This window comes from Periplaneta americana, chromosome 17 (genome assembly GCF_040183065.1).
Source record: "Periplaneta americana isolate PAMFEO1 chromosome 17, P.americana_PAMFEO1_priV1, whole genome shotgun sequence".
Classification (NCBI taxonomy): Eukaryota; Metazoa; Arthropoda; class Insecta; order Blattodea; family Blattidae; genus Periplaneta; species Periplaneta americana.
The window spans coordinates 6,967,288-7,111,466 of NC_091133.1; the positions used below are offsets into that span (position 1 = coordinate 6,967,288).

The window sequence follows — 144,179 nt, forward strand, 5'->3', positions numbered from 1 at the left end:
ATTTGTTTATTCCTTCATCTACTACATATGGTCAAGTAAATTAATGTAGGCCACGGACATTACCTAAAAATTATAATGAATAAATCCAAGATAATGAAGTTGCTATTTATTCTAGAAGAGGGGGATGACGATATCAAAATCTCGCATGCGTATTATAAAAGGAACAAGCTACGGACTAATGAAATATTCAGGAATAGGTTTACAGAATTCTGTTTTAACACATTGATAATGAGACATCTTTATAAAAACGCTACAAAATTTAAGGAATATTTCAGACTCTCACTTGACCAGTTTGATTATGTTTTGAGTTTAATTGAAAATGGCAATGTAACTCCAGTTGAAAGATTGACAGTAACTCAGGTTATGAACTGATTATTATTATTATTATTATTATTATTATTATTATACTGTATTACATTACATGGTGTATTCCAAACAATAATTAAAAAAAAAAAAAAATTGGCTAAACTAGCGCTGAGGTAGTTCCCTTCGTAATCCGCTTATACACTTTACGTGTACGAACATGTGATAGGTTAGGTTTGGTTCGTTTGGGCTTTTATTATGCCTTGTATATACGATCAACTACATCTCTACAAAAAAAAAAAAAAAAAAAAAAAAACCGCTATATTTCAGAATACCGCGTAAGTACTTAGGTAAGCCTAGTCACAGAAAACTTACAGAAGAGAGAATTTCCCCCTTACCCAACACTGAACGAAATTCTCTGTGGCTCGGGCGTGATAAAAATGTAATATGTAATGTAAGGGTTTATTGTTTAATTTGTTTATTAATTCACAAGCTCATATTAAAAAGAGCATTATGTTGCGACACATATTCAATAATAATTTCGTCTTCAGACCGCGAAAAATTACAAAACATCTTGATTTGTTTTGCAGCCAAAACGTACAGACGTGGTTAACGTGTACAGATTAGATATTCGATATTGCAACATGACCTTGTCTAAATATCGATTATTGAACACGAATGCGGCGATGTGCGTCCTGAATTTGCTTCAGAAGCAACCTCCAGCGATCTGCGTCGCGTCCAACGAACTGCGCTGGCGATCTTCGCTGTAAAGAAACCGTGCCCATTCATTTCAACTGCTAGCAATTCCAGCGACAATCGTTGGCGATGTGCGCCCGGCGATGATCGCCGTAAACAAACCGTACCTTTACCCAAGTTGCACCTATAATGTTTCTTATATATATATAGAAATACTACTTCTCAGGTAAGGTTATTTGCGGATGACTGTATAATATATCGACAAATTAGTGACAAAACCGATATCGCCGTCTTGCAACACGATCTTAACGTTATTGAAACCTGGACGACAGAAAATAAAAAGAATATCAATGTGAGCAAAAGTAAGTCAATATCCTTCTGTAGAAAGCATAAAGAAATTAGTCTCAACTAATTGGTACAACGGTGCCACAAGTGAACACTTGCAAATACCTAGGTAGGGCCTATATATTTAAATAACAAATTGGGGAGCCTGGAAAGCACTACATTTCTCTATGTGTATTCTTAAGAAAGCTAACCCAAGGTCAAAAGAATTAGCGTACAAAACCCTTGTTCGCCCAATAATGGAATATGGAGCGGTCAGTTGGGATCCGTATAGACAAAACGAAATTGACTCAATAGAAAAAGTCCAACGCAGGGCAGCAAATGTCAAAATGAGGAAGGGAGATGGCGAAGAGATAATAAAAGACATAGGCCCGGTTGCAGAAACACCAATCAAAATATGATTGGCAATCAAGGAGGGTTTGATTGGCCATCAGTTCTATTTCTGTTGCAGAAAGAACAATCAGTGTTTGATCGGAGATCAGTCTTCCATCAGATTTGATCAACAGATTTTTGCTGGTCAAGTCACTGATCATCGATCAAGTAGGCTATTTATGTTGTTCTGTTTGTAATACAGTTACTGTAATTATATAGTAAATAGTTATAGCGTAACAATATTGTTTTCGACATAATGGATTCTTCTGATGAAGAAATTTTAGAATGAAAAAAAATATTATTAAGAAGAAGGCGTTTCCGTGATGGACATGAATTGTCTTTATGTATAATGACAGAGAATTTGAGCAAAGATTTAGGTTAAGTAAGGATTCGTGTATTTTGTTACTTTCAAAAATTGAAACAAATAGGCCTATATGCAGACAGACAAATCGAAACCTTTCACTTTCTCCTATGAACCAAGTTCTAATAATCCTGAGATTTCATGCTGTTGGAATTTTTCATATGGTCTTGGGTTATCTTGTTAGGGTCCACAAATCAACTATTTGCCGATTAGTTAGGAATGTTACGTATGAAATTGCTTTGTTATGGTAGGGTCTCATAAATCCCCAAACTTCAAACAGGGAACGATTTGAAATCCAGAGAGAATTTTCAGCCATGTCAGGATTTCCAAGAGTAGCCTAATATTGGTTGTATAGACTGCTCACATCCCCGTCCAATCACCTGGTTGAAATGATGCCGAACTTTATCGAAATAGAAAAGGTTTCTTTTCTGTGAATATACAGGCAATATGTAGTCTACACCATCATTGAAATTCTGCAATGTTGTAGCCCGTTGGCAGGGTTCTACACATGACAAACCAATATTTTTAAGGAGTAGGTTACGAGCTCGATTTGTAAACAGAGAGATGGGAAATTGAATTATTTTTGGTTATGTAGGCTATGCATATTCCAATTTCTTGTCGACTCCACTAGCAAATCCCACAACAGAAGCCCCTCACGTTTTTTTTTTTTTTTTTTTTTTTGTTCGCTTAATTTTTTTCACTATATTGTAGTCTATATACAAATATAATTCGCTAGTTTCCTTTCTACAAAAAGAAACAAAACAGCAAAGCATTCACTTGTTTTCCTAGTCACAGCCCACTTGATGCATTCGTTTCGGAACTTTTAAAGAGCATCAAATTGGCTGTGGTTGCTAAATAGCGCTGTTGTCAAATGCATTTCTTTCTCAAATCAGCAATTAGTAAATCGAAACAAGTTGATTGGACATTCACGTTTATGTAACGCAATGAACAATCAAATAAATCAGATATCAACTGACTAGCAATCAGGGACTGATTTGATTTGCGTTTCTGCAACCATTCATTCATTCATTCATTTATATTATTCCATAGATCTTACATGAGCAATGAAGCTTTAAGATGTGGAACATGTCAACATTTTACAATATTACAATTACAATATTTACAAATTTTTATAGTTTTACAATTTAGTAATTTTCTACAATTTTTACAATGTTGTACAATTTTTTTTTTTTTTTTTACATTTTGGCGAGATGTAGTGAGATGAAATGAGGTCCGAGGATTCGCCAAAATATTACCCGGCATTTGCCTTTTCGGTGGGGGAAACCTCGGAAAAACCCAACCAGGTAATCAAATCAAAGGGGGTAATCAACTCAAAGGTGTTGATGCCAAGGACTCGCCATAGACCATCCGGCTTCAGTCCCACGGCTGTGGAAAACCTCGGAAGAAACCAAAGTCCAAAGGGGGATCCAACCCAAGCCCGAACGCAGCTCCGGAACAGCAGCCCAGCGAGTCTGCCGACTGAGCTACATCGATGGCTCTACTAAAAGTATACAATACATAGCCAATCAGATTATTAAATTTACAAACGCAAACGATCATTCATAAGTTGAGCTATATTATAATACAAAACAATTTAATTAAATTTAAGGTATAAACAATTCAACCAGTTGTGATATACAGAAATTGATAATACATATCATGCAAACTACTTCAAATTACAAACACAAACAATTTATCAGTAGAGCTATAGAGATTACTATTCAATTTAAAGCATATACAATTCATCGGCCAAAACTATACAAATATATACAATACAAAGTAACATACTTTCATTAAGCTATACAAATTTGTGCAATTAATATCAAGTAGATTAATTCAATTTATAATCATAAACAATTCATCAGTTGAGCTATACATATTACCATTCAATTTACAGTAGGTCTATATACAATTCATCAGTAGAGCTACACAGACTAGTAATCATTTTAAGAACATATACAATTCATCAGCCAAACTATACAAACATATACAATCAAATTAGTTCAATTTACAAACTTATTTTCGTTAAGCTATACAATTCATATTACTCCCTCCACGGATCTCCGACCGAATACTGATTGTTGTTTCTGCAACAGAAATAGAACTGATGGCCAATCAAACCCTCCTTGATCGCCAATCCTTTTTTGATCGGTGTTTCTGCAACTGGATCTAAGCATCTAGATTTAAAAAACTGACACTTCTCATTGTCCATTGTTGCGACAATTTGTGCAGAACATTGTAAACATCATAACATTTATCGTCGGTTCTATTTATGGGTATACTATTTATTACTCAAGAATAAGGGTTATCTCTAAAGTTCTAAACATCTCCGACATACCGCTATTTACGAATGGCCTTCTGATGACACAGTGTTTACAGTGTTTTGCATAAAATGTCGCAACAAATTGACAATGAGATAGATATGAGTGGGAACGTCGGTAAGGGCTAGTTTTTAAAATATAACAAGTTTATGTTTCATTCATACAGGAGACTGAAAATTAAGAAAAACAGTCTTCCACGTGTCTGGTTTCCAGTCAGTCGGGTTCCGCTGAGATAGGACCTACTTAGTAAATGTAACTTTCATGTGCAGTGTAGTGTGGTGTGTTGTGTTTTCATCATGAGTTCTGATACATCTGACAATGAATGCCAATCATCCACGAGGAAGAAAAGCCGCATTGGGACTCCAGAAAAGAAGAAATTGGTAAGAGGAGATTCGAATTTAAAATGTGATGCTCGAAATCAGAAATATAGAGCCGAATGGGAACAAGACCCACTTTTCAAAGCGTGGCTAGGACGTATAGCGGGTGTACAAAATATGGCATATTGCAAAGCTTGCCGCATAGAAATTAATGCGAAAATTAGTCATTTAAAATCTCACGCAAAAAGTGATAAACATTTGAGAGCAGTGAAAAGAGTTTTGCAAAGACAATGTACTCTATTTCAGTGTCGTACGGAGCCTATAAAGGAATCCATTACAGACAATGCAGTAAAGAGAGTGGAACTGTTATGGGCTGGACTCATTGCGGAGCACAATCTCCCAATGAGGGTTGCTGGCCACATTGTGGCCGTATCGAAGGCAGCGTATCGCAATTCGAAAACGGCACCGGAAGTGTCACTTGGTAGGACTAAGGCAACTTCTATAATTACAAATGTAGTTGGGACGTGCCATTTCGAAGATATTTCAGAAAAACTAAGGGAATCGAAGTTCAGTGTCATAATAGATGAATCAACAGATATCGGTTCAGTGAAAACTCTCGCGATCTGTGTGAGGTTTGTGGCACATAAGGATGATACTAAAGGGGGTGTCGTTACGTAGTTACAAGGTTTTGGAAACTTGTCCAAATTTTTAGTGGTAGTGATCCCGATGCAACAGCACAGGGAGCAACTGCAGCTCGACTGTACGAGTAGTGTAACTTATAAAGACATTCAGAGATGCAAACGTGCCCCTTACCAATATTTTAGGGTTTGCCTCCGATGGGTGCAATACCATGTTTGATGCAGATAATTCAGTGGCAAGTCGACTGCGAGAAAACCTGCCACGCATCATGACAATGAAGTGCATATCCCACTCATTACACTTGTGCGCGAGCCAAGCCTGCAAGGTGCTACCGCGAGAATGTGAAGACCTCGCGTGGGACGTGTATTCATACTTTAAACACAGCAGCAAAAGACAGGCCCAGTTACAAGAATATCAAGAATTCTGTAACGTTGACCCCCACAAGATGCTACGACCGTCACAAACTCGATGGCTTTCTTTAATGCACGTAGTGTTCTACTGGAACAATGGAATGCCTTGAAAACGTGTTTCATTCTTGAGGCTTTCGGACGAAATGAGACTGCAAGTGAGTTACTGGCGAAATTTAACAATCCTGTAATTAAAGTTAATTTAACATTCTTGGCGTGGGTACTACCAAAATTCACGAATGCAAATCAATTATTTCAAAGTGACAAAATTGTGTTGAATGCCCTACACAAGAAAATGATGGAGGTGTACCAGTCACTTCTAGCATGTTTCATGGACGAAGCATGTTTAAAGAGGATGGACGTAAAAATGTACAACCTGATGAGAAAAGACTGTTCGTCCCTTTACAAAATGTTTACGTGGGCGTTGCTGTGAATAATTTACCGGGAACTGAAATCAAAGGCAGAAATGAAATATCTGGATTAAAAACCCGTTGTAGAGATTTTTATATCGTGGCGTGCAAAGAAATTAAAAACAGGTACGATTTCGGCGATGAAGTGCTCCTAAAATTGGCTTTATTTACTTCACGCATAGCCATGGAAGCAATGCTAGAACGAAATCCCTTGTTCCTCTAATGTCCAAGCTACCACGCATGATAGACTCGACATAGAAAAAATGCAACAGATCGATGATCAGTGGAGAAATATTACTTGGATGAAATTTCCTCTAGAATGGTCAACCATGGACCTGGACAAATTTTGGATCCATGTGCGCAATTACACGGATGAATTAGGGGAGTGTAATTTTCGGGAATTGGCCGATTTCGCTTTAGATGCTCTTGTAACCCCTCATTCCAGTGCGACATGTGAACTCTATTTTCGAAAGTGAATGTGATCAAAACAAAGTCACGCAATAAGCTTGCTACGAGCACACTAAATGGTCTCCTCAGCGTATAGATAATTATACAATATGGACACTTCGCAGGACTGATTCCAATGACCTTCAAACTAGTTTGAGTGTGACATTCTGTTTCCCCCAGGAGTTGGCGCTGACATCACACCAGCTAGCAGTCGACACAGCAGAAATATAACATTTACAATTAATAGATCTACGTAAATTATGTACTCAAATAAAATAAATTGGACCCATGAAATAATAAATCCGTCATTAACTGTAATGTGTAGACTCTAGTGTTCCTTTATAATGAGAGTTGAGACGTTGACTCTAACAACAATTAAAATATGTAATGATTTGATAGCACTGAAAACTCTTATGCGAAGTAAAACCATATTGTACCTATATTATATTGTATACAAATATTAAACGAATTTGATACATAATTTTATAAGGTATTATATTATTTTATAATATAATTTATTATATCTAAAATATAAAAAAAAAATTATTATTACTAGTTTGCCATTGAGAAATAAGGAAAAGCTGTTAACTTGAATTTATTTGAAGCAAAGCGTTACTTAATTATGCAATAAGGTAGGCGATGTTTGGATCGCGTGTCTCAACTCTACTCACAATTATTATCTTAGCGTGTGCTCGATTACACTAACCTCTAGCGCTTGAAAGTGGAAGTAAACGCCGGCGCACAGAGAAACAAAGCACAGGAAAATTCGCTCAGTGTCCATTCTTTGTAATCCCTATTTGCTGGTCTCCTGTTATCATCACAGTGTGTGCAGCCCACAGGATGCCCCAATTTCGGCCTACTGATCGCATGCTAAGATCAATCACCAAGTCAGTATTATATCCTAAGGCAGGACAAAATGATGAACAACAGGAAGAAGAAGAAAAAGGAGGATGATGGCTTCTTCAATGTGTGTTAGTGTTGACAAAATGTTGACTGTAAATATGCACGTAGACAATATGACTTTTTTGTGTCTGTTAGCAAGTGTTATCACAAGGATCAACTATACTTCATTAGGTGAGTTAATAAATACTTTCCCTTTTTTATATTCGCGCATCCTTTGTAGACTGGATTGAGCAACGCTTTACCAAACCTATAGAAGTGTGTTGATGTTTAGGCCTATGTACTGATTTTTCGGTTTGTAAGAAATAATTATGAAGCCATTATTATAAATATTAACATTAATAACCCCATTAATAATAATAATAATAATCGTAGCTCTTTCGAGTTATTTTTATGAAATTAATATAATAGGCAATGAAATCATCGTTAAACGCAGCACATTGAACAACATAATATACGCAAATTCTTCAAGTTTTGAGCGTAGCTGAATTTTAGTCTTTGAAGCTGAATTTCAAAATGTTTGTAGCCAACTCGCTCGTGTTCAGGTTGGCAACGCTGCTCAAGTCATTCTCTGATATCTCTATTTTTTCAGTAATTTTCAGGATATGCACATAATTAGATGAGGAGATCCAGTGTCTATGAAGTCCATTTTCCCCACAACTACATTAGCTACTTACCTTCCACAGGAGTCTGTAGTTTCATCCACGGAAACCCAAATAAGTGAATCTCCTATGTCGTTTCTAATTTCTTGGAGGATCTAAAATTTTTCATTTTAGTATGTTATATTACGACGCTTTATCAACATCTTCGGTTATTTGGCGTCTGAATGAGATGAAGGTGATAATGCCGGTGAAATGAGTGCATCTGCCCTATAATATATCGAGCGGTATTTTAATTCATAATAATGCGTTTAATAAATATTATTGGTGCTGAAGATTTATTTTCTAATTGCAATGGTATATTAATTAGTATAATATATGATTGATCTAAATGTTCCATCATTCGTCTGTTTATACGTGCGCGAAGTGTAGATTATAATCTTGTCATTAAATTTTAATTTTTCACTGTAAATGGAGGAAAACAGATAACTTATTTATCTGTACAATATGAAAAAACAATTAAAGTAAAAAACAACTGAGCTGCTATTTAGTCATTCCAAATGGATCTCCTTTACTCCCGATAAATCTCCATCTGAATCGCTGCTTACTTCTTTTTCTCCTTCTTCTTATTCTCCAGAATCCTCACCTAAATGAATAATGCAATTGTCCACAGCTTCTTCTATTAGAAGAATCTGCTTCACAATTCCTCTTCATATTTCATGGATTTTTCACACTTCTTCTTCCAAGATTCTTCCGTGATTTCATTAAATTTTTATCTTATCAGTGCTATGTCATCATCCATTTTGAATGTAGTGTTGTTTGCAGCAATCCTAGTTAATGTCATCTTAGAAACTCCTATTGCTGCTGCCTCTCTTTGCCGCACCTTCATAACATCAATGAGAAATATCCCGGCTTCCCTTTCTTTTTTCACGAATTCCATCACATTATATATCACCACGCGAGTTTGACTATGTAGAACTTTGCCCGATAATGTACTACTCATCATAAACGACAGCCACACATAGACATGTTCTTACACAGAATACAGCCTTCGCAACATAGCTGTACCGTTCTAGTCTACAGTACAGAGCAGTAGGCAGACAGTGGTGGGTGATGTGCTCTATGCGTCTGCGCGAACAAGGCAGCTTGCTAGTTTGAGGCATCTGTACTCTTGCCATATTCACTGTGCATTCAACACTGTGTTCATCCTTAGTATGTGTACAGGAGAGTTTGATAAAAACAGACTGACCAACCCTATCTGTCGGCAAGACTTTGAACCTTTGCTCGGTTCAAAGCAACACACATTTCTTATAGTGCACTAGAAAGCAATCATATGTAAACGTGGTATGTATACAGTCAACTCTGGATATATAATGAACTCGGGTATAGTGAACCAGTGGCGTAGCGTCAATGTAAGCTAAAAAGCTCAGCTTCCCCTGTTAATAATAATTTCATAATAAACCTGCAGTCTATGGACAATATTATTTATTAATTTTAATAGAATTTATATTTACGCGTTAAATATTGTCATGCGGCAGCTCAGGATGATTTTTGATGCAGCTGTAAACAAGAAGCCTGCACACACCAGCTTCCAAACAGACTGGTTTCTTTCACTCATTCTTCTGTGTAACCCACCCCGCAGATTTTCCATCCCCTTCTAACCTAACTATCCTGATCGCAAGGGTAGCAAGAAGCTAGCTTTTACATTGAAAAATAAGCAGTTTCCGAGTTATCTCTTTTCGTCAGTTGTGTTCAGTTGAAGTGTTAGTGTGCATTGTGGCTGATATAATAAATAATGAGTGAAATAACAGTTCCTGACATCAATTTACTTCAATTTTTTTAGGACAATTCTATTATCAAGACTGCCTTACGAACAAAAGTGTGATCTAAAAAACAAATGACCGACTCGCTTGCTGTCAATGAAGGACACAACCAAAAGACAGATGCATGCTTACGTAATGATACTAATACTGTATCTATTGACCGTTAATATTGTGATTTCTCTAAGAATGACAGGGAATGAGTTAATGTTATACGTATACGTGTCTATTTGTTAGAGATATGTGTAAATCGTGAAATCATATTTTACTACGTACCATTTGAGGTCATGCCTTATTGGTGTTTCGAGGTTCCGACCAATCTTCGACTGCTGACTTGACATTGACTACTATTTATTTTGAGACTATATTTTTGTAATGCGTTTTCTCATATTGCATGAAAGACAACTTGAATTAGCTTCCCCTGCTGAAGATTTCATGCTACGCCACTGTAGTGAACATTCGGCTATGCTGTTTAATCAACTGTCCGAAGACAGGTTTGAACCTCACAAGAGATACCACAAAGACACCACCTATCAGGCAACTAGGCCAGGAGATAATCGGGTAGGGTGGCCAGTTCCTTTCCCCTCTATTCCATACATCGCCAACTAGCTACATATTGCATTAGTCAGACTTCATATGGATCATTCAGCTATTGTGAACCTAAATCGTTGGTCCTGATCCGCATACATTAATATTTCCATTTTAGTAAACCCTCGCCAAGATTATAGTGAACCTTGCAACCTGACAAATTCTTATTTGAAGTCAGACCTTCTTGTATAAAATTAAAAGAATGTGTTGAGAACAACATTCTAAGTTTCTTACTCCTATAATCAAAGGACAAAGGTAGAATTAGTGATTCATACACAATGACCTGTACTGTAAATCCAGGCAACACGTGACGACCTTGCCTCACTCAACCATCGAAGGGTTCATTCTGTTCTCAGGTACTTTACTCTACTGATATTTGTAATCCTCCACCGTCAAAAGGTTGCCTTTTGTTCTCAGAAATATTTCCATTATGACGAATAGCAGCGAAACAACGGAAAATGAAATTGCTTTGTTTTATTAAAAGGGGACGGACATTATTTTCAGAGCATAAATGACGGTAAGATCTCAATGGCTTTCAAACTCCATCAACCCTCTCTGTTTCCATTAAGTGTCCCGGGAAATTTCAAGGCTGAGTACGTAGTTACATCATAACAGCGTTTGTCATTTCTATCTGATTAATCTGTTTCTAGTGTTTCAACAGTGAATGTACTATATAAAAATGTCGAAGCGTAAAGTGTTTTCTTTGGCAGATATTGTGAACATGGTCTTTCGCAAGCGGACGTTGATCGACAGCATAGGGTAAGTTAATCAAGTGTGAGTAACAATGTTCAGTCTAATCCATTAAACAAAAATGAAATATTTTATTTTTAATTCACAATTGCATTCATTTCTGTCATTTAAAGTTAGGGGAGAGACACTTGGGATATAATGAACTAAATATGCAAGTCCGCAGAAGTTCACTATATCCGGAGTTGAATGTACTTCAAATATGCAAGACCTTCTTTGAGCTCCGTAAATAGGATCCGAATACAGATAACTACAAGAAACATCTTATCTGAATGAATTCTTGGAAGGATGCTCACATTCATGTCGTTTCAAGCCATTCCAGCACACAAAGCATTTCCCACAAACATCACACTTAAAGGGCTTCTCGGCAGAATGCAAACGTGTATGCACCGACAAATTAGTAGAGCGTGAGAAACATTTCCCACAAACACTGCATTTAAATGGCTTCTCGCCAGAGTGCGTACGTGAATGCACTGTGAGGTCACTCGAGGTAACAAAGCATTTTCCACAGATGTCACATTTGTATGGCTTCTCGCCAGTATGCGAACGTGCATGAACTCTCACTTCACTCCAGCTTGCAAAACATTTCCCGCAAACATTACATTTGTGTGGCTTCTCTCCAGAATGTGTGCGTGAATGCAAAGTCAATGCAGATGATTGTATGAAACATTTACCACAAATATGGCACATGAATGGCTTTTCGCCAGAATGGGTACGTAAATGTATTGTTAATTGATGAGACGTAGCAAAACATTTCCCGCAAATGTTGCATTTGTATGGCTTCTCGCCAGTATGCGTACGTGCATGTACTCTAGACGCAGACGAATGAACAAAACGCTTTCCACATACGTCGCATTTGAATGGCTTCTCGCCAGAGTGCGTACGTTCGTGTATCGTAACATAGCCAGAGTGTACAAAACTTTTCCCACAGACACTACATTTGAATGGCCTCTCGCCAGAATGCCTACGTATATGCACTATAAGATCACCCGATTGTGCAAAAGATTTCCCACAAACGTCGCATTTGAATGGTTTCTCGACTGAATGCGTACGTGCATGCACTGTGAGACATTTGTGCTTTGCAAAAATTTTCCCACACACATCGCAACTGTACGGTTTGTCGCAATTGCGTCTACTTAAGTGCGTCAAGAGATTTGAATATCGTAAAAAATATTTCCCACAGGTATCGCAGTCATAGGTCCTCTCGCTGGTGTGGGTGCGCATATGCATTTCGAGGCTTTGCGCAGACTGTAACAATTCGCCACACACATCACACTTAAATGAACGTTCGTCACTTTGAATGTCGGGCTTGGATTCCACGTCATTTCCTCTTCTAACGAACTGATGGTAAATCAGAGGTTCAGGTGTGCTTTGTCTAACACCATTCTTTATCAGACAATTCTCAGGTATTGTGCACTTCACATGCGGTGTTTCATTCCAGTCAGTATTCAAAGTGCTGTAAACAGAAGATGTAATTAGTGAAAGTTACGACCATCACAGCAATAAATACAAAAATAATCAGCATTGTCAAAAAAGTAAACTGTCGTAAAATAGAGAGCATTGAAATAAATTAGAGGATTTACATACGCTGTAAGATGTAGTTTGAAATATCGAACATATCACATGTTAAAAGACAGACTGGCGGAATAAAAGTACAGTACAGACACTTTGCATGCTGTTAACCCCAGTTCGAATCCTGGCGTGCCCGCGTTGAATTTATGTTGTACAACAACTGTGTTAGATGGTAGGTTACACGTCGAATATCTGTTATGCTATTGGCATTCCAACATTGTTGCTTTACTCATCTGATTATCTTCTACAATATGAGTGCTGATAGTTTCTCGATAATTTAATTGCGCATAACAAGTATGTTGTCATGATTTTTTTTTTATAGACCGAAGATTGAGAAAAAATTTCTAATGACAATATACATGAGTTTAGAAGGTCAATTAAATCATCACAGAGAAATTATCAAGCACGAATTGTATTCAGTGAGATAATTCCGATGCGTGAATTTTTATAACATAACCATGATGTTCATGTTCATGGCAGTGACTTAACTCTTTCACCTTCACTACTTTTATTACAAGGAGAACAAAGCAGATATCTGAAATTTAATTTATTTAAACACAACTGAACACTTCGTTATAACAACATAATGAACCACCATTAATGAAGAGGAATATGCATGAGTATAGGCTTACTATCGAAGCAGATATGATGTTAAAAAAAATGAATGTAGCATAAGCAAATCACCCATAGAGCTACTATTGTCAGTTTATTTTGGCTATGTACATTCGGTCATATCATATGGAATAATATTCTGGGGATCATCATCAAATTCTTTTCATATATTTAAAATACAAAAATGAATAATTATAATTATGAAGCAAGTATCCATTCGCACAAAATAAAGGATTTTTCAAGGAACTTAAAATTTTACCAGTACCCTGTGTTTATATCCTAGAAACGGTATGCTTTATTCATAAAAATTTAAATTCCTTTAAAACAAACTCAGAATATCACGAGCACAATACTAGGACATCCAATAATATACATTTGAATTATCACAGACTTGCTAAAACTCTCAACACCCCTACACATACTCGCAGTAATTTATATAATAAACTTCCCCCACATGTCAAGCCACATAACAATAGTATGTTTAAGAAATCTGTTAAAAATATATTACTGACACACATGCCAATGTGCACAAAGGAATATTTAAATATAAAGTTTTAAATTTTAACCATTTATTCTTGTGTGTACTGCCCTTCTGTTCACTCTTGTTTCATGTGTCTGGAGACCCTACTGGAAGAGAGGCGGCATCATGACTCAGAGAAAGAAAAATCAAATTGTCTGCTAGTGTGTGATTACAAAATAATTAACTGTGAATCTCTTAAAAGAAACTAACCATCTTATTTACAAGTAACTATTCTAGTGTGTTATGCATTACTGACCGAATTAGCAGTATTAGTAGTACGTTATTTGCTTAGTGATTAACTACATTATATTCTAAGTAACTAGTATCCTATTTAATAAACATGTGACATGTTACCATAGATTAAGATGACTGTAAAATTATTGTATCATTGTTAGATTAGTACATTGACGATGCCATGAATAATTGTATTCCAACGGCTAATAATCCATCCATCCATCCACCCATCCATCCATCCAACCAACGAGCACAGATGCATAGAGTAGACATGAACAGCTTGAAGGTGAAGCCGATTTTGTGGGCGGTTGATTTGGATATGAAATTTCTAAAATTAATATTGGTAATAGGTTATTATCTATTAAATTTTATTTTATTCAAGATTTATAGGTTCTATATGATTTATACCTTATATTTCTACTTATGGAATATCTAATACTCCATTATCTTTAGGTTAAATTTCATATAGACAGTCGCCATTATGATGCTACCAAAATATTGGGCTCCCGGTTAGCACATGGGCAGTTGATTGTGATGTTGCATCGTTGTTTTAATTAATAAATGAACTAATTTCAAGATGCCTACATGTGCTGCGTATGTCTGCACAAACAGGTTTTAAAAAAAAAAAAAAAAATCCTGGACTAACTTTTCACAGGTAAATATGCATGTGTGAAATGTACTTATTACCGGTACATAATGAATGATTTAGCCTATATTAGTCGGTTAGATTCATATTGTTCACGTATTAGTTTGATTAAGAGAAAGGATTAGTGTACTGATATTATTGTAATTAATTTTTATAATCACGACATCAGACATGCTTTGCAGACTTAGCATTTACGAGCGAAGCTAACCTAACAACCCATGTTGGAAGTTCGTGTCGCGTGCTATAGAAAATGGGTGTACCGAGGTTTCTCTTCTACCGAATGCACGTATTCATTTGATGAAGAAAAAGAAATAATGTATTAATATTATTGTAATTAATTTTTATAATCACGAAATCAGACATGCTTTGCAGACTTAGCACTTACGACTAAAGCTAACCTAACAACCCATGTTGGAAGTTTGTGTCCCGTGCTATAGAAAATGGGTGTACCGAGGTTTCTCTTCAACTGAATGCACATATTCGTTTGATGAAGAAAAAGAAATAGTGTATTAATATTGTAATTAATTTTTATAATCACAACATCAGATGATAAGGTTGCTGACAGCTGCTGTCTTAAAGCAATCAGAAAGGTACGTCACACAACTTATATTTTTTTTTCAAGATTATAATCCTAACAGTCTCTGAAAAAGAAAATTATATGTACGCACTTTTAACACTGGTAAGCTAGGACCTATCCGGAAACTCGTACAAAAGTAGCTTCATGAACTCGGTCGTGATCTAACTTGACCCACTTGGTAATAAAACTTCACTTTTGTTCGCCATTATAATCTAATTATATACTATAAACGAAGAGTCTATCAAATGTTATATGGTTAAGAGTATTCCACTTTTTCTCTAAACAAAATCGGGACATCTATACAAAATACTGGCAAAAGGAAGAGAATGATAATTTGCATTAGGAAGCAAGTTGCATTATTAAATTGAAGCAAATGGATCAACTTATAAAAGTAATTATTATAGGTTATTTTTTTTATTGAACTAGTAGCAAAATAAGGTCAAACCATTATCTTCCTTTTTTATCATCATTGTTTATTTAACTTTCCAGAGTACATATTAAATACCATACTGCAATTTGAAGAGCTGTCAATTTAAATATGTATAGCCTATATGTGATTTATCGATGACAGTTTTGCAATTTTTGCTAAAACTACGAGCCTAGCGATTCTGTATTACGAAAAAAACAAGAAAGTGTGAGTCCTCCAGGAAATTAGGGACATACGGAATCCCTATTATCATAAGATTTTCTATAACGTAATAGCTATTTTGCAATGTCTTGGTAGCAACAAGATGGCGTCAGGTCCATCAAAGCGGCTTCACTCCGTCCTATGGTATTAAGATGCTAGTGTCTACTCTACATATGCTGTGCTCGTTGCATCCAACCATCCATCCATCCATCTATATTTTTACTAAAACAATTATGAATAGTACAATGAAGACATTCTTCTCAATAATAAAAAAATCTCAACACAATATTCTTAGTCACGAGTTATATTAAAATATTATGTTTTTACTCAAACAGCTAAGACATTCTTTCACTACATTCAAAACTTAATCTTTCCCAGAATCAACACTTTCCAGCAAACGTGTATTGTTCATCTCTGTTTTTTCAACTGTTATCAGTCTCTGGTCGTAAGCATGGTGGACTGGTTGAATGTAAGGCAGATTACATTATTTCTTTAGTCACAGATCTTGGTCCAGCATATAGATTTCCTAAGTTAGCACATTCAAACGAGATTGGGCTTCCAGCTTAGCTGGTTACAGACAAGTTCTCATTAAGAGTTTCCTTGTAATATAACAAATTGTTCTTTTTCCACAACATATTGAGTCATGATACCGGTTTCTTGATCACGTTTTTTTTTTCTTTTTGTAATTGCTTTTTCAAGACTGTGCGTAAATTAGAAGTTTTCAACTGACATATCTGTTACATGAAAAGCTTTCTCTTTTCTTCACTTTGAGATTATGAAGTGCCAATCAGCAATATAAGTGGTTCCGTAGATCCAAAATCCGAATCATTTGGGAGGAAAGAGGGACCACCTATCATAAATTTAATGTCAAAATATATAATTACTTTGATGCAATTTCATAAGAAATACCTTTTGCATAATCTAGCACTACTCCCATCTACTTGAATATAAAACTGTTTGCTTATCAACTTTGCTACTCTTGATCCATCCCTATGAAGCGTAACTCATTTGTTTAATCAACCAACATAAACACATTATGACAAGAGAAAGAAACTAGTATCTAAAATGTTTCAACAACATGCCTGTGTTGCTTTATTGACACCTTCTCCATACATTTTAACCTGGAGTTACAATTTGAATTACCCCGAAAGTATTTTCAGAAACTACTTTCCCTTCTGCAGTTTTATTTTCCGTGGCAAAATTTCCTTTCTTCTTCTTCTTCCTCGCTTGCTTCTTGCTGTCATAGTTTTTCCTCTTTCTGTTTCTTTTCTTAATTTTATGTTTTCCAATTTGTTGTTGTATAACCAAACAAACCTACCTGAATGTTATATCACCAGTACTTAATTTTTGAGGTTAGGCCTACATAAATTAATTTTATTACTACTCAAAACAAGTTTATTTAAAAAAATAACTAATGGATTTCAGTTCTGAGACGAACGTGGTAATGTATTTACTCGTACAATATTATTGATTAAATTATAAATCATTGATTAATATGTAAAACTTACCCGAAGGTTCTAACAGCTCAAATTCTGATGGTTCATAATTATCACCAGATCCTGCATTTGCCAAGATATTGAGTTTGCTATGTTAGATTGAGGATCCATCATTTTTCACAAAACAAAATGTAAATAAAATTTGTTTAATATTAATAAAACTATAGTACAACTAAACTGTAGCAAATCACACTTCAAAGTAGATACCGTAACAGGAAAAGTGTTGCAAATCAGACTTACACCACAATGGCTATTAGCAAATAAGCTGTTTCATTCGCTGATGAAATTGCTTCTGCCATTTATGAGAGTAAGAACAAAGCTAGAAGATACACAACTTCTTTTCCTAACAGATTTATAATTTAAATTTGCATCCCAGGATTTAACTCAGTTTTATTTTGCTGTAAGTCTCTCTTTCATCACTACCACAGCCTGTGTTCAGCGGTGCTTGGGAAATGCAGAAGATAGTACACATATCCTCTTTATGACTTATGGCAACATATAATAATTTATGTCACAACTTAATGTAGTAGATAAAGAAAAGTACAGATCAATACATGCACATTACACTCACCTCTCTGATAAGGCTTCAGATTCCTCTGTCGTTACTTCCACCTTAATCACCTGTTCCACTCTAACCATGTCAAATGTCTCTTCCTGAAAATTAAAAAAAATATATAACAGAGAAGAGTAGCTAATGCTGGCAGATTCTAGAGCTCTGAAATTAATGTTAATTGTTTTCTTACGTAACGAAACTTAATATAAACTATCGCAACTTACGTAATGTCAAACTAAGTATGTGCAAAGGATATGAATAACAATTTTATTTTCTTTTACTCATTTCAAACGTAAGTTCATATACTGACATCATCCTGCTTCTGAGCAGACTGCATTTGATATTGAAATTAAAGTATGTATGTATGTACGAGGGGTGTTCTTAAAGTAAGTTCCGTTTTCAATTATAGCCATCGCATCGCTGCAGTCGTTATTTTGCGCATGTGTGTTTTCTTCTTCAGTCCTCAGGCAAGCTGTGCATGTAATTTCAGAGCTTCAGTCCGTGTGTGTGGTTAGTTGTGATCAGTTGAAATGTTTAAAGTGATCGAGCACCCCACCGACTGTGAGATGCGGTCTGTTATCCGTTTCTTGAATGCGAGAAACATCAAACCAGCTGACATTCATCGTCAACTTTGTGAGGTGTATGGTGATGATGCCATTAGTGAGGGAATGGTCAGGAGATGGCCACACACAGCTCGTGACGACCAAAATCTCATCTCAAAATTTGGCTGGGAACAAATTGACTATCCTCTCTACAGCCCGGATTTGGCTCCAAATGACTTTCATCTCTTCCTGCATCACAAGAAATTCCTCGATGGTCAACGTTTTGATGGCGACGATGAAGTGAAAACAGCAGTGCGGGAGTGGTTCGCATAGGAGGCGGGCGAATTCTACAATGAGAGGATAGAAAGACGTGCCACGACTCGATAAATGCCTCAATAATGGTGGAGATTACTTTGAGAAGTAATTGAAGTGAGGGGAATACAATGCAACAAAAATGGATTGTAAATATCTTCCCGTTTACTTACTACACCCTTTTGGAACTTACTTTAAGAACACGCCTCGTATGTATTTATTAGCCGTCAGAATACAAGGATTCATGGCATCGTCAGATAACAATTACATGTTAATACAATAGTATAATAGTAATGTAAACAAATACAATAGTAATGACAACAATTATAATTACAACATAATAATAATCACTTTCTAACATTGTATACTTTATTATAATGACAATCTTGGCAGTTCGTGCTTCTACCAGGTACATGAAGAGGAAGGCAAGGAGCAGTAAACAGGGAAAACAACAGCAATCAATAACAGTATATAAAATAGAGATTGTTACATTTCCTGTTCAAGAAATGTTGAACAGGAGATTTAATTTTATTACTACTCAAAACAAGTTTATTTAATGAAATAACTAATGGATTTCAGTTCTGAGAAGAACGTGGTAATGTATTTACTCGTACAATATTACTGACTAAAATTATAAATCATTGATTAATACGTAAAATTTACCCGAAGGTTCTAACAGCTCAGATTCTGATGCTTCATAATTATCACCAGATCCTGCATTTGCCAAGATACTGAGTTTGCTATGTTAGATTGCGGATCTATCATTTTTCACAAATACAAAATGTAAATCAAATTTGTTTAATTTTAAATTTTAAGAACAGTGCTAAAAGAGATTTCTACTTCAAACTAGACGAAAGTGTCAAGCAACTTAAATACTATGAGGAGAGAAAGCATAATCCATCTTTTAAATTGGTAGCTCTGCAGTGTGATGCAAGCCCAGTCACAGTAGCTCTATTACACCAGAATATCACATTCAAAAGCACAACGGAATTAAAAAAAAAAAATTTTGTGTAATTTTCAATGTTGTTAAATGCATGTCAATATTCATTATTCCTGAATACTACTGTCACTAAACTGGCAAAAAAAAATTCTTTTAGACTATACTGCAATTCATTTTTCTTTTGCTCTGTGTATTTTTTTCCATAATGTATCAAAAAAGTCTTCGATACAATAATAAACATCTTACAGTAATATAATTAGTCAACTATTCAAAATGTTCTCGGGCTTTCAGCCAGGTAATAAGTTGGTGATCCAGCGAAGTTTCGAAGATGTTCATCTTCCTCGTCTTCAGGGTTAACTGGTAATTAGGGGGATATATTGCTCCTTATTTATAGTGTGGGGGGAGTAGTCAAGCTGAGGAGCTGGTGGCTTTCCGTGTTCCATGCAATCTGGACCGCGGCGTGAACATGGCTGACATGTTGCTTTGTGTTGTGCGGTGCATCTGAGTGACCGCAGATCTGTTGGTAGGCATGTGTTTGATGATAGACCGCCATCTGGGTGTTGAGAAATTTTACAGCAGGTGTTCATGCAGTGCTGAGTTGCAAACCAGAGTTCCGATTCAGGTTACTGCTTTCTGCTGCTATGGCCAGGGTTTCCTTAACTTTCCTAGAGCCCGAACAATTCGCCAGGACCTTGGTAGTATTGAAATTAGCCCTATAGCCTTTTTGAATACAATGTTCGGCCAATCCGCATTTTTCTGGCTGCATTAACCTGATGCTTCATTGGTGTTCAGAAAGACGCGTAGTTATTGTACGTCCAGTCTGGCCAATGTAAGCTGCCACACATTCACAAATATATCTGGTACTCTGGGGCCTAGATCATCTTTTACTGATCTGACTCTGTTTCTAATTTTAGGCAGAGGTTTATGGATTGTTTTTATTCCATGCTTGTAGAGCAGTCTACTTATCTTTCCCGACAACTTCCTCGTGAATGGTAGACGGTTATGACTGGTTTGTCCATTTCTTGTGAATCGATGGAGGGCTGCTGCTTCTTCTTCTTCTTGTGTCTTGCTTTTTTCAGAGTGGCCGCAATGTCCTTGGCTAGATATCAATTCTGCTGGAGGGTGAGTTTCAGATGTTGAAATTCGGTGTGCAATTGCTCCGGGTCTGACATGGGCCAGTCTATGCGTCTTTCTGAACACCAACAATGGTTTATAACGCCTGATTTCAATACCACAGCTGTCGTCAGAGTCGTCAGTCTGAGTGGCAGCGTCAACAAATGTCTTGGTTGTGGTTTCAGGTCGCTTCCCAGGTAGATCTTCAAGAGGTGGCATTTGTGTTGCCATATTTATACCCTCCATTGCCTTCTGTAATACTGAAGCATATGACTTTTCTCTAAGTTTCTTTTCGTCTTCGAGAATGTTTACGGGTCTCGAAGAAGATAATATTCTCTCTTACCCAGATTTCTCGAATTGCCTTATCTGTAATATATTTCGGGCAGTTTTTAGAGTTAGAGCTATGGTCCCCATCTCAATTCACACAGTGTACAGCGTTGGGACATGCGGAGTTCCCATGGTCACCACTGCCGCTCTTTGTACATATGATGTTGTTCGTGCAACGTTTCTGAGCATGTCACCTAAAGCACTGCATTGTGCTTGGCATATACGCTCGCACAGAGACAAGCTCATAACCTACAAATATATACTCCAGTACGGCAGATGTTTCAAAGGTCAATAACACAGTGCTGAGGGAATAAGTCCGTCCATCCTGCTTACGTAACAAACGATAAGCCTTGGACACGGACTGTTCAGCTAGCTCATCGTCCGACAAGCCGTCCAAAGCATCTGTGTGTACCACTCCCCGCGTGATATTCAGTGAGGAGTGTCGTTCTACCTTAATAAGCTAGGATCCCAGCAACTTTGCCTTCAGCAGCATCTCACTTTGTTTGGAAGATAATGTCTCAACCAGTAAGCTGCCGTTGCGAAGTCTAGTTGCGTTCTTGACCTTCCCCACGAGACCATCGAGTGCGCATCTCACATAGAACGGGCTAATGTTCTTCATTGTTTTTTCCGTCCCGTCTAATATGACACTAATAAATTTCTTGAGGCAGCATTTTTACTTTTATATTTCCATTGTCCGTATCCATAGCAATATTCGATTGATCACCAGTTGCCGTATTTTGTCCTTGTTCTTGTTTCTTTGTTTTAGAGGAGGAGAAGGGGAGCGCGAGGACGGAACCGTCGGCGTCAGCCTGCCACCAGTGGGGGCGTAAGAAAAAGACACCTAAAAATTCTTCTCGGTCTGTGTCGGCCATGGGGACCCTCCCACAGCCCGATCCCAAGTAATCCGCCTCACGCAAGTTACCCTTCAAACTGGACATTACACACCTAATGGAAAGTGCTACACCAGAGGCGTGCCGCAATTTTATGCCTCTACCATGGGAGTAACCGCTCGTGGCTCTCAACTCTACACTAAACAACCACAAGGCCCGGTTGCAGAAACACCGATCAAAATATGATTGGCAATCAAGGAGGGTTTGATTGCCCATCAGTTCTATTTCTGTTGCAGAAAGAACAATCAGTGTTTGATCGGAAATCAGTCTTCCATCAGATTTGATCAACAGATTTTTGCTGGTTAAGTCATTGATCATCGATCAAGCAGGCTATTTATGTTGTTTTGTTTATTATGCAGTATTATATAGTAAATAGTTATAGCGTAACAATATTGTTTTCGACATAATGGATTCTTCTGATGAAGAAATTTTAAATGAAAAAAATATTATCAAGAAGAAGGCGTTTCCGTGATAGACATGAATTGTTTTTATGTGTAATGACAGAGAATTTGAGCAAAGATTTAGGTTAAGTAAGGATTCCTGTGTTTTGTTACTTTCAAAAATTGAAACAAATATATGCAGACAGATAAATCGAAACCTTCCACTTTCTCCTATGAACCAAGTTCTAATAATGCTGAGATTCTATGCTGTTGGAATTTTTCAGGCGGTCTTGGGTTATCTTGTTAGGGTCCACAAATCAACTATTTGCCGAGTAGTTAGGAATGTTACGTATGAAATTGCTTTGTTATGGCAGGGTCTCATAAATCCCCAAACTTCAAACAGGGAACGATTTGAAATCCAGAGAGAATTTTCAGCCATGTCAGGATTTCCAAGAGTAGCCTAATATTGGTTGTATAGACTGCTCACATCCCCATCCAATCATCTGGTTGAAATGATGCCGAACTTTATCGAAATAGGAAAGGTTTCTTTTCTGTGAATATACAGGCAATATGTAGACTACACCATCATTGAAATTCTGGAATGTTGTAGCCCATTGGCAGGGTTCTACACATGACAACACATTATTTTTAATGATAGGTTACGAGCTCCATTTGTAAACAGAGAGATGGGAAATGGAATTATTTTGGGTTATGGAGGCTATGCATATTCCAATTTCTTGTCGATTCCCCTAGCAAATCCCACAACAGAAGCCCCCTCACTTTTTTTTTTCTTCTTCATTTTCTTTCACTATATTGTAGTCTATATACAAATAGAATCCGCCTGTTTCCTTTCTACAAAAAGCAACAAAACAGCAAAACATTCACTTGTTTTCCTAGTCACCGCCCACTTGATGCATTCGTTTCGCGACTTTTAAAGAGCATCAAATTGGCTGTGGTTGCTAAATAGCGCTGTTGTCAAATGTATTTCTTTCTTAAATCAGCAATTAGTAAATTGAGACAAGTTGATTGGAGATTCACGTTTGTGCAACGCAATGAACAATCAAATAAATCAGACATCAACTGAATGGCGATCAGGGACTGATTTGATTTGCGTTTCTGCAACCGGGCCCAAGACTACTCGGCTAACTCTGACCTCGCTCACTAAAGCTGGAGTAATCCGAGAGCACACAGCTTCAGGGGACTTGTAGTTGATTACACTGCGACACCCATTAGTCAGCGGTAACACGTCGGAGCGAGCGACTAGCGAGCAGAGTCAGTCACCGGAGTGTTTAAATCGCCCTGGGCTCCTATTGGGGCTCTACGTGGCTCGGCACCTAAACTTGCATATAGGGGCAATATGAAAGGTTCACTATTGCTTCGTAACTGGACATCCTGTCGTGCCACACATTCGGAAGTCGCGCTCGAAACCGTGGGACAGGACCACGGAGATAGGAAAGATCTCTGCTGGTGAGACGGGAGTTATAAGCCTACGAAACTTAATCTAAAAATGAAATAAATAACTTGAAGGGAAAGAGGAATAAAATCACATTCTTTACAAATTCCGTCATGGTGGCGATGTGGCAAACCTAATAGTGGGGATGGAAAGGTGAAAATGGCTGTGATGATGTGGTAGGCGTTCCGCATGCAATGGTGACTGGCAGAGAGATAAATAGAGATGAAAAAGAAGAGAGAACGCAAAGGGCTGAATGGTGAGAAAACGATAAATGTACGGAAAGGAATGCATAAGCGCCACCATTGCACCCCCCCAGACAGCAACTTGGAGAGACCCACCTCTACCGGAGGAGAATGGAGAAAGTTACACAACGCAGGAGTGCACGCATTGTATTCTTCACCTGACATAATTAGGAACATTAAATCCAGACGTTTGAGATGGGCAGGACATGTAGCACATATAGAAAAACCCAGATATGCATATACAATGTCAGTTGGGAGGCCGGTGGGAAAAAGAGCTTTGGGGAAGCCGAGACGTAGATGGGAGGATAATATTAAAATGGATTTGAGGATTGATTGATTGATGGTGTTTAAAGGGCGCGTCAGCGTCTATGGCTATTTGCGCCCTTGAACAAGAATCAGTAAAACAACTCATTTAAAATATAAAACGTAAAAGCCACATAAATTAAAATCTCGGTGTTAAAACCAAAAGGTACAAAAATATACATATATATCTCCAGGAAGGCGGTTACTAAAGCCGTCACCAGATGTAAAAAGTCTGGTGACCAGAAATATTAATACCTAAAATGTAATGTAATATAAAAGTCCGAGTACAGGTCAGATAAAATGTAGTGTCCCCTAGATGTAAAGAGTCTAGGGGTCGATAAAAATTAAATCACATTGTCAAGTCCTGTACTGGATAAAAACTTTAAAACTGCGTTCACACGATTAAAATCGTTTCCAAGAGCGTCACGCCTATCGCATGTTGACGTCGAAAACGGTCGTATTTCCTACAGTGCAACAGCACATGTTCCACAGAAACTGGAACATGGCACATGTCACACGCCGGAGGAGGTTCGCCATTTAAAAGATGGCCGTGTGTAAAACGGCAGTGGCTAATCCTCAACCGCGTAACTAAAACTTCTTCGCGTCGTGACGCTCTTTTAGACGAATCCCATTCCCGAACACTTTCCTTTATCATTCGTAATTTATTCCCTTGTTGTGCATACCATTCTTCCTCCCATTGCCGCCAAATTAGATGTTTCAAAGTGTTGAAGACGTCTCGCCACCTCTCACGATAATACACCGGTGTACCATTCAGTGCTGCGTCCTTAGCTGCAGCATCTACCTCCTCATTTCCTGGAATCCCAACATGGCCTGGGATCCACACTACTCCAACTTCGGAACCCGTCGACAGGAGTGAGTGGAAAAGAGCCTGGGTTCGTAGAATAAGAGGATCGTCAGAGTAGAAGCATTGTAGAGACTGAATGGCGCTTAAGGAATCGGAGCAGATAAGATATCTGTCCCGAGGTTGCCTGATTAAAAACAATAATGCCTGGTAGATAGCATATAACTCCGCGCTAAAAACACTGGTATATGACGTCATCTTAAACTTGTACGTTTGACCATTTGCGATGAAGGAGCAACCTACACAATCATTAACACGGGATCCGTCAGTAAAAATTAGGCTAAGATCTGGGAATTGTGATAGCAATTCATTAAAACGTTGACGATAAATAAAAGTGGATGTAAATGATTTAAAACTTTGGCTAAGGCATAAATCAAATAGGGGACGAATCATAATCCACGGCGGAGTAGGAGGGTGTTGAATTCCCATAACTGTTGGGAGTGTGATGTCCAGATCAGAGAGAATGTCACGAAATCGGACACCAGCTGGACGAGGACGCCGTGGGTTCTCTCTGTACCTATAAGCAAACGGGGAGTAATGAAAGCTATCGAATGTATTGTGCTCAGGCTGAGTGAGCAGTTTTATGGATTTGAGGAAGGCGGGATATGATGATAGAGACTGCATTAATCTTGCACAGGATAGGGACTGATGGTGGGCTTATGTGAGGGCAGCAATGAACCTCTGGGTTCCTTAAAAGCCATAAATAAGTAAGTACGGCAGGAAATGAGAAGATTACTTAGAACACGACACAATTGTTATGGGAGGATGCTCTTCTATTTTATTAATTAAGCTTCGGGAAAAATACATTGTGGACTGATAGCAGGAAAATTTCACAAAGTGTGCATTTCTTACAAGACAATGCAGCTGCTCGCAAATTCATGATGAGTATGTCACACAACATTCATGAAATTGGTTATGAACTGACTGACAATAGCCCATAGCCGCCATTTCGTCCCCCTCCCAAGGAGAACAAAATATTTCGAAAAAAGGTAGATGAAAGAAGCTCTCGTCAATGAAGCAATAATGAGCACTGTGGAACTAGAAAATTTTTATTGCTTAGATCTGTTTTTAACCACTGTACTAGGAGTATATAGATCAAGAAGGTGATGTTCAATAAATATAAATCTGTTTTTAGGTACAGTAGGTAAGATAAAAACTCATATCAATCAATCAATCAATCAATCAATCAATCAATCAATCAATCAATCAATCAATCTTCTTAATATATCCAGCTATTTGCTGACAACATAAAGTCCACTATAGTCTATTCAGTTGTTTTTCACGAGAAATGAGGGGTATTTTGTAAAAATTCATATAGTAGGTGTCAATAACGATACATCAAGAACCACTGCATTTGAACCATGTGATGAAAATTCTCATCCAACCAGAACTCAATATGTTACTACATCATATCATAATGAGAAACAAATACTCTGTTAATAATCTTGAAGGCCCAGTCTTATCATTCAAAGCACGCTTAAGTTCAGTAGGGATGTTAGAAACAAAACAGAACTTGAGAATTAAGAACAAAACAATTAATAAATATTACTTACCTCTGGTTCAGACTTTATCATAGAAAACGTAATTGGAACTGAACTTTCCTCAATTTTGACTTCCCACTTGCAGCAAGAGCTGGAGTCCTTGCTCTCCACTGCTGTTTCTTCCTGTGAGACAGATATAAAAAGAAAATTCTAATTAATTCATTTTGTTGGAAGATTTGATTTGTTGTAGCTGTTAGCTTAGAGCTTGCTTGCTCAAACTTGCCTGCTGTTCCTTTTGAAAAGAGCAACGCAGGGAATGAAGCAAATTACATGAGATTCAATCAGCATTGCTTGTTCATCTTGATGGTACAGTTCAAAGTGTGCGCTTTGTATGTCACTGTCATCAGCACTAGACATTCTATAAATAAACTTCAAAGGAATCTGATGAAACCTCACAGCAGGAAGTTACAGCTCTCAAAAAGAAACAACGAACATTCGACAGTTCCGTAACGTTAATTTTTAACTCCCTTCTAACCAAAGCCCACTTGGAACAGCGAATAGAAATTGAATTGGTCACTTGCATTTCCAATGCGACAGAGAATGTGAACTCGGCAATGAGCCATAGAACATTAGCTCAGTTTTCATCGTAAGAAGGACAATTTGTTCTGCGTTTAACACAAATGATTGCATATTGTGTTTCTGCAGGGGAAGGGAAGGGAAATGCTGACAGCAACAATACTATGCTCTGGCCCTGTACCTTCCATGTGTTCCATTAAACTCCCAGAAGTGGTTTCTTAGGATGTAATAGCTGTAGTGTCAGTTATTGTAGTCTATTATGTTCCAGTGTGCAATCTGTAAGAGACCATAAGTAGGGAAAGCTTGCTGTCCGTGGTGTGTTGTATGCTAGTCTGCTGCATTTATGCATAATGTCTTGTGGAATGAAAACGCACAGGAGTGGAGAGGCGATCTCATTCAAGCAAGAATGGGAACAGTCCTATTTATTTACGTCGCACAACGAACATGCGAAATGCTTGGTGTCCCACCTTGTTGTTGTGAATTTGAAAAAAAAAAAAAAAAAAAAACACACACTTCCTTAACCATCATTATAACTGGAAGCATAAAGACGAGTACTGTTATTGCAAGTTATCTTGAACCTTACATCCCTTAAGTCTGTCTTTCGAACTGCTCGGTACGGCATGTACTCATCAACGTAACGGCACGGCAAGGATGCCCCTCCCTCGGGTAACGTGACTCTTTTCAGAAAACGTTTGTTCTTTCACTTTACGGCTCACTACTGTAAAAGAACTTGGTTCAATACAGACATCATCTTCTCTCGATACTCCGGTTTTGAGAGGAGAATATAGTTTCGTAGCAAGCTTTAATTAACCTGTAATGAGTAAGTATTTAAATATAATCATGTGTACACTCCTCTTTCATCTGGGCTGGGGACCGGCAATGGCAGAGTTACTACAGCTATTTCTATACATTATATAAGCCTGCATGACTTGCACCTTCAGCTAATATGTACATATTCTTATAACAATATTTTACAGGCTTATTATTTGAATATACATCAATTTACAATTATACACAATCCATATCCCTATCATTGCTGTCATATCGCTTGGTCCAAAATTAATTATTTCGTCAATGGCATCATCCATTCGAAACTATCTTCTTAATCGTAGGTACTACTTTCTGAACAAGATAGAATTTTTCGATTGTATCCCGAATGACATGTTCATCGAAGTCGTCCATTTCAACTTTACACAAGTATAATTCAGGAATGAAATAATATGTTTAGTAGAATTATAAGAAAATAATAACTTGCAACAGTAATTCATTATGTCGCTCTCAATACACACACTATTGTACATAACTATTATAGCAACAATTTCTACACATTACATACCTATTCTTTCCCGGAGTAGTGTGAGGTTCATTTGGTTGTAATTCAATATTATTTTTAATTCACTTCACGGAACTAATACTTTTGCCAGAGCATTTAGCTCTCTCATATTCCTTAGCAAGATGTTCTAGCAAATATTTGTTTAATTTTTCCTCCTCGCAACGCTTAATTTTATTATATTTGCTATAATTTCTCTTTCTCCACGGTGGTGTGATTTCACCATAATTCCTACCCTGTGGTTGTTGCTCCATGCTAACACTACTGGTAAGCAGTGAAGGAAATAGCTCTATGTTTCTTGACAAGAGATTATGCTGCGGAGCATGCGCAAACAACTAAGTTGGCCCCACCCACGTTACGCGCTTCCTTCCCTCTGCCCCTCTGTCCCCTCTCAGGAGGATCAAGATAACGTGCTTTCGAAGGAGCAGAATGCCTCGCTAAGGTGCAGGAACTCAAGGAAGCACTACAATTAACCATGAATTTGGAAGTAAGTGTTAACACTTTTTAACGAATTATGTTTCTCTCTAATGTGTACATTCTATGTCCATAAACAGAACCTGAAACATCGAGTCCATCCCTCCGAGCAAGCTACAAGATTTCGCTGCAAATAGCAAGAGCAGCAAAAACGTTTACGGAAGCTGAATTCGTGAAGGCGTGCTTGATCGACGAGGTCGAATTCATCTGTCCATCAGAAGTGGAACATTTCAAGAAAATTAAACTGTCCCACCAAAGAGTAGCACGGCAGATTGTTGATATCTCTGAGGATGTGATGAGAGAAGTAATGCAAAAATGTGCAAATTTCATTGCATTTTCGCTTGCATTGGACGAATCAACTGACATTTCGGACATGGCACAATTGGTCATCTTTGTACAAGTTGTTCACAGTCAGCTTCGAGTTACAGGGGAGTTATTGGAACCTGTTCCTCTCAAAGACACAACAACCGGAGCGGATATCTTTCAGGCTGTGGAGGAGGCTATGATGGGTCTACAATGGGATTGTTTGTTCTCTGTAACTACTGATGGGCAGGGGCAATGCGAGGAGCACGAAGTGGTGTTGTTAGTTTTGTTAGGGATAAGTTAAATAGTTTCAATGTAAAATTTACACAGTCTGTGCACTGTCTCGTTCATCAGGAGGCACTTTACACCAAAATGACAAAAATTGCAAATGTTATGAAAGTGGTGGTGTGCATAGTAAATCTTTTGTTTGATCTCATGGACTTAATCACAGATAGTTCAAGAAATTTCTCGAGTCTGTAGATGCTGCATATGGAGAAATTCCATACCATTGCGAGGTACAATGGCTGAGTCGCGGTGCTACCTTGAAAAGATTTTTCCTTCTGAGAGAACATATAAGTGAATATCTCAGTATGAAAGGGAAGCCAGGAAGTAAACTTTCTGATTCCAAATGAATCGCAGACTAGGCATTTTTGTCAGATGCCACAGGTCATCAAAACAATTTGTATCTTTCACTGCAAAGTGAAAACCATTTAATCGCAAAGACGAGTGATAAGATTGAAGCATTCAAAAGAAAACTGTCTCTATGGGAAAGCCAATTATGTAGAAAGGGAAGAAACAACGCACTTCCCAGATCTTGAATCAATTCGGGAAGGGGCAAATATGAAATAATATGTAAGAGTTATTCGGTTTTTAATAGAAGAATTTTCGAACTGATTCCAAGATTTGTCACAGCTGCTGCCAACTTTTGATTTGTTTCTCAAACCATTTTCTGTATCAGTAAAAAATATTCCACACTCTTTGCAAATGGAGGTAGCTGAACTACATGTAACAGTAGGCTTAAGGATATGTTCGAATCAACTTACAATTTGCAAGCATTTTACTCCAGTTTCTTCAACAAGCCTATTCTAAATTGCATAAGGATGCAGCTAAGGTGATTTCTATTTTCGGATCGACATACAACTGTGAAAGATTCTTTTCGACCTTAAATATTACAGAGTTCAGGTTTCGAGGATGACTCAGTGACGACAATCTATGTCACAAACACTTGCTCTAGATAGAAAAAATTGTAAGTCACCTGTGATGTATTATCTTGTTTCAAATAAACAGCTTTAGCAACACTTTGTTATTCTCCGTACTTATATTCAAGACTTGCTATCCTCCACTCCATTTTCATTTGCATCAACATCTAGATTGCGTTGCAAAAGAACACCCATAAATGTTGGAAGATTGTCTCTCATCCCCGCTACAAGAGAGAGACGGTATGAGCCATTGCTTTGTAACAGAATGGTGCACTACTGTCTCTTCTTGGTGCGCGCCAGGTACGCAAAATCTGGACAGATCTCTTGTGAGTCTGAATATAAATAAACAAGAAATAACACAAAATTCTGGGACCAAGAGTGCCAAGCGAGCCAATTGTTCTTGGAAGTGTTTTCTCATTCCTAGTAACTTAGTGTTTCTTTTTTTGTTAACAGGAACAGCTTTGACAAGACATATGGTAATGCACATGGGAATGTATGGAAAAATCTAGATTCCATAAAATTGTTAAATAATGCCTCAGTAGTCAGGTTCAGTTTGGTTTCTTTGTATCTGTGCGTAGCTTGGGGGGATATCCCAAACATTTACTCTGTAAATGGATCTCTCATACTGAGCACGGAAAAATGAAAACTATTGTACCAAATATTGCAGCAGTGTAAGTTTATGTGTTCAAACAGCAATTAATAATATACAAAGGTGCGACGAAATGGAAAAACAACAAATGTTTAGTCACATTAATAACAAAACTTCTCTAAAAAATTACAGAAAAGTTGAAACTGTATGGAGTCAAGAACCATTATATAAAGATTTGTGACAGAAATGCTAAAATCGGTTTTGCATGGATTAGCTTAGGAATGCGGAAACTCCGGAGTTTTGTGGCGAAACAGAAGATATAAACTCAGTAAAGATTAATTTTTGGTTCTACAGAATATACCTGATATAATAATCATTTCTCCTCTAATAATCATAATCAATGTAATCAGAAGATATAAAGGATAAACATTCTTAACATCAGTTAAGACAGACTGCAGTACGTCCAGTTTTATGAAAAAGGAATGGCTATGTTTTAGTGATGAAATAGTATTAGCCAAAATAGTAAGAATTACAAATGGAGAGATAATAAAATCCTTAGGGACATATACAGTAGCGTGCAAATTAATCCCAATACGACATATTTTTACATTTTCTGTCATTGTTGGTCTCACAGCTGCTCATACCGCTTTAATTGACATCAGTAGTATGTGTAATTCGATTGTTGAAGGTCTGTCGTTATTATTTTTTTTATAACATGTGACATTTTGCCTGTCGTTTTGTACTTATAAGCATTTCAGTTGTGTTGAAGACTTAATACTGCAATCCTGTGTACATTCTGTCGTCTTCACAAATGGATACAACTCCACGAAAACGGTCTAAAATTATAACATTAGCAGAGCCTTCTTCTATGACACAGAGGCAAATTGCTGCAGGATGTCACATCGGTTTGAGTACTGTTAATTCGATCATAAAACGATACAGGGAGACTGGATCCATCACACCCCTGAAAAAAAGGAAACTGTGGCCGGAAAAGGAAGACTTCACCTGCAGATGATCGTTTAATTGTCAGGAAAAGTAAATTAAATCCTAGAGTAACTGCTGTTGACTTAACCCGCGAGTTAATGGCTACCACTGGGGCGAATATTCACGTCACAACAGTGCGGCATAGGCTTTTGGAAGCTGGACGAAGGGCTCGTAAGCCTATTAAGAAGCAACTGGTAACCCCTGTTATGTGCAAAAACCGCTTAATGTGGGCAAAATTACTTCAACACTGGACAGTGAATGACTGGAAGAATGTACTTTTTTCCGATGAGTCTCATTTCAGGTCCACGGCCACCGTGTTTCTTACGTACGGAAAGGATCCGAAAAAGTAACAGCAGCTCATCTCCAACAAGCACCCAAATACCCCCCTAAAGTAATGTTTTGGGGTTGTTTTACACATGAAGGGCCTGGAGCATTAATACCTATCAAGGGAATGATGAATTCTGACAAATATATTCACTTATTGGAAACCAGAATCGTACCCCAGCTGCAAAAATCATTTCCGGATGGCAGAGGTGTGTTCCAACAAGACCTGGCACCATGCCATATGTCTCGAAAAACTACAGAATTCTTTAACAAGAAGAATATTCAGGTACTCCCCTGGCCAGGCAACTCACTCGATATCAACCCCATTGAGAACTTGTGGTCAATTTGCAAAAGAAGAATGCAAAAAGTGGACTGTTCTACAAAGGAGAAGATGATTTCTGCCCTCATTGGTGTATGGTTTCGCGATGAAGAAATGAAGAATATTTGTGGGAAATTAGTGGAATCCATGCCAAATCGTCTCAGAGCTGTTATTAGGAACAAGGGAGGCCACATAGATTACTGAGGTATGTCTTAGATCCTTTTTTTTTTATCCCGTTTGAGTGTTTTTCCATAAGTAATTACGTTGTTCAGATTAATTTGCACGCTACTGTATTTGCAAAATATGAGATAAGGGAACGTGGGAAAGTTTTAAAATGTGTTCTTGTAATGTAAGTAGCATTACCTATGTAGGCTATGTATAAAATTGTACTATAAGGGAATGATAGCTAAATGACCAGAGGTCAATACTGTCACTCAACATTGTAACGCACTGCAGCATAATAATGCAAATATTGTAGTACAGGAATGAGGCAGTAGACGAGGGGGTAGAAAAATGGTCTTACATCTGGCGAAGTATTTTCCTCTTCTTTAATAGCGTCATCACATGGCTGTACTGCCAGAGGGTCGACCTCGGGTTCTGTCTTGATAGCATCCATTACAACTGAAAGAACAGTGTTACAAAATTACCCCTTTGCTATTAATACCTGCTTAAATTCGATACGAATCATGTACGATACAGAAGAGTTCATTAGGCTATACACAATTTAATTTTGAATAATAGTAATCGTAATTCTCAAATGAAACAATTGGCAAAAAATTTGTTTATTTCAACCTTTATCTTTATTTTCATAGGGACAAACACATGCACAACATTGTAAATTCTACGTAGAAGAGAGTGATCCATTTGAAACGAGACAGTCTACTGATTTACTTTTGTCCTTGCATTACAGTAACATTTTAATACATATCTACGGTAATTAAACACATTACTGGAATGCCTTGGCTTCGTAAGAGTTAACAGCAATCGTAGATAATGAAACTTTGGTATTACCTAACAATGATTTCACTATTAGCCACTAACAAGACCAAACATTTTCCCCTGTGTTTCACAACACAGATAAGCTATACTGTTTTTAGATCATCATGGCAATTAGGGCTTACATTAAGATTGTTTTTCTTACGACATTAATTTTGTCGTAAATATTATACTGCGCTACATTTTAAAAGTCAATTGCGTATATATCACATTTTCTGTTTCATATATATATATATAGTTATGTACTCAAAATATTTTAACTTGTTTGCCTTCATCCCAAATCTAGGCCTTCATTTATTAGGTGGATGCACATACCAGCACTGTTGACGCTGCTGGGAATGTGTTTCGATTTAAGATATCGTGGGAAAATTTCAGTATATGGATTCCTCACTGGCAATTATATCTTCGGTTAAAATACTAAAAATAGAAAAAAAAAACAGATAAAAAATTATATTTTTTAATCTGCTTTTTTAAAATATGTAAATTGAAATTTGCTTGTGATAAAAGTATGGAAAATTGCTTAATAGCGCCAAATTGGCAGTGGTAAAAGTGTGCAATATTCGTTCAGTGGCCGGTGTCTACTCTATACTGACCTCTGAAGAACTACACCGAAGGATAAGCTGTCAATAATCATGGGCAAAGACTTACCTCTAGGACGTAGTATGAAAATGAACCAGACTTCATAGAATTCAGATTATAGAATATCCCATACTCGTGAATAGTTTCCAATACGATCAAGCGAGCCGTGGCTATTGAAACAATCGAAAAATAATACGAAACCAGATCGACACTGTAATAATAAATAACGTATGATCATATATCAAGTTTTTGGGCAATAAATAAATAAATAAAACTAAGGTCAATGTTACTTATGTCCCGCCCACTATAGACACATAGGCCAATTTTACACATATTTAGTATAACTTGTTGCTTCTTTGACAGGTTAGATTTGATTACTTTAGATTTTAGTTATAGCCTTCCTTGCATATACGATTATAGCGCAACATTGGCAGTGATAAAAATGAAATATTCGTTCAGTGGGCGTTGGATATCTACATTCACCAAAACTAATCTATACTAATAATAAATCTGTAAGCGAAATTTTTCTGATAATTTTCGCTTTTCCAAAAATAATTGGTGTTAACATGTATAATCAATCATCCTGAAACCGAAAATCGCTTTTTTTTACATTTTTGTTTGTATGTCTGTCTGTCTGGTTGTTCGTTACCTTTTCACGCGATAATGGCTGAACGGATTTCAATGAAAATTGGAACATAAATTAAGTTCGTTGTAACTTAGATTTTAGGCTATATGGCATTCAAAATGTTTTATTTAAAAGGGGGTTATAAGGGGGCTTGAATTAAATAAACCGAAATATCTCGCTTATTATTGATTTTTGTGAAAAATGTTACATAACAAAAATTTCTTTGAAAATGATTTCCGATAAGTTTTATTCCAGGCAAAATTTTGATAGGACTGATATTTAAGGATATATAAGAGTTTTAAAATAACAATACAATACATTTTCACCGCCACCTCAGATTATAGTGTCATTGTACCATAACTGCTATGTGCAAAATATTAAATTTTTTAGTACGAAGAAAAACAAATTTATTCATTCTATGGCAATAGTGCACAGGAGATCGTGAATTCTTACATTTTTACACAATCAACTTTATTAATTTGGAGTGATTTATTAAAGGATGCATTCAAGACTAATTTAGAAAAATGTTAAACGAATTAGGTATATTTGCACCAAATGAGTGGTCTCTGTTCCAAAATGATAGCATTTTAATTATTTAAATACAATTTAAATTAAGTAGCATATTAAACGATTTATTCTTCTATCAAACACGAATGTTCCCTGGACCCAATGTTCTATTTTAATTATGTAATTACTTCATATTTATTTCTAATAAGTGCAGCGGTACAGCTAGTAATAATAATAATAATAATAATAATAATAATAATAATAATAATAATAATAATAATAACAATAATACTTACTTACAAATGGCTTTTAAGGAACCCGAAGGTTCATTGCCGCCCTCACATAAGCCCGCCAGCGGTCCCTATCCTGTGCAAGATTAATCCAGTCTCTATCATCATACCCCTCCTCCCTCAAATTAATTTTAATATTATCCTCCCATCTACGTCTCGGCCTTCCTAAAGGTCTTTTTCCCTCCGGTCTCCCAATAACACTCTATATGCATTTCTTGATTCGCCCATACGTGCTACATGCCCTGCCCATCTCAAACGTCTGGATTTAATGTTCCTAATTATGTCAGGTGAAGAATACAATGCGTGCAGTTCTGTGTTGTGTAACTTTCTCCAATCTCCTGTAATAATAATAATAATAATAATAATAATAATAATAATAATAATAAAGGAGACTTGCTTGCGGACACTCTTTCAATCCTCAACAGATGAAAAATTGTTTTGCGGAACTACTAAATGTATATAGACCAAAAGAAATGAACCGAACGAAATTCAAATACAAACTGCTGAGTCATTTATAACCGAACCGACACTTTCTGAAGTCGAAGTTGCGATAGAAAATCTGAAAAAAATACAAGTCTCCAGGTATTGATCAAATTCCACCACAATTAATACAAGTGGAGGAAGCAGATTATCTTGCGAAATTTATAAGCTTGTACTCACCATATGCGAAAAGTAAATCGAACAGAAAAATTGAAGCAGTCCACAATTGTGCCTATCTTTAAGAAGGGGGAAAGAACTAGGAAATTGTAGAACAATAGAAGGAGTCCACAATTGTAGCTACCTATCTTTAAAAAGGGGGAAAGGACTTAGGGTCGTATTCATAGACAAGACTTTGGACCAAAGTTGACTTTGGAATGTACAAAGTCACCATTTTCCTATTCACAGTCGACACTTTGAAGAAAGTAAACTTCAATCGTGACTTTACGTCGAAGTCGCCGAAAATCTAGACTTTGACTTTCGTGTGTGGACATGGGGAAAATGGCTGATATTTCGAATATTGTTGAATTTTCCGAGAATATTGAGGATATCTAGGGGATTATTAAAGCTGTTCATGTTCCTTAGCGTATTATTAGATATAGATAATAAATTCAAATCAAGGTACAAAATTTTGATAAACAGACAGTACCGTAAACTGGGGTAAAGAGGACCACATGTGGTAAAGTGGATTATATGTGTATTGCCTATATAAGGCAGCGCCACATGGATCACACATGAAAAGAAAACCTTTCTTCTATAAGTGCCACTAAAAATAGTTTTCTTTGCATGTGTGATCCATGTGGCGCTGACTTAGCTAACAATACACATATGATCCACTTTACCCCAGTTTACGGTATTAAATGTCCTCGTCATCTTTCAACATTCATTGATGAATAATAATCAAAGAGGATAATCTGTTTCACTAATAATTGAATTTCTTATTCCATCGCGATTTTACGCTACAGGTAATTGATGGCTTAATATTGATTTGACTGTTTAATTCTATAGAGAATATGTTATACAGTTGGATATGTAGTTAATTTTTAATCCTGCGGTCGTCATAATAATGTTTTCTGAATATTGATTTCAATTAATTTTCAAGTAGTCCGTCATTAGTGGCATCTTCTTATCTTCCATATTTTCAGAATGAAATTATTTTATAATGAAATAATTCGAGGGCTTAATGTAAACCTAACGTAATTACAATCGATGTTTTATTCACAACATACAGTAATTCTTAGCAGGTAATACTATTTCAGATGAACTATACCATCATGTTTTGCAGTTACGAATTTGATTGTATTATATACGAGTACAAGACTGTTCGGACCTGAGTTACACGATTTTTTGTAACCAAGTAGAAGAACGAATTATTATCTATTGGTGTAAAGATCTAAAAATGTCAACTTTTTTACTTACGTTAGTTTCACACTAAGTCCACGAATAATTCATTATTCTTATGTAAGGCTGCAAGAACGGCTAACAATCGCTTAACATGTAATGATGTTCAATTGTTTCATTGATTTGTGTCTCAAAAGATGGCTTTGATTGTGGCAATGCTTACTCTATTTCAACTATCTATTAATTTAATTCGTTTAGAAAGCAGTGATTGTGACTGCCAACATTTGAAAAAGATCGTCAAATCTCGACTTACCCAAACCAAAGGCAAAGTCTCACTTTAGAAAGGTTTGTTATCAATACGTTTGAGTACATGAATTCATAAGGTATACCTACTACCGAAAAAGATTTGAGAGCCATCACCCTTATAAGGCTTGTCCCCTTTGTGCAAGAGCATATGCATTTTTGGACTACACTACTGAACGCGAAATCGTATTTGACAGGTTACTAACCCGTATGCCGGTGTGTTCATGACGTCTTTTACACTATTATGAGAAACACCACAAACATCACATTTGAAGGGTTTCTCGTCTGTGTGCGTGCGTTTATGACTTCTTTGACCATTTAAATCAGAGAAACACCACAAACATCACACTTGAAAGGTATCTTGCTTGTTTGCAGGCCCTCATGTCATGTTAGGTTACTCGAGCTCCTGAAATCTTTCCCACAAATATTGCATTTACAAGGTTTCTCACGTGTGTGCCAAGGTTCATGATGGCTACAACAACAAATTCCACAATTTGGGACATCTGGCCGAAATCTACGGGAGACCACTAGGATCCAGAATACAAAGCAGAGGTTAAATTAAAAATACAATATGATTGCGGAGAGAATACGGAACAATGATAAATTTAAAAATAAAGTACAATTTGATTTCGGAGAAACATGAGATGAAAATACATTGAAGAGTAATGAAATAAAGTGAAAAAAAAATTACATAGTATTATACAAGTGATTGTGTAAAATGAATAATAAATCTCTCAATACCATTAGACAAATTTTGTTAATGTCCTCATTAGAAAATTTAAGAGAAAGGAGAATGGTTTTGATTAACGAAGTTCCCCTATCGCCAAAAAGAAGTCCTTTCACTTCCCATGTATTAATATTAATTTTGTATCTCTCACTGAAGTGAGGAATACATGGGTTGTAAATAGACTTCTTTTCATCGTTAACGCTATTGGCTTGTTGATCATCCTTCTCAAAACGGATAGTGGGGTCAAGAATGAGGCTTCTTTGATTCCGGCGATTGATGGCTATAATGTCTGCTCTACTCGTTGGCCCATTCTCAGCCAAGCAGTGCACTTCTTCGTAAACCTCCCACTTTGCCTTCCGAAGAGTGTTTGCGATGGAGCTTCTCACTTTATGGTGGCGATTGTTCCTCAGTAGTTCTCCTTTAGGGCAATAACCCAACACATGCCCAAGGGTTTCTACTTCGCTGAATCCTGGATAACGACAGTTTTGATCTTCAAAAGAACGACCTGGCATCGATCGTACTGCAGCGATGTTTGTGGACATCTTTATGGCATTGGTCCACTCTGAGGAGGATATCCCTCTGCTATTACTAATCCAATTACTCGATTTTGAGAAACAGCAAAAACATTTCACTTGAAATGTTTCTCGATTGTGTGCCTGCGTTTATGGTATCTTAGGTTACTAGATTGCGAGAAACACATACCGCAAACATCGCAATTGAAAGGTTTCTCGCCTGTGTGTAAACGTTCATGATTTTTTAGTGTACTGGACTGCGAGAAAACCTTACAACAAACATCGCATTTAAAAGGTTTCTCGCCTGTATGCAGGAGACTGTGACTTTTTAGATTACCGGATTGTGAGAAACATCTGCCACAAACGTCACACTTGTATGGTTTCTCGCCTGTGTGCCAGCGTCCATGGATTTTTAGGCATCTCGAATCCGAGAAACACTTACAACAAACCTGACATTTGAAAGGTTTGTCGCCTGTATGTAAGCGTTCATGGATATTTAGGCTACTCGCTAGCGAGAAACATTTACCACAAACATTACATTTGAAAGGTTTCACGCCTGTGTGCAATCGTTCATGAGCTTTTAAGTTACTCGACTTAGAAAAACACTTACCACAAACATCGCATTCCAAAGATTTCTTGCCTAGGTTCTTGAGTAAATGCCCGTTGAGTTTTGCAGAATTCGAGAAACATATTTTAGACAACTCAAAATCCAATTGCTTCTCATCTTCGAGAGTCCGCACAGGTTTTCTGGAGGAACATGAATTCTTGGGAATCTCATCCTCTTCAAGTGCAAAACTGTCGATTTCTGATGATGCAGTCCTTTCATTAGTAGCTGCAATCCTGATGGAAATATAATATCAGTCTATAAAGTAGTTACAACAGATACACATTCAATGACTGAATAGTCACAACAAATATACATTCAATTAGCCTACATTATATTCCAATCAGAACAAACCATTTCAACAGGAGTTACATTACCTTTAGAGATGCATGCTTGTAAATAATTTATGAGTGATGTTGCAAGTATCACAAATGCCTCAATAATTTAGCCTTAACTGTACAACAAAACTTATAATGATCATACAACGTTAGTTAACTCTTAGTTGGCTTTTCTGTTTAATAAACCTTTCTGTTCAAAGTCACTTGCCTTTACTTTACTTTTTTTTAGATACGAGCGTGCTATTTTCTCCGAATGTTTCGAAATTCGGGATTGCAAATGTCCTGTAATCTTTTCTATCCCTTATTCTTATGATATATTAAATGTTTATACTTTGTTAATTTTGTCACTCTAAAATTTTTAAAATTTCTAATCCAACATTACTTATTCCATTTCGTAGGAAGGGTCATCATGAGAAAATTTGTATTGGTATTATATGTAACTTGGTATTTGTTGTGTTGTGCCCAAGGATTATGATAAGCAATCATAACATTGTTATGACCATAAGCAATATATTTTCACTTTATTTGAAAGTAATGAAATCGTACTTATTAAAACATTCAGACATGCTTTGGCAAATGACAGAGATCGCTTCCTGTTTCGACAGATTACAGCTTAGCCAACTCAGCAGAGTCCAGTCCTTGAACAAGACCGGAAATGCGTACGCTTGCATTTTTAGCACGAAGTCAGTCTTAGCAACAACTGACATATAACGAAAGATACATAGATTATGCAGCATCTCTCGCGAGATATTTAATTGGCGAATCATACCGAAGTCTCAATTTCTATTGGTTACCGGTAAATCAAAAACAGAGATTCAATCGTGAGAGTTCCTTAAATCTGTATTTTTCCAAGTGACAACAGGAAATGCCGATTTCAAATAATGATTAAGAATCAGAAGCGTGGTGTTTAGTGAATGCAATACCGTCTTTTTAGAAGATTCGCGGGTAAAATAGCGTCACTCTGTTACGTCACAAAGGACGCGGTTCGAGAACTTATAAATGGACATGAAACGTCCAAATCGCAGTCATTAGTTATTGGTCAAGACAGCAGTCATGGAGTAGCGGTCGTAACTTCCCGACGTCCAGGAAGAAGTTCAGAAAATGGCATCATCTGCGAACAGCACCAGGGTTCGCCCTACTATCTACTGTAAGTAAAATGATCAGTTCAATTTTTAGACTTTACATTTAACTAGTTCATTTCGGTACTTTAAAATTAACAGAAATTTTCATACTTTCTAAATCGTTCAAACTCAATATTCAATATTCTATCTGTAGTAAATTGATATCTTGTTAATAAACTTAGTAATAGTGAATTTCTACACTTGTGATTATTTCTAAAGCCTGAGGTCACATTCTAAGTAGGAATCCCTCCTATCCATAGGCAAGTACAGTTTATAAATCATATCAGAGAGTTAGGAAGTATAACGCAGTGTCTGAATCGTTTGTGTTATCTTGATAGAGATTATAACTCGCGATTATCTCAAAGATAAGCCATCCGCCCTTGTCATGGCAAGTGGCACGACAAAATACTGGTGTCAGATATGATAGAGCTCAACAATAAATTTTGGTGTCAGATATAGTATAATAAATACTGGTGTCAGATGTGGTACAAGAGTTTTTTTGAGAATGGTACACTAAAAACCATGCTTTCAAAGTAAGTTCTGCAATAATGAACTTTACAAATATAAAAGATTATAGGTCTACTAAATAAATTTTTGTTCTCTGCTTTGTTGATAAGCACAGTGTGTCTCAAAATGATGTATATCTTCTTTTATAAACTAGAGTGGCGCATGAAATGTCATATACTGAAAATATCTAATAAAACGTTTAATTTTGGGTTTAGAACTTTCAAATTTTGTGACAAATAGCCTTAGTCCCTGCATGGTTCAGTAGAAGGAAGCAGTCATCAATGTCGCGTATGCGCGGTGCCACCAGCTGAGATTTGTGAAACATGGCGCACAGGAGCCAGTTAACACTGGTACAGAAAGTGAAGACGTTGTTTACACGAAAACAGAGTGTTGCCGCGACTCAGAAACGTTTTCGTGTTTATTTTCGTACGAGGTGGGACAGACAGTGTATAGACTAGCCACAAAGTTTGAAACTGATAGCAGTGTTTTAGAGAAGAAACAACCGTGTGCTACCACAGTTCTTACTCCGGAGAATATTGAAGCGATGAGAATGTCTTTGGCACGAAGTCCTGCTAAAACCACCAGACGATCTTCTGCCGATTTGGGGATCTCACGTCGTTCTCTTCACAGCATACTTCATGTTGATCTGAAGTTATTTCCATAAACTAATGGCGAATGACAAGGAACGGCGAGTACAGTTTCTGCTTGGACTCTTGCAGAAGATAATGCCGTGATTCATAACTCGTGGTTCTTCGATGAGGAGTACGTTTATCTGAACGGTTGTGTGAACAAGCACAATGCCAGATTCTGGGCGAGAGCTCCTAATATTGTGCACAATATTGAAAATTATGGTGAAAAAGTGGGTGTGCGATTTCCAGTCATGGAATCGTTGGGCCTTTCTTTTTTAACGATACTATTAACAGTGAGAGCTACATGGATATGTTGGAAAATAATTATTTTCTTCCGCAACTCTATGCAACAAGGCTACCAATGGAGACACAATGGTTTATGAAAGACGGAGCTTGTCCTCATACAGCCAACGTTGTTTTGGATTTCCTGCATGAACAGTTTAGGCCCCGTGTAATGTCCCATCGATATCCAGAATGTTTTCAGGGCGGTTAAATATGGCCGCCACACAGCCCGGATATCAATCCTTGTGACTATTTCTTATGGGTATATTTGAAGGAGACAGTCTATCGCAATAAACCAGGAAATCTAATGCAACTGCGAGCGACTATCACGACTTTCTTTCAGGGACTGACAGAGGACTTTTGTTGGAAACATCAGGGTTCGTCTCGAAGAGGTGATACGCCAACAATGTGGACATAATGAACACGTCCTGCTTGCTCGTTAATCATGCACATTGAGATGAGTAATGTAATATAAAACTGTATGATATATTTTGTATATAAAAGGTTATATAAACAATCGAAACTTCCGGCTCTTACCTATCCTCTTCAAACAGCCCATGTCAGTAAAATTCCAAAACAGTTTCTAAATAAGACCGATAATATTATTCGAAGTGCTGTAAAACAAACTCTGCAGCTTCCTAGCGAGACATCAAACAGAATGCTTTACACCAGCCACAAGTATAAGGGTGGTATATGAGTTTCCTGGAAGGTCTATCTACAACAGCTAAACATCAACAAATCGTTAGAATATTCGTGTGATACTCATGCCAATGTAATTAGAGATTTTAGAAACATCGGAAATCGCTGTCTTAATGAATTGAAATTAGACCAGTCCATGAAGAATTTGAATGTTCATCAAATAAAACAACATCTGAAGGAGAACGGATATAATATGAGTGGTGTTCATACCTTCATAAAGAAAAAGGCGTTGAATTATTTTCAGAAGTACCATCTGCCCCCTTGGATTATTAAAAAGCAAGGTCTTTCCAGTTCAGAGTGGAAAGATATGATAAAAATGACAGCCATGGTAGCGCCAGTTCGAGCTCTTCCAGGACGTTCCACAGGCACATCCCATTAAAGATACTGTAGTGAGTTTTGAATCCCTACCTCATGTGCTTGGCAGGTGTCCTCAGGGAGAAATCTTAAGAATAAAACGACATAACATCATTCGTTCCCTTCTTCCTGCTGCTCTCCGAAACAAAGGTTTGGAAGTTTACGAAGAAGTTCATTGTCTGGCTGATCAAGATAGCGTACGGAGGATTGATATCATCGTCATCAATAGGAAAAAATCTGTAGCAGAGATCATCGACCCTACAATATGCTTTCAACAGTCCAAAGTACAACACATGGATATTGATAAAGAGAAATAAAATATACGAGTCAACAATATCTTACATCCGAAACAAATACAACGTCAGAGTATCACAGTGACAGCTCTGTTATTGGAATCCCGAGGAACAGTCCCTAAATTTTTTGTGACGTGGAAAGGGACATATAAACTAAGCAAAGATATACAGGACGAAATTTTCCAAAACATAATTAAATACTCAATTGCCTCTTAAAAAGTCACCTATATGGTATACACACCACATAATTGTTTAATTATATATTTGTGATTGAAAATCTGTATTTTATACTATATATTTTTTTCATGTCCCCATTCATGTACATTTAGCGGCAAAAAGGATGAGCCGCTGACAATTTGTAACTTCCAGAGACATAACATTGCGCATGCTCCTCTCGTCAAAGCCGCAGTTCACCAGGTAACACATAATTAAACCATTTAAATTTGCTGTATTTTGTTTAAGAGTCTAAAATATGTAACACAATCGAATGGCGAGTTGATTCCAGATACATCAGGGCGCTTGAAGAGTGAAATAATAATAAAATTGATAAATACAAAATCAACCTGAGCGAATATGAACAGGAAAAACCACGTATTATGCCGAACCGATATTAACAGTCACAATAGCGTAAGTCATTACGGCATTGGTCTATTGAACAAGTTGATAGTAGTAGCTCAAGTTTCGAATCTCCCCCAATCTTCTTTTTTTTAATTACAAATTTGCCATCGTATATGTTTCGCAAAGCTATAATTATGTGGCGATATCTCTTAGAATATGCCCAAACTCTAATAAATAATAAACCTCCCTCTCTCTTTCAAGCAATACTGCTATCTGTTAATACAACGTTCTGTTTCACCATTACGCTTGAAGATGGAACAGAAACAATAATTCATTGCCCTGGTTCGCATAGGTTATTCTGCGTATGCTATTCTCTGACAGGACTACGATTGGAGAAATGTAATTTTATTGCATGAATGTCACCGATACGATGAACGCTTTGTAAGACGAATTAACGAGTCGGGTTGCGTGAGGGTCGCATGTTGGGGGTGGATGTCATACGATGGGGTAGGACTTCTGGAACGCATCCACGGGCGGTTTACGATAGAAGTTTACGAACATATTTTGGCAAATGTAATGATCACTTCCGCCCGAAAACGATATCCAGAAGGAACACTTTTCTTCCAGCAGGATAATCATTCGATACACACCGCCAACCGGATTCAAAGATGGTTTACGAGGAGGCGTGATATCGACCCAGTCGACTGGCCTCCAAATTCACCAGATATGAATCCGATTCAAAATTTGTGGGCTGCAGTCAAAAGGATCCTACGCTCTAATTGGGCAGAACCACCCGTTCGGACACCTGAGGAATTGTGGGACAGAGTTCTAGATGCGTGGGAGATGGCCAAGAATTTAGACCTGTTCCATAATCTCGTGGACTCCATGCCGCGCAGAATGAGGGCAGTTGTTGACGCAGGTGGTTTGTGGACGAGATACTAGTCCCCATTACAGGCCTTTTTTTGTTAACATATTAACAAATTGTTTGTTTTTGTTAATATAATTATTTGTTTGTGTTTTATATGCGTCCGGTGTTTTAGGATGTGAAACAAGTATTTTTGTTTATACAGACCAGGTCTCACCTATTAATAGCCCACAGGTGATGGGCAATAATATTTTTACAAGGCAGGCATAACGAAGTTTGTTAACAAATGCCATTTCACATTTAAACTAATAAATCAAGTAAAACTTAAAATAAAAAATAATAATTTTACCGTAAAGGGAGGCGAACTCACAACCTCTGGTACGGATGTCAGACTTCTTACCACTGGGCCACACACTGCTCGTAAGGTTTACTACATTGTAGACGGACGACTTTCAATGAACAGACTCCACAGCAATGCCTTGCAGTGGGTTACGTTTACACGAGTGAACCGCGCGATAGACCATAGCATTTCTATCGACCAAGAGTCGGCCCATACTTTTTGCCGTTAAGTGTACAACCATTATTGTAAATTGTGCGTTATTTTGTGTTTATAGGGAAGCCTTGGAAGGTCAGAGAGTAAAAATAAAAATAGGAAGCCATTATTAGGACATATGAGTCACAGAACAGTAATATCAACGATCGGGCCAATATTTATCGTGTATCATACATTCCTGTGTATCAAATATCCCCAGCCTCCCCTACATTGGGGATTTATTAAAAACTTGCAAGTAACACAGTATCCTTCACGATATATAAACAAACAATAAATCAGAGTTACATATGCACATGGAGGGATTTGAACCTAAAATACTGACACAGAGGATTTTGAAACTCACAATGATGAACACTGTTGCATATGAAGCATTTTGGAACTTTTACACTGTACGGTACAGTCAACTCTGGATATAGTGAACTCGGTTATAGAATATTCGGCTACAGTGAATCTAAATCGCTGGTCCCGACCCGCATACATTAAAAAGTATATTAATATTTCCGTTTATAGTGAACCTTATTATATCCTGACAAATTCTTATTTGAAGTCAGACCTTCTTATATGAAATTGAAAGAATGTGTTGAGAACAACATTCTAAGTTTCTTACTCCTTTAGTCAAAGGACAAAGGTAGGAGTAGTGATTCATATACAATGAACTGTACTGTAAATCCAGGCAACGCGTGACGATCATGCTTCATTCCACTGTCGAAGGGTTAACATTCTGTTCTCAGGCACACTACTCTACTGTTATTTCTAATCCTCCATAGTCAAAGGGTTGCCTTTTGTTCTCACAAATATTTCCATTATGACGTACATATAGCATCGAAACAACGTAAAATGAAATTGCTTCTTTTATTAAAAGGGGACGGACATTATGTCCAGAGCTTAAATGAAGGTAAGATTTCGATGGCCTTCCAACTCCATCAACTCTCTTCCAGTTTCCATTAAGTGACCCAGCGAATATTATAAGTGACATTGAACGTGATCTTTCACAAGCGGACGTGGATCGACAGCATACTTACTTACTTACTTACTGGCTTTTAAGGAACCCGGAGGTTCATTGCCGCCCTCACATAAGCCCGCCATTGGTCCCTATCCTGAGCAAGATTAATCCAGTCTCTACCATCATATCCCACCTCCCTCAAATCAATTTTAATATTATCTTCCCACCTACGTCTCGGCCTCCCCAAAGGTCTTTTTCCCTCCGGCCTCCCAACTAACACTCTATATGCATTTCTGGATTCGCCCATACGTGCTACATGTCCTGCCTATCTCAAACGTCTGGATTTTATGTTCCTAATTATGTCAGGTGAAGAATACAATGAGTGCAGCTCTGTGTTGTGTAACTTTCTCCATTCTCCTGTAACTTTATCCCTCTTAGCCCCAAATATTTTCCTAAGAACCGTATTCTCAAACACCCTTAATCTCTGTTCCTGTCTCAAAGTGAGAGTTCAAGTTTCACAACCATAGAGAACAACCGGTAATATAACTGTTTTATAAATTCTAACTTTCAGATTTTTTGACAGAAGACTAGATGACAGCATAGTGTAAGTAAATCAACTGTGAGTAACAGTATACATTACACAGTATAATCCATTCCACAAGAATGAAATATTTTATTTTCTTGTTCACAATTTCATTCATTTCTGTTAGGGGAGAGACACTTCGGATATAGTTAACTTCGTTTATAGGGAATGAAATATGCAAGTCCGCAGAGGTTCACTATATCCGGAGCTCACTGCATTTTAAAAATATTTTCCAAAATAAATGTTGAAAAAAAATAGGCCGATCCACTGCATTTGAACTGTCTTGAACTCTTGGCCTAATCATTATTGATACAAACACTGGAAAGTAAGTTAATAAGATTGCAATTACATAATAATCTCTTTTGCAGTCTTACATAGTAACAGTAGAAGTTAGAGCTACATTACACGACTATTATTCCAACATAATATCCATTATCATAGCAACAATCTTCATCACATTCAACGCTATCAAACACTACCCTAGAATTCCTTTCTGTTTTAACTTTAAAATGTGAGGCTGACAACATCTACTGACAGCATATACGTGATTTGAGAAGGCATTGTGAAAAATCGTTAAATATTTTACACCTCTTGTCAGGGGTTCGCTGGGGTGCAGACCGCTTGGTGCTTTTACGTCTTTATTGTGCTCTTATCCGGTCAAAGCTGGATTATAGCTCTTTTATTTATGGCTCTGCAAATAAATCCAAGTTACGTCTCTTAGACACTATCCATCATCATGGGGTACGACTCACTACAGGGGCCTTCCGAACGAGTCGGGTAGAGAGCCAGTATTGTGAAGCGGGAGAACCATCACTGTATCGGCGACATAAAGTCTTCTTGAGCTCTTATGCGGGTAAGCTCCGCTCACAACCCGCGCACAATTCTTACGACTCCTTCTACCACCTGTCTCTTTACGGCCGATACAGTGAAAATCTACACAGACTTCGTACAGCAGGTGTGCGGTTTCGTGAACTGCTTTCCGAGCTCCACATCTGCCTGCCAACAGTTCGCACACTGGAATGAACGACAACTCATCGTGGATTATGCGACGTCGCATGATTGATGTAAGTCTGAGCTGAAGTTTTAAAAACTTTACACCAGCATTTGTCTATAAACTTCGTTTTAGTGAACCTTTATCACAGTTTCAAAATTAATCATTAGTTTTCACTGACGAATCCCGAGTAAATGATTGTGTTGGTTGTTCCTTTGTTGCAAATGGACAGATATTCAAATATAAATTGAGCCAATACACTAGTGTTTTTACCGCAAAGCTCTGTACTTTTTATAGAGCTTTATTGTTTTTAATTAGACAACCCTGGGGCAGATTCCTTATCTGATTCGTCTCTTTAAGCGCAAATCAGTCCCTGCAGCGTTTGAATTCTGATGGTACGCTTGTGTTGCGAACCCAGGAACTTTTCCATACTCTCCTAACCCCTTCTTATGAAATTGGAGTAATGTGGACTCCAGGTCATGTTGGCATCCCTGGTAACGAGGCAGCGGATGCTGCAGGAAGGGACGATGCTATGAATGGGTCTGAGGTGTATTGGCGTGAGAGGTGGCAAGATATTAAACATTACCTGAAACATACAATATGGTGGCAATGGGAAGGAGAATGGTCTGCACAAGCGGGAAATAAATTACGAAGAATAAAGAATACTGTTACTGTTTGGAATTCGTCCACAAGAGCATAACGACATGAAGAGGTTTCACTCACCCGGTTGAAGATTGCTCACTATCATCTGACACATGGCCATCTCCTACGTGGTGAGCCTCAGCCGGAGTGTGATATGTGCTCTGTTCCATTTACGGTGGAACATATTTATTGCGTTGTAGAAAATATGACCGTGTCCGTCGGGAATATGGAATTCAGCCGACTCTAGGTGAAGCTCTTGGAAATGATTTTAATTGTACAAATAACGTTCTGCGATTTTTATCGAATACAGGACTTTCCAGGGTCATTTAGTTTCATAATGACCGATTTTACTTACCCTCTGGACCCTTTACATCCGGAGGTTTCATTTGTTTAGTATATGGTTTTAACAAACTAGACATTCGGACATTTTACATCCGAGCACTTTATAAATGCGCCAGAATATTTATTTCTGGTGGCATTTGTTTTATTATTTCATTGTTTCTTTTTAAATATTAGCCAGGGTCTGAGAACTCTCAATTGTATGATTTTTATGGATCACCTTATTGAAACTGCATTTGTGAACCTCCTTTTAACCGTGACAACATTTTTAGTTCTTTTAAGCATTCTGGTTATTGTATTGTGTTTCTGTTTTGTGAAGGATTTTAGATAAAGGCGCAAATAGCCATAGTGGATGACGCGCCATTTTTAAGTACCACGAACTAACTTAACACTGCGATCACTGAGTTTACTCAATCATTAATAAGTAACAACGCAGTATAGTGACGAGAATTACAGTCAAATGTTATTAGTTCACTCAAAAGGTGCAGAGAGACACGTGATCAACTGAGTTTAAGTAAATATGGGATTGAATTAGTCAATGGTGCTCATGGAGAGTTGTGTAAAATTAAGGGGCAACCTGATAAATATTTATATTCACTACAATTACAAGAATCTCTTCTGCTTCAAGGAGGGAACCACAACTGTCAAAATAATTTTCTGACTTGGGAATGTAGGTATAATTCTGTAAATGTATTTCAAATGTATGAAAATAAATAACTGAAGAATTCAGTCAATTATAATTCTACTCTACAGACAAATACCTTTCCAGAGGCAAACGGACAGGCTACCTTAATTTACAAGTGATTTCCGTTCAACATTTAATATCATGCATAATATTGCACAGAGGAAGCTGATGTTGTGAAGAAATACAATTCTCTGATAATTTGATTCCTGTAATATATTATTATGGAAATTTAAAAATGCGCATTTCTTTTGTTATCAGACTTCACATGCAATGTCCCATATGTCTTTTTAGCTTATTCTTATACGTGAAACAAATTCCGCAGCAGTCACATTTAAAAGCATTTAGCCTATGTTAAGGTACAGTATATGTACACCCACAAAACGCAAAAAATGATGAAAAATTATAATTTTCAAAATATAACTGTTTTAATAGAGAATTTTCTCCCCTTTAATTTGATATAAGAATTTTCGATTTATGCCTTATGGTTTTTCAGATAAGTCTCATTTTCCAAAATTCTGTGTCATCAGCCACTGTCACTTCTTCGAAGATCACTCCAAAAGTAATGCACAACATTTCTTAAAATTTATTTTTTATTCTAAACCTTTGTAATTTATGGAGGTCATAGATACATCCTTCCCCCTTCTATTCAAATTTAATTTAAGTCGTTCCCGTGAGTGGCGCCAGAGAGTAGCTCAGACATGCTGGTTCAGACTTTTATCGTGCAGGTATACAGACCCTCATTCCAAGGTGGCCTAAGGCAGTTGAAAGGTGCAGGGATTATGTGGAAAAGTGACGTATTGTTCCTGAAGGATGTATCTACATTCTATGAAAATAGCAAAGCTGTAGGCTAAAAATGTAATTTTTAAATAAATGTTGTGGATTACTTTTGGAGTGATCCTCTTAGCAGTCAATCCCCTCGTCCAACATTGCTTGTAAAATAAAATTCTTTCAAATCCCAAAATAGATACATAGATATCAAGGCATGATCATTAGATTGAAAACACGTTTTTACATAATGAAGTAATTTATAATCTTTTACTGATAGTCATAAAACTGTAAATTTGCGTGTCAGTGATGTTGTACGTCATTTTAATAAGAGTCCAAAAGGAGAAATTAAAATTCTGAGGAGGATGAGCATAAATCCTGGAACAAGCACCATCACAGGATTTGTTGCATCAATGGAAAATAAGGACAAAAATGCCAAAAAAAAACATTCAACACCTGAAGTTAAAACAAGGAGGAGGTATTTGAGAGACAGAAAGAAGCTGAAACTGGACCGACATGAAGCTGCTTAAGGGATGACATATGATGATGCAGTCTTCTAGGCTCTGAAAGTTCACTTCCTGTAAACAGTAATTTTAGAATATTGAATTATTTTAAATCTGATATCTCAGTCAAATATGGTGATACCAAGAAGATATTGGTGTCATTTTGAAGCTTGAAATGTCCCCCAGTGCCTGACAACGAGTAAAATAACATTAATGTAGTTAATAATTATCTATGGATTTCTTACATGATATATGCAACATAAAATATTAGTATAAGTTACATATATGGTAATATTTAATTAATATAAATGAAAATAAAAAATAGCTCTACATCAGGCACTAAAGAATAGTTTTAGCTATGAAACAGTGAAAAAAAAAATGTGGCTCTATCTTAAAAACTGCATGAGCTATCATGTTTCAAGTTGTATGTCAAAATTATAAACAAAATAATTTTTATAAAGAATTTAGACATAATTTCAAGGGATTTATTCACTTCATTCTCTTTCTGGTACCAATCTCAACTGTATACAAATTTTACAGAGCAAAATTATGCAAAACAACATTTTTTGTATAGGTGTACATATACCCTAAGGATCTTATGTCTTCATTAGACTTTCCGATTCCTCATAACTCTTTCCATATACACGCCATTTTTTAATGATCTCTCGGCTGAGTGTAACCGGGCGTGAAGGTTAAACTGACGCCATTTCAAAAACACTTTCCACAGACAACGCATTTGGTCTCCCTAGAGATGTCCCGTTTGTGAAAAACAGTTTCCACAGAATGACTTTAACCTGTGTGAGTGCGTACATGTTTCTTCAAATGTCCCAATTGAGAGAAACGCTTTCCACATATATCGCAATTGAATGGCTTCTCGCCTGTGTGAATGCGTTCATGTCTGCTTAAATCTCCCGATCCAGAGAAACACTTTCCACACACCTTACATTTGAAAGGCCTATCTAGTGTGTGAATGCGTACATGTCTCTGTAAATGTCCTAATTGTGAGAAGCACTTTCCACATACTTCGCATTTAAACGGCATTTCGCCTGTGTGTATACGTGCATGAGTGCTCAAAGCTGTCGATGCTGAGAAACACTTTCCACACACCTCGCATTTGAATGGCCTTTCGAGTGTGTGAATGTTCGCATGTCTCTTTAAGTGTCCCAATTGAGAGAAACTCGTTCCACACACCTCGCATTTAAATGGCCGTTCTCCTGTGTGTATGCGTGCATGTCTGTTTAAAACTGTCGATGCCGAGTAGCTTTTCCCACAAACCTCGCACTTGAATGGCCGTTCGCTTGTGTGTATGCGCGCATGTCTCCTAAAATATGCCGAAGCTGAGAAACATTTTCCACACACACCGCATTTGAATGGAGTTTCGCCTGTGTGTATGCGTGCATGTCTGTTTAAATCTGCAGATAATGCGAAACATTTCCCACATACCTCACATTTGAATGGCCGTTCGTTCGTGTGTATGCGTACATGCCTGCTTAAAGCTGACGTAGCTGAGAAACACTTTCCACACACCTCGCACATGAATGGCATTTCGCCTGTGTGTATGCGAGCGTGTTGCTTTAAGGTTCCCAATTGCGAGAAACTCTTCCGACACACCTCGCATTTGAACGGCCTTTCGGCTGTATGTATACGTGCATGTATGTTTAAATGCGTCGAATCAGAGAAACACTTTCCACACACCTCGCATTTAAATGGAACTTCGCCTCTGTGTATGCGTGAATGTCTACATAAAGTTGATGATGTTGAAAAACACTTTCCACACACCTCGCATTTGAATGGCATTTCGCCTGTGTGTATGCGTACGTGCTTGTTTAAATCTGGTAATGCTGAGAAACACTTTCCGCACACCTCACATTTAAATGGTTTTTCGCCTGTGTGTATTCGAAGATGTTGCCTTAAATGTGCGAGTTGTGAAAAACTTTTCCCACAATCCACGCATTTGAATGGCCTTTCGCCTGTGTGTATACGAGCATGTCTTTTTAAACACGAAGAAAACGAGAAACACTTTCCACACAACTCGCATTTGAATGGCCTTTCGCCTTTGTGTACGCGTGCATGTATCTTATAGTCCCACGATCTTCTGAAAGATTTCCCACACACATCGCAATGAAATGGCATCGCACCTGTGTGTAGCAGTGAATGCGCCTTTAAAGCACTGGGTTTGAAGAAACACTTTCCGCAGACATCGCATGTGAATGACTTTTTCATTTCGTGTGTATCAAAATGAAGTTTCATACACTGCGGTGTTACAAAAACCTCATTGCATATATTACATTTGATAGAATTAAGACTTATTTCGCTAATGTTTGAACAGTCTAGACTGTTGCTACCACACTTTGTTAATTTGTTTTCTTCACGATCGATACCGGAACATTCTTGTGACACATTCTTCTCAACATTATCCACAAAACTGAAATAAATATCATATTTATTGGTCTGGACTGTAATCAATGCGGTGAAGTCAAAATATATTAACCATAACATCAGACTCAACAGATAATAAACACAGGCGAATAAATATTTTGTTGGTGTCTCGGGTTCGAGACCTGTTATCCGGGTAATTTGAGGCGACGGTTCAGGAAATGACATGGGATACACAGTACCACACTACTGGTTGTTCAGTTCAAAATGTGTCTTGGCTCGCTGTATGCCTTCATGTGGCTAGCTGATGAGCCTAGAGAATTCAATCTTCCTACACTTCCGCAGAGGTGTATAACCTAAGAGGCAGAGAAGTTGGCTAGCAAGTACGGCGTTCATTCTGAAGAGTACATGCCGATACGTACGGTAACGCCAGTAGTGGCAGGAATGTGAACTGTTTGGAAATACGTACTGTCGGGATATGGGGAGAGGGTTAAGACGATTACTTACGTATTTGTTTACATTAACTTCGACGGTCAACATGGACACGGAGCATTTGATTTGTGTTGTGGAATGTTACCGTACGCAACCGATGATAACAAATACCCTGCGTACGACTTGCCGGCGCAAAACACAGTTCGAAAGAGGTTATGGTAGCACACAGACCGTACAGACCGCCATCTGTTGCTACGACGTTCAAGTTATACCGTACACGTTCTCAAGTTCAGATTGAAGAACGCCTTAAATAATAGGCAACTTCTCTAACATTTAAGCTGAAACTCGCTTCAAATCGGTGACCCAACACCAGTGACGTCATGACACACTTTGAAATGAACACCCAGTATTTCTTAGATATTGTTCATATCATATAATAATTATACACAATACAATATTTTTTAATTCTTATTTGTTTCCCTTTCCGTAACTACCTCTGGTTGGTTATCATGGTTTTGTAGATTAGAACATTTTTTGATATCATCTTTACAGAATGTTGTGCATTGGAATTTTTTCTTTTATTTCCTAGTTTGTGATTTTGTATGCATACAAGTATGTAACCTTTGTAAGAGTGTTTACGTGCTTCCAACTATAATTTTACATCCCAAATATTGGATTCTGAAATGTAAGTTCTTCATTTTATTACATCATAATACGATCGTAGAGGAGGTGTGTACAATTATATTCTCACTCATAACGTTTCATGTTTGCAAATCGAGCATCGCAAAAGAATGGCTAGTTCACAATGATTGTCGTTGAATTATCACGACGTACTTTGCTATAATTTTAAGGGATACAAACTTAAAAGAAGTAGGAAACCTATTTCCGAGTTTGTGAATATAGCAATCTACGTTATTTTGGTATGGAGCTTGGAGATCAAGGCAAAGCGTGGCTCCTCAATTATATGCAAATCTTGTATGCAGCATTTGCGCCAGTGGACAAATGTATACTACTAATAAATCTGTAGCCGAAATTTTTCTGGTAATTTTCGATTTTTCAAAAATAATTGGTCTTAACATATATAATTAACCACCCTGAAACCGAAAATCGCTTTTTTGAAACTTTTGTTTGTATGTCTGTCTGGATGTTTGTTACTTTTTCACGCGATAATGGCTGAACGGATTTCGATGAAAATTGGAACATAATTTAAGTTCGTTGCAACTTAGATTTTAGGCTATATGGCATTCAAAATACTTTATTTAAAAGGGAGGTTATAAGGGGGCCTAAATTAAATAAACCGAAATATCTCGCTTATTATTGATTTTTGTGAAAAATGTTACATAACAAAAGTTTCTTTAAAAATGATTTCATTCCAGACAAAATTTTGATAGGACTGATATTTAAGGATATACAAGAGTTTTAAAATCCGGGTTCAAACCCCGTGGCCGACCAATCTGACTGAGGTTTTTCATGATTTCCCTTAGTCATAAAAGCAAATGCCGGATTGGAAAGATACATGCCATTATTCATCACCGCCTCATTTACCAATACCAATAGAAACAGGAACTCAACAAAAGTAAAAACGGCCTACTGATATATCCACACATTCTAAACACGCAACATGACCACAGATGTTAAGCCATGAATAAAATAAACTTAACAAAAGAAAAAAAAAAAAGATGCACAGTAAGGTTAATATAAAAATGATCTTCGTACGCAATCTACTCTATTAATTTGGAGTGGTTTATTAAAGGATGCATTCAAGAATAATTTAGAAAAATATTAAACGAATTATATTTGCACCAAATGAGTGGTCTCTGGACCAAAATGATAGCATTTTAATTATTTAAATACAATTTAAATTAAGTAGCATATTAAACGATTTATTCTTCTATCAAACACGAATGTTCCCTGGAACCAATGTTCTATTTAATTATGTAATTACTTTATATTTATTTCTAATAAGTGCAGCGGAGCGCACGGGTACAGCTAGCGAAAAAATAAGTACCAATTTTGACTACTGCGACATTCTACTAACAGATTTAAATTCTAACTTAGCGCCAAGATTGCACAGCGTTCATAATGCCTGCATACGTTTCATTTGCAACATCCGCAAATATGACCACATTACACCTTCCCTTGAAACGCTTCAATGGGTAAGATTACAGGACCGAAGATATATCCATTCTCTAATTTTCCTATATCGCATCATCAGACATCGGATTCTAAGGCAAATGCCTATTTTGTTTCTTTAGGAGAAAAGTAAAAATAATTATTAATATTTGTGTTTCATGGAAATTGAAAGGTATTCAAAGAGTTTTATAGTGCCCTAAAACGGTTATTAGAGCCTAATTTGTTAATATTCGCCTAAAAATGCCTAACTCACTGTAAAGTTTCGCATTTTACTCTTACTTTTTATAACTTATACATACATTCACTGCGAAATTTAAGGCATTTAAAAAGTGGAAAGTTTGCTTCACACCGGCCATGAAACCATAGATAAAGGAAACAAAATGTTTTGAATCTCACGACACTCGCAATAGATTTCGCCGAATTTAACATGTTTGGAGGCATAAATCCCGACAAAGAACCAACCTTAGTTTTGAAGCAGGCAACAATCACAACATGTGCTGCTACCGATTCAGAGATATACTATACTATAAAAATGACTGTTTTCGGTCTGAAACCGATTAGCTGTACTGCCCTTCAGAGTGTCATAAAATCACAATTTTTGGAGAAAGAGTGTTTTTGAAATATTTATGAAAAGTCGTAAAACTGCGAATTAGTAGGGTAAACCGTTACAAAATATTTAAAAGAATGGCCCTCCTAGTGTTAACACTACCAGGAAATGCAACAATAAGTGGAACTTTGTATTTTTGCGCCTGCTTTCAAAATGATTCTCAGTGACAAAAGGCAAAGGTTAACTGTGGAGAATTTAGAAAAAAATTCTGGTGGTGTACTGTGCAGATAATTATAATAAAGTCTGAGAATGGAACTGAATTTCAATAACTTAAAATGAGTAATCTTGATATCAATAATCATTATTTCATTAGTTTCAATATATTAAATTTGTGCAGCTCTGTTTATAAATATAATATAGTATTTTTTTTAATGTTTAAACATACTTTTTTGTGCGTATTTTAGTGTATAACTAAAAATTTCAGTGAAAGAAATAAGTATGATACCTTGATGTGCCTAAAATGCCTATTTTAATTAAAATAGAGCCTAATTTTACAAATTTTGAGCTTATTTTAGGCGCCTAAAACTGCAATTTTTAGTGCCTAAAAATCCGATGTCTACGCATCATCAATACTTCTTCGCCTAAATATCTCTCGGTGGGTTTTGATTTCTTATCCTCTTATCACAGCATGGGTACTCGTTCTAAAAATTACTCTTTATTATCTATCCCTTGCCATAAAACAGCTCACTATTCTTCCTCTTTGGCAGTATCAGCAATTCGTTTCTGGAACTCCCTACCCAGCTCTCTCAGGAACTGCCGAACGATATTGCAATTTAAAAGTGAATTGTTTAAACACGTGACCAGTATTCAGGTTTAATTCTCCTTTGTGTGCATATGTGTAATTTTCTTCAGTGTTGTATAGTTATAATTTACATTTGAATTTGTTATTCTTGTAATTTGTAATATTGGTTCACTTACCGCTTGCATATTCATTGAGTGTAACTTCTAGCCTTATATTATTTTGTAATTATTATTTAGTATGTTCGCATTATTTTACTCGACTTGTGCTTGTATAACTATATAAATTTTTATTAGTGTTCTTTAAATATTAGCCTGATAATTGTATCAGCTTCTTTTGTTTCTGGCTAAGTGGAAGAGAAGGCCTGATGGCTTTAACTTCGCCAGAATAAATAAATAGATATTATTATTAGACATTATTATAATTTTCATTTTTGTATAGTTAACATTTCAGTGCTCGTGCTCATAATAATCCCGCTATTTCTCGCGTGGGGTACTATTGTAGGCCAATACAATTTTAGCCTTTAGTTTAATCCGTTATAATTTGTAATTAAATTTTTCAATTGTTCATTTCCTTATTTTATTTTTGTTATATTTCTCAGTTTTTATATCTTTTATTTTATTTCTTTATTTATTTTTATTCATGAGAATTGTTTCGAAAATAAGGTTATGGTTATACTCGAGTGGGCTACAACTGTAGCCCAAAGAGTAATAATCAGGGACGACACTTTGTCCCAGCATGGACAGATTTTAGGTTGGTTGTTGCTTGCCTATATTGACGTCACGGAGGCCATGGGTTCGAAGGTAGAAGTGGGTTATTTTACGACGCTGTATCAACATCTAGGTTATTTAGCGTCTGAATGATATGAAGGTGATAATGCCGGTGAAATGAGTCCGGGGTCCAGCACCGATAATTACCCAGCATTTGCTCGTATTGGGTTGAGGGAAAACCCCGGAAAAAACCTCAACCAGGTAACTTGCCCCGACCGGGATTCGAACCCAGGCCACCTGGTTTCGCAGCCAGACGCGCTGACCGTTACTCCACAGGTGTGGACAGGGTTCGAAGGTACTGCACTGTGACACGAAAGTGCAACCTGTGTGTGTTGCACCGGAGAACGAACGTACGTACGTTTGATTTGTTTAGGACTCGAACCTATGCTGCTCTCTGCCGCTGCCTGCTTGTTTTTCATTGTAGTGGCTTACCCATAGTTTCTAAATACTAGGCCTACTGGTGCCGTTGTCACTTAATGGCAAGGTGGTTGTGATCGTGACTCTGTGTGCAGTAGTGTAAACATAATACAATGTAGTCAGACAAGAGCTCTAAACTGAATGCAATTGCAACTGCGTTTGGAAGTGAGTATTTTAGTGTGGAGGGCTACAACATACGCTGTAAAGTGTGCAACACAGAACTAAACGTAAACGTTCATTAAGATTTGCAAAAGCATTGTGAAACGAAAAAAGGATTGTGAACGTTTGTCGTTATTTCTCTCATGTGCACAGTTTACAAACTTTGAGTTTTATAATGATTTGTGTGATATGATGGTATCAGCGAATAGTCCAATACACAAACTCAGTAATCCACATCCAAGAGATGCTGCATACCGAAAGTACCGAAGAACAAAATGTAGTTCTGATTACGATAACTATAGACGCCTACGCAACCAGACAAACCAGTCAATCAGAAACGCAAGACTTCGTCACGCTCACTCAATCATCCAACCTTCTGTTAGTACAAAAGACCTATGGAAAAATATTAACTCCATGGGTTTAAGACAACAGAAGCAGCAGGTACAGACCATTGACATATCACTTACTGATCTGAATGAGCATTTCACCACCCCACCTCCCAAACCTTTACAAAAGTACCAAACAAAGGAAGACATTCTATCTAATGCTCCGACCACAATAGACACGTTATTTTACTTTATATACATTACTGAAATTGACGTCAGAATATCACTAAATCACTGTTAAATGAAATAATTGACGTGATCGTGCCGACAGTGACCCATATATTTAATGCATCTCTCATAACTAATACCTTTACTAAAATTTGGAAAATGGCACTAGTAACACCTATACCCAAGACGAAAACTCCGACCTCACCAAACGACTACAGACCTATAAAATTCTCCCCGCTCTCTCCAAAGCACTGCAACACATCGTACACTGACAGCTGACACACCACTTCAACGAGTACAAACTTATCAACGAACACCAATCTGGTTTCAGAACAACTGCTCTACTCAAAATGACTGAAGACATGCGAGAGGCAATGGACAGAGGCAAGGTGACTATATTAGCTCTACTTGACTTCAGTAAAGCATTCGACTCAGTTGATCTTGCCTACTACTTGCAAGACTAAGAACATTATACTTATCTGACAACTGCATTAATTGGATGAATTCTTATCTTCGTGATCGTCATCAATGTGTTTAAGTGCAAAATTGGTTTCCGCCTTGGCGATGCACGAAAGTAGGAGTACCTGAAGGTGCCGTGCTTGGACCACTGCTTTTTCCCATTTATATTATGACGGGACTCCAAATTTACACTACTGCAAGTATCACACACACACACATACACAGAGAGAGAGAGAGGGAGGGAGAGAGGGAGAGAGAGAGACAGAGAGAGAGGGGGGAGGGGGTGGGGGAAGGAGGGAGGGGAGGGGGAGGGGAGAGCGGGAGGGGAGAGGGGTAGAGAGGGAGAGGAAGAGGGAGAGGGCGATGGAGGGAGGGAGGGAGGGAGAAAGAGGGAGGGAGGGAGGGGGAGGGAGAGAGAGGGAGGGAGGGAGAAAGGGGAAGGGAGAGAGGTAGGGAGGGAGGGAGAGGGAGGGACTGAGGGAGTGAGGGACTGAGGGAGGGAGGGGGAGAGGGAGGGGGAGAGAGGTAGGGGGAAAGAGTGAGGGGAGAGAGTGAGGGATATATATATATATATATATTCCCGACCAGACGAAATTGATGCAACTATTGGCAAACTTAATCATGACTTGAATCAAGTTTCGTCATCGACGAATAAGTTCGGACTTAGGTTAAATGCTAGTAAGTCACAAGCTGTAATAAATTGGACATAAGCGACTACTGAACACAATGAACAACAGACATATCTCAATCGTTACAGTAAATATTGCCACTATTCCCTACCATTCTGTCCTTAGAAACCTCGGAATTTACTTAAGACGAAAATTTAAATTGGCAATGCCAAATAAAGGAAATATCCAAGAGAGTATGCTACACCATGCATTCTTTTAACCCGTTCAGAAACTTTCTCTCGCCAAAATTAAAACAGACTTTAGTGCAAACCCTCGTACTACCACTGTTTGACTATTGTGACATAATACTTACAGATTTGAAATTGAACATTTGAACAAGCTGCAGCTTGTGCATAATATGTGTGTCAGATTCATCAGCAATGCTCGCAGATTCGACCATATTACATCCTCGTTCAAATATTTATCCTGGTTGCGACTCTATAACTGTAGAACACTTCATTCACTGTCTCTTTTATTTCAAGTTCTCCACACTTCTACTTTAAATTATCTTCGTTACCAGTTTAGCTACTTATTCTTCAATCACAATCTAAACACCAGGTCAGAGGAGAGCCAAATCCTAGCAATTCCTCCACATAGAACATTCCACTATTCATCCTCTTTTACTGGCTCAGTTCCCCATGAATGGAATTCTCTACCTCAGAAGATTAGGGGTTGCCAGACAATAACTACTTTCAACAAAAAGCTAAACAATTTCTTACGGACGCAGTCAAATTGAAGTTATAAATTATAATCATGATCGAGTTCAGTAATTTAGTTATACATATTTAGGTATTATTATTATTATTATTATTATTATTATTATTATTATTATTATTAAGATATATTGAGGCGTTAATAAGTATAACCACACAAATATAGTACATAAAATCAGTATCATACATTATAAAATTTATTTCCTACATCGTCATTAAATCAAGTGCTCAAATAATAGAAGAAGCAGTACACTCACCTCTCAGACAACACTTCATGCTCCTCTGGAGATACTTCCACTTTCTGTTCCCACTGAACTCTGTCCACATCGAACAAATCTTCCTGGAAAAGAGAGTAAATAATGAAGAGACTTTTAACTGATCATATGAGTCACCAGTTTCCTATGTCAGACACCTCACTATTCAAACCTGGTGAATTCAAACTAACTTTTCGATAAGGTTGTGGTGATTTTTATACAAACTCCATGTGGTTCCCCGATATCCATTAATTTGCGTCCTTCATACACCCTTCCTTAAATTCAGGTAATTCGCTTGTATTGTAACCCAATGGAATCGCGTTTCTAATTGAAAATATGTGCATGTCATGTATAAATTCCCTGCAAAATACGTAGGCCTAACCAGAATTTGCGGGAATATATGAAGTAAATAAACCGTAAAAGGTTTATATGTTGAAAGATTAATATAATTCACTCTTGAAAGTTGTATTACCTGGAAATACATCAAAGTTTTATTACCTGAAAATGCATGAAAGTTTTATTACCTGAAAATGCAGATTCTTAAACACGATGTCTTCTTTTGACACAAGATAGGAGAAAACAAGAGGTTTTGCCAACACGCCTGCAAATTGCCCTTATTCTGTGTTCCTATAAAATAATTTGTAATAAAGATTGTTCCTGCGGATTAAGAAGATTCATAAACCGAAATGGATTAAGGTATGGAACCTGAAATTTGTCGTCATTGTGGAAGTCTGTAAAACAACTGAAGAGATCGGTTTCGTGGCAGACACAGAAAGTTATGGCAGAACGAAGTCTGTATGAAATGGTGTAAATGCCAATTTTATAACATAGTCTAGAACATTATATAAAAAAAAAAATTGTATATATAACAAGTAGCGAGGGGACAGCAGGTAACGTGCTCAACAGTGCGGTATATTTTGACAGATTTTCATATAACAGAATACACTCATCTCTTTTATAAATAAAATAATAATAGTAATATTATTATTATTTATTATCATCATCATCATCATTATTATTATTATTATTATTATTATTTATATTATAAACTTACTTGTTAACAAAGTTAGAGAACTTCCAAATCTTTTGTGGATTTCGTACAAACCTTCACACATAGTTCAATGTCTAGTATAGTAATTGCTAGATCATTACCAACAAAATAAAAAATGACGTAAACGTAAAAGGAAATCTGTCTGTAGGCACAATTTCCTAAGTGCATTCGAGGTAATTCACTATTGCCTACCGAAAATATGTATTTTATTTCAAATCTAAAATCGAAAACTATCTAAATTGTGAACATAATGGAAAAAGAGAAAACAGTTAATATGGTTCGAGAATGTTAATATGTCTGACATAATTAAAAATGCATTACTGGTGTAACTGTATATTGACAGGGAATCACTTACATCAACATCAGACTCCACCATAGGAAGGCTGACAGGCACTGGTGTGGTGTCTTCAACCTTTATCTCTGATTTGATAACGTAACTGTGGTCCACGCATTCTGTCTTCATGCCCGTCACTTCCAGATGCGATAAATTCCCTTCCTACAGAACAAAAATATAATTTTATTAGCTATTGTAAAGATGACTTGATGTATAACTCCGCCACTCAGCTTCTGCATGGCAGTCTTTGATTAACTTTCAAAACAGACGACAAATTATAGAAGAACATTTAAGACAGAATAGGAAAAGGCCTCAAAGGACAATGACAATGACTAATAAACTTCTACACCTACCTACCTTGCCTCCCGTTTCAGTTACCTGTCATCATATCATAATCTCTTCCCACGCACGCAAAATAGCCGCATACTAGCCATACCAACACATAAGACATCATCGTATTCATCATCATACACAATCTCGCTCTCGCGCTTGTGGAATACCCTACCCAGTGACATCAGAGACTGTCGGAATTTAGTAGCGTTCAAAAACAAGCTTATTAAGCATTTTCTTACTGCACAGAGTAGGTTTAATTTTTACTTAATCAATAAAAGAAATGCTTCTCTCTTCTTAACTTTTACAATAAACTGTCTAGCTTTTAATAATCAGTTAATCTTTTAGTACTTTGATTTTTATTGTATTTGTAAATTTAATATTAATTTTAATTATGAATGTAATTGTATTCTTAATATTGTAGTTATAATCCCCTGGTAGAGGGGAAGAGAAGGCCTGATGGCCTTATCTCTACCAGGTTAAATAAATAAATAAATAATAATAATAATAGTAATAAATAATAGGGCAGGTATTATTTCTGAAATTAATTTATATTGTGTAATATGTGTAATGAAAAAAATTGATTTATATTCTAGAAGATCAGCGCGACTGGCCGCGAAACCAGGTGGCCCAGGTTCGAATCCTGGTCGGGGCCAGTTATCTGGTTGAGGTTTTTTTCCGGGGTTTTCCCTCAACCCAATACGAGCAAATGCTGGGTAACTTTCGGTGCTGGACCCCGGACTCATTTCACTGGCATTATCACCTTCATTTCATTCAGACGCTAAATAACCTAGATGTTGATACAGCGTCGTAAAATAACCCAATAAAAAATATTCTAGAAGAAGTGTGTAAATGTCTTTTTGAATATATTTTATTGTTCAGGACAACATCAAAGTAGGATTATACAACGCATCAATAGAACGAAACACTGGAAATGCCCAACCCATGGACGCCGAACATACAGTGTACAATTATTTTGGCTTACAAAAAGCTCGTGACAATTATTATGTTTTATCTCAAATTTAATACTGCAAATTCCTTCCCCCTCAAAATACACAATCTCGAAGTCATTTTGGTTAAGAATGTCATATAATATCTCCAGTAATACAAATAATTACAATACAAAAGTAGTATCAATTAAATAAATCCTCTATAATATAGGGGATTCTTTAACAAACTCGAAGATAGTTACAGATAAATATCTATAGAGTGGTCCACACCTGTGGAGTAACGGTCAGCGCGTCTGGCTGCGAAACCAGGTGGCCCGGATTCGAATCCCGGTGGGGGCAAGTTACCTGGTCGAGTTTTTCCGGTGTTTTCCCTCAACCTAATACGAGCAAATGCTGGGTAACTTTCGGTGCTGGACCCCGGACTCATTTCACCGGCATTATCACCTTCATATCATTCAGACCCTAAATAACCTAGATGTTGATACAGCGTCGTAAAATAACCCAATAAAAAAATCTATAGAGTGCAATGTTATTAAACAATAGGCCTACCTGTCATAGTGGTAACAGTTCTAACAATAATTTGTCTATACATCCATTTTATAACATAATACGCTCTACCTTTTATATAGTATTCTCACATGTATCACTGTTGTCACTCATGAAAAAATAATATGATTAATGCTTGCTCACTCTTGAACTAGGTCCTTATTTCATATCTACATGCTTCCTGCTTCACTATTTTCCCATGGTTATTTTTACGACAGTTTATCATGTTATGGCTACACAGCGTCTGAATGAGATGCAAATGATAATGCCAGCAAAATATGAATCGAGGCTCCAATGCCTAGCATTTTCTTTTATTGGTTTGAGGGAAAACCTCAACCAGGTTACTTGTCCAAATAAGAATTTCAACCCGGGTCCACATGCTTCGCAGTCAGGTGTACTAACCTCTATTTTCTTACCCTACAGCATTTTAAATAATTTTTTAATATTTACAAATTTACACCACGGCATGGCGCGTCCTCAGGTTGCGGATAGAGGAGACGGCCTCCAGATATGGAGGGTAGCTGCGAATATATTGAATAAGCAGTCGTGGACAGCCGATAAGGGGCGGTCCTCCAGCTTGGGGGTTGGGCGAAGGGCTAACAACTCATCACCGTAAAAAAACAGCTTGTTACGAAACCTAACAGTAAGCCTCAGATCGGGACTGATTCTCCGGCACGACCACAGCGAAGGGAAAAGGTTATAAGATTTGGTACATGGAACGTAACTAGTCTTTATAGGACAGGAGGGGTAACATTAGTAGCAAAAGAATTAGCTAGATATAGAATAGACTTTGTGGGAGTACAAGAGGTTAGGTTAGATGGGAATGGCATTTCACAAATAGGCGATTACTTATTGCATTATGGGGAAGGAAACGATAATCACCAATTAGGACCAGGATTCTTTGTACATAAAAGAATAAAATCAGCAGTAAAAAGGTCGAACTTATGAGTGACAGGTTATCGTATTTAGTACTCAAGGGTAGATGGTGCGATATCGTAGTTATAAATGCTCACGCCCCTACAGAAGAGAAAGACGACCATATAAAGGATAGCCTCTATAAGGAATTGGAACACACTTTTGATCAATTACCTAGACATCAAATGAAAGTTTTATTGGGGGATTTCAACACTAAAGTAGGACGGGAGGATATTTTTAAACCAAGAATTAGAAAAAAGAGCCTCCACGTAAGTAGTAGTGACAATGGAGTTACGTTAGACAACTTTGCCACATCAAAAAATTTAATTGTCAAGAGTACAACATTTCCCCATAAGGATATACATAAATATACGTGGACTTCTCCAGCTGGAATGACACATAACCAGATAGATCACATCTTGATAGATAAAAGAAGGCACATTAGTATAGCAGACATTCGAACTTTCAGGGGGGCAGTCTGTAATTCTGGCCATTATTTGGTAATTGGAGAATTAAGAGAAAGACTATCAGTAGCCAAGCGAGTAGAGCAACAAGTTAATATTACTAAATTCAATATTTTGAAATTAAAGGACGAGAAACCTAAGCAAAATTATCAGGTCGAAATTTCGAATAGGTTTGCCACTTTAGACAGTTCCGACGAAGTTGAGAAAGAATTAGATGTTAATAGCGTGTGGGAAAATATAAGAGATAGTATCAAAATTGCAGCTGAGCAGAGCATAGGTTATTATGAAACTAAGAAAAAGGAACTGTGGTTTGATGAAGATTGTTGCATGGTAGTAGAAAGAAGGAAACAGGCAAAATTGAAATTCTTACAGGATCCAATCGTGGAGAATAGAGATAATTATTTCAATGAAAGACTGGAAGCAAGTCGTACACTTAGGAATAAAAAGAGAGATTATTTGAAGGAAAAACTGAATGAGGTAGAAACAAATAGTAAGAATAAAAACATTCGAGATTTATATAAGGGTATAAAGGAATTTAAGAACGGATATCAGGCAAGGATAAATGTTAAAATGTTATGTTTTATTTAACGACACTCGCAACTGCAGAGGTTATATCACCATCGCCGGATGTGCCGGAATTTTGTCCCGCAGGAGTTCTTTTACATGCCAGTAAATCTACTGACATGAGCCTGTCGCATTTAAGCACACTTAAATGCCATTGACCTGGCCCGGGATCGAACCCGGAACCTTGGGCATAGAAGGCCAGCGCTATCAGGCAAGGGTAAACGTGATCAAAGATGGGAATGGTGACTTACTTGCAGACTCTCATTCAATCCTGAACAGATGGAAAAACTATTTTGGGCAACTACTAAATATACATAGGCCAAATAGAAATGATCGGGACGAAATTTAAATACAAACTGCGGAGCCATTTATACCGGAACCCACACTTTCTGAAGTCGAAATTGCGATAGAAAATCTGAAAAAGTACAAGTCTCCAGGTATTGATCAAATTCCAGCAGAATTAATACAAGAGGGTGGAAGGGCATTATCTAGCGAAATTTATAAACTTGTGCTTGTAATTTCGGAAAAGGAAAATGTACCCGAACAATGGAAGGAGTCCATAATCGTACCTATTTTTAAGAAGGGGGACAAGACTAACTGTAGTAACTTTCGAGGAATATCACTTTTGTTGACGTCGTACAACATTCTGTCGAATATCCTTTTGAGAAGATTAACTCCATATGCAGATGAAATTATTAGGGATCATCAGTGTGGTTTTAGGCGTAATAGATCGATCAGATTTTTTGTATTCGACAGATATTGGAGAAAAAATGGGAGTACAAGGGTACAGTACATCAGTTATTCATAGATTTCAAAAAGGCGTATGACTCGGTTAAGAGAGAAGTTTTATATAATATTCTTATTGAATTTCGTATTCCCAAGAAACTAGTTCGATTAATTAAAATGTGTCTTAGTGAAACTTACAGCAGAGTCCGTATAGGCCAGTTTCTATCTGATGCTTTTCCAATTCACTGCGGGCTAAAGCAGGGAGATGCACTATCACCTTTACTTTTTAACTTCGCTCTAGAATATGCCATTACAAAAGTTCAGGATAACACAGAGGGTTTGAAATTGAACGGGTTACATCAGCTTCTTTTCTATGCGGATGACGTGAATATGTTAGGAGAAAATCCACAAACGATTAGGGAAAACGCGGAAATTCTAGTTGAAGCAAGTAAAGCGATTGGGTTGGAAGTAAATCCCGAAAAGGCTAAGTATATGATCATGTCTCGTGACCAGAATATTCTACGAAATGGAACTATAAAAATTGGAGATTTATCCTTCGAAGAGGTGGAAAAATTCAAATATCTTGGAGCAACAGTAACAAATATAAACGACAATCGGGAGGAAATTACAAGCAGAATAAATATGGGAAATGCGTGTTATTATTCGGTTGAGAAGCTTTTGTCATCTAGTCTGTCAAAAAATCTGGAAGTTAGAATTTATAAAACAGTTATATTACCGGTTGTTCTGTATGGTTGTGAAACTTAGACTCTCATTTTGAGAGAGGAACAGAGATTAAGGGTGTTTGAGAATAAGGTTCTTAGGAAAATATTTGGGGCTAAGAGGGATGAAGTTACAGGAGAATGGAGAAAGTTACACAACGCAGAGCTGCACGCATTGTATACTTCACCTGACATAATTAGGAACATAAAATCCAGACGTTTGCGATGGGCAGGACATGTAGCATGTATGGGCGATTCCAGAAATGCATATAGAGTGTTAGTTGGGAGGCCGGAGGGAAAAAGACCTTTGGGGAGGCCGAGACGTAGGTGGGTAGATAATATTAAAATGGATTTGAGGGAGGTGGGATATGATGATAGAGACTGGATTAATCTTTCCCTGGATAGGGACCAATGACGGGCTTATGTGAGGGCGGCAATGAACCTCCGGGTTCCTTAAAAGCCAGTAAGTAAGTAAGTAAGTAAGTAACAAATTTATTTAACCTTCCAAACATCCCTCTCGAGTACAACTACGAGTTAAGGCTGGTTCACAATAAACCGGGAACAAAAACGACGAGAACGGAAATATTGTTAAAATAAATGCATTTAAATGTGAGTATTCACAATTAACTATTATGAATGCTCACATTTAAATACATTCATTTTAACATTATTTCCCTTCTCGTTTTTGTTGTCGTTCCCGTTTCCGGTTTATTGTGAACCAGCCTTTAATGTGATCATAATGTGCTCGTCAATAACAGAAGCAGATCTCAAATCAATGTACTTTTAAGCTTTTTCATATATTGAATTAAAATCACAGTTTTACTTGTCAATAAGTAGTAGCATGTACTCCATAATTGCTAATCAACTGACAAGCAAATGTTCCGATGGCGGCAGATAAAAAAGTTAAATTTTTTTCTTCCATCGTGTTAATAATGTCAAGAGAATTGCTTACACAAATTTTGGCCACTCGACCGCAATTACGAGGCCGTCCAGAAAGTGATTTTCCCTGGGGCCGTTTATAGAAAAAAAGCACAATTGCATGAAAATATTTCTTGGAACTGATACAGCAGTTGTTGCGCTATTTTTCAACATATTCGCCACTGGAATTGAGACATATGTCATGCAATGAGACCAAGTTTTGTGTCGTAGAAGTCAGCCACCTCAGGCCAGAACCATCGTTTGACCTCTCTCTGTCCATCCCATGATATGAGAAATGTCTAAATTCCGATGGAAAATATGTCGAAAAATAGCTCAACAATTGCTGTATATCTTCCAATAAATTTGTCCAATGAAATTCTGTTCTTTTCTGTTAACGGCTCCTGGCAAACTTATTTTTTTACGGGCCTCGTAATTGCGGTCGAGTGGTCAAAATTTGCACAAGCACTTCTTTTGACATTATTAACATGGTGGAAGAAAAAATGTAACATTTTTATCTGCCCCTATCAGAACGTTTGCTTGTGAGTGAAAAAGAGATTACTGTTGTAAGACATCAGAAAGCACCTCGACTGAATAAACTTTGTCTTAGAAATTATAATTCAAAACAAAATGTTATGGGGTACAGAGCAAAATCTCTCTCACATGAAATCCAAGTTTCATACAGAGGTACCAAACAGAACCACATTGGCGCTGTGAGACCAGATTAGTGATGGGCAATAGTCAATAGCACTATCAATACTATCGATAGTTATGATTTCAACTATCAAAACCATCGACAGTCAAATTATTTCTGGTGACTTTCGGTAGTATCGAAAAATGGGAAGATATTCATAATAGGCTATTATAGGGATTTCAAACTGGAGCTGGACAACAAGATTCTTTTTCAACGATTTCATTTCATTTCATTTATTATATTCGATAGATCTTACATGAGCAATGAAGCTTTAAGATGTGGAACAAGTCAAAATTTTACAATATTACAATTACAAGTTTTACAAATTTTTACAATATTTTACCATTTTTACAATTTTACAATTTCGTAATTTTCTACAATTTTTTACAATTCAGATTCAATCAGACATAACAAATCATTTGTAACGATTCATTCACAGTTGTTCAGAACACATCCAAGTCTATGATTCCAAGTATTATATTCAATCGTAAACAAACGACTCACACGATTTTTCACTTTGGCAGAATAAAAGCGTCACATGTCGTCAAGTGAGATGCACTGCCTGATAATAGAGGTACATATCAGCCAGAACCTCGATCAGAGGTATTCGAATATCAGAATATGCCTCACCAACACACTAACATGGTAATGCATATAATTAACTGTTCAAGAAGACAAGGAGAACGCTAATACCAATATACTGTCAACCAGTGTAGCATACTTTATTAAGGCCTCTGTTTCATTTGGAAATAATTATATACATTTGTATTAGCATGGATTTATATTGCATGTAAATGATAAACCTGATCAGCAAATTGAAGAAGGTAAACAGATTTGGAACATTAAACATCACCTCTGGTAATTTTAATTAAGTACCATACTAGACGTTAAAATTTAGTTATCTTATCTACAGAGGATATTGTAAAAAGGCATCCCGTTTTAGTAATAGGTGACTGACACATTCACAAGGACTCTTCTAAGTTTGTTATGATGGTGCTACATTGGAGCTGTATATGTCTTGCAATACGTAGGCCTATATGTCTGAGTGCTATGCATCACATATCCATTAAAAAATATATGACATCCACAAATTAAGAGGATTCATGTAAAACATGATTATTTAAGGTTACTTTAAAACTCAATTTAAACCAGCACCCATTTTCAGTTATTAAAATTTTATGAAAGAAAAAAAATAAGCACGTAACACGTCATATGAAGGCAAACACGACAAACAACACTACATTTGAAATTTCTTAGTCTGGATTCTTTTATTATAAGATATTGCTTAATTTTCGTAGTTTCACAAGCGACTATGGCCACCATGGTGTCACAACACGGCCGACGTAAAACATTACGACAATTAAATAAAACTATGTACAAAACAATAACTACACACAATTTCACGATATCCCATTATAAAAAAGAGCCCTGGACAAAACGATACCTGGACACAATTTCATGATATCCCATATTGAAACAGAACCCATCGGCTCTTATTGAAAATAGGATATCAAAACAATTTCACAATGTCCTATTCTTCAACAGAACCCATCCACTTTATTGAAAATAAGATATAATCAACAAAATCCCATAGGTGAAACTTCGGTATCTCACCACAATATCCATGGAAAAGAAAGCACTTAAATCATTGAATTCACAGCCTTCAGCTTCACGTCATTCATATATCTCCTCAATTAACCCACTAACCTTGTCACATACCTCCGCTTCATTCACTTAGTCACTTAGCTATCCCAATATTTAACTACCTAACACATAAGGCAACTCATATCAGGCATCTGTTCCAGTTGTGGTGAAGTGTGATATCAACGGAGAGAGCGAGAGAGAGAGGGAGGTAGGAAGGGAGGGAGGGAGAGAGAGAGGGAGGGAGAGGGAGAGTAAGAGAGGGAGAGAGGGAGGGAGAGAGATGGAGAGGGAGGGAGAGGGAGAGAGAGGGAGAGGGAGAGAGAGGGGGAGAGAGAGAGAGGGAAAGAGAGGGAGAGAGAGGGAGAGAGGGAGGGAGGGGGAGAGAGAGGGAGAGAGGGGAGAGAGAGGAAGGGGGAGGGGGAGAGGGAGAGAGAGAGAGAGAGAGAGTGTGTGTGTGTGTGTGTGTGTGTGTGTGTGTGTGTGTGTGTGTATATCCACAGGGTGATTCACGACGAAAGGCAAAGAATTTCGGATGTGTGAGTCAAAAAGTTAATATGAATATAGGTCCGTTTTCGAACGGTTATCGAGATATGGCTCTTTGATTTGACAAAAACTTCTGAGATTCTACTAACTCGCATTTAGAGACAGATAACGGAAAAATTTCATGTTTATATTCACGTATGCATATATACCTAATGTTCTAAACGTTGGGGTCGATGTTTTCGCTCATTTTCAAAGGTACCTCCTTCTGCTTCAATGCACTGTCGCGCTCGGGCATGAATCGCGCTCATCGCTCGGGAGAGTTGCATGTAGCTGTTCTTTATGCTGCATTCAAAATACGGTCGATTAGCGCCTTTCTCGTTTTTCCCTTCCTTTGCTATACCAAGTCTTTCATCCAACCTCATAGACAGTAAATACTCTTCGATATGGTACCCTTCTGTTCGGAAAGCGTCGTTCATACTCAGCGACGGCAAGCAAGGAACTTCCATCGCACAAACCATAAACATACACAATATCAGCGTATTCTGTTGTCGAAAATTTATAAGGCATCTTGAAAAACACAACTTAACACTTCCGATAACTGTACCTGTATAACTACTGTACTGTAGGTAGCTGACTGAACAGCTGTGAATTGATTATAGTGTAGGCTATTTTTGTTATATGAGGGTTCCGTGTCATTACATCAGACAAGGGCAGGCAACTGGACATCGCTCACAATGCAGATTACAATGTTACGTCATTCATTGGGATCTAGACCTTGTCTCACGTCAGCACCATATGGTAATGTCTGATTCACATTGGGACGACACGTTTTACCAAAAAAAATGCATTTAGCTCCGCCATAGTTCGAAAACGAGAGAGAGAGAGAGTGAGAGAAGGGGAGAGGGGGAGGGGGAGAGGGAGAGGGAGAGGGAGAGAGAGAGAGTGTGCGCGCGCGTGTGCGTGTATATATATATATATATATATACTTACAAATGGCTTTTAAGGAACCCACAGGTTCATTGCCGCCCTCACATAAGCCCACAATTGGTCCCTATCCTGTGCAAAATTAATCCAGTCTGTATCATCATATCCTACCTCCCTCAACTCCATTTCAATATTAGCCTCCCATCTACATCTGGCCTCCCCAAAGGTCTTTTTCCCTCCAGTCTCTCAACTAACATTCTATATGCATTACTGGATTCGCCCATACATGCTACATGCCCTGCCCATCTCAAACGTCTGGATTTAACGTTCCTATTTATATGTCAGGTGAAAAAAACAATGCTTGCAGTTCTGCGTTGTGTAACTTCCTCAATTCTCCTATAACTTCATCCCTCTTAGCCCCATATATTTTCCTAAGAACCTTATTCTCAAACACCCTTAATCTCCATTCCTCTCTCAAATTGAGAGTCCAAGTTTCACAACCATACAGAACAACCGGTAATATAACTGTTTTATAAATTCTTTCTGGTTTTTTACAGCAAACTAGATGACAAAAGCCTCTCAACCGAATAATAACAGATATTTCCCATATTTATTCTGCGTTTAATTTCCTCCCGAATATCATTTATATTTGTTATTGTTGCTCTAAGATATTTGAATTTTCCAACCTCTTCGAAGGATAAAGCTCCAATTTTTATGTTTCCATTTCGTACAATATTCTGGTCACGAGACATAATAATATACTTTGTCTTTTCGGGATTTACTTCCAAAACTATCGCTTTACTTGCTTCAAGTAAAATTCCCGTGTTTTCCCTAATCGTTCGTGAATTTCTGCCTAACATATTCACGTCACGACAAGAAGCTAATGTAACCCGTTCAATTCTAAACCCCATCTGTTATCCTGAAATTTCTTAATGGCATATTCTAGAGCGAAGTTAAAAAGTAAAAGTGATAGTGCATCTCCCTGCTTTAGTCCGCAGTGAATTGGAAAAGGATCAGATAGAAACTGGCCTATATGGACTCTGCTGTAATACTCACTGAAACACATTTTAATTAATCGAACTAGTTTTTTGGGAATACCAAATTCAATAAGAATATTATATAAAACTTCTCTCTTAACACAGTCATATGCTTTTTCGAATTCTATGAATAACTGATGTACTGTACTATTGTTCTCCCATTTTTTCTCCAATATCTGTCGAATGCAAAAAATCTGATCAATAGTCGATCTATTACGCCTAAAACCGCACTGATGATCCCCAATGATTTCGTCTACGAATGGAGTTAATCTTCTCAAAAAAATATTGGACAAAATTTTTTACGACGTCATCAAAAGTGATATTCTTCGAAAGTTATCACTGTTAGTCTTGTTTCCTTTCTTAAAAATAGGTACAATTATGGACTCCTTCCATTGTTCTGGTACAATTTCCTTTACAAGTTTATAAATTTCGTTAGATAATGCGCTTCCACCCTCTTGTATTAATTCTGCTGGAATTTTATCGACACCTGGAGACTTGTACTTTTTCAGATTTTCTATTGCAATTTCGATTTCTGAAAGTGTGAGTTCAGATATAAATGGCTCAGCAGTTTGTATTTCAATTTCGTCCCGATCATTTCTATCTGGCCTATGTACATTTAGTAGTTGCCCAAAATAGTTTTTCCATCTGTTCAGGATTGAGTGAGGGACTGCAAGCAACACACCAGTCTCATCCTTGATCACATTTACTCTTGCCTGATATCCGTTCTTAAATTCCTTTATGCTCTTATATAAATCTCTAATTTTTTTACTCTATTTGTTTCTACCTCATTCAGTTTTTTCTTCAAGTAACCTCTCTTTTTATTCCTAAGTGTACGACTTGCTTCCTTTCATTTAAATAATTATCTCTATTTTCTTCGATTGGATCCTGTAAGAATTTCAATTTTGTCTGTTTCCTTCTTTCTAGTACCATGCAACAATCTTCATTAAACCACGGTTTCTCTTTCTTAGTTTCATAATAGCCTACGCTTGCTCAGCTGCAATTTTGACACTACCTTTGAAATTTTTCCCACACGCAATTAACATCTAACTCTTTCTCAACTTCGTCGAAACTTCCTAAAGTGGCAAACCTATTTGAAATTTCGACCTGATAATGTTGCTCCGAGGCTTATTGTATGGATTCGTAACAAGCCGTTTTTTACGGTGATGGGGTGTTAGCCTTTCGTCCAACCCCCAAGCTGGAGGACCGCCCCTTATCAGCTGTCCACGACTCTTATTCAATATATTCGCAGCTACCCTCCACATCTGGAGGCCGTCTCCTCTATCCGCAACCTGAGGATGCCATGGTGATAGGGACCCACACAAAAAATATATATATATATAATGCACAACAAAAACCAAAGCCACCGGCGTAGCTCTGTCGCCTAAGGCGCTTTCCTGCCGATCCGGAGTTGCGTTCGGGTGCGGGTTCGATTCCCGCCTAGGTTGTTTACCTGGTTGAGTTTTTTTCCGAGGGTTTCCCCAAGCGTAAGGAAAATGTCAGGTAATCTATGGTCTGACCTCGCCAAATATCATCTCGCAATCAACAATACCATCGACGCTAAATAACCTACTAGTTGATTCAGCGTCGTTAAATAACCAAGTAAAAACAAATCAAAAACCTAACCAAGCCAAACCTTACTTCTCATCATAGCAGAGATTATGACAACTCTCTATTTATATACCTATATATCACAAATGATATACGTAATTCATACCGAAAGCCTCAACAAACCACAGCTAACCTCTTTCTTCATAGTAATAACAGAAATACACCACAAAAAAATAAAACAAAAAACCAAATACAGAAACAAACCTTCAAATGATTCACAAAATAACAATGCCTACTGCAGTCCTATTACAATTTTAAATCCAAAATTAAATACAAATATAAAGGAACAACGAAAAGATTCACACGCTCATACATACACAACCATCAAGAAAAATAAAAACATATTACTTCTTCAATAAATAAAATAAACATTATCGGTCATATATAATTAGCATCCTGAAGAAACCACCATTTTAAAATACAAATAAAAGACTACTCTTCCTTCATAAAAAATATAACGTCTATAGAAAGAATATCAAAACAATTTCACAATATCCTATTCTTGAACAGAATGGATCTGCTTTTATTGAAAATAGGATATCAACAACATAATCGCATAGGTGAAAATTCGGTATCTCACCACACTATCCATAGAGAGAAAACACACTTAAATCATTGAATTCACAGTCTTCGACTTCACAACACTCAGATATCTCCTCAATTAAACCACTATTCTTGTCACATACCTCTGCTCCGCCTCATGTCTCTTAGCCACTTAGCTATCTCCTCATTTAACCCATAAGGAAACGAAAATCAGACGACAATCCCGTGTGTGGTGTAGTGAGATATCACAGACTGACCAAATAGTATACATATAATGCACACCAACTCTGAACAAAAATAACAATTCCAACTAAAAGAAAATAAATAAATATCTCCGCAAAATAGAAATACAAAAACATTCACACGTCCCTATTTCTTGGTGCACACAAAACACCCATATCTTTCAGAAACGCACTCACAACACAATCACCTTCACTCGCATTCTTTCTCCATACATACTGGTCTAAATGATTTTGTAACGCACCCTTTTCCTCTTCCAATATCGAGTTTTAAAGCAGATCTCTCAATACTATTAGTGCAACAACCTGTTTCGTAACTCTTAAATTGAACTCAGTGATTAACTGTGAAATGCCTAAAAACCTCATCATCTAAACTTCCATACGTCGACCACTTACCAAAAAATATAATGCTATCCCCAAGAATATTATTTCTTTCAGTAATGTTGATTTAACCCTTCTTTGAACTAATCTAAAAAAACAATTCCACCCTGCAGAACATTGAACAACCCCACATAACAACCACGTATCCCTGACTGGATTCCATCTAGGCCACAATACTTAACTTTACCAAAATATGATTCATCAACCTCTACGATTTTACCCCGCCATTCAACGAACTTTGTTCATACCCCCCTACAAAAAATTGGGTAATTTGATAGAAGACGGGCACTTGGTTGAATATAGTAAGTATTACCAACGTTTTTATTTCAGAGTTAAATGTTAGTGAACATTTAGTGAATTTTACATGTTAGTTCTAGGTTTTATTATACTAGGTGTCGTCGTGATTTTCTTTTAATTTGATTGGTTATAGTTGTCATTTGTTCTAGAATTTTCGTTAATTTTGAATGGATAATGACGTTATCAGTTGTTCTTGGTTGTTTGACGTGAGTGGTGTTATGTTGTGTCTGATGGCTAAAGCTATTGAAAGTTTGTCATTTTATGATTTTTGTGATTTTCTTTCGATTTGATTGGTTATAGTCGTAATTTATTCTAGAATTTTCATTAATTTTGAATGGATAATGACGTCAGTTGTTCTTGGTTGTTTGACGTGAGTGGTGTTACATTATAGATTTGTCTGCATTTGTCGAATGCGCATTATCATGCTTACAAAAAGGCACTTTTCAGTGCCAATAATTTATTTTGTGTGCACAAGGTTGGAATTTTGAAGTAAGAGGGAAAGGAAAAATTCCGTGTTCTGAAATTATTTATTAAATGTTGTGTCGATTTTGGTTTTCTTCTTTCGCTGGTGAATAAGGATTGTGTTGAATGTTGAGAAAACTGTTTTTCTGTGGTTTAAAGGAATTATTTACTGAATTTTCTGTAGATGTTGAGGTGTAATAAGTGTTCGAAGAGAATTTCATTTAGTGTAAAGGCGTGGTTTATTTATGCAAAGTTGACTGTACGACAAAGTGTTGGTTTAGTTCTTTGTTGCCTGCATGGTTTAAGTTTAGATTGCCTTAAAGCCTGTGTCATTTATATTGGAAGTGAAGTGGTTGTCGATGAAGACGTCAATGAGAATTGAATTTTATTTGATAAGGTGATAAATTATTATGTTTTGTTTTGTGTTTTAGTGATTTTTGGGAGTAAAGTGCGGACGAAAACTGCAAGAAAAGTACTACCAACTATGAAGTTCCAATGCCACGAAACGCCAAAAAAATTAAAGGCGAAAAATTAAATATATTTTCATTTTTTTGGAGGGCTTGTTATTCTTTAAAAATATGAATATATATTTTATTTTTCATCTTTGATTTTGCGATGTTTGGTGACATTTGGACTTCATAGTTGGCGGAACGTTTTTGGTAGTTTTCGTCAGTCATGTTGGATTTTGCCCGTCTTCTAGCAAATATGATTCATCAATCTCTATGATTTTACCTTCCCTCCAATCTTTCCCCGCCCATCAACGAACTTTGTTCATACCCCCCTACAAAAATTGAATCAATTTACCACTGTCTTCGCATTCACATGTAACTCACTCACGACAAAATCTATCTATCACGACAATAATCGTTAAAAGAGACAATTAACACCTGCTAAACCAAGAACCCTTTCCTATGGACCACCAAATATTATTCTTTCGACAGTACCATAATAGATTATCCTTGGTTCTGCTGCCGGAAACTGATAGCTCGATCATGGCTCTATTACACTTTGGACAAAATATTCCCTAGAAATTTAACTCCTTTCCCTTAACAACCCGATCCCATTCCCCAGATCATGAAATAATAACATCAAAAATGAATATCTTAAAACGTCTCAAAAATTCCCAACCCTAGGCACTACAATAGGATTATCATACGATAATTCAGAACTGGAATCCGAAAGCGAATCAGAAATGGAATGTTCAGCCCTTTGCTTTACTCCACTCGACCCAGCAACACAATTCATAATCAAAGAAATAAAGAATAATGCAACTGATCTCAGATTCAACAAATAATACAATTTTACTCACCATCCAAACACTTGTTGTACTGGTATGCCATTCAAACTTTATTAATACCAACCAACAATACAAATTACACATGTACCTACCTAACCACAGAAATCCACAGTCATCCAACACAAAAAGTAATCACAGAAACCGATGACGTCAATCTTATGACATCACCCATTCTCCAATATAGCCAACATATATTCTCATAAACTCATTACCAATATCCTATAATAAAATAAACCCTCTACTGAAAGTCTGTTAACTAATAACTGGGAAATATATCCACATAACTTTATGCCATATTCTACGTACAAAGTCGCATATGGGCTATTCCATCTCAAATCGAACGAAATATAGAGAAAATTGACCTTGCAATTTTTAATTACAATGAAACTTTTTCTGTCCATTGACAAATGTGATACAATGCTTTGTGCAAAGTTTGAGGCATCAGAACTTCATAGTTTTTAAATTAAAAATATTTAAATGTATCGTATTTTCATAAAACTAGTAACTTTAAACTGTTGTGGCTCCAAAACCCTTTCACCTAATGAACAAAATCATGATTTATTTTGATGCTGAAAAATTAAAGTTTATATTGACATGTAAACAGTTTTTCTTCCTTTTTATGAAAATCGAGAAATTTAGATTTTTCTTCATTAAGACACCTTTGACCACGAAAAAATATTTTAAAAATATATGGTTAGATTCCGCATTGAAAGTACAAATAAACACATATTTTTTACTGGTGCACCGTTGATAACAAAGTATTGAAAATATCAAATAAAGAAAATAAATAGTATGCGCATGAAGTAACTAGTTGACTGCGAGACAGGAGCTAGGCGAGACAAGCAAGGCCAGGAGACAAACACGTGATGTTTCGTCTAGTAGCGCATAGCTGGGCTAGCTTTATCACAAGTTTTCATAAACACAGGAGTAAAATGACTCCCAATGCTCGCTTATCTTCAGCTCTCGGCCAGTGCGTGCGGTACTGCGCCGTTCAAGTCTAGGCACGTGAAAATAATTTATTTAATACCCTCGAAACTTATTGCCGAGCCACTAAGCAAAGAATGCCGAAGTCCCTCTATAATAATGCAAGGTTTTTTCCTCAATATTTTTTTCATTTTTACAAATTGCCAAAAAGCCTAAAAGTAAGTAAAATCAGATTATCTGTCTCTCTGTATACAATAAAAATAAGGATTGCTTCTTAACGTAACCTACCAAATGTCAGCTTCAAAATGAGCTCCCGTTCAATGTTCTGCAGTAAATGGTTCCAGAGTTCTGAGCGCTGAAAGAGGCTTGTTTTTATAAAATACGCTAAATTTGTCGCTCAATAGTACGAAAACCGTTTGACTTTCGATAGTATATTTTTGAAAATGCATTGTCCTCAGCACCTTGTATAAAGAGGAGTATTAAAAAAATGCGAGGTTTTTTACTGATCGATTTCATATGGAATAGCCCATATAGAAATTAGCACCAGTGTCTTTCAATTTACCTCTGATAAGGGCTTCTTCTCATCTGTATAAATGTTATCACTGCACTGTATAGCCAACGGGTCAACTTCGGGTTCCTTCTTAACCACATCCATTACGACTGTAACAGACATTGAAGTGTTGATACTGATCTGCAGAATGCAAGCTGCTCAATGATTACAAAATACATATAGGCCTATGTCGTACAATATATTATTTTGCTCGAACTTTCGAATTTGCTCTGAACTGATTACATTAAGAAAAAATTAATTCCTTAGGTATTAGTGAGCATGTCGATATGAATTTGATTATGCACATTTCTTATGTACAGAAATCAGATCCCGTGTGAGAGTACATGCACTACATTAGGCTATTGTTACTAAGAATACGTAATTTATTCCATCTAATCAACCAGCAGCAGAAAATTAAAATAGTGGCACAACCAAGTCCTCACTACGAGCTATGAGTAAGCCTAGACATTGATCTCTCCAATATACGACAAATATATTGATAAAAGCGGATTTTTAAACAAGACAGTGATTACATTCCAATTTAATTGTCACTGCTACGACAATTTTGGCATAAATATTATCTGTTCACAAGTCAACTGCTTGTTATAACACTTTTTTATACACCATCAACTCTTCTACTTCCATTTATAAGGTTGATGCGAGCACAGTCAATGTATTTTGGGATATTTGCTTAGGTCTAACAGTGTCCTGAAAAATAGGAGCTATAGCTTCCATTGTAAAATTTGGTCCTACTTTGAGATGATAAAGGTGCTAAGGTATACAGGCAAGAAACAATAACTATGCCAACATAAGTATAATTGCTGCCGTAAGGACATTATTGACGGAAAACTTGAATTCAAAATGATATAATTTGTAAAAGTCTTGTTTTTTTATTTTTTATTGGGTTATTTTACGACGCTGTATCAACATCTCAGGTTATTTAGCGTCTGAATGAAATGAAGGTGATAATGCCAGTGAAATGAGTTCGGGGTCGAGCACCGAAAGTTACCCAGCATTTGCTCGTATTGGGTTGAGGGAAAACCCCGGAAAAAACCTCAACCAGGTAACTTGCCCCGACCAGGATTTGAACCCGGGCCACCTGGTTTCGCGGCCAGACGCGCTGACCGTTACTCCATAGGTGTGGACGAGGTGGAATATGATGATAGACAATGGATTAATCTTTCTCAGGATAGGGACCAATGGCAGGCTTATGTGAGGGCGGCAATGAACCTCCGGGTTCCTTAAAAGCCAGTAAGTAAGACGTAAGTATGTATGTATTATATCTGTACAAAGACAAATCTTCGAAAATTTACTTACCCCTTTAAAATTGTACATAAGAAACATTAGCTTCTAAATAAACATCATGATAAAATAGCATTCATAGGTTTCACTTTATATTCAGACGTTTGGGACAATACAATTATATATGATCGTCAGACTTATGTTCTCGTAAAAATCTTCAGTTCCTATAAGGAGGCATGTTAAAAGGATCATTTCCAGTCTACAACAGAAAGAGATTTTATGAAGTATTTGGCGCAATATATGTATAGGGAGAGAAAGAATGACATATAAGGACAATACATTAAAAAGATATTCTTGGAGAAATTGGCTTGAATAGGAAATAAAACATCTTTTAATGTAAATCTTGGCATGTTCGTATAATTAATTGTAATAGTGAAGGAATGAAATCATGTAATATACAGTAATATTATTTTCAATGTTTAGGTTCTTAAATGTTGTAATGTTCCTCTGTTTTAAGTTTTGATAAGCTAACGCGTACAAGTTACCTAATGTGTGATTTATTAATGTCAATGATGTACGGTAATGTTTTAAGTTCAGTGTTACTTTTTCTTCTTTATAGTTTTGAAAGTTTTGCTTATCAAATTAATTTCAATAAAATATAAAACATATTTTGAAACTGGCGAAGATGACTTCTATTGTATTGTTTTAAACTCTAATGTTCCGAGTACTGTGATTTAATTCCATTTGGTTTGTTTCTTCAATTTCAACTTGAATAATATATAATATGCAACAAATATTATTAATATGATCTTAATTCCATTGTTGCTTTTATTAAATGATACATGTTTCTGTGTTTTTAGTTTTTTCAAGATGGCATACATTAAATAATAATCCAAAGTATACAATACAGGTACAATCTATACTATGAATTATAGGTAGGGTAAACTGGTGGGCCCTATAATAATCTGTTGCGCACTTCTATTTGCTTATTCATATATTATAATGTACATAGTCAATTTCTTTAACAGAATCGGAAAATATCTTTCCAATGTAATATCGAATTTAAAGAAGTCACTTCATCCCACGTAAAAGCTGCATTCTCTGTTGATTTTTGTTTCCTAAATCCATAATGATTTTAAACTACTGTAATATATTGCTGGATTTCAAATAAGGGTTAAACTAGCACTGAGGTAGTTCCGGTGATTTAGGAACTGAAAATCGTTGAATTTATAAGGATTTTTTTTTGTGCACACGAAGTTGATCGTATATGCAAGGCATAACAAAAGGCTAAAATAACCAAACCTAACCTGTCGCAGATTCGTATATGCAAGGTTTATAAGCGAAGTACGGAGGGAACTATCTCAGCATTGGTTTAGCCAACATAAGGATATAATCTACTATGCAGAACTTCCTTAATGTTATGAATAAAGATGTGGCTCTATAATTAGCAAAAGTAGATTTAGCTACAAATTTGTAGCTCTCCTATATTGGTTTCTATTGAGTATTTGAGTCTCTCTGGGAAAGTAATAAATTGTGTTTTAAAAATTAATTCCTATTACCAATTTAGAAACTTTCTAATTGTAATACGCCCATAATAATTTCTGCTGGTGCCTTCAACTAATGTAATCTATAACCTACAAATAATGCACCAGACTTACAAAATAGAAGGAATTTCTAACATACTGATAAGACTCGAATGATAACTACAGCGAACGCAAAAATGGCAATACACAGAAACACACTTACCTTTATGAAATATTAAAATGAAAATAAACGAAATTAAGGAAAGGAATATCTTCACCTTTCCGTTGGAAACGTAGAATACATGATCGCAGACGACTAGCTTACTCTACGATCAAGGGAGCCATGATCACTGACACAAATGAAAAAACTACTAGGTAACCTTAAAAAAAATAAAAATAAAAATAAAGGCAAAATATAAATGACAGGGGTTTCACAAACTACAGAATACTGGATCAATACGTCTGCGGTTTACTGAATAGAATTTTATTCTTATATTTCATCACTAAGTAATGTTTTCCATTGTTTGATGTGATTTTTATTCAACACAGGACATAGAAAAACTAAAAAATAGCGATTTCAAGGTAACACCGCAGTCTAGTATAGACCGTTACGAAGCTCGATATGTAATAAATATGCATCCATAGACAGTTGCTAACCACTAGGATCGCTACTATTGCTTCATTACAGACACTGCGAAATAGTACCTGCACAGTCTATTGTTCCTAGCAACCTCAACAACTCAACCCGTGACTGTATATACTAGAATGTGGTAACACCACAGTCTAGTATATACAGTCGCGAAGCTCAATATGTAGTAAATATGCATCCATAGATAGTTGTTACCCACTAAGATCAAGATGACTAGAGAGAGTCCTCTTGACTAAGATCGCTACTATCGCCTCATCACAGACAATGCGAAATAGTACCTGCACAGTCTATTGTTCCTCGTACCCTCATAAACTCAAGCTTCGTGACTGTATACACTAGACTGTGGTAACACTCTAGAAAGATGTAGAAGATAATGAAGCACAGATGGAAAAAATGACACATTTCTGTTGGGTCAACATTAATGGATGGAGATCACTTCTGTCACTTTTCTGTTTGGCCAGAATCTGGATATCCACAGTGCATCAAATATTTGGGCCCACATATTAGCCATCACTAGAGATGGGTAAAAAAAATAACACAACATTTGTTTTGGAACTGTTCCAGTTTCGGAACTGTTGCAAAAATGAACACTAGATCGGAACCTCCTGTTCCGAAATAACACTGTTCCGACTCCGAGCTGCTCACTTGCCCAGCTGTTGCGGCGCCGCATAGAGCCTTCTTCAGTTACAAGCCAGAGTCATGCGTCGGCAACACTGTAATTAACTGTCAAACGGAGCCCTACTATCCAGAACACGTGTTTGTGCTAATGCCGATTTTCAATGCAAATTAATGTTACCGGTACAATATAAGTGTGTGTCGATAGAATGAATCGTACTTTTCAGAAAGGAACTAAGTCAAAATGTTATATTTTTCAGGAGAGCAAAAGAACTTACTTTCATGAACAAATACCAGTGTACCAGTGCCGTAATATAAACATCAACTCGATGTTAGAGATACAGGGAAAGGTTTGTTTAAGTTCCTTCCTTTGTTTATCTTTGCGTCTTGGAAGTATTAATCATTTCATCAGAAGAAATAAAAATGACAAATTTTGACTTAGTTCCCTTCTAAAAAGTGCGATTCAATTATGTTCGCGGTCGTACCACACGTTAATTGTTGATGTATTATAAACTAATTGCGTGTTGGCGATAAAAACAAGACAATGAATGAAAATATGGCTCCAGCCTTTGGCAATTTTTACGGTTATTATTAATGACAAAATGATTGAACAATTCTGAACAATTCTTTTAAATATTAAATATTGTATAAACTACATTTTTATAGTCCTACTTGTGGTTTGTGGTGTATCAGAATTCTAGCCAAATTGTTGGGTCTCTCCTGCTATATCGATAAAGTTACGCCGTTGATTTTTAAGTTCAGTGTAAACAGCTGTTGCAGTTTTGTTGAAGATTCGGAATGTCTGCTATACGTCAGAACTGTCTATATTTGTAGATGAATATATTCACTTTGTTGGTTTTCAAGATTTGTTTATTATTATTATTATTATTATTATTATTATTATTATTATTATTATTATTATTATTATTATTATTATTATTATTTCTTTTGTAATAAATTAGTTACAAACATGTTTCTTTCACTTCGTATTTACAGCATTTAAAGTTCACCGAGTTTACACTAAATGATACATACTTAATAGATAATAATGTGTTTTGTAACGTATTATGTTGAAGGTATGTTTCTTCATTTTTCATAGATCTTTATACTTGGGCTTGGCCTATATAAAATTATATTTTAGAAAATTTATAACAAATAATTTAGGATAACAGTATTGTTATGGTGACTAGCGAGATTCAAACTAAAACTGGCTTCCCGGGCATCTGAAATATTTATAGAAAAGCACGATAGATAATCACATGAAATTAAAATGTATATGATATCACGTCAGAGGTGAAACAACATAAAGTGGCAAAACTTCGTAAATTTCCTACCCACATAATGGTTAATTGATTGGAATAGGGTACTGCGAAAGTACGTCGTTATTTTATTAATTTTTGGTACACGTACCATGTCTTTGATTATTTATTTTCCCATCATTAAAAACACGTATGATTTAATTTTTTTTTAAATTATTATTGACTGTATGCAAGTACTTACGCGGTACTCTGAAACTCAAATAAAATACCATTTCGGATTCCGTAATAAATTACTTATATCAGTATACTGAATCTTGATCATATGCACTTAGTTTTGTTTCAATTAATGTCGAAAATGTACATGTGACAACAAAATCAAATCACTAAAACGTCAAATGTCATGCATTTATTTCGCCTTCGCCCGCCTCCACTCATCGTTGTCAAATCTACCCATGCTCCGGCTTGTAAAGCCTCGTTCACACTTTTCAAGTACCTTGAAAGACGAACTTGAAAAGTGTGAACTATGTTTCAAGTTGACTTGAAATCAATTAACGGCTTGAATTCAAGTTTCAAGTGAAGTTGGATCCCTTTCTACTTTTTACTTGACTTGAAAGGACACTTGAAAAGTGTGAACGTCACTTGATAACTTGAATTCAAGGAGAAAAGAGCGGGAATTTAAATTAACAGCTGTTTTAAGAGCATTAAATTAACAGCTGATTGTTTTTCAGTTCTACTGGGAACGTAAAAATAATTGGAAACAGCAGTAAGTGAAATAATGACTAAATATTTGAGTTTCTGAAGTTGTATAAAATTCACGAAGGCCTGCGGATTATAGAAACTCCAAAGTTTCGTAATAGAAATGCAAAGGAAGCTGCAAAGAAAGGAAGAGTTCATTGAAGAATTGAACAGCAGAGATTTTAACGTGGACACAGATGAGATAGCCTATGAAAAATAATTAAAAGAAAAACATTAAACTGTAGATATAAAAGAAGGGAGGAAGATAAGAGGGATTAAGAAGTGAAGAGCGTTGCTTGAAGAGATGACATTTATCGCCGAAACTGGCATGGTTCAATGTGGTTGATAAATTCTTGTGGGGGAACTGTAACAGTTTCAAGATAATCATTTTCAATTATGGTAAATCAGACTCGCTTATATTTTATTACATTAGCGATAAGAATGATTAAATCTGCTTGAAGATTTCACTTATTCTATTTGTAATAGTCAGTGGCCGTGTATTTCTCTTATTAATCTAATTCCTAACCCATACTGAACAACGCGTCTTCCATTTCTTCAATATATTTATCATTTCCCTGGCACGGAGACTTGCTACTACAGAAATTCCTAACTGCATAACATCCATGGACGCCATTTTATCCTACTTGAAAACAAAATAACTTGAATATGTCTGAACGGCGACTTGAATTCAGGTACTTGAAATCACGTGACTTGAATTCAAGTTACATGAAAAATGTGAACGAGGCTCTGGCAAGGCATGTTCCGACTCCGAGACAACAGAGAACAGTCGGAAGCCGTTCCGCTGAGCCCGAGCGGCTACACTGTTCTCGTTGTTCTTCATGTTGTACTTGGAACTTCGTTGGAACAAGTTAGAACTTGAAACTCTCACGTGGATGGATGAGGAAGCCTGGAATTTGAAAGCTTTGGAGTATGATCATGAGTAATGACCAGGGAACGGATTTATATGGACTAAAAATATATGAAATATGTAAATATATATGTAGTTATTTTTACCAAAATATGGAATTAAATATGGATTTTTACCAAAATATGGAATTAAATATGGACTTAAAATTATAAAAAAATGACTATGTACGTTAAATATTGGTACATTTTAATCAAACTAAACAAAAAATATAATGGACATACCTTATCTTCCAATGTAGTTTCAACAAAACACAATTTTTATTGTCTGTTACCATAACAATAGGTTACAAACATTTCTTTCAAGTGCTGAAAAGTGAATCTTCTTCTATTGTCTCTGAGGATAGATTTATACTGACTAAAAGAGCGTTCGACGTCACAAGAAGTAACTGGTACATAATTCAATTTCACAATGTCTGCTGGGGATAAGTCCAAGTTAATCTTCACTGTTGATTCACCACTCATCACAGCAACAACCTTTTGTAGTTCTTCATATCCAGGGTTTTTTGAAAGTACGGTGTCCACTTTAGCTCTTACTGCATCTGCAACTTTACCTCTACCACGATTCAGTTGTTCCACAGTACTATTTATAATTTCAAAACTTTCAGATAGTGAAAGGTGCCTATTTTGGAGACTTTTGAGCGTTTTTATGATGCATGAAAATGTATGCTGAATGTGAGCTAAGTCATTCTTCACACTTATGTCACAGGTAACTGTTTTCGCAGTATCAATTGAGACTGCATCTTCAGAGTCCAATGCAAGGAGAACATTGTTAATAGAGTCTATATGTTCGGCATAATATTCAACTGCTTCTAGCCATGTACCCCATCTAGTTAAAATTGGCTTTGGTGGCAATGGAATTTCAGGGTACATTTCTTTCAACACGTTAACTCTACTGGGAGCTTTGAGAAATACTTTTTTCACTGATGAAATCAACAAATCTACTTTAGGGAAATTGTCTCTGACCACTTCTGCCACACGATGAAATGCATGCGCCACACAAGTAAAATGAGTCAATTTAGGATATACAACAGATAATGCTTGTCCAGCTTTGACCATATAAGGGGCAGCATCGCTAATAAAGAATAACACATTATCGTACATAATACCCTTTGGCCACAGGATACCCATAGCTTCGTTGAACAGTTTAACTATAGTTTTGTTATTGCACTTTTCTAGAACATCACAATGTAAAAGAATTCGTTCAGAATATTGTTCACTTAACAAACCGATAACTACATTACCAACAAGTCTACCTTCTTTGTCGGGAGTCTCATCAATGGAAACCCAAATTGAACTATCTTTAATTTCATCTCTTATCTTCTGTATTGTCTCATCGTAGATGGATGGAGCATACGTCTTCCTAAGTGTTGACTCATCCGGGATTGTATGTTGAGTATATTTTTCAAGGAATTCCCTGAAGACCTTATTCTTTAGTTTGTAGAGAGGAATATCAGCAGAGATGAGAGAACGGCACAGGTCGATGTTAAACTCAGATCTTACATTCGATGTTGTTGGTTGTGTTAAAAACAATTGTCTCTGCTTGGAATTTAGTTGTTTGTTGGCCTGATGTTTACTAGTTGTAATGTGTTGTTGCACCAGGAACTTTTGTGTAGATGATACTGCACACTGACACAAATTACAAAATAATATTTTATTGTCAGTTGATAAACCATCTTCTTTAAATTCTGAAATGTAACTTGTTAGTTTTGATTTTAAATTGACTGAATGACGTACTTTTGGCATATTTACCGTCTTTATAGTATGATTTACAAAACTGAACCTATGTGTACTCTGACTGGCATTTAACTGTTGAGCTGCACAACTGAAGTCTGTTAAAAATTTTAAATTAAATTAATACAGTTTTGTAACTTACTTTCCCATTGTTGATAGGACTGCTAATTTTCAAATAACTCTGATGTTAAAGGGATTACTGAACATGTGTTTAAATCTCTATTGTTGAAATGTATTTTTAAAAGTTAATGGAATTTTGTTTTGTTTTATTGTTAAACCTAATATAATATGGACTGTTTTATATGAAATATGGAAAATATATGGAAATTAACGAAAATATGTACTAAACTCTAAAATATGGAAAAATATGGAAAATAAAAGTAGGATTTTTCAACCCTACACATTGTGAAACATAAAGATAATGCAAAATATAAATTATATTAGCTTTATAAGTAAATATGTATTTACATATAAATCCTTTCCCTGGTAATGACACTAATGACACAGAGCGAGGTGCGATGCGAAGTTTAAATTATTACTTAAACTACAAAAACGAATAGTTGAAATTATGAAGCAAGTATCCATTCGCACAGAAAGTAAAGGACTTTTCAAGGAACTTAAAAAAAACCGGTACCCTGTGTTTATATCCTAGAAACGGTGTGCTTTAATCATAAAAATTTAAATTCTTTTAAAACAAATTCAGAATACCGTGAGCACAATACTAGGACATCCAATAATATACATTTGAATTATCACAGACTTGCCAAAACTCTCAATACCCCTACACATACTCGCAGTAATTTATATAATAAACTTCCCCCACATGTCAAGGCACATAACAATAATATGTTTAAGAAATCTGTTAAAAATATATTACTGACACACATGCCACTGTGCACAAAGGAATATTTAAATATAAAGTTTTAAATCTTAACCATTTATTCTTGTGAGTACTGCCCTTCTGTTTTCTCTTGTTTCATGTGCCAGGAGACCTACTGGAAGAGAGGCAGCATCAAGACTCGGAAGAAAGAAAATCTAGTGAGCTAGTGTGGGATTACAAAATAATTAATTATGTATCTCTTAAAATAAATTCAACATCTTATTTACAAGTAACTATTCTAGTGTGTTTTGCATTACTGACTGAATTAGTAGTATTAGTAGTACGTCATTTGCTTAGTAATTAAATACATTATATTCCAAGTAACTAGTATTCTATTAAATAAGAATGTGACATGTTACCATAGATTAAGATGACTGTAATATTTATTGTATCAATGTTAGATTAATGTACATTGACGATGCCATGAATAATTGTATTCCAACGGTTAATAATCTATCTATCTATCTATCTATCTATCTATCTATCTATCTATCTATCTATCTATCTATCTATCTATCTATCTATCTATCTATCTATCTATCTATCTATCTATCTATCTATCTATCTATCTATCTATCTATCTATCTATCTATCTATCTATCTATCTATCTATCTATCTATCTATCTATCTATCTATCTACCTACCTACCTACCTACCTACCTACCTACCTACCTACCTACCTACCTACCTACCTACCTACCTACCTACCTACCTACCTACCTACCTACCTACCTACCTACCTACCTACCTACCTACCTACCTACCTACCTACCTACCTACCTACCTACCTACCTACCTACCTACCTACCTACCTACCTACCTACCTACCTACCTATCTATCTATCTATCTATCTATCTATCTATCTATCTATCTATCTATCTATCTATCTATCTATCTCTGTCTGTCTGTCTATCTATCTATCTATCTATCTATCTATCTATCTATCTATCTATCTATCTATCTATCTATCTATCTATCTATCTATCTATTACACAGGTACAGATTTGTTTCTAACATTTTACTAAGACAGTGTCGGGGTGTCAGTTTTCACTACTGCTAATAAATAAATTATAGTTATATCTTTTTTATTATTTAAGAAATTATTATTATTATTGTTATTATTATTATTATTATTATTATTATTATTGTTATTATTATTATTACAACTAAGCATTAAGAAGTGTAGAAAGAAGTATTAATGATTTTAGTTTTTTTTTTACTACGTAACACGGAGAACAAAAATTACATGCTACACGTTTTAAACGTCACGTTAAATTTTTGAGTTGGTTACCGTGCCATTATGATTTTATATAAGTGTAAGTGTTGCATCCTGACCTTGTATTCAACAGCTGTTTATTTACTGAACATGAAGCTTTTGCCCGTATACACAGCAAGTTTCCAAAACCGATTCGAATACAGAAAACGGGTGAGGATCATTCTTTACCTGGCAGTTGTATGCCAATTTATATCACCAGGTGCGTATGTAAGGTTATGGAAACGATGATAAGTAAATGCCTGATGTGGGTACTCGAATCGGAAAACCAATTATCTAATATACAATGTGGCTCTCGTAAGCACAGATCCGCCGCAGACCATCTTGTTCGGCTGGAGACCGCCAATAGAGATGCTTTCCACAAGAAGGAATATCTTGCGGTGGTTTTCTTTGATCTAGAAATGGCTTACGATACTGCATGGCGGTGTGGCATTCTGCAAACTCTGCATTATTGTGTACTTCGTAGCAGTATACCACCATTTATTGCGAAGTTCATTGCAGAGCGATATTGCCGAGTTCGAGTAGGCATCACACTTTCTAATGAACATCTCCAAGAAAACGGCGTTCCGCAGGGGTGTGTATTGAGCTTTCTTCTTTTCTGCATTGCGATCAATAGAATTTCCCACTGTGTGGGTGGCCGAGTATCTTCTCTCTTGTACGTTGATGACTTCAGTTTGTATTACAGCTCCCGATATCTTCCATCCATCGTTCGACAGTTGCAAATGGTTACCAACGTCCTATCAGAATGGGATGTTCGCAATGGCTTTAAATTCTACAATCTAAAAACGCACTATGTCCACTTCTATAACCATCGTGGACTGCACCCACATCCTGAACTGCGTCTTAATGGAGTGGAGTTGCTATATACAGACACTGCGAGATTTTTGGGCCTTATCTTAGATTATAAATTGACGTGGGAGGCGCATATACGTACGTGATTTGAGAAGGCGCTGCGAGAAATCCTTAAATATTTTACGCCTTTTGTCAGGGGTTTGCTGGAGTGCAGAGACCGTACAGTGCTTTTACGCTTTACTGAGCTCTTATCCGATCAAAGCTGGATTATGGCTGTTTTATTTATGGCTCAGCAAATAAATCTAAATTACGTCTTTTAGATACTATCCATCACTATGGGATACGACTTTCTACAGGGGCCTTCCGAACTAGTCGGATAGCGAGTCTGTATTGTGAAGCAGGAGAACCATCCCTGTATCGGCGACGTAATGTCTTGTTGTGCTCATAATTATGCTGTTAAGCTTCGCATGAGCATAATTGTTATGACTCCTTTCACCATTCTACTCTTTACACAGTATAGAGAACATACAGTAAAGACACCTAAGCCATTTCGTGGGAACAAATTCTGAGTGCGCATGTCACGAAACCGGGTGTATTATCTGGAACCTCCACCAGATGGATCTCCATGTACGACAGGGCTGGCATAATTTAATATTAACTAAAAACATTTATTACTCATCTTTTAACAATTTGAAAGACATGAGGCAAAGGAATGGCAATATAACCATAATAATAATTACTTCCGTATGTAATCATCATGAAAATATTCACTAATTGGCGCTAACATTCCAATCACTGTTTGAGGCTTAAGTTGGTAGAATTGATCCAAGTACAACTTAGTACATCATGGCGTCCGTTGCGGTGAAGTGCGAACATGAACGTCAACAATTGACATAAGTATTTTGACTTGCTAGTGACATAATATTAATGATAGATGATGATAATGGCTAAGAGCACAAAGATTGTATGTACAAAAAGAAGGTAAAAAAAAAGTGTGTTATTGGTACCGGCTGATTTGTCTTGGTGTATTCTTCATATTATGAATCGCAAACTGAAACACAGTGAAATTCGGAGTTGTGCTTGGGCACGGGTTCGATTCCCGCATGGACTGATTACCTTGTTGGGTTTTTTTCCGAGGTTTTCGTACTGTAAGGCGAATTCAGGTAATAAATGGCGAATCCTTGTATTGTATTGTATTGTATTTATTAGCCGTCAGAATACAAGGATTCATGGCATCGTCTTGTCGAATGCCACCTCGCTATCACCAATCCCATCGATACTAAAACACTTAGTAGTTGAAACACCGTCGTTAAATAACTACCAAAACACTCTCTTCATAAAAACTACAGAGCATTGTGACAAGATAAAATCCCATGATTGACTGTTTACAAAAAAGTTATTTCGCCACTTCACAGCATTTGCTTTTCATTGACATACAACCTTTGTATTCTTACTCACGGCGTCTAATAAGTGAAACGAAATTAACCTATGCTGTATAATTGCCCGATTATCTCTGACCACAGGTATTAAGTGGTAGCAATCTCAAAGAAAATGGATACTGAAAAAAACAACAACTCGAGATGGTATTTGTGCTGTGAAATTTTGTTGCAATATTAAAAGGAACCTAAGTCAAAATATAAGCTTATTTCGTTTTCCAAAGGACAGAGATAGGTAAGTACAATGAGATGATCACATATCTTAATAAAAAATTACGAACTTCTTCTTCACTCAAAACAAAAGTAATTCTGATACATACTCAATTTAATTTCAGATGTAAAATATAGGTTCAAGCATGTGGCTGTGAACACTTATTCCGGATTATGAAGGATCTCAATGGCTCAATGTATAGGGTATGCAGTTTACAGTTTCCACAAGAAATGATTACGAAAAAGGCACTTCCAAAGCATCCCGATTAATTGCAGATACTGTTCCAGTGCTAAACATATCTGAATTTCGAAATAGTTCAGTACAACCTGCACATTCAGGTTAGTATTAATTTTTCGCAATTGTGCAAGTTTTTACAAAGATTCAGTGAAATCAATTCCATTTCTGTGAGTTAACCTAAACAGCAATTAATTCATCTCTTATTTCTAGATGGAGGACCGCATACTGGCCCATTCCTCATTGTACCGGAATTTCAAGAGAGTGCAGCACAACCTTCACGTTCTGGTTAGTATAAATTTTTGGCAATTGTGAAAGTTTTTACAAACATGCTGGTGAAAACAATTCCATTTCTGTGAGTTAACCTAAATAACAATTCAGCTCTTATTTCTAGATGTAGATCTACCTGGACCTTCAAATGTACACAACGAAGAGAGTAGATCTGAAGAATGTTCATTATCAGTGACAAATGAAAACACACAAACACCAACTGTGCTCAGTTCCAATACCCCTAGAAAGCGAAAACTAAAACGTAGCATCTATAATTTAAAGAAAAAAAAAATAGGAAAATAGAAAAACAAATCGAAACGAATAACGAGAAATCTGTATTGTCAGATGTTACATGTGAAGACTTTAAAGCGTTATGCGAGAAATTCCTCCCTCAAAAATGTATTGATTTTGTTAAACAGCAGGCCGATCTTCATAACAAGACACCCCATCAAAGGAGATACTCTGAAGAATTTTTGAACACTTGTTTGAAACTATATTTTATGGGTCCTAAAGCTTACAGAGGTATGTCCAGAATATTTGCATTGCCGACGAAAGGAACCTTGAACAGGATCACAGAAAGTATAGATTTTAAAGCTGGGTTAAACAATTTCATCTTTGAAGCTCTCAAAGAAAAGATTCTCACATTTTGTGACGCTGATAAAAATTGTATCCTTTGTTTAGATGAAATGTCCATAAAATCTGATTTGTTTTATTGCATAGGGAAAGATGAGGTGGTGGGATTTGAAGATTTGGGGGAAGGAAAAAGTTTTAGGCCAGCTTTAAATGTTTTGGTGTTCATGCTGGAAGGTATATATTACAACTGGCATCAACCTCTTGCATATTTCTTTGTTTACAATACATGTTCAGCCACAAAACTTAAAGATTTGCTGTACACGGTTATTTCAAAATTGAATGCTATGGGTTTGAAAGTTAGAATAGTTATCAGCAGGGAACGGATTTATATGGACTAAAAATATATGAAATATGTAAATATATATGTAGTTATTTTTACCAAAATATGGAATTAAATATGGATTTTTACCAAAATATGGAATTAAATATGGACTTAAAATTATAAAAAAATGACTATGTACGTTAAATATTGGTACATTTTAATCAAACTAAACAAAAAATATAATGGACGTACCTTATCTTCCAATGTAGTTTCAACAAAACACAATTTTTATTGTCTGTTACCATAACAATAGGTTACAAACATTTCTTTCAAGTGCTGAAAAGTGAATCTTCTTCTATTGTCTCTGAGGATAGATTTATACTGACTAAAAGAGCGTTCGACGTCACAAGAAGTAACTGGTACATAATTCAATTTCACAATGTCTGCTGGGGATAAGTCCAAGTTAATCTTCACTGTTGATTCACCACTCATCACAGCAACAACCTTTTGTAGTTCTTCATATCCAGGGTTTTTTGAAAGTACAGTGTCCACCTTAGCTCTTACTGCATCTGCAACTTTACCTCTACCACGATTCAGTTGTTCCACAGTACTATTTATAATTTCAAAACTTTCAGATAGTGAAAGGTGCCTATTTTGGAGACTTTTGAGCGTTTTTATGATGCATGAAAATGTATGCTGAATGTGAGCTAAGTCATTCTTCACACTTATGTCACAGGTAACTGTTTTCGCAGTATCAATTGAGACTGCATCTTCAGAGTCCAATGCAAGGAGAACATTGTTAATAGAGTCTATATGTTCGGCATAATATTCAACTGCTTCTAGCCATGTACCCCATCTAGTTAAAATTGGCTTTGGTGGCAATGGAATTTCAGGGTACATTTCTTTCAACACGTTAACTCTACTGGGAGCTTTGAGAAATACTTTTTTCACTGATGAAATCAACAAATCTACTTTAGGGAAATTGTCTCTGACCACTTCTGCCACACGATGAAATGCATGCGCCACACAAGTAAAATGAGTCAATTTAGGATATACAACAGATAATGCTCGTCCAGCTTTGACCATATAAGGGGCAGCATCGCTAATAAAGAATAACACATTATCGTACATAATACCCTTTGGCCACAGGATACCCATAGCTTCGTTGAACAGTTTAACTATAGTTTTGTTATTGCACTTTTCTAGAACATCACAATGTAAAAGAATTCGTTCAGAATATTGTTCACTTAACAAACCGATAACTACATTACCAACAAGTCTACCTTCTTTGTCGGGAGTCTCATCAATGGAAACCCAAATTGAACTATCTTTAATTTCATCTCTTATCTTCTGTATTGTCTCATCGTAGATGGATGGAGCATACGTCTTCCTAAGTGTTGACTCATCCGGGATTGTATGTTGAGTATATTTTTCAAGGAATTCCCTGAAGACCTTATTCTTTAGTTTGTAGAGAGGAATATCAGCAGAGATGAGAGAACGGCACAGGTCGATGTTAAACTCAGATCTTACATTCGATGTTGTTGGTTGTGTTAAAAACAATTGTCTCTGCTTGGAATTTAGTTGTTTGTTGGCCTGATGTTTACTAGTTGTAATGTGTTGTTGCACCAGGAACTTTTGTGTAGATGATACTGCACACTGACACAAATTACAAAATAATATTTTATTGTCAGTTGATAAACCATCTTCTTTAAATTCTGAAATGTAACTTGTTAGTTTTGATTTTAAATTGACTGAATGACGTACTTTTGGCATATTTACCGTCTTTATAGTATGATTTACAAAACTGAACCTATGTGTACTCTGACTGGCATTTAACTGTTGAGCTGCACAACTGAAGTCTGTTAAAAATTTTAAATTAAATTAATACAGTTTTGTAACTTACTTTCCCATTGTTGATAGGACTGCTAATTTTCAAATAACTCTGATGTTAAAGGGATTACTGAACATGTGTTTAAATCTCTATTGTTGAAATGTATTTTTAAAAGTTAATGGAATTTTGTTTTGTTTTATTGTTAAACCTAATATAATATGGACTCTTTTATATGAAATATGGAAAATATATGGAAATTAACGAAAATATGTACTAAACTCTAAAATATGGAAAAATATGGAAAATAAAAGTAGGATTTTTCAACCCTACACATTGTGAAACATAAAGATAATGCAAAATATAAATTATATTAGCTTTATAAGTAAATATGTATTTACATATAAATCCTTTCCCTGGTTATCAGTGACACAGGAGTCTCAAACATTAAGCTAGCTAATACCTTATTCAAAGATGAACCAGTATTTCTAGTTCAGAATGAAGAAACAATTTATATGTTTGACACTCCACACCTTATGAAGGCGACAAGAAATAATCTTCTAACTAACACTTTTCACTTCAGAGGGAAGACGACCTCTTGGCAATATATTGTGGATGTTTTTAACAAAGACCAAGCATTGCCAAACAGATTGGCTCCTAAATTAACAGATTCACATATGCATCCTACAAATCCAGAAAATATGAAAGTGAAATTAGCTGTTCAGGTTTTAAGTTCAACAGTTGTAGCTGAAATGACAACATACGTTGCACTGAAAGAGCTCTCCCCTAAAGCAGGTGCAACGATAGAATTCTTAGAGAGATTTGATAAACTTTTTGATATGTTAAATAGAATATCAGAAAAAAATGTAAAAGAATTTAAAGTGGCATTCAGTGGCAAGGCATATCAAATTGAATTTCTGGAAGATATGTTAATCTTTTTAGAGAAGGTTAAAGTGTTGAACAATCTAAATGCTGACATTACAAAGAAAATAAAATCACTTAAATGCTGAAAATTGACAATCAGAGCACTACTTTTGTTGTGGGACAAGTTAAAATCTGAAGGATTCCGATATATTCTTACAAGAAGACTGAACCAAGATTGTTTAGAAAAATTTTTCGGAGCAGTGAGGCAACAAGGTGGAAATGCAGCAAACCCAACTGCTATTCAGTTTAAAAGGGCATTTAAGAAGATGTTCAGGATCGAATTTTTGAAATCACATAATCAGAACTGCGAACCAGATTTTCATAAAATTCTAAATATCAGCATGGAAACTGTGAAGAAATTTCAAGAGCCCCTTCCTGAAGTGCAATGTATTGAGAAACTTATCATAAAAGACTGTGACTATGACTACCATGGTCCCGCGCCATGGCGTCATGGTCTAAGGCATCCTGCCTACAACTCGCGTTACGGAATGCGCGCTGGTTCGAGTCCTCATGGGGGAAGAAATTTTCTCATGAAATTTCGGCCAGTGTATGGGACCAGTGCCCACCCAGCATCGTGATGCACTTGGGGAGCTACGATAGGTAGCAAAATCCGGTTGTGAATGCCAGCTATAACGGCTGGGGGGATCATCGTGCTAACCACACGATACCTCCATTCTGGTTGAATGATCGTCCACCTCTGCTTCGGCATGTGGGCGTGAGGCCAGCAGCTGGCTGGTCGGTCTAGGCCCTTCACGGGCTGTAGCGCCACGGATTATTTATTATGACTACCATGATGTAGAAAAAAAATTCTGTAAGGTACATATGTGGTTACTTAATGAAAAAATGCTTGAAAGTCCACTGTTGTCAAACATGTGAAGATTTTGCGAACAACCACACTGACCTAGATGAAACAAGCTATTATAGTCATTCCCGCAGCTATAAAAATGATGTCAACAATTTTGGAAGTCTTTGCATGCCCAGTGACATTTTTATTTCAATACATTTCAAAACTTGAATTAATTTTTAGAGATATTTTTGAACGTATTGTGATTAATGAAAGACCACTTTCGAATTTCATCACCAGTTACGAGGAAGTTACACTTCATCACCCTTGTAATAGTTTTCCTCACAAGTATTTGATACATTTGTATGCAAGGATGAGGCTTTTTTACACACTGAAATTTATAAATGCAAAATTCAGGGAAACTAATTTAGAAGGAGAGAAATCCGCTAGGAAGGAAATTATTTGGAAGCATATATAGCATGTAATATTATCCAGAGTTGCAAACAACTAACTACTGCTACTACTATTACTACCACCACCTACTGCGAGTACTACAACCACCACCACCACCACCACCACCACTACTATTGTATTAAGTTTTTTGATGACAGTAATTGTTAATAAATTGGCACATGTAGTATAGTGAATGGAAAACTAGAGTACTCTCCTACTGGAGTGAACAATATTTGTTTTCTGAAACTATAATAAGCCTCTCAAACAGTGCTGTAGCTTTGAATGTCGACAAAGGACGTATTAAAGGGTGAACTGGTGAATATGGATTGAGGAGAGAGTACTGGATACTTTCAGAAGGAGAGTAGGTTGTTTTACGACGCTTTATCAACAGTTCAGGTTATTTAGCGTCTGAATGAGATGAAGGTGATAATTCCGGTGAAATGAGTCCGGGGTCCAACACCGAAAGTTACCCAGCATTTGCTCATATTGGGTTGAGGGAAAACCCCGGAAAAAACCTCAGCCAGGTTAATTGCCCCGACCAGGAATCGAACCCGGGCCACCTGGTTTCGCGGCTAGGCATGCTAACCGTTACTCCACAGGTGTCGACCAGAAGGAGAGTACATATTGCAACATCCACAGTGCAAGATCAGGCGGAGGAATGATAATAAAGAGGAACTTGATACTCTAAGCAGTGTGAAAGTAAACAAGAAATTTGTATCTAGTTATTTTCATGTCCAGGGCAAATTACTCACAAATATTGGGAAGAAGATATTCCAGGAAGCAAAACAGCAGATGTTGTGTGAGATCTAGGCATTGTTGCAGCATTCTCCATACCATATTAATTTGTATTTATCTTGTATGTAGAGAAGTTTCCATGGTGTGTTTTCCAGTATGTATGCAATGTTACAGTATAGTTTTTTAAAGAAAATGCAGTCTTGTATATATTTATATTTTCATATGTTAGTGCGATGTATTTTTTGTGTTCTTGTGTAGTGTTTGTTTCTTGTGGTCACAGTATTAATTGTGATAATGTTTCATCTTTTTTATGATGTAGTCTGTTATGTTGAAGTGTATCCATTCTCTTATGCTGTGTATTTGATAATGTAAATTTCTTCATTGTTGGGTCATTTGTATGTTGATTAATTTGTATACCATGCACGTTTGTGTTGTGTTGGATAATTAGATGTGTTGTGGATTCCCCATAAAACTGTCAGCACTTGTTTAATGGAGTATTTCATTTTAATGATGAACATTGAAATTGTAGTACCTATGTATTTTGGTATTAGTACTGTAATTGTGTTTTGGACCAAATATTACGTAGTTATGTGTTATAATAGTTGAAGTAGATAATTACTGTTACACATCAACCCCTTGTACCACAAAGAAAAGTAATTTTATCCCTTTCACACATTAAGTTAGGATTAATGAAGAATTTTTTTTAAGGGATGAATCATGAAACATTAGAATTTAAACATTCAGAACAAATTTCCTGCTATTAGTGACTCGAATATAAAAGAGGGAGTTTTCAATGGACTACAAGTTACAGAAATAATGGAAAACCACTTCGAATCTTTGTTGGAAGAAAATGAGAAAGTCGCCTGAATTGCATTCAAGGAGGTTGTATTAAGTTTTCTGGGTAACCATAGATGTGGGAACTATGAAGAACTAGAGCAAAAGTTTATTGTTCGCGTATGAAACTATGGGTTGTAACATATGCCTGAAAATTCACTTCCTTCACATCCAACTTGACTTTTTCCCCGAGAATTGTGACGACTTCAGTGATGAGCATGATGAGCGCTTTCATCAAGAAATTTCAACTACGGAGAAAAAGAAAATACAAGGACAGTGGAGTACCAATATGCTAGCAGACTATTGTTAATCTTTATCTCGTGATTTACTTCATGTCCAGTATAAAAGAAAATGCATAAAAAGAAAGCTGTAATCTTCTGAACAGTGAATATTTTACCTTATTGTCATTATATAAAGCAGTATTTTGAATAGATATAAATTCGAAACTTTCTCAAAAATCGTTAACCAACAAAGTTTTTTATTGTCATTTCCATATTCAGGAGGCTCAAATTATATAAAAAACAGGTATCACATCCCCAGCGCAAAAAAAAAGTTAAAATTTGTTCGCAGTGTTATTAAGCCCACTTTGTGCACCCAGGTAGTCAGGCCTACAATTCTGCAGTGCTTGGGAAAAGTGCCATAAGTCAGTTTCCACAAACATTTTTTAAATAATTTATTGACATTATTACTGTAAATTGTGTTTTGGACTAAATATTACGTAGTTATATGTAATAGTTGAGGTAGATAATTATTAGGCCCCACTTTGTATATCTAGGTATGTAGTTAGGCCTACAATTAGTACTTCAGATACTGGTATACAGCGAACACACATTTTTTAATTGCTACAAGTTACCCGAATTCTTGTTTATTTATTAAATATTTCCCTGGTGTATGTATTTTAGAACATATTATGATCCAAGACGAAATCCAATGGATATTATGATACAGAATAAAACGGTAAGCACTTCGCTAACAGTATATTATTTTATTTCAATCATGAACACTGGAATTTTATATGTAATTTTAAAAGAAAAAGTAAATTTTCATTAGACGTATATTATAAGACACAAATATCGCTATAGAACAAAGGACTACAACAGTTAATACAAAATTTCATATGAAAGTTTAACCACAGTGATTTAACATGTCTGAACAGCTGATCGTTAATCTCAGCTGTTAGCTCTGCCAATACTAGCGACATAGTTGGATTCATTGAGAACGAGACCTCGCTGAGCTTGATTTTAGTACCAACAATATCAAAGGTCCCGACAAGAGTTTTCGCTACTTTATGTTCTCTATTCTGTGGCCAGAATGTGTGCATACATGCCTTTTGAGAGGACCCGGGTATGCAAAACACATTCCACAAACATTGCATTTGAATGGCTTCTCGCCAGAATGTGTACGTATATGCACTTTGAGAGTACTTGAACTTACAAAACATTTCTCACAAACACCGCATTTGAATGGCTTCTCACCAGAATGTGTACGTACATGTGCTTTCAGAGAACCGGAGTGTGCAAAACACCTCTGACAATCATCACATTTGAATGGCTTCTCACCAGAATGTATCCGTATATGCACTTTAAGAGAACCTTGATGTGCGAAACACATCCTACAAAAATTGCATTTGAATGGCTTCTCGCCAGAATGTATACGTACATGCAGTTTGAGATCACTTGCTTGTGAAAAACATTTTTCACATACATCGCATTTGAACGGTTTCTCGCCAGAATGTGCACGTACATGTGTTGTTAGTGCACTAGATCGAGCGAAACATTTCTCACAAAGATGGCATTTAAATGGCTTCTCGCCAGAATGTATACGGCTGTGCGTTGCAAGTGCAGCTGGATGTGCAAAATCTCTGCCACAAGTATCGCATTTCAATGGCTTCTCGCCAGAATGAGTTCTAGCATGCACTTTAAGATAAACTTGACGTACAAAACGTTTCTGACAAATTTCACATTTATATGGCTTCTTGCCGGAATGAGTAAGTGCATGCATCTTGAGATACTCCGAGCGTCCAAAACATTTCCCACAATCACTGCATTTGAATGGTTTCTCGCCTGTATGCGTACGTATATGACATTTGAGATGTTCTAATCGTCTATATTTATTCCCACAGGTATCACATTCAAATCTCCTTTCGGCGGTGTGGGTACGCGAGCGCATTCTCTTGCTTTGGGAAGTCTGTAACATCTTTCTTCTAAAGGACTGATTGCAGAGCTGCAGTTGAGGTGCACTATCTGTGACAGGATTGTCCGAGAGACCATTTTCAGTTCTTGTGTGGTTCTCCTGTGGCACTCTACTTCCCTTAGTGTTCAAAGAGCTGTAAGCAAAAGATCCATTTAGTGGAAGTTACGATCATCACTACAAGAAAGGCTATCAACATCGCCACTAAAGTCGTGAACTGTTGTAAAATACTAAACTATGAAAAAAGTAGGGATTGTGCATGAAAGATCAGATTAGTAATATTTGACAGCTCCGATGTCAGAAGTGAGAATCGCGGATTAAAGCGAAATATAGACATGTGAAAGTACTTAGAGAGGCAGGCATGTGATAGGACGAAGCTAAGAAATTTAATGTAAACCATCTCATCAAAATTACATTTATGACTAGCACGAAGAAACTATATATGGCCGGAATACATCGAAGTGCTGTGGGATCTTGATACAGTTCGCCTAAAGGTTAGATGGGAGGCTTCCCTTCCTGGTAACCTCGATTTGAATACTGGTGTGTCCAAGTAGACAAAGACATGTTATCAGTGTTCCAAAATTGCTCGTTTAATGGGAATAAAATATTACCTTTTATGCTTTAAAATAGGCAGTAAAAATCTAAAAACTATACAGGAAAAATGCTCTGAAATCTGAAAATTTGTAGAAAAAACCAGGTTCATGTAAGATTACCGAAATTGATACGAACACACAAAAGACATACGGGAAATTAAATGACGGTAATGTTGGATAAATAGCTGAAAAAATATCCAACACCCTAAAATTATGACAAAAAATAAGTATTCTATTTTTTTTAACAATACAATGACAATGAACAATAAATGGCATTACAATAAATCATTACCAGTAATATTCTATCAACATTGCAACACTCAAATTTGTGCCACTTGTTCGACGAGATAAGTTTGTATGCTGAAAATCATTCAACTATACACGGATGATATGTCCACTTCTTTATGTCCACAGTCCAAATGTCTAGTTTCTTTTGTCCTTTACATTAAATTCCATTAATTTATACGTCTAGTTATTTGAAGTCCACTACATTACAGGTCCATTTGAAGTGCTGTCCACAGATGGTTTTTCCATAATTTAAAAGATCCACAAATCTAAAATAATAACCAATCAGCCTGCTTTTAATATAATGGAAATAATACAGTGAACCAGATGTACATCATCTTAGAATTTTAATATTACATAATAACTGTAATTGTAGCATATGTTTATTCAATTATAAAAATACCATTAATTTCCTTCATTATCGTTTTCATCATAAGGAAGTTCTTCTGCAATACAGTTTCAATCGATAACTAATGCCTCTAAGATATCTGTCGTCAACGTTTTATATATATACACATGATAATTCCACACCATTTCCTCAATGTGTCTTGAATTTAAAACATAGGATATCTTTATGGAATGACATATTGCCATATGACCTGCCATTAATTGATTTATTAATAACTGGTTGTCCTTCTGCAAGTTTTTGACGAACTTCCACATGTTAGCAAGGTGAGTTACCATACATTTTTTTAAATTTGGAGTGCCAGCCTTCTATTGTATTAATTGTCCTTTGAGTCCCATTCAAGACTAGGTTATAAACATTCCAGACATTCGGAGGAAAGTGAGATGGCACTTCTCGTCTTCTACCTCTGGCAGATATCCCTCTTACGAAGGTCCTTTCTATGTATAACGATATATCTAATACTGATTCTTCTACACCATCAGAAACTTCATCAAATGTATTCACAATATGATCCAGTGGTATAAAAGGTAGAAATTTTAAAGGCATGTTGGGTCCGATAAGTATAGTATCAATCAAATAGTGTAAGTTCTTACAGTCAATTACTTAACAATATTACATGCATTGAACCTTTATGTTATTACATGAAGTAGTATTTACAAATTATGACAAACGTTTTCACCAAAAAATATCGCATCTTCAAGTCACATTAAAAACATATTAACATATAATGAACACTTAGGATATTCCAGTCAAACACTATCGTTAAAAATTAAAAACTGGTATAATAGGCAGTTTGAACAATATGACATTAAAATACGTGTAGTAGGATGATGTTACCAAAATATCGTGGAATATGCCGATAACACTGTATTTAACATAGAAGTGTACATAACGAAGAAAGAAGACATAACAATCTTCAAGTTTTGTAGGTGCAGTTCCCAAAATGATGAAAATATGCTACAATATATAGGACGATCGTGTTGCTGTTTATGGATGTATGGAATTAAAGCCTAGAAAGTTGAGAAGAAGTTGACTTGAGTCCACTGATGCAGCAAAACGACTCGTCCTATATATTGTAGCATATTTTCATCATTTTGGGAACTGCACCTACAAAACTTGAAGATTGTTATGTCTTCTTTCTTCGTTATGTACAATTCTATGTTAATACAGTGTTATTAGCATATTCTACGATATCTTGGTAACATCATCCTGCTACACGTATTTTAATGGCATATTGTTCAAACTGCCTATTATACCAGTTTTTAATTTTTAACGATTGTGTTTAAATGGAATATCTTAAGTGTTCATTTTATGTTAATATGTTTTTAATGTGACCTGAAGATGCCAAATTTATTGGTGAAAACGTTTGTCAAAATTTGTAAATACTACTTCATGTAATAACATAAAGGTTCAATGCATGTAATATTGTTAAGTAACTGACTGTAAGAACTTACACTATTTGATTGATAAAAGGTAGACATTAAGTTTCGAATGCCATTTCTTACTCTCTCATTTTTCCTGTTATTATAAGCAGCCTTTAATCCAAGTTGAACAACATGACGCCAAAAGGTCTGACAGAAGTGGAAAAGACAACCTTCTATTTCTGTTCTGTAAGATGTATTACGGACATTATAATTAATTGTCAGTAAAGTCATTGTATATAATGTAATGGACAAAATTTCTTGTGGACATATTTGTTTGTGGATTAAATGTCTATGGACATTACGTTCAGTGGACAAAACGCTTGTGGACATAACGTGATTATGGACATTCTTTTTCTTTGGACTTGATGAAAAAATGGGCATACTGTAGTGGACCAGTCATCCTGGAACCAATTCAAAATAAACAGAGGTGAAAACATTCTTCAAAGAATCCCATTTCAACTGCAATAAATATCTTCAGAAGCTCACAAAAATTTCCACTTACAAGAATGGCTCACCGTGTATAATGGATTTTCACGATTTTCCCGCATATGACCATTTTGAAATAAGAAACATCCCTATATTTTTCTACATCCGCAAAGACCCTAGTTTTACAGATATGAATTTTTCAAAATCTTGAATCCAAAGCTACAACAGTTAATGAATAAAGTGTTATATGTTGGACATATCACGCAATAAATCTCATCTAGCTCCATACCACGCCGTCAGAATTTTCTTAAATAATAGAAGTTGTGAAAATGACACATCAGATGCATAATATTCATGAATACTCTAGACTAGTCTATGAAGAAATAAGGATATGTAAGCATATCTGAAATTACTTATACTACTAATCATGGTAGTGGAACCAAAACTAGCGCAACTTCTAAATTCTGTGTTCGAACTGGTAGCCCTCAGCTGCTTGACAATTTACCAGTCGATCAAAGAAACCATTTAAGGAATGACTTAACCAGGCTTTAGGAATATCTTGCACTGCTTCCATTATTCGATACTCCAGACCTTCTAAGTTGTTAGTTTTTCCTTGATATACTGATTTCAAATGATCCCAAAAAAAAGAAGTCAAAGGCGACAAATCTGGGGTTTAATCCCTAAATGTGTATTCCTTGTTCATCGACACTCGGCAGATTATGATAATCGTTGAAACGAGTTAATTTTCGACAATCTGCAGTGATTTTTTGTCCTGAATTAGATGTGGCCAATTGCCTGGGTCAGCACTATCAGAAGTGCATATTTCACTAATTGAACCTGCTGCATTAACATTTTCATTAAAAGACGCACCACCAGTGTCACTGTTTATATTATTTTCATCAGATTGATTGTACTCACATTTATTTGTAGAATTGGAGGGTTCTTGAAGGGTCAAATCATCATTTCTCGCAGAATGCTCAGTCACGAGCACTGTTTCATCGAGCTTAATATATTTCAACATTGAACCGTGTAACCGATTCCTCAATTTGCTATGTCGTCGCCTGTTTTTGCTTTTTTAAACAGCCTGATTCCAATTTTCTACCTTTGTCGCGTTACCTCCCGGACATTATAACCAAAACATAACACAGTAATGATGAAAGAGTAATGGAACGGAGAAAAATTCTCTCCGGCGCTGGGATTTGAACCCGGGTTTTCAGCTTTTTGTGCTAACGCTTTATCCACTAAGCCACACCGGATTCCACCCCGGCGTCAGAAGAATCGTCTCAGTTTTAAGTTCCAACTCTTGGGTTCCCTCTAGTGGCCGCCCTCTGCACTACGTCATAGATATCTATGAACCTAGGACCGAAGTCCACACATGTGCTGAGGTGCACTCGTAATGAGTGACTAGTTGGACGGGGTCCGACGGAATAAACGCCGTCTTAAATCACGAAGTGAAAACCCGGGTTCAAATCCCGGCGCCGGAGAGAATTTTTCTCCGTTCCATTACTCTTTCATCGTATGATGACGCAGAATATCTGCATGGAAATATCATATATACTTCGGTACATCATAATAATATATGATATACGTAAATCACTTCGTTATTTAAGACGGCGCTTATTTCGTCGGATCCCGGCCAACTAGTCACTCGTTATGAGTGCACCTCAGCACATGTGTGGACTTCGGTCCTAGGTTCATAGATATCTATGACGTAGTGCAGAGGGCAGCCACTAGAGGGAACCCAAGAGTTGGAACTGAAAACTGAGACGATTCTTCCGACGCCGGGGTGAAATCCAGTGTGGCTTAGTGGATAAAGCGTCAGCACATAAAGGTGAAAACCCGGGTTCAAATCCCAGCGCCGGAGAGAATTTTTCTCCGTTCCATTATTCTTTCATCGTATGATGACGCAGAATATCTGCATGGAAATATCATATGTACTTCGGTACATCATAAAAATATATAACACAGTAAACTTAAAAAAAATTATAAATCTCTTGGGAAATTATAATTGAATAAACAACACTGGAAGTTTACTGTAACAAGAACGAACCTTGTCGGTCAGATGTTAACTGTGATACTGCTTCTTACATAAATGTGGCTCATTAGAATTTATATTGAGTGACGATGAGAGGTAATTTTACATTCATTATTAGGAAACTGAATATTTATAAACTTTATAATTCAAAAAAATATATATTTATCGACGTTATATAACGTGTTTTGAAAATTTCAAATTTAATTTAACAATTTGTGATAATTATTTCAGTTTTATCATTATTTATATTATTCCTAATTGTAGATCGAATGTGCACGTGGAGCTGGAGGAACGAAAATACGAGTTCAAGAAAGGCAATCGAGTGAGAAGGAAGGAATGAATGAATCCATTGTTGCCTGCACTTTGAAAGCTAGACTCTAGTGTCAACAGGGGCGGATGCAAAGGGGGGGGGGATTAAGGGGATATATCCCCTCCCGAAATTTTGAGAAAAATACGAAACAAGAAACAAAAATAATATTAATTTTAATTCGTGAATGTATATAGGAATTAGAGAGCTTTCCACGTAAATTCTCTTTCCTAAAGTGTTAAATTCCAAGAACTGCAGAAAGACAAACACAGCGTTCTTACTTCAAGACAGAGAGTCATGAAGAGTATTTTAGGCTTTTAATTTTCCTTCTCTTCTTAGACTATTTCATTAGTCAGCTCAAGGACAGGTTTTTAAATCGTAAGGGAATCCTAAAATCCATACAAACTTTGCTGCTTAAAAACATAGTGCGAGCATCAGATGAAGATTTAGAAACTGTTGTTGAGACTATAGTAAATCAGTGGCCCAATGGTGTTGATGCATCACCAGAGTCTTTCTTCAATGAATTGAAGATGTGGAGAAGAAATTTCCTTGATCAGAATAATCTTCACCTAATACCTACTGATTTTATATCATCTTTGAACAGGTGCAATGAAATTATTTTTCCCTGCACTCGCAAGGTGCTGAAACTTTTCTGCACGTTGCCTGTAACTACAGCAACACCAGAACGGTCGTTCTCAACATTGCGATATTTGAAGACTTACTTGAGGAGCACGATGGGAGCAGACAGATTAAATGGACTGGCCTTGATGTATATACATAAAAATGTAGAAATAAAACCTCATCAAGTACTGGATGAAATGTCTAAACCTCGTCGCCTTCTTTTGTAAATATCATTCTGTCATTGTTTTTGTATTGCAGTCAATGTAAATGTTAAAATTAAAAAATTATGGTTTATTTAACAACGCTCGCAATTGCCGAGGTTATATCAGCGTCGCTGGTGTACCGGAATTTCTTACCTCAGGACTTCTTTTACATGCCAGTAAATCGACTGATATGAGGCCTGTCGCATTTAAACAAACTTAAATGCCATCGAGCTGGGTTAGGGTGGAATCCGCAATTTCGAGCACAGAAGGCTATACCGACTACGCTACTCAGGCCAACTTGTAATTGTTTGTGACTCGGAAACAAATTGTGAGTATATAAACTTATTTCTCATTACTCCATTTTTACTGTCTCCTCAAATCCCTCCCCGAAAAAAATCCTGCGTCCGCCCCTGAGTGTCAATAATTATTATATTCCATTAAGGATGGAAATAAATACCAACGTGGAAACGGAAAAACAAATAACACAAAATAAAAGGAAACATAGGCACAGTATCTCGATGAAAAAACACATTTTAAATATTCGTAGTCGCGCGGCCATTTCAAGCGTGAGGTCCTAGGCAGCAGCCTATTTAGCCTTTATATAGCGCTGCCTCTGACAATAACAACTAAATGCAAAATATACGGGTAAAATTGAAAACTACAGATACGTTCCCGATATTATAATCATAATTATAAGTATAGTATAATATCTGCAGAATAACAACATTGAATGGATTGAACAAAGCAATTAGACAGACTGCAATAGCAACACAAACAGATGAGTGGTATGGATTCGTAACTTGGTAAGAGTACGATTTGCGAAGTATAAGCAAAAACAGCTGGGAAAGATGAGTAGAAGACTTTGGAATAGAAAGACCACAAAAGAATGCTACAGAAGCAGTGTCAAAGTGGCAGTTTTAGTGATGGTGTTCGTGGTGATGAGTTTAGTAATAGTGGTATTTTAATATAACTAAAATTTTTTTCAATATCAAAATCCCTTAAGTCTTTCATATGAATAACAATCACACACCAGCATATCACACCATCTTTAGGCCCGTAACACACTTGAAGAGTTTTCGCTAGCGAGAAAGAGGTGAAGAGCCTTCCTCCACACACTTGGCGAGTTCTATAACAGATCACACCTCGCTACGATCATCTATGCACTGCCTTCATGCAGAAAGCATTTTTATGATTATAGTAATGATTCGGTGGTGGAAATATTATAGGTTATGTATTTACGTCGTACTTAAATATATAACCTGTAAGTTTATAAATTATGTACGAACGCTACTATGTTGAATCTGAAACTTTAGATGATGAAGAAATGGGAGTTATATGAACATATTTTGTTAATGAAAAGAAAAAGTAGGCCTAAAATTAAAGCCAGAAATATCTGAAAATCACATTATATCTTACGAAAATAAGGGCGAGTTTTGGACACTGGTTTCGATTTGAATGATGATACGTTTAGGCATTATTTCAGGTTGAATGGACCACAGTTTTTTGCCATTCATTATATGATAAAGGATTCTTTGCTACGTTCTGATTAAAATTATGTAAACTGTTAAGACATATAGATACATTATTTCAAATGTTTAATTAATACTATTAAATCTCATCAAAATAAAATATATCCCTATTTATTTTCAGATAATCTGATATTTGTCTCCAGATTTCTTCTTTAAGTTTCGTGTTTTTATAGTTTTCATCCAGTGTATCCTATAAATAGGCCTACAGTTGACACCGTACAAGTTCAATAAGTTTCTGACTGCAATTATCAGCCATCTTGACTCATTTTCAAATAAAAACAATACAATTCATCGCCACCTGTGATATCTTTTTCTACATCCAATCGTCATAAAGAGTATAAGCCTAGCCGTCCACTGGCACCGTGAACGGCCGAATATTTGTTAGGCCGCATACGGCCGAATGCCGGACGACCGGCAGAAGATCTGATCGATCGTCCACTGGAGCCGACACTTCGGCAGTCAATTAACAGTTGTAGTCCTCGTGCTACATGCTTATACTTAATACATACATACATACAGCCACCGGCGTGGCTCAGTCGGTTAAGGCGCTTGCCTGCCAGTCTGAAGTTGCGCTCGAGCGCGGGTTCGATCCTCGCTTGGGCTGATTACCTGGTTGGGCTTTTTCCGAGATTTTCCCCAACCGTAACTTGAATGCCAGGTAATCTATGGCGAATTCTCGGCTTATCTCGCCAAATATCATCTCGCTATCACCAATCTCATCGACACTAAATAACCTCGTAGTTGATACAGCGTCGTTAAATAACCAACTAAAAAGGTACATACATATATACAAATGGCTTTTAAGGAACCCACAGGATCATTGTCGCTATCACATAAGCCCACCATCGGTCCCTATCCTGTGCAAGATTAATCCAGTCTCTATCATCATATCCCACCTCCCTCAAATACAGTGGCGTATACTGGTTGAAGGGTTTGGGCTACGGCTGACCCTATTATTACACAAAATATATCTAACAATTACTTTAATTTTAATTACTATGGTAAAACTAATAATACAAAATTATTACATTATGTTATATTATAAACTTTTTCTTTTGTAATTTCCTTGGGCTACCACTGGTAGCCGGTAGCCCCGGTAGCCCGCAAAATACGCCCCTGCTCAAATCCTTTAATACTCGTATTATTCTCCTATTTACGTCTCGGCCTCCCTAAAGGTCTTTTTCCCTCCGGCCTCCCAACTAACACTCTATATGCATTTCTGAATTCGCCCATACGTTCTACAAGCCCTGCCCATCTCAAACGTCTGGATTTAATGTTCCTAATTACGTCAGGTAAGGAATACTGCGTGCAGTTCTGCGTTGTGTAACTATCTCCATGGGTAAGTTTCATCATTTACACCTACACAATAAACTTCTAGAAGATAGTGCTAAGTTTTTCGATCACTATCGGATGAATGTTGATACAATTCAATATATTTTAATGTAATTCGTCTATCAATCTCAAAATGGTCAAATTTCAAAGAAGTTGTACCACTTGAGAAACATTTGTCAGTGATATTAAAGTAAGTAGTACATGAATAATAATTTGTTAAGCCTCAGAAGTTTTAGTTCACTTGTTTAATGAAAAAAAATACAAGATCTAATTAATTTTTCGGCGTTCATGGCGAAATTTATGGAAACAGCGACCACGTGTTGCTCTGTTCGGCCAAATGAGACCGGAAAATCCCATCTGAATTGGATCCAATCGGCATTCGGCCGTCTTCGACCACAAACGGCCGAATAGGGCGAGTGTAATGGGCGTGCGCCAATACATTCTCTTGTTGTGGGATCATTTGGCCGTGTACGACCGTAAACGGCCGAGTTGTTATTCAGCTGAATTCGGTTCCAGTGGACGGCCAGCCTAAATGTCAAACATCTTTGATAAATGTGTCAAGAAAATTCGCTGAGCTACCGATTCCAGCAAGAAACTCACGCGAGGTTCTTGCCTCAAACGAGAATCTCTTCCAGTGTGTGGACGTCCATTTGAATCCATGTTATTAATTTTTTAATTTTCTCGCAACACATTTCTCGCTGGCGAAAACTCTGCAAGTGTGTTACGGGCCTTATACAGCAGACTCCCACATCAACACTCCCAATCGTCAGCCTTCTCGATCTTGCGTGTCTCCCTATATTAACTCTCTGTTCCTCATTGCCTTCATAAAGTCTTCTTCTTTCCATAATTTCCGTGATCTACCTTTTCTCAGGCGCACTGGTGATTCCCATTAGTAAACAATTTTTGGTCTTCTTTCAAACTAGTTCTTAGTGAATGGCCAAATCAGTCCAAGCCATAATACATTCCAAATTAATGTTGTCTGCGTTAATATTAATGAAGCAATGAAAAAAAGGACAGTGTGAAGACTCGCACACCACACTCACCTGTCGGTCAGAATCTCATTCTCCTCTGCCGTAACTTCCAGTTTCAGCTCGTCCTTTACTGTGTCCAGCTCACACAACTCTTCCTGAAATATAAAGATTAAACAGAACAGAAAAATGACCACGCACCTGTACACTTAAGAGTAAATCTATTTCCATACCATACGCTTACTTTCAAATTTAACTGAGTCCAAGTAGAAATTTCAGTAAGAGAAGAAAATGCAATCAGAATGTTGTTGTTTTCTAATGCCAGACGTTTGACAATAAAGTCATTTGACCTCTTGCACTCCAATATTTTTCAAAGATATTATCATGGTCAGCCACTGAAGCACAGATTGAAAATGGCAAGTTGTAGCAGATTTAAGTGAACACCATATTTTAACGTTTTGGTGGCTACTTCATTCACACACAACCCCCAGAATGTCTGGAGGATCACACCTGCTGTTGGTCGACGGGTCCATTGGACCTAGCTGTTGATCACCAGCTTTCCATCCTTAAGCCACTGAAGGTCGATTGTAGTGCCATAGCAGGTCAGCACTAGGAACAGAAAAGTAGAAAGAGGAAGGAAAGTGAAATGAACCCCTAGGCCTCGAATGCTCTAATGCCGTCGGGGTCGAAGAAAGTAAGAGTTCAGTCAGAGGACTGGATAGGAAAGGGTAAAGAGGGAATTAGGTATTGAATAGAGGAAAATTATACCTAATTCAGTCATTAACTCATCAAGCTGACCAGTGCTAATTGATGAGTAGCCCCTCCCTTTAGTTCAGCTCGTAAAATTATGCTTATTAACAGCTGCACCACAGGAAGGTAGGGATGGGACATTGGGTATTTGTCTAGGTTGGTTCCTTAAAGCCTTCAATGGGAAGGATTAATGGCTCTCACCCCTGTATCCGATAGATATCCTTTTGCAGCCGCAATCAGAATGTGAAAGTTAAAATTTGTTCCATTTTGTGAAAATCCCCATGAGATTGTGGTATATGTCAGCATCGCTCCTCCAGTTGCAATGTGCAGTATGGTTTGGTGAATAATAATTTAATCGATCAATATATTTTCCACGATCGTCTTATGAGATAAAGGTATTTCCAGATTTTGTGAGAATAATTGAAGACTGCCCTCAAAGAACGTTGTACGTCCTATTTCACAACTTCACAGGAGAAAAAAAAATTTTGTTCTTTATGTAATGTTGATCTTGGTTTAAGTCGTTTTGTAAGTAAAACTTAGCATTTCTCCTCCATAGTTACAACAATATTTTACTCCATGTTGAATCTTTCAATCTTTCTGATCAAATTCTCAACACACAGATCAATTTCAGAACACACACACTATTTGACACCACATTTCAACACTTCTCAACAATCGAACGCACCCACACAACAGGCAGCGAAGTTCGAGATGACGCCGAGATCTAGTAGGCTCTGAGGATGGTGTGAAGAAACACCGAAACAGCTGTAAGCCGCACATGCTTACACATTTAACACGAGTAAGATCGCCATTCAATAAATTATAAATATTTTACTGTTAAATGGTATCATGCAGAGATTATGACGAGAAAACGGCAACCTCCGTAGAAGAAAGTTGCATATCACCACAGATTTAGAATGTTGTATATCATATCATAATTTCTGCTGCACGTTTATTTATTGTAAATACATGAATCCTCTACCCTACATACAGTACATTGCTTTATTAGAAATACATAAAGGAAGGAGATCTCTAAACACAGTACACAATACTTAATTTATTATAATGAGAAAGCCATGAGATATTTTACTTATGTAACAAATTCAGAAGAAATGAAACAGAATATGTGTCCTATGTAAGTAAAACGAAATTGTGTTTTATGTTTCACAACACCTTTGCATCCTCTGTTTTAAATATAATACATAATAAACTTCAAACATACTAGTACAATAAGCAAAAAGTCATTCTTCACATCTTATAGATGGTAAGTCCATATAAAACTGCTAGTCCTGTGGTTGCAGATATTGACACATGTCAAGCAAATCTCTTTTTCTCAGGTGTGAGTGGAATCAAAGCAGGATAGAGCTGAGGGAATTGAATTTCTGGTACAGGCAACTTAATTCTTGGCAGATTACCTCTTCATTACAGAGTATTTTACACATGGATGTTGTATATTATGACTTTTTCTGAAGAAGACTGCCTGGGAATCATCTGCCAAAAATGTTATCCACAGAACTCGTGTGATTTTTAATGCAGGATCATGTTTCAATGTTTCATCAATCATAGAAATGTCCACAAAACCTTCCTGATCCATCAATGAATGGTCTCTTCATACATGGCTCTCTTAATGCGTGCTTATACTCACATGGGATCATTACATTCGCCAGAGTAATCTTCGCACAGCCTTTTTTAAAATTACATTTGAGATTGCAAACCGGGCTAAATGGAAACAAATATATATATATAGAGAGAGAGAGAGAGAGAGAGGGAGGGAGGGAAGGAAAGTATGTGTGTGCATGCGTGTGCGTGTATTTAGTAACACTACAATTCGGTATACAACCGGTGGCAGTGATATATAATATACAATAATATTACAATAATTACATATACAGTAAAACCTATGTGAAAGACCACCCCTATTGAGAGACCACTCCTCCAAAAGACCGATTTTTTAAAGAACAGAATTAAAAATCCATAAAACCAATGTAAATCACACCTCTCTCCCCGACCACCGACCAGTGATTGAACAGCCATTTCCTTAATTTTACCCCTTTTAAAAGACCATACTGTATTTTAAAAATTTACAATTTAGTATTTTATTACATTACTATTGCCTAAATAAATTCCAAGAAATTCGTACAGTACTAGAAGTTAAAATGATGTTTGGAAACGTTGTTAAGTGATACCATATTGACGTTGAATGCCCATCTCTGTCCTTAAACCCTTAACGAATGTTGGGGATTGGTACGAAAAAGGTACAATGACCACTTGCAAATGGCCTCCGAGTTATGACAAGGGTTCTTTGCACCGCTATTTAACAGTTTCTTGAAAGGTAAGATTTCTCATACAGTATGACGGTTTTACTTTTCGTTTTGTACATTAAAAATCAAATCGTTACTTGTTAATTACAGTGCAATAATTTATTTTTCTTTCTCCTACCTATTAGAAAAATCTGGTGATCAACTGATGGATGACGAGGATGAAGTCAAGAGAGAATTTCAATCCGAAAAAATGTGACTAGAAGAAGCCTTATGTAATATTGAGTTAATTAAAAAATCGACACCACTGAAAGACTGTATGAATGGAGAACATACAAATGAACTACTTAACACGTTAAAGAATAGTTTTGAAAATGAGATTGTAAAAAGGAAATGTAAAAAAGTTAAGCAGAGTTCAATTCATGGTTTTGTGAATGGGAATAAAAGGAGAAATTTGGAAAAATAACGTAAAATAAGAAATAAAGTTCTGATTTCAAGTTTTTATTATTAGCAATATTTTCCACGTTTTTATTTGATTAACATAGAAACGTTTTAAGCCATTATTTGTGTAAAATAACTCCCCCCTATTGATAGACCACCCCTCTGAAAGATCAGTTTTTCATGGAACCAGCAGTGGTCGTTTAATACAGGTTTTACTGTAATAGAAATATCAATAAAAAATAAAATATACGTAAATTTAATTCTGACTATAAATAAATAAATGCAATAAACCTAGGATTATAAATAAAAACTATGCTATAGTAAACCTAAATTATAAGCCTTCTATTAGACCTAACTATTATCAGCTTAAGTAGTTACAAGTCACCTACATTAATTACACTGGTCAACAAAATTAAACATATTTTTTGTTAAAATATAAAGAATATGTGATTCTTATAGCATTTTTCATGCTGATTTCAGATCTGTTTTCAAAATTGTTCTATCATCCAGGGTTTTTGAGTAATTATATGAAATGTACTTCAGAATTTTCTAGTATTGATGTCTTGTAACACTTTACCTAAAATCATATTTATTTAGCTAAAATGTGTGTGAAATGGATTTTAGGCTATACTTCACTTGAGAAACATCTCTTTTGAGTATGCAGCAGTAGTCTGATAGAATATTTGGGCTCCATTTTTCTTGGTAGCGCCTTTCCATTTCAAAAAAATCCCGATGAAATTGCTCCCCATGTTTGTCGCTTACTACCTGAAGATTTTGAGGAAAAAAAGATAGATGAGAATCCAAGAAGTTGTTTTGAGAGATACACGACACTACATCACGTTATAGTTCTGAATCAGCTTGCTGACAAGTTCTCTGTAATCTTCGGATCTGTGGTTCCTAAAAAGTAACAGTCTGTTGAATGATTCTTAGGTTCCCGGCATATCATTGGAACTGGAAAAGGCATATGACGGTATCCTTTTAGCCAATCAGTTAGGCTAATGGAATTACATGGAGCATAACAGATTTCAAGGGCCCAGTTCCTATCCTCATCTATTTTGCAATCAAAAGAACACTCATAAACTCTTTTAACAAGAGTAGTAAAATTCACCTGTGTGCTTTCAAACTTAATTAACCACAACCTAAAAAAAAAGTTTGTGATTTGCACAGTATTTGAAGGAATGTTTCACTTTATAAGATACTTTTATCACACTTAAAATTAGCATAAAGAAAACACGGGTTATGAAATTTGTTTCGTGATTGTAAGTTCCAACTCAACTCAGAATTAATACCAACTCTCCCAGTTAAGAATAAATCTGACTTCACAAGCAACAGTGATCTATAGTTACAGTTCAATTGTTAAAGCAAGAAAATAAAATATTTGAAATATTTTCTTTGGATTAGCATGTTAAAGACTGTATATAGCAATAAAAATAAATCAATTTTTTTTCTAAAATTACAACAAAAAAATTGTTGGTGGTAGAAAAATTCTGACTTCATTTTCGGAATCCACAGATAACATTACATGAGAAATAGCAGAAATTGTACATTTAACAAAATTAATGTTGACCAGTGTTATCTACGTTAGTATGCTATGGTTAGTGAATGTAAATGTAGTACACTGCTATGCAAATATTAAAGTATTACTTTACAATTGCCTACGTGATTTACAACATTCTGCCCGTACCTCAGTTGGATGGTGTTTTCTTTTTTTATTTCACTGCATGCCCTGATGTTGATGTATAGCTTTTTCTGCTATTCTTCAATCGTTTGCATATACTCTTCTTCCAATTCAGTTGACTAACCTTTCTCTGCCTACTCTTATTCAACGTTAACATTGCACTTGGTGACACACTCAGATTGTTAACATCCACTGGCTTTATTGATATACAACTTTCTTGCACGGGAGGCAACTTTCCACTAAAAAATCTGCCTCATTTGTGTGGAAAATGATTTACTTTCTGGCGTTAATATATACCTTGAACACAGTAATAGCTATCCACGACATAACAAACATTACCCAACTAGCACTCTCAACAGCCATGCAGCTCTTCTATGCCAAGATACTCCCTATACTGTCATATGGACTGGACATCACATGGACCCTGCTAAACTACAATGACCTCAAGGCCATGGAGAACGTCAAAGCAAGGTTCTTAAAAGCAGCACTGGGAATCTCAAAATATGCACCCTCCAGAATGGCGTACGAACTCGCGCGAGAACCCTTCCTGATAGAGGAACTACGAAGCAGACTCATGCTGCCATCTACCGCAGCAGAACTTCGACTACGCACGGTCATGCAAGAGAAGAAGGCGGAAATAGAAAGTGAATTCTATGGAACGGACGCGATGATCAACCGCAACTGGACAGGACCGAACAACAAGTTACGAAGCGCCATAACAAGGCTAGCAGTTCACACGAACTGTGCAGAAGATCAGAGTACCACGAACCTTCCCCCGAATGCGTGTGCAAACTGTGTAACGAAGTGTGTCCAAAATATCATTTTAGTAAATGTGTGAATAGAACGAAGTCACTGATGGAATATAGTAAAGAAAAGTAACTCATACCAAAAGTAAATTGCATGTTTGTGCGCACTTCTTTCTTATTATATATACCTTGAACGACATAACCTTCTCCTATGAAAATCTCAGCATGTCCGAATACTGATATACAACATTCTTTGAGGGAAGGCTTCAATTATCTCCATTAATGGATCAAATACTGGAGAATGCGCGATGAATAATGTATTTCCAGTAAGATGGCGTGCAGTCTCACTTCTGAGGGAAGTAAAGTAATATATATAGATACCCAGGACATTGGATAGGCCATGGTATACCCTTTTCTTCGCCAGCTACATTTTCCGATTTGACTCCATTACAATATTGTTTGTGGAGATGGTTTAAAGACATTGGGTGATGTGGATAAAAGTTGTTTTATCCACGCACATTTCGAGATCCACCTCAAAGGCGACTTGAATATCCAATCTCACTCACTGCATCTCACTTTTATCCAAATTACCCACCATGTATAGTACGGGAATGAACACCAAGGAAGAGTTGGCACAACATATCTGCCAAGCAGCCGAACAGATTTCTGATCTACAATGGAGGATAGCGAATGCAGTTCACACTGGGGCAACTGCGTGTATTGCTGCAGAAAGTGCAGTTTTTCAAAACTGGCTCAGGTGAATAACAACGTGAATGTTCTGCAATGATTTTATAATACACCAAGTATCATTTTCGTCGATAATTTAAATGCTTAAACCACAAAAGCTTCCAAGTTTATGATTAATATTCAGGGGGCTATAGCTTACTCAATTCTAAACGTATGATATATGTTTATACAAACTTTTCTTCATCAAAATGATGTTAGAAATGAGATCCTAGAGTATTGCACGGTGTTCTTTAATCATCCTATAGTGTGCGTAGTTTAAATTCAGAGTACACTGAATAAAGAATAAAATAATTTTACATAGCAAATATTAATGACTTTCTCACATGCTAAATCCCTGAAGGCTCACTGATATAGTAACTGTCTGTAAGAAAAAGAATACTAATATGGAAAGAAGAACAGCCAGGAAACCCTATGGGATCAACATACCTCAGCTTTACACTTTGTCGTAACAAAATTAGTTGACACTGCATTTTCCTCAACTTTAATATCTGATGTGAGATCATAGCTGTGGTCCACACTTTCTGTCTTTATTCCAGCCACGTGGAGATCCAATATATTTCCTTCCTGCAGAAGATAGAGACATAATGAATATGTAAAATATGACAGCTTGTATAGATGTGAGTCCAAGTGTTCCATGTTGAACTGTGGTCCTCATACTGGGTTGATTGCTAATTAAGGCACATGCGAAATAAGTGTAAAGATGATAATGGATCGTAAAATAAGAACAAGAGGTTAACAGCCACATATGATAGAAAAAGGAAATGTTTACACCCAGGTCAGAATCTCAGTGGAGCAGTGGTGATAAGTTACCGAAGTATAAAAAAGCACTGTTCTTTGTCTGTACAATTTTATCTGAATCGAAATATCTCAAGATACATTTACAAAACACATACCAAACACAAGAAGAAAAAAAGTAGTATTACTGACGCTGGTAACGTAAGTATTCTAGTTCATTATGAGTAACTGAATAATTCATCATCCACGACCAAGTCTCTCATTAAGACGCGATCAAAGCCTGGAGATGTGTCAACAGCAATTCTACAAATAGCCAGTACGACTTCCACTTTGTATACGATGAGAAGACAGGAATTATCAAGTACGAGCCTATTGCAATCCAATAACGCATTAGGATAGTTATTCTTGACGGTGTCCTTCCTACGTAGTCTAGAAAAAGTTGTGGAAATGAAATTATAATTCCGAAGTTGCAATATTACATTGCAGTCCTTCATTGCCAAGTATACGATGGTCAGATATACCTCGCTGATCACATTGAAAGTGTGCCATATGGTAAAGAATTTTGAATTGTCTCATAGTTGTATCTCGTCTCATTTCCCTTTCGGGATTAGTGGATTATAATTACTGTAGCTGAATTGTACAAATTTTATTATTTTTTCCAGTTAAAAATATTTTCTTCCAGGGTGCTTAGACCCAGAAGAATTATCTACAGCAGTGTTAGGAAGGAACTGAGTGTAATTGGCAACAGCGTCAATATAACTACCAGAATTTAATTAACGAGAATCAAACTGCGGTTAGTTTAATGTCCTGTGCTACAGACATTTAACATCAGTGAACATGGATTGCATACCTAAAGTTCCTGCTTAGTATTCTCCTATACTCAGAGTAAATATTTCGATGTTTTCATTATGATCCTCTATGTATGCATATATTATGACAGCTGTCTCGGGATTCGAACGTGCGTCCGACAGGGCGCGCGGGAGACGAAACAATGGTCGCTGCGGTGTGGCGTGACGTAAGGGGAACGATGGCACGCTGGGCCGCGGCAGAGAGGGGGAAGTAAAGTAGTTGCGACTGAGGGGAGAAATCCAGAGAAGTCGAGAGGCACCATCCTCTCGGTATCTGTAGAAATTTCGAGCATTGTAGTTTCTGGAAAGTGTGGTTTAACTAATAAATAGAAGACGCAAGTCAGCTGACAGCAGTTGTTGGTATTGGACAGTGAATTCAGCTTGTGACTCAGAGCGCCCAGGAGTCTAGGGTTCGACACGCGAGTGAACTTGAGCAGCGTCCAGGCGGAAGCAACGCAGTTGGAAGACTTGAGTTCGAGTGCAGTGGGCTGTCTCTAGATGTCTTGGGTTCGATATACTGTGAACTGGAGTGAATGAGGTAGAAGAACGAGCAACAGCAACAAACTGTGAACTGACAGTTTTGTTTTTGTAAATAGTGCTTTGTTTTTTATTTTATTGGGTTATTTTACGACGCTGTATCAACATCTCAGGTTATTTAGCGTCTGAATGATATGAAGGTGATAATGCCGGTGAAATGAGTCCGGGGTCCAGCACCTAAACTTACCCAGCATTTGATCTGTTGGGTTGAGGGAAAACCCCGGAAAAAACCTCAACCAGGTAACTTGCCCCGACCGGGATTCGAACCCGGGCCACCTGGTTTCGCAGCCAGTAGTGCTTTGTGAACATTAGTTAAGATTAGCAGTACATTGTTGTTCTCAATAATCCAAGTGAACTGTCATTGTCGTCTGTGAAGTGCAATAACGAATACTGTGTTGCTGTGAGGAGTGGAAATCCCATTGTTGACAGGAGCGTTTAAATTCAATTATAGAAAGTGATTATTGTTGTGAGACTAAAAATTACATTATTGTTTGAAATAAAAGTTACAATATGTACTGCCCAGGACAAATATCATTGTTGGTCTAAAGTTTACCAACTATTATCTCCAAGTAACATCGTCAGTATAGTCTGCAGGAAATATCAGTTGCCTTCAAACCCGACCATTTGTCAGAGTTTCATGTAGCGGACAGTATCGGATATCGAATGTTGACACGGATTGTACTTTCTGCTACTTTCCCCTCCTCACTACCTGCTAGTATACACATGGAGTAATACCATAGAAGACCTATATCACTTAGCAGCATTCATATGTCCTCAGTAATATGTATGTTTGTATGTATTTATAAAAATATGAATGTATGTATATACGCACTTTTGTAAACATAAAGCACATTTATCTGACTTCGTTCCTTTGCCCTCACGGGAGCCGAAATTTGAAGATCAATATCAGTCTTGGAGTCTTGTGCAATGTGTTCTGTATCATAAATATTTAAAATATAACATCCTTTCATAAAAACTTTCATTGTTATAATAGCGAATATATTGTGACAGCGACGTGAGATTCGAACTCACGACCAGCGTCCCGCAAGAAAGCAGACCGCGCGGGCTTCACGGAGCACTGATGGACGGCGCGGCGGAGAGAGGGGAAAGGGCCTACGCGGCGAGGGAGATCGCGCGCGCAGCTGCTTACAGAGTGAAGGGGGAACGGACCTTCCCGACTCTTCCAGAAGCCCGTCGAAGTGGAAAAATCGCGAATTCGAAGTCTCTCGGTTACGTTGCTGTGGTTATAAATTACGGACGCGAAGGAGTGTGTGTGTCATTCATGATTAGTTCAGTCAGTAAGCCAGTGAACAGAGCAAGCCAGTCTTGTGTACCGGAGTTCGACTCAAGTGTGCGTCCGCGACTTTGTCAGCATCCGAAGGCCTGAGTTCGAGTGCAGTGGACCGCAGTTGGAGGGACCTGAGTTCGAGTGCAGTTGACCGCAGTTGGAGGGACCTGAGTTCGAGTACAGTGAACTGTCTCTGAAGGTCTGTGGTTCGAGATACTGTGAACTCGAGTGACTGAGCTAGAAGAACTGTGAACTGAGAACTGATAGTTCTGATTTGTAAATAGTGTTTTGTAAATATTAGTTAAGATTAACAGTTCATTGTTGTTCGTAATAGTCTAAGTAAATTGTCATTGTCGTCGGTGGAGTGCTATAACGAATATTGTGTTGAGTGAAAATCCAATTGTTGACGAGAGCGTTTAAGGCGAATTGTAGAAAGGAATTATTGTTGGAAGAATAAAATCCTATTGTTGAGTGGAAATAAATTCACATTGGTGTCAGAAGTGGGATATTATCGACAATGGAGAACCTACAGCAGATCCTGCAAGCCATCGCGGAAATGAAAGCAGAAATGAAAGACGAAATGAACAAGCACATCAGTGAGTTGAAAAAAAATTCACATTGGTGTCAGAAGTGGGACGGGCTTCTGGAAGAGTCGGGAAGGTCCGTTCCCCCTTCACTCCGTAAGCAGCTGCGCGCGCGATCTCCCTCGCCGCATAGGCCCTTTCCCCTCTCTCCGCCGCGCCGTCCATCAGTGCTCTGTGAAGCCCGCGCGATCTGCTTTCTTGCGGGACGCTGGTCGTGAGTTCGAATCTCACGTCGCTGTCACAATATTGTAATATAAAAGATCACACACACATGTACCGTATTCAATATAGTGAAATATTTCACAAAGAATCAATGATAACATGATAGGTTCCTTGTTAATATAGTAAAAATGCAAGAAAAAACGAATAATTGCAAATTATATAAAATTTTTTACCGCCTGTTTTTTAAGTTATTATGTTTCTTTCTATTCACGACTGATTTCTGGAATACTAGTTTCTTCCTTTTTGCAATTTTCACAATTTACTTCAAGTCCACTTTTTTATTTTTTCCTTACAGTTATCTGTTCCAAACAAAGTCGAATGCTTGCCAAATAGAGTACAGGCGTCATACCACTTATGCCTTGCCAACACACTAACACGGTAATGCATATCAACTGCTCTTCAATAATAGAAGGAGAATGCTAATACATATGCTGTCAAGCAATGTAACACACTTTCTTAGTATTGCTACTATTCCAATTGGAAATAATTGGCTGCATTTGTATAAACATCTATTTATATTGCACATACATCACACACCTGACCAGCAAAGTGGAAAGGGGTAAGGGATTTGGAACATCTGCTAATCTGAATTAATTACTAGGATTTACAATGAAATTATCTTGCGTAGAGAAATTATTCAAGAACATGTCTCGTTTCACGTGTGTTTGTTGCAGTGATGCTACTCTGGAGGTATATCTGTCCTACTACATGCATTTCAGAGATATGCAAGCAGCTACTCAGTTATATTAGAATTCAGCTTCTTGATCTTGATACTATATTCCATAAAAATAAAAGACATTAAAGCATAAGAGGATTTATAAAGAACAATTTCATCGAAGGTTAGTTTAAAACTCAGTTTAAACCTGTGTCCATTTTCAGCTCTTAAAATACGAGGCGCATCCAGAAAGTAAGTTTCCCTATTTAAAAAAAAAAAAACAGAACACACACTTTCAGGAAAACATTTATTGGCAACAGGTACAGCAATGCTTCAGCTATTTTTCAACATAGCCACCATCAGAATTGAGACACTTGTCGTATCGTGGGATCAACTTTTGTGTCCCTATGTCGTAGAACTCTGCCGCCTGTGAATAGAACCAGTGTGTGTGTGACAGACGTCTTCAGCTCTTCGTCGTTGCCAAAACGCTCACTGGAGGACAGGAATTTCTTGAGGTGTAAGAAAACGTGAAAATCGCTGGGAGCAAGATCAGGACTGTAGGGTGGCTGATCAAACAACTCCCAGCCAAATTCCGTCAAAACAGCTGCTGTGCGCCGAGCTGTATGTGGACGAGCATTGTCATGGAGGAGCACAACACCTGCAGCAAGCATTCCACGCCTCTCGTTTTGAATGGCACATCGCAATTTTCGCAGTGTTTCACAGTAACGGTCAGCGTTCAGTGTTTCACCTCTTGGAAGGAAGTCAATGAGCAGAATGCCCTTCCTGTCCCAGAACACCGTGCACATCACTTTCCGTACCGACAGCGTCTGTTTGAATTTCTTCCTGACCGGAGATCCACTATGCCGCCAATGCATTGACTGCTGCTTGGTTTCCGGGGTGAAGTGCGAAATCCAAGTCTCATCGCCCATGACGATCCTGTGGAGGAACTCGTCGCCGTCATCGTGATACTGTTGCAGAAATGTCAGTGTTGCTCCTAAACGTTGCATTTTGTGTTCGGGTGTCAGGTTTTTCGGCACCCACCTGGCACACACTTGTTTGAACAGCTGGTGCTTAGTGACAATCTCATGCAACAAGGATCGCGATATCTGCGGAAAATGGCTCTCAGCTCCGTAATCGTGAAGCGACGGTTCTCCATGATGCACTGCCGCACCAGCTCAACATGATCATCATTGATGAGGGACGGTCGCCCACTGTGCTCTTCATCATGGACACTTTGACGACCTTCGGAAAACTGCCTACACCAGCGACGCACCATCTGCTTACTCATGATGTTCGGCCCATAGACCTGACAGAGCTGCCAATGAATTTTAATTGGCGCAATGCTTTGTGCATTAAAGAACTTTGTCACCGACCGAACCTCGCAGGCAGCGGGAGAAGGAATAAGAGCTTCCATTTTGGACCACTGCTGCCACGCTACTGGCACCAGGCGGGACCTGTCCGGCTGGCATATGATTGATACGTCATAGATCTGTTACGCATGCGCAATTGACACGGCTAATTACGTTTACTTTCAAGGGGAAAAAATCGGGAAACTTACAGTACTTTCTGGATGCGCCTCATACTAAGAGAGATGATAAAAGAAGCATGTAATATATGCCATTAAAAAGAACACTAGATTTAAAATTTCTTAAAGTCTATACTTAAAGTCTGCTACTATAAACTGGGGAATATACCCATAACACTTCATGTAATATTCTATAACGTTAAACACATCCCACATAGAAATTACAACCAGCACCTTTGAATTGAGTGGCTCAGTGTTAGTGTTGGCCAAACCACAATTACACTGAAAAAAGTTATTGAAGTCTAAACTTAGACGTCGTTTTTTAGATTATATACTCTCAATTGGAAATTATTTCTCCTCTACCTTCATTTAATATTTATCTAGTGCAAGTACTATGTCACACATATAAATGATAATTTACAATCATTCTCTGCGGAAATTAGAGGCTTAAAAATTTGTGGCTTAGGCAACTCTGGCACTGAGCTACTCAATTTACCTCTGGTATGGGCTTCTTCTCTGCTGTATCAGTCTCGTCACTCCATTGCATAGCCAAAGGGTCAAATTCAGGTTCCTTCTTGATTATATCCATCACAACTGTAACAGACATTTAAGTGTTAACATATCTGCAGAATGTAAGCTGCTGAAAGAACTCAGTTCAGTGGTTACAATACGAGGTGCATTTGAAAAATTCGTGGTCTGACACACCGATATCATTGAAAATGTGTTTAAAATGCCGGTCATTTTACTGGTACATTAATTCAAGTACAAAAAATCATAATAATTTTCTTTTGACGACATTTTGTGTAGCTAATATAGAGTGCCACACTGTACTGAGAAATTAATTCACTCCTATTAGGCTTAAGTATATGCAAACTTTCATTTTATCATTTCTACAAGTGCCCTCAAATAGTGTAAGCTATAACCATCGCCGTCTGCTATCCTTATGCACCTTCCCACTTCGACCAAAAGCGCTTACATTGAAATAGTGCAAAGTTTCTCCACTACTCACCTCAGAGCGCTGCATTGATGTCCCTCACAGCTCAACTTGATGTTGATGGCATGGAGGCAGGTTACACTCGCAGTATTTTCCGACTTGTTGGTTTTGGATTCAGAAATTTAACGCGCTCAAAACATTCTGTTGTTTCTGAAGCAATATTCTTCAGAAATATGGGAATTGCACATTTACACACGAACATGCTCAAACTTTGCATGTGACTATCGTCTAAAGAGGCAGGGCATTTGAGTAAAGAAGACTCACTATTCACAGGAAATTCAATATCAAGACAGTATACAACGCCCCACACAAGATTTCCCACTCGTTAGTCAAAGTCAAAGATAAACTTCCATACCTCCAATCAGCCGGGATATACATGATCCCTTGCTCCTGCAGTTTAAAATACATAGGCCAAACTGGACGTACGGTGGAAGATAGAAGGAAGGAACACATCCGACTCTGCAAATACGGACCATACGAAAAATCAGCAATAGCCTTACACTCAGCAGATTCAGGCCACGCCATCGAATTCGACAATATCAAGATAATAGATAAAGAAGACAACTTATACAGAAGACTGGTTAAAGAAGCCTTCCACATCAAACAACATCCCAACAACATCAACAAGGACGAGGGGTTACAACTCAGCAACTCATGGGGAAGTCTATTCCAAGATCATACTTAGGAACGAGAAGCCAGATCTCCACATGTACGCGGCGCCCCCCTTCATCCGGACATCGGGCACGGTATCAAGGTCACTCTTTCGGACCTTATGAGGGCCAGTATTTAATATGAATACTCCCCTTCATACAGACCTCAACCGGATTGGACAACGTAGGACCAATCAGATGCCAGAAGAAGAACCTACGACCTATCACCGCAAGTACTCCCCCCATAGAGACTACTATATACACGAGACCGCAGACTATTTCCTTATCCAACAACTGCTCTGAAGATGACCACAACACAGCGGTCGAAACGTCAGCCACCAACACTAAGACAACACAGTAGAAGCCCTGAAGCTTATCCACACACCATGTACATCAGCCACCGAAGCCTACGTGAACACAGGAAGAATAAGTTTAGTTAGCGTTTCACATGTCCTGACGGTCACCAACTTCGAGGCCTTGCACACAAATTCGAAAATTGTCCTTAGTACCCACACTAACATTTCAGATGGATAGTGCATCTTATCGGAGATATCCCTCTTGTAGATTAAGTGCATCATAGGTGAACTGCATTTTTCTTTGCTGACCAGCTGACAGCATAGTTTACATTAGATTTCCTTCTGTACTTGTACTACGAAATCTCCAATGTAAATCAGAGATGCCACCTTCATTGTCACAAATCCAAGGCCTGAAAATTAAATTTTACATACCTAGAGTTATAATAAGTTAAAGGATATCGCCAATCTTTAGGTAACGAATTTATTTAAAGTTTTACTGATAAAGAATTTCACTTACATGGAGGTTGGTGAAATTTGCTTAACATAGCCATTACATTTTCTTGAATCGAAATCTCGTTTTTCTGTTGGTTAGTTCCAGACGAGAGCATCACTATGGGAATTCTCTTGTTATTTCTCGTAGTTAATCCAGTTTTCAGTGTTCTGTTCATGCTAAATATAACTGCTCTGCAGTCTAGCATGTCATTGCTCCCAGATATCTGTCTCAGCTTACTGAAGAAATGCTCTACAGGATCAATATTAAATGCCCGTGTGAGAACGAAATGGAAGCCAGATGAAAGCAGGTACTTTGTGTACTGGACAGTGGAGGAAGATGTCAGGAGAACAACTTCATAGGTGTCTTTGCTTAAAAATTCCATACCCTGCTCATTGCTTGCATTTATAATTTCTGCAAGGTATGATGCAAAATCACTTCTTAACCATTCCATCTCTCGTCACTTATATTGAAAAAGTGCATTTTCTCTGGCATTAATTGCTGCAAAGAAGTGCTTCTCACATCATGGTTTTCGAACCACTTCTTTATCATTTTCAGAAACGTGATAGTGGCACCACAGCTTTGAAAACCCTGGGATTTGAAGTGGCTGCTGTTGTCTTTCAAACATTGCAGAGTGGTTATTACTTCAGACGAAAATATATCTTTAACCCTTTTCACATTTATCTTTTCGAAATTGGTTGGTGCTACATGTTTCCTACTTAGGAAAGGGACTGGCTTAACTACTTCTTTCGACTGCATTCTATATAAGTTTTTAATGTGAATGCCACTAATTTGTTCCTTTTTTATCATACATTGCCTTTTCTAAAAGAGTTGTTCTTAAATTTTTCAATATGTGGCACTGGTCGAAAGCTAAGAAGAGATGCCATTCTGGATTATTCGGTTGACTAATTCTAGCCTTTATTGTCTTCCCGTTGGACAGTCGTCTCGTCATGTTCACGTTTATTTTATGATTATCTGGAACTAATCTTAAAATCACAAAACCAGACTCGACCTCTTTATCACTGATAGTATGAAACTGTGAAGTTAAACCCCAGAAAGTCTTTTAGGAAAAAAAAAAAAAAAAAAAAGCAACAGGAAGTCTATAACAGGTGGATATGCCAGAAATAAGAAAACATAACGGACTATTTGCAAGAACTAGCTCTTTATCAGTTACATCTTTCGAAACAGAATTGTTTTCATCGGAAAGCTTCTACATGAGAAGACGTGTCCTTATGACCAAAAATTGTGTCTAGTTTCTTATCATACAATAATTGCTGTTTTATGGCCGTTTCGTCAATAATTAGGGAACTTAATTTTTCTGCTTCATTCAGTCTCTCAGATTCTGCAAATAGTCTCTCTCTCTCTCTCTCTCTCTCTCTCTCTCTCTCTCTCTCTCTCTCTCACGAGATCTGTCACTCCTGTTTCGCAAGATACGTCTCCTAGATAGTGATTCAAAGTGCTTATAGAAGGCAGTTTTAACAAATTGTTTCTTGCGTAACTATACCCCTTGGAGAAATTAAATGCCATATTACGCACTGTTTTATGAAATTTTCTGATCAACAGGGCGACTGCTTATAATAATTTAGAATTTGTTCTAAAATAAATGAAGATTTGAAATCAGTAGGATCTTGTTTATTAGACTCTATTAGTGCTTCTAGATTGCTGCAGTACTTATTATGAAACTGGTCCATCCATTCTTTCTGTAAATGCAAACCATTTTCCAACTTTTTAATTTTCTGATTGGCATACAACAATTTTAATCTCAGTCGTGTTTTTTCTCTTTCGGCTTTATAATACTGTCCAGCTTCGGAGTCTGTCTGACCTTCAATAGATCTCCTTCAATTAATCGTATTTTCAATGCCATCTTCATTGTTGCCGTCAGAAATAGGACATTCATAACTATCTCCAAAAGACTCAGCCTTCTACCTTTTTTTGTTTTTCTTTACTTCATCCTTTATTGACACTCACCTCTGTGGTGTGGACTTACGTATTTTATTCGGAGGATAAAAAAAAAACTGATGGGATAGCACTTTGTTTCAATTTCTTTATTTTCAGGTCTGGATGGTAATTAGCATCAAGAAAATGTAGGCCACACACAAAGGATATTCTTGATTAAAATTAGCCACGAAATTATCTCTAGATACATTTTTTAGCCATTTCTGTTTCAGTTTTGTATCACAAGGAAATTCATGAAATGAAATCTCCTTGACTTTTCCGTTCTTGCTTGTGCAGTGCAGCACACAGCAATACACCATTTCGTAGGCAATATACTTAGCAGAAGTAATATATATATATATATATATATTCATTGGATCTTGATCCCAGCAATTATATAGGTTGTTGTAAATTGAAATGCAATCGATTTTAGATTAGGAGTGACGCTGAAAGAGGGTAAGGGTGGGCTTGAGTCTCCCCAAAGAATTCCTGTGCCCTCTCCCCTTAACTGCCCACGATAATATTGGTTAATGCATTTGGTTTCATTATTCCGGATTATCTTTATAATAGCAAAATAAATAAAATGCACAAAAAACGTGGAAATATTTAGGATATTGTACCAGGTAGTATTATATTTTGACCATCTATTGCTTTACATTAATTGACATTTATTCTTCTATCTGAAAAAAGGCACTGAGTAATGTAATGAATAATCTGACACTTTGAGCTATTACTCATTAGTTCGTTCTTGCCACTGCTCTTTCTTTAGTCTCATTTGAGCCGTTGATTACAAATTGGCTGAGTAATATATTAGCTACTGGTACTGCTCGCTTTCATCCCAGAACTACCCACCATACCTCAGCAAGGTTTATTGAATGTAGCACTGTCCTCTTTAAAATAGTTGATAATAGTTTCCAATAGTCTGGAATGTAATGGACGTAGTTTTATCAGTCTGACATGGAATGAGCATGCATACGTAAACACGTAAATTGTACCGTTCTCCATAAAATCGAGATGGAACTTTCATGAAAGATTTTTATTAGTTTATATAGATTTATAGACTAACAGCCACACAAATCACTAAACAAACAGACATAAAACCATCAGCACCAACTCTCTGAAACCACGTTTTCCTGTCTTTCGCGTAGGCATAACAGATTGGGTGGCGATGCTATACTCTGGTTGGACTGCGACACTGGGCATCCTACTAGCACTCTTGCGGGAAAGTGTTTAACTATATCGTGTACGCTTGAGAACATGAGGATTTAAGGAAGTGGGAAGGCGTGTAAGAATAGCAGACGGCGACGTTACAACCATTGAGCTCTGTACTAAAATGGAGGAAACACCGTATGTTAAAATATCGTGCCACTAGTTCGCACGTCGCCATGTTGGTGAGGGAATCTCTCCCTCTCTTTCTAACACAGTTGCTACAATGATGTTACCTCCCAAGTCCGTGTATGCATATTGAAATTATTTATATTGTGGGTTATCTTTAACTATTTCTTTCAATTTAATATGAGCTATCAATTCTCTGAACTTGTACGTAAACATCATAAATGAAATTAAGTATCGTAAAATGGGGTGAATAGCAACAAATTTTAATGTTTTTCTTAGCATAAATGTTTCAGAAATTAATATAAGACTACAAAAAAATTACACTACCCTTATCTACTTCTTAACGTTATATCCTGAAAATCTAGAAATTTTAAATTATATGCAAATATATATAAAAAAATAATTTCTTTTTGTTGCTATTCACCCCTTAGGTGGGGTGAATGACAACACGTATTTGATTCTTATGTACTTTGCTAGTCATCATCATATAGGTTGAATAGCAACACAATTTATGTATTTTAAAAAGTAAAATAAGAGCATACATCAATGATACACAAAGAACACTATTACCACTCATTTGACTTTACTGCAAAAGTCAGAATTCCTCTTCTTTCTAACAGTGGCAGTTGAAGCCTACCTACTACTTCGTCATATTTAAATTCACTAATGTCTTCTATATTGGGGAAGACAAACAAGGAACCCTGCATTTTGTTAGACGGCTTCTCCCTTAGAAATGTTGCTCCAAATTTGGGAGACAAAACTGTGACTTTCCCTGCATAGCTGCGGCTATGGAACTTCACTAACAGCCAGTCATTTATATTTATGTCAGCACTTTTCATAGGAAAAATGCCTTTATATGTTTTCCCATCTTTACCCACACACTCACTTCTCTGTTGCATGTTTACGTCTGCAACAATAGTGTCTTCATTTGTGATTTCATTGTCACTGGAACTGTCAGCGGCAATAACAGGATCGGGATCATCTTCACTTTCTTCACTGAAGTCTGCCCCAGTAACACTTTGACCTGGCATTATCATCTTCTTCCTTTGCTGCCTTGGCTTTGGCAAACTGTCATAGCGAAGGGACTTCAATATTTCTAAAACAGAATCCTGGACAACTTCATTGGAATTATCAAGATCTTCGCTGTCATGTGACGGTTGTGACAGGACTTTGTCTTTATTAAGCGGCACAATCCCAAACTTAAAGAAACCTGACAGAACATTCTTCTTTTCATTCTCTCTAACAGCTTCCATCAAAGATTTTAACAGGTGAGGAAACACTGTCCTTGGCACAGATGACTCCCTTCTCCCAGGAATCTTCCTCCAAGCCATTTTTAACGGTCGGAAGAAGGCCACATCCAGAGGTTGCGTCAGATGCGTTGAGTTCGCAGGAAGAAACACAAAAGAAATATTATGCTCTTCACAGAGCTCAACTGAGACCACTGAGAGACGTGATGACAAATTGTCCCCAGTCAAAATTTTTCTACCCTCCAGCCTTCGGAAATATGGACAGCAATATTCGCAACCCAGTTATCAAAACAATTCACATCAAACCATCCTGATGGTGTTCCGTTGCAGCGGGCACCTTTTGGTCCCCCAACTGTCCACAAGTCATAAACATTTGTCACCTGATAAACCACATAGGGTGGAAGTAATTTTCCATCCACTGCTGCAGCAAACATTATGGAGGTTGCCGACTTGCTATGGTTCATGACTCTCTCTGGGTACTTTATACCCCTTTTGGTTATCACCTTCTTTCGGCCAGGGTCGTCAGCCAAGTTCGTCTCATCATAATTCACTATATTGGCTGATGGGACTCCATCCAACGAGGCAGAGAGGTTTTCAAAATATCCCTCAATGGTATCTTTTGATATTCCAGCTCTGCTTCTTTTAATATTCTGGTACATGCGTTCTGAAAGACGTGCTTTGTGACGCATGAGGAAACTATAAGCAAAATCTTTCCCTGGAAAGCTATCCTTAAATCTGGGCTCTTTTCTTCCAGATTTATCGAGGTAATGTTTAACAATAATTCTCAAGTCAAATGAGTCCATTCGATATCCCTACTCAGCACACTGCACTAATTTGTCCACGATCATATTTTCAACATCAAGATTTAGAACAGGCCGTCCACTGTGTGATTTCATTTTCAGGCCCATTTTTTATTTTTTGAAATGTCGGTACAAAATCGTATGGTCTAAGCCATGAATTATAGCAGCTTCTCTAAAACTAAAACCTTTCTCCACATCTTTAGAAGCTGCTAGAATCTTGTCTTCATCCACTTTCTTGTATCTTTTGGTACGTGGATCAGGTGTGTAAGTCCTGGGCATGATGTTGCTATTCACCCCGTTCGTGGTCCAATCTGCACAGAAGAAAATCAAAATGGATCTGCTGAAAACACGTGGCACTATTACAGGTTAAATTTTGCGTTAAAAATATATTCAATGACCAATAATTGCACATATATGATTTAAAATTACTTACACTTTAAGGAAATTGTAATGGTATTCAAAGTTTAATTCTTCTCTTGAAAATGAAAAAAATATCGAACACACAAAACAATTTTTTTTTCAATTGCAATCCTTCTAGAAAAGTATGGTTTCTAACAGAATTGCCAACATAGAATGTTTCAAATCAAAGGGACAAAATTTCCTGCTGCTGAAATGAAATTTCCCTTTCTTTGAAACCAATAATTTTTCCCCCAGAAAAATGTTGCTATTCACCCCATTTTACGGTATATAATGTGCTCCACATTACTTCGAACTTAAAAAAAATATACATATCGTATCAATATAAAAATATGAAAACCAAAGACAAATGCAGTATATAAAAGAAATTTCTTGGCTTATCTAGGCCACATATTTACATGCGCTACTCTCGATCAGGATAAATATTTGTTAGGAATAGTAAAGATTAAATTAAAATAAAAGTTAACTACGATATAAGAAAAGTACACAATTATATTCATAGACTTTTAAACATATACTGTACTGTAGTACTGGTAGTAAACCGAAACATATATTTTGAACTAGAAAGATTTATTCTCCATTAAAATTTTATAATTTTTAGTTTTGTCACAAGTTTAATTACCTTACACCCAATATAAAATAATGTAACTAAATTTACCAATTTTTATAGGTACCGGTATATATACTTTGACCTCAGAATATAAAAACCTGTTATACTTAATTGTATGTGATATAAGAGCTGAGTTTACTTTAAAATTTATTCTCTTAACAGAAATACACCAAAGTAAAAAAGCCAAGTATAAGCATAATAAATACTAAATAACAGTACATAAACACTAGAAGAAAAATTAATTACATCAATTTATCAAAATAACAAAACACACAAAATATTACTTCATATGGTACTGTACCAAAATATCAATAGTAAAATATGAAATATATTAACATGATATAGAAACAGCGGCGAACTTCTCCATAAGCAAACTAGGCAGCTGTCTAGCCTCATAAGTGACACCAATGAGGCATCACTCATGAAGCAACTAAGCCAGGAGATAATTGAATAGGGTTGCCATCTCATTTTCCCCTCCACTGCATTCATTAATGACTAGTAACATATTTACAAACAATTGTAAATCCATGAAGCTACAATCCATGAAAGGCGAAGACCGACCAGCCGGCTGCTGGCTTCACGTCTACATGCCGAAGCAGAGGTGGAAGATCATCCAACAAGTATGGAGGTATCGTGTGGTTACCACGATGATCCCCCCAGCTGTTGTAGCTGGTTTGCGAAACCGGATTTTCGCTACCTATCGTAGCTCCTCAAATGCTCACGATGCTGGGTGGGCAACAGTCCCATACACCGGCCGAAATTTCATGGGAAAATTTCTTCCCCCCGAACCAGCGCGCATTCCGTAACGTGAGTCCTAGGCAGGATGCCTTAGACTGCGACGCCACGGCACAGGACTATAAGTGATTTACTACTGTTTATTAATAGAAAATTTAAATTACGGTTTATTTAACGACGCTTGCAACTGCAGAGATTATATCAGCATCGCTGGTATGCCGGAATTTTGTCCCGCAGGAGTTCTTTTACATGGCAGTAAATCTACTGACATGAGCCTATCGCATTTAAACATACCTTCGCTCGAGTTCTTAATGGTTCTAAGTCCAATTTTTCTTTAAATTGAGTTATTGTAGCCGTGCGAGACTTATGGACGTAAAGATTATAAATTTTTCATAAAAGCATGAAAATGTAGCAAAACAAAGTTTAAATTTACAATTTGTTTTAGTTCTAACTCCCAACGTAAGAGTAATTTGAATTCTTAATGGGTTTATCTCCAAACGCCAATCATAGTACAGTATACAGTCATGTGATTATGTAAACAAAATGGCTGCAATGGAGATGAACAAGAGCGTATGCTGGAAGAAAAGGACGATACTATAACTTGTATTATTTTGAAGTTAACTATGAGTTACTGAAAGTGTGTAAAGAATATATCCTAAGCACCCTTGATATTAGCCAGAAAAGGCTTTTTCATAATTTTGATAATGTAATAAATGCAGAAACTGGTGTACCTCGTTCCCCCATCAAAGGAAAACACTCTAACAGAGGTAGTTCACAAGAACAACTTGATGTCGACCTGGTTGGCGAGTTGGTATAGCGCTGGCCTTCTATGCCCAAGGTTGCGGGTTCGTTCTCGGGCCAGGTCGATGGCATTTAAGTGTGCTTAAATGCGACAGGCTCATGTCAGTAGATTTACTGGCATGTAAAAGTACTCCTATGGGACAAAATTCTGGCACATCCGGCGACGCTGATATAACCTCTGCAGTTGCGAGCGTCGTTAAATAAAACATAACATTTAACAACTTGATAAAGTTCGAGAGCATATAAAGTCATTTTCAGTAATTGATTCTCATTACTGTCGAGCCTCATCAAGTCGTCATTATCTGGGTTCAAATTTCAATATATTACGCATGTATTCATTGCACAAAGAATATTCAAGCCAACCTGTTAGGGAGAAAATTATTTTTATAGAAAGGTTTTTGTACAGAGTTTAACCTCAGTTTCTTTAAGCCTAAAATGATAGGTGTGATCATTATGAGACATTTAAATGTAATGTAAAACCTACTGATGATGAAGTAAAATGTAACACATACCATGTTTTTAGAAAAAAATGAAGGGAAGCAAGAAAGAGACAGGGATAAACAGGATTTTAAGACAGATCAAACCACAGCATTAGTCTGTTATGACCTACTGTAGAAAATGCTTTAGCACTACGTAAAGCAAATATATCAAATTTTTTCTATAAAAGAATACTAAACTGTCATAATTGAACAGCTTTTTGTTTTGTGGATAAAAAGACGTACTGCTCAATTTGGAATGAATCTCAGTCCAGTAGAGTCGGGAATGATATTTCTAGTGCTCTGGTTTCAATTCTCAATAAATTGAAGACATTATTACAAAAACATCCCTAGTCATTTTTAATAAAATTGAGTTAAGGACACATTTGCTACTATTTCAAATGTTTATAGACTCCAAAAATGATCTATGTCAGATGCAATAGCCACAATGATAAACATCAGTTGTACGGAAACAGCTGATATGTGTTGTTCTATTTATTTTTATTGTTCTCCTGAAAAATAGCAGTTTTGACAACGGCTGTTTTTGTAGCAATGTCTTCAATTCTGTGCAAACAATCCCAAGGTTACAAAATTTAAACTTTGGTCTGACTCAAGTGTTCCGCAAAATAGAAACATTATCATGTCAATAGCCCTCTAGTACTTTAAGTAACAATCAGAAAATTATCAGCATAGAATAGAAGTTTTCAGAACCCGGCCATAGTCTTGTACAAAAGATTGTTGCAGTGCACAGTGCCAATGAAAACAAACTAAAATTTAAAGAAATATTCAGCCCAGTATCATTAATAAGAAAACTTAAAGCAATTAAGACTCACAAAGTGCACCTAATTGTACATGAAATGATTACGAAAGACTTTTAAAACTACAAGATGGCTATTTCGAAAGGCATGAATTTCTCTACTATACCTTACTGTAATGTTAAACATATTGTTTGCAATAAAGAAAATATTTTTGTAATCAAGTATAGGTTAAACTATAACAGTGAATTTGTTGATGTAAAGCTTTTTAAAGAAAAATCAACAAGAGCACATTTTGTAACATCTTCTAAAGGGAGTAATATGAATTTAACCATGCCCAGTATTTCCCCTTGTACCATTCACGTGAGTATTCCTTCTGCAAAAGAGAAAGATCTTATGTCAATGTATATCTATATGCCGACAGTTGATGTACAATTTTACAAAACTGTGTTTAAAACATATTAACAAGTAGGCATTAGTACTTTTTGGATACACACCATCTGGTAGTTAAGGGATTTTGACTTTTATATTGTCATAGGTTCTATCTCCAATACATTTGTTTACAATAAAGCCATTATGTACCAGTGAAAATACTTGTTTAAGTGCTCAATAAATATTTCGTAACTAATATCAAATTGTTGCGTATTTGATTTTTCTGTAACTTCACTATAAATTTTTACTGCATTCATAACCTACAATCAATGTTTTCTCAGAATCAAGTTTTGTGGAGTTAGAACAGTTAAGAACTCGAGCGACGATACTTAAATGTCATCGATCTGGGCCGGGATCGAACCCACAACCTCGAGCATAGAAGGCCAGCATTATACTAACTACGCTACCTAGGCCGCCTTTATATATACATATATATATACATATATTTATTTATTTATATATATTTATATACACGTATCAGCAGAGCCTCAATCAGAAGTAATCTTGTAATTATAAATATAAAAAAGTATAATTGGTACTTGTCTACTTCATTTCTAAGTCTGCTTGTCTATTTTTTTAAATTCAAATTACGTTAAATAAATCCTACTCTGTTAACTGCCTAGAGTCTCTGGTCTCTATGTCCAGGCTTGTTTGGAAAAATGAAGTAGGCCTATATTGCACTTCTTTGTTACTCAGTTTTACATACGGTACAGCCGCACAATATTTCACCTTTACTTACTTACTTACTGGCTTTTAAGGAACCTGGAGGTTCATTGCCGCCCTCACATAAGCCCGACATTGGTCCCTATCCTGAGCAAGATTAATCCAGTCTCTATCATCATATCCCATCTCCCTCAAATCCATTTTAATATTATCTTCACATCTACGTCTCGGCCTCCCCAAAGGTCTTTTTCTCGTCGGCCTCTCAACTAACACTCTATATGCATTTCTGGATTCGCCCATACGTGCTACATGCCCTGTCCATCTCAAACGTCTGGATTTAATGTTGGTGAAGAATAGAATGCGTGCAGTTCTGTGTTGTGTAACTTTCTCCATTCTCCTGTAACTTCATCCTCTCAGCCCAAAATATTTTCCTAAGCACCTTATTCTCAAACACCCTTAATGCTACCTCCACACTCTCGCCGAGTCGACCCGATTGCCACTCGGCGACCACAGACCGTCGTTGTTGCAAGCGATGTACCTCTCCACACTCTCGCCGAGGTGAGGCGAGGCATTCAGTTGTGACGTGTACATGATAGAAGCTACCGAAATTGCAGCTGCATCAGCTCTGTGTGCTCTTAGTTATTACAACTATTGGTAACATATTACACCAAAAAAAAGTCGGAAGCCTCGGAAAAAAAGGTGGTGGATGAAGCTATACACAAAAATCGGACGAGATGAATTTGCCGATATTACATTATTTCTCTAACTTAATATAATGTAACTTGTCTATGAACCTCTCCAACGTGGCAACGATTTTATTATTACACAATATATCGACTCTAATGTTATCACAAAATCTTAATAGGAATTTATAAATTATTAATAAAAATATGACTATTCATTTGTTTGCCAAGATAATTAAAGCCATTTAAATTAAGTATTAATTAATTTTTTTTATTTTATTTTATTGGGTTATTTTACGACGCTGTATCATCATCTAGTTACTTAGCATCTGAATGATAAAAAAATGTTATGTTTTATTTAACGACGCTCGCAAACTGCAGAGGTTATATCAGCGTCGCCGGATGTGCCAGAAATTTGTCCCGCAGGAGTTCTTTTACATGCCAGTAAATCTACTGACATGAGCCTGTCGCATTTAAGCACACTTAAATGCCATCGACCTGGCCCGGGATTGAACCTGCAACCTTGGGCATAGAAGGCCAGCACTATACCAACTCGCCAACCAGGTCGACTCTGAATGATATGAAGGTGATAATGCCGATGAAATGAGTCCGCGGTCCAGCACCGAAAATGACCCAGCATTTGCTCGTATTGGGTTGAGGGAAAACCCCAGAAAAAACCTCAACCACGTAACTTGCCCCGACTGGGATTCGAACTCAGGCCACCTGGTTTCGCAGCCAGACGCGCTGACCGTTACTCCACAGGTGTGGACAATATTAATTTATGATGCAGGGAAATGATAGAACATACGTTTAACGAGAAATTTTTGTGAACCATCAGGAGAATTTGATAACTTCTGTCGTATGTCGCTAACTGATTTCGAAATTTCAATATGTAAAATATCGCCAATTATTTCGAAGAAAGACACAACTGAGAAAAGCGATACCAGACAAAGTGCGGCTCGCCATATTGGCATCTAGAATAACTGAAATATATTGAACAGACAGTCGCAGACAGTTGATAAGTGGTATCTTCTAGCTTGGGGTTTGGGCGGACTAACAACCCATCACCGTAAAAAAGAGCTTGTTGCGAAACTCCAATATAAAATTTATCTTTTGACAAAGTGGAAAAATTCAAGTACATTGGAGCAACAGTAACATATATAAATGACACTCAAGAGGAAATTAAATGCAGAATAAATATGGGAAATGCCTGTTATTATTCGGTTGAGAAGCTTTTGTCATCCAGTCTGCTCCCGAAAATACTGAAAGTTGGAATTAAAAAAAAAACAGTTATATTACCGGTTGTTCTGTATGGTTGTGGAACTTGGACTCTCGCTTTGAGAGAGGAACAGAGGTTAAGGATCTTCGAGAATACGGTACTTAGCAAAATATTTGGGGCAAAGTGGGATGAAGTTACAGGAGAATGGAGAAAGTTAAACAACGCAGAACTGCACGCATTGTATTCTTCACCTGACATAATTAGGAATACTAAATCCAGACGTTTGAGATGGGCAGGACATGTAGCACGTATGGATGAATCCAGAAAAGCTTATAGAGTGCTAGCTGGAACACCCGAGGGGAAAAGATCTTTGGGGAGGGCAAGGTGTAGATGGGAAGATAATATTAAAATGGATTTGAGGAAGTTGGGATATTATGCTAGGGACTGGATTAATTTTGTTCAGGATAGGGATCGATGGCGGGCTTATGTGAGGGCGGCAATGAACCTCCGGATTCCCTAAAATCCATTTGTAAGTAAGTCAGTGTAAGAGTCTACACCAATGATATTCACTAGAAATTAAAGGATAGCCGAGAGCCACAGTGCATTTTACAATATTGAATCTTAACAAAATGCGCGGATTTTTAATTATTATATAATTTGGTCTATTATTATTATTATTATTAGTATTATTATTATCATCAGCATCATCATCATCAATATGTAATATGTATATATTACTAGTATTTTGAAGTTAAAGGGCGGGCTCTGCTATTATGCAACTCATATCGACACGAGCAGGTTGATTTGTTGTTTTATTTCACCTGTAATTGTTTTGAATGAGTTTGGAAATTTAGGAAATGGAGTGTCACATACAGCTAGAAGACACTCCTTAACAATCTCCGAATCTATAAATGGCTTAATTTCTGCTACGTGGCACAATGATTTTGTTGCCAATTCATTTTTATGTATAGGGAATATATTACTTTCTGTACAGATATTACGGAATTTTTAACATTTTCAGTTTCTCTATCTTTGATTGAGAATCTTTTGAGTGCCTGTTACAAAAATTTGAATGCACACTATGTCTATTAAGACAAAAACATTTATAATCCAGTATTATATCAGGACATAATAAGACATGAGACATGACACTGCTGTACCTTTTTTAAAATGCAAACAAATAAGCGTCGTTGTTGAACACCTTCACTGGCAGTAAGGATGCAGGGTAACCATATTTATTCTGCGTTTAATTTCCTCCCAAATATCATTTATATTTGTTACTGTTGCTCCCAGGTATTTGAATTTTTCCACCTCTTCAAAAGATAAATTTCCAACTTTTATATTTCCATTTCATACAATATTCTCGTCACGAGACATAATCACATACTTTGTCTTTTCGGGATTTACTTCCAAACCTACCCTCTCTGATATCCTGAACTTTCCTAATGGCATACTCTAGAGCAAAGTTAAAAAGTAAAGGTGATAGTGCATCTCCTTGCTTTAGCCACAGTGAATTGGAAAAATCTGACAGAAACTGACGTATATGAACTCTGCTGTACGTTTCACTGAGACACTTTTTAATTAATCGAACTAGTTTCTTGGGAATACCAAATTCAATAAGAATATCATATAAAACTCCTCTCTTAACCGAGTCATATGCCTTTTTGAAATCTCTGACGCACTGTACCCTTATACTCCAATTTTTTTCTCCATTATCTGATCAATAGTTGATCCATTATGCTTAAAACCACACTGATGATCCCCAATAATTTCATCTACATATGGAGTTAATCTTCTCAGAAGAATATTGGAACAAAATGTTGTACGACGTCAACAAAAGTGATATTCCTCGAAAGTTACTACAGTTAGTCTTGTCCCCCTTCTTAAAGATAGGTACGATTATGGACTCCTTCCATTGTTCTGATACAATTTCCTTCTCCCAAATAGCAAGTACAAGCTTATAAATTTCGTTAGATAATGCGCTTCCTCCCTCTTGTATTAATTCTGCTGGAATTTGATCAATACCTGGAGACATACTTTTTCAGATTTTCTATCGCAATTTCGACTTCAGAAAGTGTGGGTTCGGGTATAAATGGCTCAGCAGTTTGTATTTCAATTTCGTCCCGATTATTTCTATTTGACCTGTGTATAGTTAGTAGTTGCCCAAAATAGTTTTTCCATTTGTTCAGGATTGGATGAGAGTCTGCAACAGATGAACCCTACAAAGACCAAGGCAATGACAAACTACATAGAGACACCAATAATGATAGTATGCCAACGGAAAATGGAGAGAAAGATATCAGAGATTAAACTACAGGAGAAAGTGAGAAATGAAGAACTGAGATTAAAAAGTGGTATCGAAATGGCCTACAAGACAGCGAGAAGACTAAAATGGAAATGGGGAGGACATGTAGCCAGACTACCTGCCAACAGATTGGCATTCCCCACTACAGTCTGGGACCCGAGGAGGGGAAGAAGGGAAAGGGGAAGACCAAGAAGGAGATGGGCACAGGACTTCGTTGAAGTGATAGGACCACAGTGGACGCGTATTGCGTGAGACAGAGAAAAGTGGAAAGACATAATTTTAGATTTAGACTAAGTAACAGTAGAACACAAAACAGTGAAGTGAAGTGAAGTGACTCAACTCTGAGTAAGGACCACATGGACTAGCTCACCCCGTGAGCAAAAGTAGAGCTGCCATACTGATGGTAGGAGGCCCTTGCCTGCTAAGGATGTAATAGGCTTTTCTAATTCTAACTTTCAGATTTTTTGATAGCAGACTGGATGATAAAAGCTTCTCAATCGAATAATAACGGGCATTTCCCATATTTATTCTGTGTTTAATATCCTCCCGAGTCTCATTTATATTTGTTACTGTTGCTCCCAGGTATTTGAATTTTTCCACCTCTTCAAAAGATAAATTTCCAATTTTTATATTTCCATTTCGTAAAATATTCAACCCTCTCTGTTATCTTGGACTTTCCTAATGGCATACTCTAGAGCAAAGTTAAAAAGTAAAGGTGATAGTGCATCTCCTTGGTTTAGTCCACAGTGAATTGGAAACGCGTCTGACAGAACTTGGCTTATTTCGCCATTATAACGGCAAAATTAAAGAAATATAATAAAATATAAATACTTCTTTCAACAAAACAATCATTTCCCATGTGCGTTAGAAAGAGATAAAGATACGCCTCAGGTGTGCCAGTAGTACGGAAGTTACACGTCACGTTTTTTACAGCATTTCTCTACAGGAGTTGTATATCCAGTTTATAATGTTGAGATCACTGGTTGCCTACAACCTATAAATATAACTAGGATATAAGACATCCATTTTACAAAGTACCATAAAAATAAAATTAACGAATGCCTGCAACCGCACAATAAGAGTCCAATAATAATTACACCGAAGACAAAAAGTAGCAATATTCTCAGATACGGACTTACCAGTATGAAATATTAAATTGAAAATTAAGCACAATTTTATTACTGATAATCTCACTCTCCCGTCTCTTCGTCACCTCACAATGAAGGATAAAT

At 36.8% G+C, this 144,179-nt stretch overlaps 2 protein-coding genes across 3 annotated transcripts in view; both read right to left on the bottom strand.

Annotated features, from left to right (window-relative positions):
- Window positions 1-10,746: 10,746 nt before the first annotated feature.
- LOC138693165 (zinc finger protein 665-like) lies at window positions 10,747-83,650 on the bottom strand. Of its 2 annotated transcripts, XM_069816869.1 has the most exons (9): window positions 83,528-83,650; window positions 80,552-80,649; window positions 63,349-63,489; window positions 61,946-62,028; window positions 40,018-40,247; window positions 33,574-33,671; window positions 27,025-27,135; window positions 18,126-18,208; window positions 10,747-12,725 (listed from the first exon to the last, which is right to left on the bottom strand). In XM_069816869.1, exons 2-9 carry the CDS (start codon window positions 80,642-80,644, stop codon window positions 11,534-11,536), a joined length of 2,031 nt encoding a protein of 676 aa, XP_069672970.1. In that variant the 5' UTR covers window positions 80,645-80,649; window positions 83,528-83,650; the 3' UTR covers window positions 10,747-11,533. The 2 variants fall into 2 exon arrangements, with proteins under 2 accessions (XP_069672970.1, XP_069672971.1); XM_069816870.1 differs by lacking the exons at window positions 10,747-12,725; window positions 18,126-18,208; window positions 27,025-27,135; window positions 33,574-33,671; window positions 40,018-40,247 and adding an exon at window positions 50,239-54,086.
- Window positions 83,651-101,736: 18,086 nt separating this feature from the next.
- The window catches only part of LOC138693349 (zinc finger protein 737-like), a 42,458-nt gene continuing 15 nt past the window's right edge, over window positions 101,737-144,179 (bottom strand). The window contains exons 1-5 of the mRNA XM_069817266.1: window positions 144,087-144,179; window positions 126,601-126,698; window positions 120,137-120,274; window positions 113,166-113,248; window positions 101,737-103,097 (exon numbers count right to left, since the gene is read on the bottom strand). The exon at window positions 144,087-144,179 is cut by the window's right edge and continues 15 nt beyond it. Coding sequence (XP_069673367.1) covers window positions 102,053-103,097; window positions 113,166-113,248; window positions 120,137-120,274; window positions 126,601-126,693 — 1,359 coding nt within the window. The 5' untranslated portion in view covers window positions 126,694-126,698; window positions 144,087-144,179 and the 3' untranslated portion in view covers window positions 101,737-102,052. The remainder of the gene's footprint in view (window positions 103,098-113,165; window positions 113,249-120,136; window positions 120,275-126,600; window positions 126,699-144,086) is intronic.

Excerpts from the sequence above, each read along its gene's own strand:
- LOC138693165 (XM_069816869.1), bottom strand. The coding sequence starts at position 80,644 with ATGGATGTGGTTAAGAAGGAACCCGAAGTTGACCCGTTGGCTATACAG. Across the intron at positions 33,672-40,017 it reads TTTGGAATGCGATGTTTGTG|TTGTAATGGATGCTATCAAG; the intron begins GTAAGTGTTTTT and ends CTGTTCTTTCAG. Across the intron at positions 27,136-33,573 it reads AGGAAAATACTTCGCCAGAT|GAAGAAACAGCAGTGGAGAG; the intron begins GTAAGACCATTT and ends TCTGTCTCACAG.